At 43.1% G+C, this 127,073-nt stretch overlaps 3 protein-coding genes across 8 annotated transcripts; 2 read left to right on the forward strand and 1 right to left on the reverse strand.

Moving 5' to 3' along the window:
- Window positions 1–3,752: 3,752 nt before the first annotated feature.
- On the forward strand, window positions 3,753–12,590 carry ASB8 (ankyrin repeat and SOCS box containing 8). 3 transcript variants are annotated; one of them, XM_084877513.1, is made up of 4 exons: window positions 3,753–3,957; window positions 6,863–7,026; window positions 8,670–8,774; window positions 10,511–12,590. In XM_084877513.1, exons 2-4 carry the CDS (start codon window positions 6,898–6,900, stop codon window positions 11,141–11,143), a joined length of 867 nt encoding a protein of 288 aa, XP_084733639.1. In that variant the 5' UTR covers window positions 3,753–3,957; window positions 6,863–6,897; the 3' UTR covers window positions 11,144–12,590. The 3 variants fall into 3 exon arrangements, with proteins under 3 accessions (XP_084733639.1, XP_084733638.1, XP_084733640.1); XM_084877512.1 differs by having other exon boundaries at window positions 3,754–3,957; window positions 6,867–7,026; XM_084877514.1 differs by lacking the exon at window positions 6,863–7,026 and having other exon boundaries at window positions 3,787–3,957.
- Window positions 12,591–13,801: 1,211 nt separating this feature from the next.
- PFKM (phosphofructokinase, muscle) lies at window positions 13,802–56,307 on the reverse strand. 2 transcript variants are annotated; one of them, XM_084877375.1, is made up of 23 exons: window positions 56,178–56,307; window positions 37,471–37,563; window positions 29,473–29,546; window positions 28,565–28,642; window positions 26,288–26,477; window positions 25,898–26,063; window positions 24,869–24,913; window positions 24,308–24,416; window positions 24,094–24,189; window positions 23,762–23,854; window positions 23,007–23,132; window positions 21,366–21,430; window positions 20,822–20,885; window positions 19,673–19,822; window positions 19,204–19,274; window positions 18,767–18,854; window positions 18,526–18,678; window positions 17,912–18,076; window positions 16,880–16,941; window positions 16,540–16,651; window positions 14,941–15,040; window positions 14,758–14,863; window positions 13,802–14,318 (listed from the first exon to the last, which is right to left on the reverse strand). In XM_084877375.1, the coding sequence occupies exons 2-23, from the start codon at window positions 37,553–37,555 to the stop codon at window positions 14,174–14,176; spliced, it is 2,343 nt and encodes a 780-aa protein (XP_084733501.1). In that variant the 5' UTR covers window positions 37,556–37,563; window positions 56,178–56,307; the 3' UTR covers window positions 13,802–14,173. The 2 variants fall into 2 exon arrangements, with proteins under 2 accessions (XP_084733501.1, XP_084733502.1); XM_084877376.1 differs by lacking the exon at window positions 56,178–56,307 and adding an exon at window positions 41,063–41,197.
- On the forward strand, window positions 55,351–104,569 carry SENP1 (SUMO specific peptidase 1). 3 transcript variants are annotated; one of them, XM_084877398.1, is made up of 19 exons: window positions 55,351–55,574; window positions 59,428–59,475; window positions 61,686–61,816; window positions 63,031–63,115; window positions 63,954–63,995; window positions 67,938–68,097; window positions 72,491–72,662; window positions 76,651–76,754; window positions 76,834–77,114; window positions 79,128–79,182; window positions 85,676–85,714; window positions 86,884–86,968; window positions 87,201–87,356; window positions 88,470–88,601; window positions 98,077–98,280; window positions 99,704–99,783; window positions 100,674–100,758; window positions 101,290–101,385; window positions 102,416–104,569. In XM_084877398.1, exons 2-19 carry the CDS (start codon window positions 59,472–59,474, stop codon window positions 102,476–102,478), a joined length of 1,974 nt encoding a protein of 657 aa, XP_084733524.1. In that variant the 5' UTR covers window positions 55,351–55,574; window positions 59,428–59,471; the 3' UTR covers window positions 102,479–104,569. The 3 variants fall into 3 exon arrangements, with proteins under 3 accessions (XP_084733524.1, XP_084733526.1, XP_084733525.1); XM_084877399.1 differs by lacking the exon at window positions 55,351–55,574 and adding an exon at window positions 55,583–56,195; XM_084877400.1 differs by lacking the exon at window positions 63,954–63,995 and having other exon boundaries at window positions 55,352–55,574.
- Window positions 104,570–127,073: the final 22,504 nt, after the last annotated feature.

Raw genomic sequence — 127,073 nt, forward strand, 5'->3', positions numbered from 1 at the left:
ATAATCATCTTTAATGGCAATTAACCATTTGCAATTCTCTCTCCTAGCCCTTGATAGAAAGGAAATTATCTTTCCATCTTTATCTTTCCTGCCTGCTGAGCACAGACCTTTGAACAAAGTAGATGCACAGTAAATGTTTGATGAATGGATGAATGAATGGATCCAAACTCTCTTTTGGTTGTGCAGTAGATTCTCAGAAACACTATAAAATAATGTGTATAGACAGCCTATTTTATCACTCCCTGGGAGACTAATCATTCTTATATTTATAACATGCTTGGAGTTCTCCAGAATTTATATACTCTAGCATTTATCAGCCAAGAAATTTTGAGAGATGACACAACACAGAAAATGTCATCTTTTTTTAAGGAAGAAATGAATAAATAAACATGAGATAGATTAGATTTGTAGAAAAGTTATGCGATGTCAAATCAAACCTCATAAAAATTACCTCAAACCTGTGAGAACTGCAGATATTGTTTGAGTATTTCACTTCAAAACCCTAAAGCTGGAAAAAAAAAAAAAAAAACAGAGAAAAAATTAGATTAAAATATTTAGCAAAATGTTAATGTGCTAAACATAGGTGATGAATATAATGAGTTCATCATACTATACTTTTTAGCTTTTTTGTATGCTTAAACATTTTATCTTTTATATGACATTAAAAATTGAAGTTGGATATCACCAATGTCTTTACCCTGTTTTAGAAAAGAGGAGCCAGAAGAAGCAAAAATGTAACAGAAACTATGTAGACTTGGCCATCTTAAAATTAAGCCTTCACAGGTCCCATTAATATACAGAATTAGCATTACAACAGCCATAAAGCTGTTCTTATTTGGACTAGGGAATAAAAATTTTGGAAGCAGGAATTTTTGCTTAGGAATTTGGTAGATTCAGAATTTATAGAAATAGAAGGATATTTAGAGATTACTTCAGCCTGTGCTCTCATTTTATAAATGAGAATACTGATCCCCCTTACCCCCAAAATGGAACAAAATAGCTATCAATATCAGAGCCAGGGCAAAAATCTAGGTATTCTATATTATGCTTTTTTTCCCTATTGTCCTGGTTGGCACATGACATTGAACAAGAGCTGCCAAAGCATGGAACCTCAGAGAAGGGATGGACGCTACCCTTCAGATGTACTACTTTCTTGTGCTGAGTCCCTTTGACTCTATCGTTTCTGTTGTGTACAGGCAGGGCCTTCTTCTTTTGTGCAGTGGATTCTCCTAGACAGAGCAGTAGATCCACTAGACTCTAGTGACTAGAGCTAGATTTAACAAAATGAAGGCCAGAGAGGCAGTCAACCTCAATAGGTCAGTTGTGCTAAGCTGTGCTCCACTTTGAGAAAGGTATGGGTGGTGCCAATCAGAGCATCACCCTGATCTGGAGAGAGGAAGACTTAGCAGGCCTGGGCCCATGGTATTTATTACATCTGTACCTCTCATCTTATTAATTCCCCAGCCAAGAAGGATCTTAAGGGTTCAGGGGAGAATATATCACTGGGGTATTAATGTGAGCCACACAGTTCTGGACACAAGGGAATTTGAGAGATACTGACTGAAATGAGGTTAGGTCTGGACAGGACATGCAGGTGGTTTGATTTCTCTTATGATTGTCCCTGCTGGTGGTCAGGAAAGGCTAAGGTTCTAGATAACTCCTTTATTTTGGATCAGCATGATACTATATTTGGAGATCTAATGTTCTTTAGGGCCCTAATATACTTCTCTAGGTTAGAAGCAATGGATATATTAGAATCAAACCATTTCCAGGTCAGAGATTTGATTCAAATGCCTTAGAGCGGTTTGGTGGGTGGGGGTGAGAAACTCTAGCTTCCATAAAGTCTCATTCAAACTTTCCCAAGTAAAACTAAATTAAAAAACAATAGAGTTAACATGTAGCTACTACTTCAAATCAAGTCTCCAGACTCACTCCCAGAGGACTGCCCTCACAGAGCTGTCAATGACCAAAACTGCCTTTAATCCTGAGTCTGGAATTGGTGGATTGCAGGCTGAATGTTGCCTGCTTTTAAAAATAATTTTAAAAATATATATATTTTATTGATTTTTTTACAGAGAGGAAGGGAGAGAGATAGAGAGCTAGAAACATCGGTGAGAGAGAAACATCGACCAGCTGCCTCTTGCACACCCCCCACCGGGGAAATGCCTGCAACCAACGTACATACCCCTGACCTGAATCAAATCTGGGACCTTTCAGTCTGCAGACCGACGCTCTACCACTGAGCCAAACCGGTTTCAGCAAAAATAATTCTTAAAAAGAAAAAGAGAGAGAGAGAGAGAGAGAGAGAGAGAGAGAGAGAGAGAGAGAGAGAGAGAGAGAGAGAGAGAGAGAGAGAGGGAGAGAGAGAGAGGAAGGAAGGAAGGAAGGAAGGAAGGAAGGAAGGAAGGAAGGAAGGAAGGAAGGAAGGAAGGAAGGAAGGAAAGAAAGAAAGAAAGAAAGAAAGAAAAGTTGCAGTCCTAGCCAGTTTTGCTCAGTGGATAAAGTGTGGGTCTGCAGACTGAAGGGTCCGGAGTTTGATTCTGGCCAAGGGTACTTGCGCGGGTTGCTGGCTGGATCCTCAGTAGGGGGCGTGCAAGAAGCAGCCAATCAACGATTCTCTCTCATCACTGATGTTTCTACCTTTCTCTCCCTCTTCTTTCCCCTCAAAATCAATAAAGAAATATATATGTTAGAAAAAGAAAAGTTGCCAACACTTGCAATTTGGGAGAATTCACTTTTTAAAAATTTGCGATTTCAGCTTCTTTTAAATATTAGACAATCTCACCATAGCAGGGTGGAGGAGTTGGGGGACATTTCTGCATGGCAAAACCCTTCTGCGTTTGGAATTCAGAGGAGGCACACTCACACTGGGCGTGAGCTTTTCCAGTTGACCAACCCCTCACTGTTGTACATGGGTGGTCTGCTATACTTTTAAATATTGTTGCTAAGAACAAGCTTTGCAAATTGGTGCTGGGGCACTCTTGGTTAAAAAGGCGGCCAGTAGATACTGACTGAAATGAGGTTAAAAAGGCGGCAGTCTGTGTCAGCTGCTTCACTCTTTGCATGCATCACTGTACTACGTGCTACTACCGGCTTCGAAATGTTTATGCTTTACATGGACAGTATATCGCAGGCTCTGCATCTCTCTTGGTGGGACCGGTTATTGTTAGCATGTACCTCTTCTTCAGTCCTCAACATTTGGGCTCCTGTGCCACCTTTGGTATAGCTCCTTCTGAGAGAGGGCTGACCATATTCTGGAGGGTTCCGAGGAGCATAAATGCGTTCCGATATTATGAATAATTCTGGAAGCCTATTTTATTAGCCAAAGACACCTCTTACGAACTGGTCAGTCTCCTAGACAACTGAACTAGTGTGGCGACCTGGGGAATAATCTGGGAACGAGGTGTTCAGGACTGATCTCAGATGGAGCCGTGGGAGGCAGCAGGGGTCATGGATGGGCCCACTGCAGGCCACATCTAGGCAGGTGCGGCCCCACAGAGTGGGTCCAACAGCCAGTGAATGAGCTTGTCCCCACCGCGGCGGACCCGAGCCCGGAGGCGGGGAAACCGAGCCCCGCGGTTGCGGTCGAAAGCGCCACATTGCGCCTGCGCGCAAAGCCTCTGGACGAGCAGAGAGGGCGACGGGCGCTTTGGGCCCGGGAAGGACGGATGCTTTAGGCCTGGGGAGGACGATGCTTTAGGCCCGGGAAGGACGGATGCTTTAGGCCTGGGGAGGACGATGCTTTAGGCCTGGGGAGGACGATGCTTTAGGCCTGGGGAGGACGATGCTTCACGAGTCTGCGCAGGCGCGGCCCTCCTACGGGCTCCGGTCGCCGCGCAGGCGCAGTCCTCGCCGCTCTTTAAGTCCTGTAAACAGGGGAGCCCTCCGGTGACAACTTCTGCTTCCGGGTCACTCCTTGACAGCCGCTCTCACGACCCAGCTCAACCCCCCGGTTCGGTGAGTGCGGCCCTCGCTGCGGGAATGCTTGCACCCAGGTTCCCTGACCCGCGGCGCCCAGCCGGGTAACGCTCCCTCCGCCATCCGCTGGGCTCCGCCAGCCCTGGAGCCTGAGCTCTCGCCCCGGCCTCTGGGAGACCAGGGAGGGGGTTGCCTCGGGGGCTCCCGCGGCTCCGTTTATGCGACCCCCCTCAAAGTACCGACTCCGGAGACCTGCCAGGCTTGCTGCAGTTTGAGGGGTAGACACGCGGAAAGTGACACCTCACGTCCTCGCATTTCGTACCCCTGACCCCCTGCCCGCTAGTCTCGGGAGACTAAGCTGCCGCGAGCCCTCCCCCAGCAGGTGCGGCGGGGTGGGGGGTTCCTCTGGCTGAGCCCAGGGTCTCCCCTCCCAGTGGAAGCACCAGAGCTATTAAATGTCGCCTCGGACTTCGCTTCTAGCTTCGCCATAAAAGCCCCTTGGTGTTTCCTCTGGATTTGAAGTGAAAGTAAATGGGGGAAAGAGGGCTTTCAGCTCCAGGAGAGGAAAGGGGTCACTTGGGGGTCAAACCGTGCATGGCTGCTGACGAGATAGATAGGTCGAGTTTAGATTTCCTGGACCCTTCCTGACAGTGAATGTTGTCAGTGTGCCCCGGAGTTTCATTCTTCACCGGGAACTTGGAGGCAGCAGCAGAGAACCCCTGGCCATATCCTGCGTTAGGAGTTCCAGGAGCATTCCCCAAAATGATTGCAGGGTTTATTTAGCATCTTCATATGATCATGGAATTGGTTAACAGGACCACTCGGTCTAAGCCTTCCACTTCAGATGCTCTGTCTGCTGTCCCCATTCTTGGAATCTCTGATTCAAATGCACCTCTGCACTTTCCTTGCAAAAAAAGAAATATAAGATACTGACCCTTGTCTTTGAGGAGTTTAGTGGCTGTTTGGACATATTATGCTAATTCTAAACTATCTAGAAAATTTTAAAGAGACATATAAACAAGTTGTAAGCTTATAAATAATAACATAGGGGAGAAGAATTCCCAATTTGAATCATTGGTACCTATGAATTGAATAATTTTAACTTGCATTCTATTAGTTATTACTGAATATATTTAAACAGAAATGGCTAGTGATTAGCAAAATAGAAACTATTAGAGTTTGTAGTATGTTACATAATGTATGAGGAAAGACTATCACAAAAAGCAAAAATGATATAATATAATATGAAATGACCAAAATAATTTTAGGGTTTTTCCCTTAGTAATCATCATATATATAATATTGTTTAATTACAAGTCTTGAATTGTTTAATATCCAAATAATAAGCTTTACATTGGTTCAACAAATATTTATTGAGAACCTATCATGTGCCAAGCACTATTGAAAATAAGATTATATTTACCCCCAAGGAATTTATAGTTTAACTAGAAGCTCAGTGCGTGAATTCGTGCACAGGTGGGGTCCCTCAGCCTGGCTGACTGGGGCCTGATGGGAAGAGGAGGGACTATAGGAGGTTGGTAGACCAAAGGTGGTTCGCTGTGGAAGCATCTGCCCCCTGGTGGTCAGTGTATCATCATAGCGACCGGTTGACTGGTCATTCATGCTTAGGCTTTTATATATATAAATAACATAGACTCTAAATAGTTACAGATAGAGGGCTCTTACTACATACTATATTTTCTCTACAAATTTTGATATATGCTTTATGTATATAGCCAAAACTTTGATCATAGTTGAATTTACAAATATTACATTATTTTTTTCTTCCATTCTAAAATTGTCCTGTGGTCTCAATATATATTTGCCCAAATCTATTTCTCAGTTGTCACAAATGGCCAGTTACTAAAATTTTTAATTCATTTTGCACTCAAATCTGCTTCTTTCCCTATAATTGTATGTGTCATTGGTGCAAACTTTGGGTTCTTTTCTAATTTAATATAATTGACTCCAGAGTTGTTGTACTTTTACGTTTCTTTCTTATTTTAGAATATTACCTCAAGTATTTCCCATTTTTTTCTTTGTTAAAAACATTTTAAACTGTTTCACAGATACTTTGTCATTAACAAATGTAGTTGTTCCGAAGTCTTTTCCCTCTCCTCACAGGTAACAATCACTTCAATGCCCTTTGGTCAATCAACTAATATTTATTAAATACCTACTTTTTGCAAGTCTCTGTGGATAACCTTACATGGGCAAAAAAGTGGAAACAAAGGCCCTGCCTACCAATTGATTACAATTTCTATTCTTTTTTAAAATGGAGGGCTCCTCTGGAGGGAGAGATAAATAGAAACATCGGTGATGAGGGAGAATTATTGATCAGCTGCCTCCTGTATGCCCCCAACTGGGGATCAAACCAGCAACATGGGCATGTGCCCTGACCAGGAGTTGAACCCATGACCTCCTGGTTCATAGGTCAGTGCTCAATAAAAACCCTGGGTGTTTTCTCTGGATCTGAAGTGAAAGTAAACAGGGGTTGGGCTGATTACAATTTAGATGGAGAAAACTTATGACTGTAACTATACTTCAAAGCCAAACATATCAAATAACCTAGAGGTGGTGCTGATAATAAAGACCACAAAATTCAGAGGAGGAAAAGAATGTTTTGTGGTATCTTTAGACTTAAAAAAATCCCCTTGTTTGTGCATACTTGTTTCAAATCGCACAGAACTCTTGGAGAAACTTTGTGCTAGGCTAGGCCAGGGAGTAGAACTGAGGTTCTAATGGTCAGGTCATTTGTGTCCATGTTTACCCAGCTCCCTAAGCAATTATTAATTTTTTTCTTTAGATTAAGAGAAAATTATATTAATTAATTATTGATCTCTTTGAAATCTGCTTTTAGTATTGGGAAGGCCTCAGAGGACTCCTACCCCTAAGAACAGGAAGCTCAGTGATATTGTGTATGCCTAAAACTTCTTTGTTTCAGGCAGTTTGGAGCATGTGAACAAACCCTGAGCCTTGATGAGTTCCAGTATGTGGTATATTATGCAGAGCATTCAGAGCAAATACTCTCTCTCAGAGCGCTTAATCCGAACAATCGCTGCCATTCGTTCCTTCCCACATGATAATGTAGAGGACCTCATCAGAGGGGTGAGTGTGCTGTTATTGACACAGAGTCCTTGGGGAGGTGAAAGTTCCTGGGAAATCCTAATAGATGACAGATTTTCAGCTTTGACTCCGCTCAAGATCACAAAGTAATTTTTCAGTATTTTTAAATGTAGTAATTTGGCCATTGAAATTTATTTCCCCTATTTTTTGCTTCTCTTCCTTTCTCCTTTTTCACTTTGAGCTTCTGATATTTTCCTTCAGAAAAATATGTTCTAGATAACCCCGGTCTCATGTTTTTTGTGAGATCCCTGTCTGGATATGGTGTCTGTCAGATCCAGCAAGTACAGTCTTCTACACATGTACCGAAGGAGGAAGGAGACCAGCAAAGCAGAAGTGGTTTTCAAATTTTTGTGTTTTATGATTACATTTGAGATATCACCTGCCTTCTAACAACAGCTACTGCTTCTAGTTCTGTAAAGAATAGAATCAACCCCTAAAATATATGGTAATTTTTAACTTAAGAAAATACCTTAACATCTGTTATTTAACCACTACTGTTCAATAATTCATGACTAGTATATCCTAGAATGTCTCTGATACCTTTTTCTGCATATTATTCCTGTTGAAGAGAAGTTACAGCGTAATTTTTTAAAAATATATTTTTATTGATTTCTGAAAGGGAGAGGGAGAGACGGAAACATCATGATGAGAGAGAATCATTGATCAGCTGCCTCCTGCACGCCCCCCTACTGGGATCAAGCCTGCAACCTGGGCCTGTGCCCTTGTTGGAATGGAACCTGGGACCCTTTAGTCCACAGGTCAATACTCTGTCCACTGAGACAAACAGGCTAGGGCTACAGCATCATTTTTTATCACTAGAAAATGAATCTAGATGGTTACTTCTGTGCATTCTTTTTAACAACTTTAGAATCCTTACTTACAGCCTAGAGTTCTGTAGCTGCTTCAGAGTTGTGTGGCACAGCAGTGAGAAAAAAAAAAAAAAAAAGTCATACAGTGTTAGCTTATTTTCAGCAAAAGTGGTATCCGAAGGCTCCACAGTAGAAATTTTGTCACGCTCTAATTCTAGCTCTGCTGCTGAGTCATTCAGTGACTTTGGTCTGACTGTAGTATATCTCCTTGATCATATTTAGGGGGGTGGGGGAAAGAAGAGGGGAGTACCAGCAGGGCTAGATGGCAAAGATTGCTGACACTAAGAGGCTACTTTGAAAATGTTAGTAAACAAAAAGATGTGAAGGTGACCTTACTATTAGTGATGGCCATCTGGTGAATGGCAAAAAGAGCGTTCTCGGTTCTGCTGGCTTCAGTCTGACTTCCTGACTTTTTCAGAGCTTAGTGCTCATTAGAAAGCTTTTCCTGCTTTCCTGCCTGCTGATGAGGTTCCCACCGCTTTTACATACCAGCTTATGTCCTCAGTGATGTCCAGATGACCTGGCAGGCTCTCTTGTGGAGAAAATAACTTGATTTAAGGAATTAATGGGCCCTTTTATTCATCATCAGAGTTTTTGTGTGGTTTGTATATTAACATTATTTAATAGGGCTAGAAACTGGGACCACTAGTCTGTTTACAGTTGAGTTAGAACCCTCTTCCCCCTGGACTCAGTTCTGAGTTCTGTCCTTGATGAGCTGGAGCTGACCACACTGACTGAAGTTGCCCTCTGCCGTAGGGAGCTGATGTGAACTGCACTCACGGCACGCTGAAGCCTTTGCACTGTGCCTGCATGGTGTCCGATGCCGACTGTGTGGAGTTACTCCTGGAAAAGGGAGCTGAGGTAATGTTCTTAACACTTGTCATTTTAATGATTTCCTAAAACTGGAGCTTCACATTTTCTTAAAATTTATCTCTTCCCACCTTCTAGCTCCTGGTAATATTGGCATAGCCATTATGAAAGCAAAATGCAATGGCAAATATATAAAATCATCCTAAGGATTTCATTCCTTTGACTTTCTTTTTAAGTTGTCCAGAAAGAAGGAATCTTATCTCCCCTTTCTCTCCCAGCCTTCCTTCTGGAGTTATTTATACTTCCATTTAATCCTTTTACTGCCTATTGACTGTCCGAGAGCATTAAGTGCAGAGGTCCCTTGACTCTGATTAAATCTAAACTACGTGAGACCTGCTGCTACCAGACATGCATTCTTAATATCAGTCACTGGGAGATACATATCATTTAGCAATCCCTTCCTCAATATTGAGTTATTTGTGCTATTTCTGCCTACCAATTATTTTGTTTTAATATATCTTGCTTCTGTAAAAACCATAGTTTAATTTAGGTTGGCATTAGCAAGAAGCAGCAGCATAGTATACTGAGTAATTAAGAGAATAGACTCTGGAGCAGGACTTCATGGATTTGAATTCTAGCTGTCACTTAGTCCTGCTGTGTGACCTTGAACAAGTTACTTAACCTTTCTTTACCTTAGTTTCCCCACCTGTAAAATGGGAATGACAATGGTATCTTCTTTATAAGATTGTAAAGTATTTAGAACACTGGCATGTAATAATTGCTGCTTGTTAAATAATTATATAAGCAGTTTTACTCATGGTGAGCTATCTTAACGTGCACATGCAGAGGCACTAATTTGAATTAAACATGCCATGAAACTGATGTGCAGACTCCAAACACACTAATCAGTAAGCCTAAAGGGTAGCCCCAGCATCTGATCTCCACACAGCTATGTTGTTCTCTACTGTCATATTTTCCATAACTTTTTTTTTGTCAATCCTCACCCCAGGATATTTCCCCATTGATTCTTAGAGTGGGAGGGAGGGGGAGGGACACAGAAAGAGAAACATTGATGAGAGAGAGAGAGACACACATTGATTGGTTGCCTTCTGCACGCACCCCAACTGGGGCCAGGGATCAAGCCTGCAATCAAGGTATGTGCCCTTGACTGGATCTGAACCCAGGAACCCTTCAATCCATGGGCCAATGTTCTATCCACTGAGCCAAATTGGCCAGGGCTCCATAACACTTTTGTGAGTGACCCTGAAATGAAAGCCAGTGATTAATGTCAGTGATGAAAATGAAAATATCTTGGAGAAAAAGAGAGTTTTTAGCTAAATACAACTCAGTTTAAATGTTTCAGTTTTTCTTTATTGCACATAGGGGAAAGGAGGGGCAGAGGGAGAGACAGAGAGACATCGACACTGTGTAGTTGCCTCTAACCACTGAACCAAACTAGCCAGGGCATATCTTCTCTTTTTTTAGCCCTTATTCTGTGGTAGAGATCCTAGGGAGTAATAAATGAGAACAGCAGCAAGCACCTAAAGAATGCAGGCCAGCCAGGAAGTGCACATGATAGTGCTGCTTGGGGACAGTTCTTTTCCTGTTTGCTCCTAAGCTCCTGTGATATCTCCACCTTAATCACCAAGACCCCCCTGAGAATTGCTTGTTGACCCTCTTGTTCAGAACATTACAAGCAAAGGTCGTGGTTAAACATGCACACTTCTTTGCCCACCTGTCGTCTTCAGTAGTCCATCTACTGTAATACAGTTCCTCCCTCTCTTCAGGTGAATGCCCTGGATGGTTACAACCGAACAGCCCTCCACTATGCAGCTGAGAAGGATGAGGCTTGTGTGGAGGTCCTGTTGGAGTATGGTGCAAACCCCAATGCACTGGATGGCAACCGAGACACCCCCCTTCACTGGGCAGCCTTTAAGAACAATGCTGACTGTGTGCGGGCCCTCCTAGAGAGTGGGGCCTCTGTCAATGCCCTGGATTACAACAACGATACCCCACTCAGCTGGGCTGCCATGAAGGGAAATCTTGAGAGTGTCAGCATCCTTCTTGATTATGGTGCAGAGGTCAGAGTCATCAACCTAAAAGGCCAGACACCCATCTCCCGCCTGGTGGCTCTGCTAGTCAGGGGACTTGGAACTGAGAAAGAGGACTCTTGCTTTGAGCTCCTCCACAGGGCTGTTGGACACTTTGAATTAAGGAAAAATGGCACCATGCCACGAGAAGTGGCCAGAGACCAGCAGCTATGTGAAAAACTGACTGTTCTGTGCTCAGCCCCAGGAACTCTAAAAACACTCTCTCGCTATGCTGTGCGCCGTAGCCTGGGACTCCAGTATCTGCCAGACGCAGTGAAGGGCCTTCCCCTGCCAGCTTCTCTGAAGGAATACCTGTTACTCGTAGAATAGCCTGGAGGAGACGTTTGCGCCATCACAGGGTGAGGTTTTCCCTGTGCTGCTGTCTCTGTGTCTTGGAAATCAGGAAAAGCAGCTGTTCCTGTTGTGTTGTTTATATTTTGAGGTAACATGTCACAACAGTAACCTCCTCTCCCCAAACCAAGCAACCAAACAACAAGAAAAAGATCTCTCACTTTTGTCTTCTGTTTACTTATTACATTGCACCCTGGGAAGAGGTCTCCCATCTCTCCTCCTTCTTAGGGAAAAAGCCAACAGTACAATCTAATTTTCTCTAGGAAGATGAAAAGTACAAAACACTCAAAGAATGTGTGTTTGGTTTTCCTTTGGGGACATAATTAACAGTTTGGAACAATCCTCTAGAAGCATTTTCATTGATCTGTGAAGAAGTCTAAGAAAATTCCATCTAACGTTTGCCCAAAGATGAAGGTATTATATAGCCTCAAGTAGTGTGCAGATGGAGCATTGGGCTGGATGGTATCCCTCGAGTGTTACCTCATGGGGCATTCAGAAGGGACTGGCCCCCCTTTCTCACCATCAAAAGAAACATCAGTCTTTGCCTCTTTTCCATGGTTGTGCCTAAGGATTACAATAATTCAGCAATATTATTTCAGGAAGATTGTCCCACTGCTTTCCACATAGTAGGATGGCAGGTTCTAAGCAGTCCTAAGAACTTTCTTCCGCTGCAGTTCTTTCTCTTCCTGAAAGCCAGCTTGCTCTAATGGGTTAGCAGGCATTTCCTGCACCAGAGGCGAAGGGGTTTGCTCTAGTAGGAGAGTTGGGCTGCCTTTCCCGAGGGTCTTCCTCATTCCCTATATGAAGCTCACTTTGCTAAGGGCTTGGAATTATTTTTCTTTGATTTGTTTTGGAAAATTGGCTCTTTCCTGATCTAAACAAGACATTGGTGGAGGGGATGGAGTTGGGGCTGGGGGAAGAGCATTTTAAGAGTCTCTTTAGAGATGGCCCATCTACCCAAAAAGATCTGTTTTAGTGAATAATACTTAGTCAACAATACTCCTTTCCATGTCCCTAAACCAGATCAACTTATTATTTTTAATTGATTTCAGAGAGGAAGGGAGAGGAAGAGAGAGAAACATCAATGATGAGAATAATTGATTGGTTGCCTCTTACACACCCCCTACTGGGGACAGAGCCGACAACTGGGGCATGTACCCTTTACTGGAATAAAACCCTGGTATCTTCAGTCCAAAGGCCGACACTCTATCCCTTGAGCCAAACCAGCTAGGGCTAGATCAAGTTATTATTGGTCTTAGATGACCTGTATGCAAATTTGAAAAACCTTTTTAAAAAAAAAAAATTGGGAACTATAAATAGAAATGAACAATCTGCTGACTTGGCTAATTTGTAAAAGTATATCTGCTTTTGCTCTTTTGCTATTGGTGTTTTTGCTTCCTCAAAAAATAAACAGTTCTGAAAGTAACTGGCAATTTCTGCTGTTCTTACTTTTCTCCACATTATTTAATCACCCTGAGCTCATCTCTGAAATGGGGCTGTCACCCTCCCCTCAGGCTATTTTGAGGATTCAGTGATAGCAGTGCTTGATATTTATTGTTACTTCCTGTATAAAGAACATCTGGCTGCTTTAATTCTGGACTCTTACATGCCTTCTCAATCACTACACCTAGATAATTTCTTAGAGTAAAGAAGTAATACTTTGGACGGCCAGCAAAACTGATTTATTAGATATCATTCCTTCCTCCACCCCTTGTCAGCCTGAACCTCCTTCCTGCTTCACCAGGCAGGTGAGGAAACTGAGTTGGGAGGAATATGTTTGCCTGTGCTGAGAGCCAGGATCTGGTTTTTGGAGGTTAAGCTTAAACCAGGGCATCATCCTGACCATTTGGAGTATAATTTGTAGTCCCAATCCTGAAGACCCACTGCATTACATGGCACTTGGCTAATGAGGAAGAAGAAGCTGTTGTTATGGGACAGAAAACAAATTAAGCTGAATAAGAATGGACATCTCCTCAAAACAGTATTGCAACCAAATCAAGTCCCAGATTAGCTGTCTAAATTTCCCAAGCTTTCCAAATACACGTGTCTCCCCACAAATGGAGTCTGGCTCTCATCCAGGGAGGCGTACAGGGGAATCGTTGAAAAGGGAGAACCCTGGGTTGTCAGTGGAGGAGTAGAGATCATGGGATGGCTGGGGAAAGGCAACTCTGGGTAATGGGTATATGATCAAAAAGAGAAGCACAGCTTTAGCTTAAGGGAGTCAAGCATCGTACTGACTGCAGAAGCAGCTGGTGCGGATGAAGGTGAGGACCAGGGTACTATGTTCTAGAGCACATGTGTCAAACACAAGGCCCGCGGGCCAAATCCAGCCCGCCAGGCCTTGCAATGTGGCCCGCACCGCGCTGTCATCACTGCACTCCGCTGTCAGTTTATGACATTGTCAGTTTATGACTGTTCAGTAAACCATTCGGCCCGCGATTTAGGCTGGATTTTAGATTTTGGCCCCTTCTCTGATTGAGTTCGACACCCCTATTCTAGAGCCTTGTGTACAAAGCTGGGAGATGCTGCAAAAGCCCATGGCTGTTCACGTGGGCTGCATTTCCCATGTGTCCTGTCCGGGCAGAGTCCGGTAGTGCTCTGCTCTACTTGTGAAGATGACAGCAGGAGACCCAAAAGCACAGTGACCAGCTGGCATTTATTAGTGTAGTTATTGTTTGTCACTGCAGCAAACACAGTAGAGGAACCAAGACTTTGTTATCACAAAGAAATAAATAAAGCTTATTTTTAGGAAAATTCTAACCGAGTAACTGAAATCTAGCAGTGGAGGAGCCCAGCCTGTGTGATGGATGAAGCTGGGGTAGAAGTCTTGATAAATTCTACCTAAAAGGAGCTTTCACTCATTGCCCCCCTCGCCAGAGCTGATCTTGGCTGCAGTTAGAGAATAAAAGGAAACCTAATAAAAAATGAGCTAAAACACTTGTGAATGTGTGACCTATCGGGGTGAGCTGACCGTGATGAGACAATCCATTCTTCTCACTCCAAAGGTGTTTACACAGGAGCCTCTCCAGACCGCTTCCGGTTGATGTGCTCCAGGTGTGCGTGCTCTGAGGTGTCCAGTTCAATCTCGTATTTGGCTAGGATTTTGAGGATGGGCCTCAGCTTCAGCCACCACTGTTCCTTGGGGATGCGGTGCCTACAAAGGAATGAGGTAGATCAGGGGTGGGGAGTGTCCAGCGCGCAGACTGTAATAAGGCTCATGAAGTCACTTGGTCTGGCCCTGCCAAGGCCTTAGGGTGAGTTAATTAAATGTTCGGCCAGAGCTAATTTTAAAAAGGATCATTTTGTATGGCCCTTGAATGATGTTATAAATATCCAAATGGCCCTTGACAGAAGAAAGGCTCCTCACCCCTGAGGTAGGTGTTGATTTAATCTTTTAGCAAGGCAATCAACTATCAAATGCTTATGGGAAGAAGGTGAGCAAAAGAGGCTGGATTTAGAGCATGGGCATCGGATCCTAGGGACAGCTACAGATGTTACTCGTAAGAGAAAAACTGAAGGCAGTGAGCAGACCGGGAAAAGTAGACCTTGAAACTACCAGGGAGGGAATCACTCCAGGAAGCAGAGGTACTCACTCAAAGTCGGTCTGGTCCTTCAGCTCAGTCACTGGTTGAAAGACCAGGGCCCTCTTCCGCATCCCTAGCACGCAGCCCGAGTCTGGAGTATTGGCAAAAATCCGTCCTGCAATAAGGGATGGTCCGTCAGCTTCTATCCTGGGGAGTCTCTTCAGAGGGGCCTTACCTTCTTACCCCACCTACCATTGCGGTAACTCTCTTTAATTTTCCCAGTCATCCAGTTCATGGCCTTGGCACCCATCTTAGTGGCAAAATTCCTGTCAAATGGAGTTGGGCTCCCACCCTAGAAAAAGAAACATAAAAATTATAGAGGGAGGGGCTCTAAATAGCAGAGATATCTGAAAACAGAGAAAAAGGAAAGAATGGACTCTGGTTACTGCCAGAAACAGAAATCTAGGAATATAATTATGAAAGGAAATCCTGGGATAGTTCTGGAACCTGGGAGAGCTGGCCAGGAATATTTGGCCATTTGTCAGGTATAAGAGTTACTAATTAGGTAAAGGGATGACCAGTGTCACAATGGCCTCTCCTAGCTCCACCACTCCCAGATCCTCCTGTCTCATTGGCCACTCGGTCACTTCCCTACCCCTCTTCAACCTAGCAGCTTTGTTAGCCATCATCATCAATGACACTGAAGTGTTCCTTGTAGCCCAGTCTGGATGCTCTTGGTAGCACCTCGGCACTAGAGGCCCAATGCACAAAATCCACGCAAGAGTAGGCCTTCATCCCCCACCCCTCCCCAGCTGCCAGCACCAGCTTCCCTCTGGCACCCGGGACCCAGGCTTCCCTCCAGCCACTGGCAGGCACCCAGGACCCAGGCTTCCCTCGCAGTCCCAACTTCGTCTGGAAGGTCATCCAGAAGGACATCCAGTCTAATTAGCATATTACGCTTTTATTATCATAGATGTAGATTTTTTTCTGAACTAAGAGAAAGTAGGGTGGAAAGTGGGAAGGAAAAACAGGAACGAGGTCTTCATACTTTCATGTAATAGTACCCCATTCCTGCAGGTACTCATTCAAACTGAGATACTGGGAATTCATCTGTGGGTAGAGGAAGGTCAAAGGGCAATGCTTAGATAGCATCAGCCGGGGACATCTGGGATGGGGAAGGTCTCAGACCAATAGTACTGTAAGTGGGGACTGAATGTGGGTATTGGATGTGGGTGGTAGAAAGGAATTCCTTTTCCCTTGAAACCCAGTTAGTGGAGATGGAGCCCAGCAGCAGCAAGGTGCCTGCACTCATATTCCACAGGCTCCGTGTGAAATGGTGTGGAACGAAGAACAATGGCTGAGGCTCATTCTGGCTCTCATCCAAGCTTAATGAATAGCCCTGAAAAAAGTATTTCTCCTCTCTGGGCCTCATTTTCTTCATTGCAATCAGTGGTTCTCAACTGGAGACAATGTGCCCTCCAGGGTACACTGACAGATTTTACTGTGATAACTTGGGGTGGCCGCGCTACTGGTGTCTCATGGGCAGAGTCCAGGGATGCTCTTAAACTGTCCTACAAGGCACAGAACAGCCACTACAACAAGGAATTATCCTGCCCAAAACTGCAATAGTGCCGAGGTTGAGAAACCCTGCCCTAACTGAAGAGGATGGGCCACATAATCTCCAAGGCCATTTCCAGGGTAAAGACGGTTTGGTTCTATGACTGTAAAAGACTGGAGGCCCATGCTGTCTGAGGCACCGACAGCCTCCAGCAGGTCAGAAGCCGGTGGGGGCCTCATAGCCGGGAGGGTATGATTGTCTGGTGAAGGGCATGACCAGGGCGTCTTCCTTACCTGCTGCATGTGGCCAAGCACATTCTTCCTGCTGTCAAAGATCCCCTTGCCCTCCTCAGAGTACAGGTTGAAAATGAAGTCAGTAGTATAATTCTCATTGCACTTCTCATTCCTGCCAGGGAGAGACCAAATGCAGTGACTTTGGTTGTCTCCCCACCCCAGCACCCCCTTTCTGCCTCTGCAGGCTCTGTTCTCCCCTCTGCTAGCTCCTCCCATGATTCAGGTTCCCTCCCTTTGGATCCAGATTCCTCAGTGTCCCAACCCGGACCCGTTCAGTGGGCTAGGGCCAACGCCTGGCTCTTTTCTCTCTTCAGTTAGGAGCAAACCGTGGATGAGGTACCTTAACACCAAGCCCCTTTTCACAGTGGTTTTCATCTTTTGCACCAGATGTTCAACATTCGCCTAAAAAATGAAGCAGTAAATGCTAAGTCTGTGGGAGTGGATAAGGTCGGGCAAGTGCAGAGACCTCTTCCCCACCAGGCTTCCCCCACAGGGAACTGGGCCTGATCCCCTTAGGAAGTTCAGGGCAGACTGAAACGTAAATGAAGACCGCAAATGAGGCAGGCAGAGGAAGAAGTGGGAGACAGCCGTGGTGACTGTCAGTTTCAGCCCCCGGCGACCCCTCTCCTTTTCCCTTCCTCGGGGTTTCCGGTTCCCTCGGAGGGCTGACTCTGCTCTCAGCGTCAGTCTTTACAGGAGTTGCTTGTACGTACACCTGGGAGGAACCTGTTCCTTCACTTGGGCTTTGAGCTGGGGGTAGGAGAGACAAAGTCTCTCCCTCCACTCCTGGGGGGGCTGGCTGCAGTCTTGGGTTAGGGAACTCCTTCAGTTTCCACGGTGTGGCTCTTTTTTCCCCCCAGGGAACTGGGATCTCGGAAAGTAAGGCTCAGAGGGTCCCTCTGAGGGAGAGGAGTCAGGGCCTCACCCAGGAGGTGAACGGGCATCTCCTTCTCAAAACTGGAATGAGAGGAGCCCATGGTGGTAGCAAGAGAAATGGGAAGGGCAGTGCGATGTAGTAGAAAGGTCACCCACTTTCTCAATCAGGTATGGGTTGAGAAAAGTTTTTAACCTCTCTAAACCTTTCTCGTCTGTAATATGAAGATAGCATCGCCCTAGCATGTCTGTTGTGAAAATAAAAGGAAAAACACACAGAAAGGTCCGAGCAGCATGCCATCCTTCTAAAGGAATGCCCCAACAGTAGGCGCTGTGGTCATGAATGGAGGCCACAACAAGGGACGCCTGCTCAGTGCTCCTCACAGGACTCCCAGCTCTGTCCCCATCCTGAGCTCTCTCAGCTCAGGTCGCTGTGGGGATGGTGGAGACAGACTGGGGCAGGGGAGAGCCACCTAGCAGGCTCTGGGTGGCTGTCTACCTGCAGGTCTCGAATGGTGAAGGGCTCCTCAAAAATGTAAGCGGCATCAGCCCCAGCTGCCAGCCCTGCCATGGTGGCCAGGTAGCCGCAGTAGCCACCCATCGTTTCAATGATAAACACCCGACGCTTGGTGCCTGCTGCTGACTGCTTGATGCGGTCACAGGTCTGCAAAGACAAAGGGTCATGGAAAGACACGGTCAGGAAGTCTGATTCTTGTCACTTCCATGGCCCTGCTCATAACCTAACCCTGGAACTATCTCCTCCCCGGCACCTTAGGTTCCTGCCTTCAGGACGGCAGGCACACTGGCCGCACTCACTGCAGAGCTACCCTCTCCAGTGCACAGAGCACGGAAATTAGGCTGTGACCTCAGGAAGGAAAAAAATTTTGGTATCAGATTAACACATTTCTTGGTCAGAGGACTCACAGATGAGGAGAATAAACACATATGAATGGTTACACAGTCTGTGCAAATGCCTGGACTTAAAGAAGCATTTTTCAAATACTGCCACTGGGTTGGTACAAAAAATACACCTCACTTTCCAGGACCAGACTCAGTCCAGGGCTTATAATCTTGGCCAGAGGCATGGGTGGGGGTGGGGGTGGGGGCTCTCACCGTGCAAATAGTATTGAGTGCTGTGTCAGCCCCCACACTGAAGTCTGAGCCAGGGACATTGTTGGAGACGGTGGCAGGAATGATCACAAACGGGATGCAGAGCTCGTCATACTGCTTCCTGCCCTCCATCAGCTCCAGGCCCCCGGTGTAAGCCTGAGAAGACAGCGGCAGGGCAGGATGAGGGGAGCGAGGGACGTGACGGAGCGTGGGAGGGCGAGGAGGAAATGGGACAGGCACTCACCTCAAAGCCCCCAATGATGACAAGGCCCTGAATGTTAAACTTAGTGATGTTGGCACTGATCTGCTCTAAGTTCTTCTTGGGCAGAGTCCTAATTGCGGGTGGAAGTGGGTGGAAATGGGTGTGGGGGTGGGCAGGGAGGATAATGAAATTCAGGGACGAGACAGCAGAGAGAGAAAAGTTAGAGGACACTTTACTTTTAATTTCTTGATTTGTGCCCTCTTCCCTACCCCACCCCCACCCAAGGACACACACTGGGGCTCTAAACTACCAGAACTGCTAAAAGAGGTGGGTGGCCCGATTGCTCTCACTGAAGCAACAGTGAGCACAGAGGGGAGAATCCCAGACAACAGTAGTGGTCCCAGCGGACCCTGACCCATTGAAGAACTGGGTCCCTTGAAGGGGTAACTAGGAGAGGGTGCTCCTGCAATGCCACTTACCTTTTAGTCCCAAGTTTAGAACCACCTTGGCCAGTCCAGCCCCCAACATAGCTCCAGCCAGCTTCCTCGATCTGCAGGAAGAGGTCAGATCATACACTGACCCCACCTGAGGTCTGACCCACCCTGACACCCTCTGGTTGGAACAGGACCACCAAGGACTGGCTTTTCCCCACCTCGTTGGACATCTTGCCCCCTTTATGCTCATTCCCAAATAAGGTGCACCCACTTATGTGAGGCACGGTGATGAACTTTGGGATAGAGAATGAAATGAGACGTGTTGCTTGCAAGGGGTTCGATTCAGTGGCCCTTGCCTGTTTCTACTGTCCCAAAATTAATCATCTACTTCTGCTTGAATTATGAGACAGAAAGGTAGTGAGGGACAGGGGCAGAAAAGAGAACAGACAGGTGACTCCCCCATGACTGCTCCGTGGCCCCAGACTACCACCCTCTTTCCTTTCGGCTCCTGTACCTGACCCTTGGCCAGGCCCTCGAAGCCGTCATGCACAACCAGGACTCGGTTGCCCTGGATGAGGCCAATTCTCACGGTGGAGCGGACGGCGGCATTCATGCCTGCTGCTGGGGCCCCCACATTCATCACGGCCACTGTGTGCAAGCCCGTCTGTGGAGGAGCAAGCAGAGAGGGAGCAGGGGAAAAGGGGGGACAGGTCAGAAAGGAAGCTGAACTGAGTCCCTTGTGGTCCTTGGATCAGGACATCTGCCTGACAACATACACCCCTCTCTGAGGGAACTCCTGCAGAGCTTTCTTCCCTCATACAATGGAAGCAAAAGTTTGTATCACAAATCAGTCAATAAAGCTGCTGTCTCTGACCTCAGATATCTTATATAATAAAAGCTTAATATGCTAGGTGTCTGGTTGTCCGGTTGTCAGTTCAACAAATCAAAGCATAATATTCTAAGGCTGCTCAACCACTCGCTATGATATGCACTGATCACCAGAGGGCAGATGCTCTCTGACTGGAAGGTTAGCTTGCTGTTGGGGTCTGGCCAATCAGGACTGAGCAAGATGGGCTGGACATGCCCTGGAGCCCTCCTGTGGTCCCTCCCCAGCTGGCCAACCTTGTGAGGTTGCTCTGGAAGGCCTCTAGTCGTTATATAATGAATAAGACCTTCCAGAGCAGCATTTCCCAAAGTGAGATCCTTGGACCACTTGCTTCCGAATCCAAGTAGGGAGCTTATTAAATCTACCTCTTCCTGGGCCCTGTCCCAGATCTAAATCCCCTCTGGAGGAATGACCCAGGAATCTGCATCAGCACTAGGGACTCTGATCTATGTAAATATAAACACTCCTCCAGAGGAGGAGGCTTCAGTGCACTAGGTGTGACTATTCCTAGATTTTCCCAGAAAAAATAATACCTAAGCCCTCTTTCCTGTCCCTTGTGTGCTATCTCATCAGCCCTGAGTTGGACATGGGTCCTGGTCAGAGATATCCAGGGCACGCTAAGAACACAGGGCTGGTGCCTGGGGGTGGCTAACAGAAAGTTATCTTAGAGGGTGGTAGTGGGGCAAAGAAGCTGGAAAGGCTGAGGCGCTAAGGAGTCGGGAGAAGCATTTCATAGAGGGAGACTGGGGGCACGCCAGGGTGAAGACTTGCCAGTACCTTAGACACTGGGGGTCTGACATGAGCCAGAAGCTTGTACACCTCCCAGTTGTTCATGAAGCTCCTGTAAAAAGTAGAGAGAGGTGTCTTCTGTCCGTTCCCCAGGCCGGCAGCCAATGGGATCTGGTCTGAAGTTTTGCTCCCAATGTGAAACTCCACAGGGCAAATCTCTAAGGACATAAGTGGGGCAGCAGCAGGGACTGGGCAGGGTCTGCAAAGGGGGCACTAATTCATCGGACCCTCCAGAGCACTCTTCTCCCCAGGCTCAGCACAGAGACTGCCCCTTGCCTAGACACTTATAATCTAGCCAGGCCCCACAGGGAGGAATAACAAATTATAACAGGCCAGTCTCAGGGAGGGCATCCTTGGGATGAACTGAGCCTCAAGGTTACTTCACAACTAATTCTCTTGGGGAAGAAAGTTCGCAGAGACAACAAGAAGAGGAAGAGGGAGAGGCTCCTATTTTAGATCCGAAGCTCTGTGACTTTTGGCTTCATCTGGCATCTCATCGCTGTAGCTAGTGAGCTTCCGGTCGATTCCTCACCGGCCTCTCAGCTTCAGGGCTTCATCAAACTTCTTCTCGGACATGGCCTTGGTCACATCTTTGGTCTGAGGGAGGAGCACAGCAACAATGGTGACTCCAGGGCAGGTCATGCACAGCTGGAGGCCCATCCCACAGGGAGGCCCTGCCCATCTCTGGCGGGTGACTAAGTCCTGTCCACCCTGCACCCCACCTTTCCTATGCCACTCACACTTTCACAGAAGTGTTTTTGTTTTTCCCTTAGTTTTCTGAGTAATGAGCAGCAATAGAAGAAAGCTGCTCCAATGCTCTATTTATTAGAAGATGGAAAGAGTTGCTCACATATAAAACAGCATCTTCCTCCATCACACACTCAGGGCCCAGCCTCAAGTAGCCCCTGAACCAGTGAGGGCATGAAGAAGACCCTGCAGATAACCCAGATGGGGAGGAAAGCTGACCCCGGCCATGTGCTCCCCCTCCACTGACTTCTGCTCTGGGAGATCCAGTTCCAAGCAAGGCTGGAGCTGGTCTGGGCTGTAGGTCACTGGCACCCCAAGTCTCAGAGGGAAGCAGGCCAGGAGGTGGGAGCCAGCCCTGAGCATTCACGCCAGACACTTTAGCTCTCAGCCACAATGTTTGCTCTGTGGTATCAGTGATTCCTCTACAAGGGCCACACCATTTTCTGAGCATGCAACATTTCCAGGCACTGCATCAAACTCTTCACATTGCTTCTCTCCAATCTTTATACTAGCCCTCCACGTGGGCATTAGTACCTCATGTTAGTGCAGAGAAGCATGTCCAGGGTATCAGAGGAAGATATAAGCTACCTAGCCAGACCTTAATAATATCCCCTGCTTTTAATAAAGTTTGGAGAGCCCTAGCTGGTTTGGCTCAGTGGATAGAGTGTCAGCCTGCAGACTAAAGGATCCCAGGTACGATTCTGGTCAAGGGCACATGCCAAGGTTGTGGGCTCAATCCCTAGTAGGGGGTGTGCAGGAGGCAGCCAATCAATGAGTCACTCTCATCATTGATGTTCCTATCCCTCTTTTCCTCTTCTTTCTTCTCTGAAATCAATAAAAATATATTTAAAAAATAAATAAATAAAGTTTGGAGTAAATCAGTGGTTGGTGTAAATCAGTAGTTGAGCATCAACCCATGAACCAGGAAGTCACAGTTCAATTCCCAGTCAGGACACATGCCTGAGTTGCAGACTTGATGCCCAGTAGGGACATGCAGAAGGCAGCCAATTGATGTTTCTCTCTTATCAATGCTTCTAGCTATCTCTCTCCCTTCCTCTCTCTCTCTAAAATTAATTAAAACTTTAAATAAATAAATAAAGTTTGGAGAGATATTGCATTTCTCTTCTAATAGACTTGATGAAGGGGGCTTGAGGTTGGATATCATGAGATAATGGGTCTCAAGATGTAGAGTCTCCCATTCTTTAGGAACATGTCACAGATGGGGAAACTGAGGCTGGGTTGGAGAGGTTACGGCTGCTATGCAAAGCCCATGGCATCTTTCCCCAGATGTCTCTTACTCTGCTGTGCTGCCTTCCTTCTGCTCCTGCCCCCAGCAGCCCTGGAACTGGTCTTCTTCCCCATCAGCTCCAGCTCAGAGATGGGTTTGGGGCATTAGGAAGGAAGGGGCACTGGAGTCAGTACTTACCACCTGGACGCACTCCATGAGAGGCAGGCGCACAGCCTGGTTACCAGACAGGCTCACCACACAGGCTGGGGTGTCTGGGGTCCCCTCCAGTAGTGCCATCACTGCTTCCACACCCATCCTGCTGCCCTGTAGGAGCCCAAGGAGCAAAGTCTGGTTCAGGCCTCCCTATGCTTGGCCTGGCCTGGGGAACCAGGGCACTTAGCACCCTTTCCAACCCACAGGGTTGGGTTCCACATTTAAAGACTGTAGCCAAGCTTACTGGGCTCTCCCTCCCTCCCCAGATTGCATCTAAAGCTTCCTGACTCTTCGTCCTCTTGCCATCAGAACCCCATAAGGATACTATTTGATTCCAGAGAAACATGCCCCACTATAGCGGTCAAGGGGATCAATGAGGCTTAATAATATTCCCTTCTAATTGATAAAACAAGGAAGGATATTGCCTCTCTCTTCTAATGAAAGTAGGATAAGAGGGTTCAAACTGAGTGTCTGAGGTTAGATTAGATCTTAACTGCCCTGATGCTCATAACTCTCAGATAGGAGACCTCACCATTGGGGGATCATATCGTTTCCATTATTTTTTTGCAACAGAAGCGAACACTTGAGTGTAAAGGAATGGGCCCAGCCACTGCAGAGGCTGGTGGCGGGGCAGTGTGACCAGTGGTTTAAGGCCCTGTGCTGGTGAGGTACAGCCTGCAGGGGAAGGACAGCAAGCTGAGGGTTCTAAGGCAGGAGGGCCACCAAGCCCCAGAACTTACCAGGATTCGGTCAAAGGCTGATGGTGTCCCTCCCCGCTGCACATGCCCCAACACAGTGACCCGGGTGTCATATCCCAGACGCTTTACCACCAGCTGGAGAGACCAAGAGAGGAACAGAGAAAGGGATATACAGAGTCAAAGAGCAAGAGACATAGATAAAGCGTGGACAACTTATCTTCTTGTCTTATAATGATTCCTGGTGGGAGGAAACCAGCAGGTGGGATCCCTGGGAGAGATGTGCAGAAGGACGAAGGAGAGACTCAGAAATCATTAGGGAATGGGCCCGGGGTAGGGAAGGTGTTCAAGAGATCTCCGACTTCATTCATACTCACGTTCTTGACGTCTTCTGAGGTGATCGGTTTCCCATGCTTGTCAATGGCACCCTCAGCCACAATGATGATGTTCAGACGAGAACCACGGGTCCTTGTCTGGTCAAGCACAGAGAGGGAAACGGTCAGTGGATAAAACCGACGGAAGGGAAATGGAACATCTGGAACAGGGTGAGGAATTTTACTGTTTAAGAGTAAAATAAAAAAGTGCCAATACCTCGCTGAGCCGGCGACACAAGTGCTCCTCCCAGTCGTCATCCGGTGGACATTCCGGAATGAACACCCAGTCGGCACCACAAGAGAGAGAGGTGACAAGGGCGAGGTATCTGAGACGAGAACCAGAGGCATCATGCTAGGAGCCGCACTCCACAGATAGCCTCCCCGTACCCAACACGTTCGCCAGTCCCCATCGCTGGTGAAAGCACTGAGGATCCTCAATTTCATTCTTGGGGTGAGGGTGACTACGGAGCCAGCTTCCCAAAGAGATTCTGCCCCTGCAGGGCACTCTCCATTCAGGCTCACCTCCCACAGGGGCTGCCATCTCAGAGCACTGCCTGTTCTTTCACACTGTGTGTGCCTGTGCATGTGCACACATGTGCACTCACGCACGTGTAGCCATACATGGGAGGTGCAGTGGGGACAGGGAAAGGGGCCACACCAAGAGGCACCGGTGCACCTCCGGGTCTGTACCACTGGAGGCCTCTCTGGGCTCCACAGGGAGAAGGAAAGGGCTAGTGCTGGGTCCATGGAATAAACAAGTCAAGATGGGGGATCTTACCCACAGTGCCGGCCCATGACCTCCAGCACAAACGTTCTCTGGTGGCTGCAAGAGACAAGACACTCACACTGTCCAAGGGTCCCTATGGTTAAGATCAGCTGTACCCACTGTTAGACCAGGTAACCCCTCTGGAGGAGGTATTTATGCTGCTAGGCCTCCCAGCAGGTTTCCTGAGAGAACAGGAAGACCTACGGGAAACACTTTAGCCACAGGGTGTCCTTCCTGGGCCTGAGAGAACTCAGCAGTGAAAGGAGTCAGTACTGCTATAGACAGTTTGGCTCAGATAGATTGTTGGCATGCAGACTAAAGGGTCCCAGGTTTAATTCTAGCCAAGGCCACGTGTCCGGATTGTGAGTTCAATTCCCTCCAGTAGGAGATGTGCAGGAGGCAGCCAACCAATGATTCTCTCGCATCATTGATGTTTCTATCTCTTTATTTCTCTCCCTTTCTCTCTGAAATCAACCATATATATAATACAAAAAAGCAAAGGTGTCAGTACTGAGGCTCTGATCCAGAAGGGATGGGGCTCAGGAAGAGAAGGAGAAAAAGGAAAAAGAAGTGAAGAAGAGAGAACGTGACTAACCTGGAATCCTTTAGGATTCCCCTGGGGTAAACTATTACCCTTCGTCCTCCCATTCTCCCACCCTGCCTCCAAGCCCCCTAACCGCTGAGAGTGGTGGTAATGGCCTCTACAATCTCTATGATGTGGTTGGAAAGGGTGGCTCAGGTTTGGCCTCCCTGGATTCACCTGTCTAGACACTAATTATGTGGGAGACTCAAGAGGTAGAAAGACCTCAGAGCTACATGTTTGGACAGTGGGCTAGACAGAGGCAAGAGGCCAATCTTACACATTTGAGAGCAGTGCAATTTCACTGCTCTTGGGATAATTCCTACTTTAAAAAGTGTTCTAGCCTCAGAAAACTAGTCATTATAGTCACTATACCTCAAACACTTCCATCTTCTTTAGCTCGGAGCTCTTAGTCTGTCCCAGCTGCCACCCTCCCACGTGGCCCACCCCCAGCCCCTTACCTCTGAGCAGTAGTCGTGATGGCATCTACAATCTCTATGATCCGGTGCAGGGCAGAGTCAGTACCAATGGTCATATCGGTGCCACAAAAGTCATTGTCAATTGAGCCAACCAGACCCACGATGTTCAGGTAGCTAGACTTTTTAGCCTCCTCAGCCGTGATCTTACCTGACAATGGAAAGCAAACCAGGAGCCCTGGGTGAGGTGCCCGGCATGCCAAAGAGCAGATGGCCAGAGAGAGGGGGAACTGGAGCCAGTGGGAAATGTAAGCAATGGCAGAGAAGGGAGGACAAAGACTGCCTGTTTTGTTTAGGTAACGACTTTCTCCAATGGAAGGGAAGGTGTGTGTATGTGTGCACGCACAAACAATACCGATGAGAGCAATGCCTCACCCTCTTTCTGGAGGTCATTCAACAAGCCACTCCACTCAGAACGGAAGGTGTCAGCTCCAGTGAGGCTGCCATCACCCCCAATGACACACAGATTAGTAATCCCACGCTTCACCAGGTTGTGGGCCGCTCGGAGTCGCCCCTCTCGTTCCCGAAAGTCCTTGCACCGGGCACTGCCAATCACTGTGCCTCCCTTTGGGGAAGAGGGAGAAATCAGCTCAACAGATGGCACAGCCAAATTTGGGCTCAACATGCTCAGACTTCCCCTATTTAAATTCTGTAATGGACTGACATAACCATGAGGTCCCTGGGGAGTTTCCTGACATCTTTAAGAGTCATTTGTTCCGCCGGAAACCAGTTTAGCTCAGTGGTAGAGCATTGGTCTTCGGACTGAAAGGTCCCAGGTTCAATTCCGGTCAAAGGTATGTACATTGGCTGCGGGCACATCCCCAGGAGGGGGTGTGCAGGAGGCAGCTGGTTGATGTTTCTCTCTCATCGATGGTTCTAGCTCTCTATCTCTCTCCCTTCCTCTCTATAAAAAATCAATAAAATATATATTAAAAAATGCATTTAAAAAAAAAAGGCTGAAAACTGCCACAAAAAAAAAAAAAAAAGAGTCATTTGTTCCATTGAAAGGAAAGGGGCAATAACACTGGCTGGGATGTCACAGCATCATTCCTTCATTCTGCTACACCGCTTGGAAGGCTTCTAAGATCAACCCATTTGCTTGAAGGCCTTATCAACATGATTTTCCTCAAGGTGAATACATAGATGTCTGTTGGCTTTTGAAATAATCTCCACCCTTTGGAAGTTCTCCCTACTGGCCTGACATTAAGGACTGCATCATCTCAACGTGCTTGGCAGTATTTTCCCCTCTCCACCACACTGTGACTTCTTCTTTTTTTTTTTTTTTAATATATTTTATTGATTTTTTACAGAGAGGAAGGGAGAGAGATAGAGAGCTAGAGACGTCGATGAGAGAGAAACATCAACCAGCTGCCTCTTGCACACCCTCCACCGGGGATGTGCCCACAACCAATGCACATGCCCTTGACCGGAATCGAACCTGGGACCCTTCAGTCCGCAGACCGACGCTCTACCACTGAGCCAAACCGGTTTCGGCTGTGACTTCTTTTTTATTAAGATATTTTATTGATTTTTTACAGAGAGGAAGAGAGAGGAATAGAGAGTTAGAAACATGATGAGAGAGAATCATCGATCAGCTGCCTCTTGCACACCCCCTACTAGGGATGTGCCCGCGACCAAGGTACATGCCCTTGACCGGAATCAAACCCAGGTCCTTTCAGTCCGCAGGCTGATGCTCTATCCACTGAGCCAAACCGGTTTCGGCCACACTGTGACTTCTAATTGTAACCAGGCACTGCCAGTCTTCTCCCTTCACTCTGTGGGATCCGGGTGCGAGTGGAAAGAACCCCAATACCCAGTTATTCACAGGAACAATAGCTTTGGATATAGAAAGCCTTAAATGTCCAAGGATTTACAGATACCCCAAGAGAGGTAAATACACTTATTTTTCAAAAATCATATAAGCTTCTGATATCCAGAACATTGGGGCACTGATGGAGACTTCTGGCTCATTCCCAGGCCACATTATGGCAGGAACCATCACTTGCCTGGAACCGTCACTAAGCCCTGCACATTAAATTTCTTGCCCTGGTGTGGTAGGGGATTGAGGCAAAGGATGGAGATACAAATATAATTTGCAAATTTTCCAGTAAATCAGAAAATGAGTACATATGACTTAAAGACAAAGGGTTATGAATATGATCGGGGTATTTTTAGTTTTTCGTTTGTTTGTTTGGTTGGTTGGTTGATTTTTAACTCTGAAAGGCTTTCTGGGTTCCTCCCTCTCCTAAATGGTCTGGTTTCAGGCCACCGCACCACCATCACATGAGGACCAGCATATTTCAGCCCTACTTCTGGCTCGGGCTCCAGTCCTCGGGTAAGGTTATTTTCAGGCCAGACCTTCCCCGTGACCCCAAAGTAGGTCTTGCTTACATGTCAGTTCCCCAAGTCATGCCTATGACCTTTATATACAGAGCAAACTGTCCTATGATCACATCCCCACTCTCTATCCCATTTTAGAAAACCAGGGTGATACTTTCAGATGCAAAGAGTAAAGGGCAAGCACAGCTCCTACCTCATCACTGAATCCCTTCCCATCAAACCACGTGGCAGGGAACTGGGGAAACCATGAGCCCAAAGCAGCGTGGGGTGAAACAAGGACAAAACATGGGACAGACGTCCTCTACAACGTACCAGCTGAAGCATCATCGACACGCTCTCCCAGGTGGCTTCCCGGATGTGCTCGCCACCGTCCACCAGGCCTTGATAACCCTGTGGGGCACAGGAGACCCATTCAGTCTCTGCTAGGCTTCCCCCTGAACTCCCAGGATCAGGACAGGACCTGGGAAGAGGTTCTCAGAGAATGAAGTTACCTGCTCCCATTACAGATTCCCGGATACTTGTGAGACTAACACAGTCCAAGGAAGGAGATGTTAACGTTTCAGTACCCTCTTCTAGTTTCTCCCATTTTTTTATGTCCTTCTTAATACTTAATTTTAATTCCTCTGTTCTTGGCTCATCCCATTCCCTCTAACCTGCTTCCCAGGGGAACTACATAACAGATGGTTTTGGTAACAGCGAAGAAGAAAAGGGGATGTTGGAGTGAGGGAGAGGAATGTAACTTGAAAAGACAAGAGACTATACAATTTAAGAGAAGACAGCTAAAACTTCCCTAAAGAAAAGTGACAAAGAACAAGAGGAAATGAAAAGAAGGGAAACAAAGAGGAATTAGAGCCTCAGAAAGCTGGGCAAACTACAGAAATCTAGTGAGACTCCTCCTATGGCTCTATCTCTGGATTTACTCAATTTGCTGTGAAATACTAACTCACTTCAGCTTCTCTCTCTGTTTTGGAGGGAGGTGGAGGGAGGTGGAGGGAAGACACGTACTTCTCCCTTTAAACTGAACAGGCAACATGGGGACCCAGTCCCAGACCCCTGGGTCCTACCATCATTACTGAGGCTGAGAGCGGGGAGGGAGCCAAGACAATCAGACACAGCAATGTAACAGGGAGGTAAGGAAAGAGGAAGTGGGGAGAGGAAAGGAGCAGGTTAAGCATGTAGCAAAAAAAGAAAAGAAATGGAGAACAAAGTAGACAACCAACCTCATGGACAAAGAAGACACGGGCACCAGTAAAGATACCAACTCGGACCACAGCCCTGACAGCAGCATTCATTCCTGCAAGGAGAAAAGAAGTGAGAAAGAGGTTACTCCTAAGAAAAGCAGCCCTTTAATCCAAGATAGGAGACAGTTCTTTTTCCTATTTTATTTTGTTTTATATATTTTATTGATTTCAGAGAGGAAGGGAGAGGGAGAGAGAGAGATAGAAACAGCAATAATGCTAAAGAATCACTAATAGGCTGCTCCCTGCCTACCCCACATTGGAGATTGAGCCCACAACCCAGGCATGTATCCAGACTGGGAATCGAACCGTGACCTCCTGGTTCATAGGTCAACACTTAACCACTGAACCACACTGGCCAGGCTTTTTCCCTATTTTTTTAAAAATATATTTTTTTAAATTGATTTCAGAGAAAGGAACGGAGAGGAAGAGAGACAAAAACATAAATGATGAGAGAGAAACTGATTGGCTGTCTCCTGCACATACCCCATTGGGGACAGAGCCGCAACCTGGGCATGTGCTTTGTTGGGAAATCGAACCATGACCTTTTGGTTCATAGGTTGATGCTCAACCACTGAACCACACTGGCTGGGCTGGGCTTTTTTCTAAATCTAGAATATTCCTCTCTTCCAGGTCTCAATGTTAATGTAGCTCCAGATACCCCCCTCACTTTTCCCTCCCAAAAATCCTATCTTTCCTTGCCAGGGCAATCTGGGGAATAATAATCTTTAATGCTTATTGTGTTAGACACCACTAAGTGCTTATCAAACATCACCTCAATTAATCCTATCCCCAACCCTGGAGTTGCCTCCATTTTACAAATTTTGGAAACTGAAGTTCCAAGAGGTCAAGGTCACAGAGCTAGTAGTTAAAAAGCTCAGATATGAATCCAAGTCCTAAAATGCCTAAACCAACACTACTGACCTCCATGCTATGTCCTAGGTTTGTTTTTGTGTTTTGTTTTTTGCCTTCTGCACTGAAGCTTTTTAGGACAAAGACATGACTCTCTGAGGCTCAGTGACCAGTCTCCACACATATACAGCATTTTAGTGTCATTTGAGTTGGTGTATGTTCCAATGTGTAGCACACAGTTGAAATTCTCTGGCTTATAATGTGAGGAGGAACTCAAGATGATGTTCAAGGAATCATAGCGTCATAAGAGATCAACTTCTTATTCAGGATATTCCAGTATGTATTTTTGTTTCAATCTAAAATCTAGTTGCATGCTCCATAACCCTACTACCTGGGGAAATACCATCTACCAGTGAGCACTAGAGAAGCCAGTGATCGAAAAATCTGCAGCACAAGACTAAAATTTGCCACACTCTATTGCATAACCCAAAGCTCTCTGGAAAGGAAGAGAATAAAAAAAACCAGAATGTCTGCTTCTGGTTGTTGTTTTGTTTTTTTAGGCTAATATGGCTGTAAGTTCCAAACCATATTGGATGTCCATTCACTCATTGAACAAATATTTAGTGAATATATATCATGTTTCTGGCACTATGTAGGCACTGGGGATACAGCTGAGAAGAACACAGAGTTAGGGGATACAGAGATAAAAGGCTTGGTAATGGTCCTCAAGACCTGTGAAGAATTATAATAAGGTGACAATATGGGTCCATGTACAAAGTGTAGTGGGAACAAGGAGAAGGAGCATTTCTGCTGCTAGAAGGAAGCCTGGGAAGGCCGTATAGAAAAGACCATTTGTGCTGAGACCTACAGGACAATTTCCATTTAATCTTTTTGTTAGGTGGACAATTTGGGGGGAAATTTTCCAGGCAGGGAGAATAACACAAATAAAGGCAAGTTTCAAGGAATAACCTTAGGTAATTCAGTATTATAAAAAATAAAATATAAAACAGGAAGTGGTGAGCGACGAAGCTACACAGGTGAAAAGGCACCTGTAAGCTATGTGAGAAAGTGGACCAGTGTTTGACTAAGGATCATTCTGCAGGCCAGTGTTTGACTAAGGATCCATGGGTAATGGTTTTGTGAGCATGGGCACTTCTTCTGGAAGAAGGTCCACAGCTTTCGTTTGATTCTTAAAAGAGTTTGTGACCAAAAAACGTTACAGACTATGGAGAATCACTGAAGCACTGTGAGAGTGCAGGGACAGGATGAGATCAACATATCAGGAGATGGCTCTGGCAGTGTGGAGGACACACTGAAAAAGATGGCACAAGGATTGGATGGCCATCAGATAGCCCAGACAAAAAATGAGAGTGATATTTGTTGCAAAACAGAGATATTGGACAGGAGACACCAGGAAACAGAAGCAATAGGACTTACATCTAATCAGCAATGTGATTAGATTTCAAAGTTTTGTGGAAGAAGAGGAAATGCCCATGACTGACTTTCACAAAAGGTAAAACTGTTGTGCAGTTAACTGAGCAGAGGCAGGTTTTGATTTGGGAAGATAGGGGTGGGGATGATACACTCATATTTTGAGTTGAGTTCCTGTGGGACATCATGTGAACTTGGAAGAGACTGTCTCAAGAGAATACGAAGAATTAGAAGGGAAAAGGGCACGGAAAGAAACCCGGAGGAAAACCAACATTGAAGGAATGGGCAGGGGATGAGGAATCCATGAAGGAAACTCTTTAAGGCAAAAGGAGACCAGGACTTAGCAATGTCTTCGAAGCCATAGGGGACAGTTTTTTAAGATGTGGGAACACAGTCTAATGCTTCTGATAATTAAAATAACAACCTCAAGGTCGGGCATGCCAACAAGAGATCATTGGTGAGCACTGATATCAAAGCTTATTTACAACATCACTGAAGCAAATAAGGCTAGAGGTCTGAGTTGACACCCTCACATTGAAGGAATCAAAACTGAAAAGTCTGTGAAGGGAGGGGGCTTCTCAGAAGCTTTAAGAAAAGCTTGTGTGTGCCCAGCCCGTGTGGCTCAGTGGTTGAATGTCAACCTATGAACCAGAAGGTCAGAGTTTGATTACCCGTCAGGGCACATGCAGGGGTTGTGGGCTCAATCCCCAGTGGGGGCGTGTAGGAAGCAGCCAGTTAGTGATTCTCTCTCTTTAGTGATGTTTCTATCTCTCTCTCCCTCTCCCTTCCTCTTTGAAATCAATAAAAATATATTTTTAAATAAATAAGTAAGTAAAAGGTTTTAAGTGTAGAGGAAACAAAAGATGGTGGGCACAAAATATCCAAGTCCATTGGGCAGAAGAAAAATCCCACAAGGAAAGAAGATTCTTTCTCTTCTCTCCTCCCTCTGCCTTCTTCTTACCTCAGCCCTACCAACCTCTAGAGGTCATCTTTCCTGCTTCTAAATGGGATAGCTGAGTGTTTTCTTAGAAATCGAGTTTTAGAACCCTCTTTGTGTCCCTGGACCTGTCTCAAACTCCTAGCTCCCTAGAAATCACAGACCAGAATGTATAGATGGCTTATGGTAGGGAGTCCCAGAAATTCTTTGGACTCTGCTATCCAAACTCATTGGCCTATTCTGGCCCCAGGCCAGTCTTGGCCAGGCTCCCCTTGGCTGTTCCATGTTGTCCTAAATAACTCTCTATGAGCAGCTGTCTGACCTATTAGAAGCAAGATGAAGGATAAGATTACAAGCAGCAGCCGGGGGTATTCTGGGTACAGCTAGGAGGGGCTCTGGAGAACATCAGAAGCATGCAATTTTTTAGAGTCTCTAGTTACAGCCTGTTGGAAAGAGGCTTTGGGAAGAAGAACTATAGGTGATGGTTCTCTACAAAATAGAAATAAAACTAATATATGACTTGATTGCTATCTTTTTTAAAGCGGAAGCTAAAATGTTTCTTTCTACCTTAACTGAACTTTGAATAAGAGAAAAATTATTAAACTCCAAATAAGAGGAATAAATATTTGTTTAATGTGAATTACTCTTTCTGGTGAATATGTCACTGAAAATTATAACTCCTAGAATAGCAATCAGAAAGAACAGAATCCCTGCTCCTGTAAACATGTAAAAATAGAATGAACATGCATTTAAATGAACTGCCTGGCCCTGGCTGGGTGCTCAGTAGTTAGAGCATTGGCCCACAGACTTGGGTTCAATTCCCAGTCAAGGGCACGTACCTCGGTTACAGGTTCAATCCTCGGCCCTGGGCAAGATGCAAATGGAAGACAACAAATTGATGTGTCTCTCTTACTTCATCTCTCTCTCTTTCTCTCTCTCTCTCTCTCTCTCTCTCTCTCTCTCTCTCTCCCTCTCCCTCTCCCTCTCATCTCTGACGCTTCTTCCACTCTCTCTAAAAATAAATGGGGGGAAAAAAACCTTCATTCCTCGTGTGAGGATTAAAAAATATAATAATAATAATAATAATAATAATAATAATAATAATGAAATAAATTAATTAAATGGACTGTCGGTCTGAAGACAGAGGGCAAGAGCAGATGACTGAGGTCCTTTCCGACAGACATGCTGATTTCCTAAGGCCAACTGTGGCATGGTTTAGGGGGGCAGGGCTGGGTAGAGAATTAGGATTTGGTATCTAATCAGCCCAACTTTTGAGCTCAGGATGTCTCCTCGTCCTGACCACTCTTTACTTTAAGAGGTTATTAGCTTTGCTCAGGCTCAGGGAATGACAGAGCTATGACTTCCATGGATTTCACAGAGCCCAACCTCACTTTCCCATGGGACCCTAGCCTCCAGGGAAAATACACTTTTGTGCTCCTGAGAGAATAGGCACCACTAAACTTATCCCTGACCAGGCTGCCTCTTGCATCTGAGCTGCTCCTTCAGTTGGGGCCTCTCAGCTCTACTGTGACGTTGTGCTTTGCTTCCTTGCCTCCCTAGAATTTCATCCTCCACCACTCTCGGTGCCTACTGCTATGCACCTGTGATGTTTTGTGGACTCACAGTGCGACAGCTCCCTGGGTACACTGATTCTGTCATAGAATCCCCCGGGCCCTGTCCTAGGTGGGCCTTCCAGAAATCAGCCTGTCAATAGCCCCTGCCTTCACAAAAGATGACCCTTCCCTCCACACAGGTTTAACACAGGTGATGGCCACCTCTAGAATAAGAGGGTCTCTCTGCTCAGGATCACATGCCGAAGGGCTCTGTTGCTCTTAGACCCACATTAAATCCTAAACCTTTTTTTCCCTCTTACCTCTTTCCCTTTCCAGAGAGATCTTTTTCATAATTTCACAACTCTGGGTGACTCACTTGGTACTTTTACCAGGTCCTTGTTTCCTACAATTTGACCCATTCCACAGGCCATCCTACCCAAGTTTTAGGATCAACACTCAAAGTTTATGTTGAAGAGCTCAGTATTTCCAGGAGAGAAGAGTGAAGCGGGAGGAGCCAGGTCAGCAGTATCTATAGCCTCAATTTGGGCTCTGCATTCAACCCTGTTTCCCCGAAAATAAGACAGTGTCTTATATTAATTTTTGCTCCCAAAGATGCGCTAGGTCTTATTTCCAGGGGATGTCTTATTTTTCCATGAAGAATACGGTACACATTTATTGTTAAATGAAAATAAAGGAAATTTATTACCTGTATATGGTACGGTAGTACGGTAGTTGTCAACACAAACCAGACAAACTGTGAATCCAACAGTATCAAGAATTTACTCATTTATTCAATGACAATCATGTCATCATCTTCTGGAACATCATAACAATCCAATTCCTGAATTTCCTGGTCAATTTCTTGTGACTCCATTTCTTTCAGAATCAGTGGACCAAATCTCTCATGTTTAGCCTAGGGGGGCCTTATTTTCAGAGGATGTCTTATTTTTGGGGAAACACGGTAATATTCCCACTATTCCTAAAGTTGGGCTTCTGTGCCCCCTTTCCTCAGCTTCCTCATTCTAGCATTCTTCTATTCATAATATATATCCAACTATAACTAAATAAATGTTAGTTTAAAAAGATGCTTAAAGTCTAGCATACTAACAAGGACAATAACACAAATACAATGTGTGACTTCTTCATTAATATAGCCTTAGTGTTTAGCATCCTGCTTGGTACATGGCAGGTGCTCAATTATTCACTTTATTTAATTAATAATACGTTTATTGAGTACTTATTATGTGCCAGGCACTGTTCTAAGCACTTTATCTGAATGAAGAGTTCAGTTTCTTGAAATCTATCTTCTCTGTGAAGTTTTCCTTGGTTAATCCTATCTTTTCATTGTATAAGTGGATTCTACTGGGTTAAGCACACTTGATAATTGCTATTTATGTGTCCTACATAGGCATTCTAGTAATGTATGACATCTTTTCTCATTAAACTGTAAGTTCCCCTCCCATTTGACCCAGTAATCCCACTTCTAGGAATATATCCCAAGAAACTAGAAACACCAATCAGAAAGGATATATGTACCCCTATTTTCATAGCAGCACAATCTACAATAGCTAGAATTTGGAAACAGCCTAGGTGCCCGTCAGCAGATGATTGGATCAAAAAACCATGGTACATCTACACAATGGAATACTATGCTGCCATAAAAAAGATGGAATTCTCATCATTTGCAGCAACCTGGATGGAATTGGAGAACATCATGCTGAGTGAAATAAGCCAATCAATGAAAGAGAAACACCACATGACCTCACTCATTTATGGATAATAAAGAACATTATAAACTGATGAACCAAAAGATAGATATAGAGACAGTAAAGCAACAAGCAGACTGTCAAATTACAGTGGGGAGGGGAGAAAGATCTGGGGGAGATAATAGATCAACCGAAGGACTTGTATACATGCATATAAGTACAACCAATGAACATAAAACTCTGGGGAGGGAGGTTATGTATGGGAGGGAGGGAGGGGGGCAAAAAAAAAATAAAAATAAAAAAATCAATAAAATATATTAAAAAAATAAACTGTAAGTTCCCAAAGAAAATCACCTTCTTTACAACATATGAGACAGGGCTCTATACAAAGTGTGTGCTTACCACAAAGCATCAGAAAGCCTAGGGAGAGTGGTGCAGAGGAAGAGGACACTAGCTGAAATCCTTTTCCTTCTCTTTCTCTTCACAGTCTCCATGTCCCAGAATCCCTTTCAAAGAGATTCGGCCTCTCTTCAAGGTATTAAGTTGGAAAAGTAAAATAAATCACACATCTCCTATTTCCCACTTCCATTTCCATAAACCTGATTTTTCTTTCTTTCTTTTTAAATATATATTTTATTTTATTTTTTTTACAGAGAAGAAGAGAGAGGGATAAAGAGTTAGAAACATCTTTGAGAGAAACATCGATCAGCTGCCTCCTGCACACTCCTCACTGGGGATGTACTCGCAACCTAGGTACATGCCCTTGACCAGAATCGAACCTGGGACCCTTCAGTCTGCAGGCTGACGCTCTATCCACTGAGCCAAACCGGTTAGGGCAAACCTGATTTTTCTTAAACCCAACTCAGAAATGGGTTCCCTCTGGCTTTCTGCCCACTGCCCACCCCACCATGAATCTGCACTAAATAACTGCTGCTGTTCTGTGTGTTTAAGGACTAAAGGGATGGAAGGGGAGGAAGGCCAGAGAAAACAGAGAATGGAGCAGAACTCTGCCTAGAAGAAGGACATGTGCTGTAAGAGTGAAGTGCCTGACCCTAGTCAGTGCAGGAATTCTGTAGACATCAGAGTTAATCCTGAAGCTCTAGCTGGAGCCCACCAAATACCAATCCTGGATCTCCCCCTTTTCCCAACATTTCCACGGTACTTGAAGTGAATCTATCTACTTGTTCCTCGATCATTTTATATCATCAGTCTCTTTCTTTCCAATGTTCTTTGAGACAACATCCATCTTTTAGGTATCAAAGGACCCAAATGGACCCACATCTTCAGAGAAATTTGGAAAGAAGTTTTATGAAGATTTAGGTAAATAAAAGTGGAGAAAATAAAATCCAAAGCAGATGAGAGATTTTTAGGAAAACCAAGATTCCAGTGTGAATTTGTAACCGGAGGGTAGTTCATTCTAGAGGCTAAGGGGAGTCAAGAAGCTCAAGGGGGCCCATCAGCCATGTTTTTGTCTCTAACCAAGCAGGGCCCTCCTCCTTACCTTGGGCATCTCCGCCAGAGGTTAGCACGGCGATCGCTTTGCCTTTCCCCAGGGTTCTGGCTGCATGATGCTCTTCATGGGTCATGATCCAGTCTAGAAAGTAAATAGTAATCAGTTAAGATACAGCTGGATCAAGGTGCTAGGAGCTCTGGAAACGGCCGTTAGACTGGATAGAGCCACTTCAGTCAGGCTCTCTCACTAAAAGGAGTCTGGGCTTTGCAGCCTGAGAGCTTGAACTTCTTCCAAAAGAGAGGCACACACTCCCAGAGTGACAAGCTGAAATGTCACAGTCATCAAGCCCGAGACCACAAAAGTCCTGGCTGATCCTGCCAATGGGAGCCTATTTGTAGAATAAGCAAAGGTCAAGGAGAAGAGCAATGGACTGGGCAGAAATGAAAAAGGAAGGAGAAAGTTAAGTTAGTCTTAGGGATCCTTCCTTTTAATGAAGGGAAGGGCTGTTGCAGAGCATAGGAATCAGATGGGTCCCAGCAAAGGGAAAGCAGAAAAGCGAAGATAGGTTGGATTATGGTTAAGATTAGGGCTGGGTGTTATGGAATTGGGCTAAGTGGGAACTGGACTTGAAAGTTTAAAGGTGCATTAGAGCTTGGGCATGTTAACAGTGTCAGGCTCAGGAATGGTTAGGGACTTTCTTTTTATTATTATTTTTTTAATATTTATTTATTAAACTTATTGAGGTGACCTTGGTCAACATGAATATACGTTTCAGGTGTGGGTTTCTATGTTACAAGATCTCTGTGTATTGCACCATGTGCCCACCACCCAAAGTCAGATCTCCTGTCATCATACAGTTAGGGACTTTCTATGGTTTTTCCAATCCCTCCCAGGCTATTCACCTCCTGAACATCTCTTGATCCTTTGTCTTCAGCCCTCGCCCTTCACACTACATGTGATCAAAGGAGAAGCATAACACAAAATCACTGTCACACATACACAGATATGTGCACACAACATGTGAGCACCTTCATATTTTTGTCTTTAGGGTTTATCTCTCTCAAATGAACACACAAGACATCCTTTTGTGTCCATAAAATGCCAGTGGAATCATCATTCTCCCAGTTATCCAGGCTAAAATATTATATTTTAAAATTTATTTCCTCCTTACTCCTTACTCTCAGATCAAAAGTTACCAAATCCTATTATTCTCCTTTTTTTTTTTTTTGGTAAATCCCCATCTGAGGATACTTTTCTATTGATTTTTAGAGAGTGGAAGAGAGAGGGAAAGTCAGAGAGAAACACTGATGTGAAAGAAACACATCGACTGGTTGCCTCCTGCAGGAACTCTGACCAGGGCCTGGGGAGGGAGGCGCCTAAAACTAAGGTATGTGTTCTTGACCGGAATTGAACCCGAGACCCTTCTGTCCACAGGCCAATGCTCTATCCACTGAGCCAAACTGGCAAGGTCTATTCTCCTTTCTTATTATCATTCCAGTCTCGTCTATCCTCACTGCCTCTTTCCATCTGAATTGCCCACCACAATAGCTTGTCTCCCTCTCCTTGTGTTTCCCTTGTCCGCTCTATTAGAGACACAAAATAAACCTCCATGGAAGGTCATAGACCTCTGAGGCCTCAGTGGAGAGAAGATTCATTCACATGAACAGAGGGTGATGACCTTTAAGCACAAACCATGTTTCTGCTGTGCATCTGGGAAAATAAGGTAACTGCCGATAAAGACATAGGTCACGTAAACACAGATCCACACACTTGCCAATAAAAAGCATGCAATGAGACTCATGAATACATACACACAGAACGTTATTAAGAGACACAGATTCACAGACATACTTCATATGATCAGTGCTGACAGGTAAGTCCGGACTTCTTGGGTTGGCATTCAAAGCTTCCAAGATCTAGCCCTTGCCTGGAGCTTTACCTTGGCTCCCGAATTCTGTTTCATCATCACCTGAACAATGCTTTGCTCCTTCCCACTTCTGTGCCTGGACACACTGCATTCCTTTTCCAGAAAGCGATGCAGTTCCTGATTGTCCTGGCGCCCTTTCCAGAGATAATATCCCGCCCCATCATTTAAGACCCATCTTAGTCGCACCCCTATCAAACCTACTTAGCCTTCACCGATGACCACAGGTCAAAGAGGGTTCCTTTTTGGACCTCCTCTAGTAACAAACTGCCTGGACCTGGATCATTCATGTGGCACTTAATTATTACTTTCTGTAGTATTTGAATTGCTAATTATTTATTGGAAAGAAGGTTAGACTAGATCAGGGGTTAGCAAATTACAACCCCTAGGCCAAATCGAGCCCTTCTCATTTTAAAACGGTTGAAAAAAGAATTTCATGACATGTGAAAATTATATAAAATTGTAGTAATTTCAGTGTCCATAACTCTCATACTTTCATGTATCATCTATGGGTGCTTTTGTGCTACAACAAGAGAGTAGATTATTGCCAACAGAGGCCAGATGCTCTGCATAGCCTAAGATATTTACCATTTTTATTGAAAATGTTTACAGCCCCCTGAACTCGATGATTACTAAAGTCATTTTCCCTGACTAGACTAAAAACTCACCCAGGGAGGGATCATGTCCATGTCTTAAAACTCTCCCACAGCCTGCCAAAGTCTAGCGAAGTCTGTGCACATAACAGCAGTTCAATAAATACCTGTTGAAAGCATTCGTGAACTGACGGACAACACAAAATGCACACAAACATATGAAAAATGTTAAATATGTCTAGATACGGATACAGCTTCGTATTATCTGTACTTCTAACACATACAGAAGCAAAAAGGCCCAAAGAAACCAAATGCTAAAGGAAATATAAACATGTGGATAGAGACAATCTCCTATTTAGCGTTCATGTCCAAATGTCTACTGTTCTCAAAAAAACAACAACGAAAGACTAAGAGACTGGTGCAATTAGGAAGGTAAACATTTGTAAAGAAAAGACCAAAACAGGAGTATGCGGATCCCTTTTCCCCTACGTTGTTTTCTTCCTCATTCACTCTGGGAGCTCCTGGGCCATAGAAACCCACACCTGGAGGCTTCAGTGAGGGAGCGAATTCACCATTGCAAGGAGGCTAGTAGTGCTGATCACACACAAAAAAAACTGCTCCGATTCTTCTGCATGTCTAAGACAGTTACACAGGGACAGGACACAGACGCACGCAGATTCAACTAGAAGCATCCTTTATAGATCCACAGGGACACATACGTAAAAACGAAGACATCCTCCAACCTAAACATAGAATCACGTGTGTGTGGAGAAGCAGGAGGGAGGAAATAAGAGTCGGCATCGTAGGTGCACTGATTTGAATTGGATGAGTGCCAGGATGAGAGCCGACCAGCCAAAGAGCAACAAGGTCCAAGCGCCTTCCGCCCATCCCTGACTCCCAGGGAACGGGCTATGCGTGGGAGCAGGGGGACGTGAGCCCAGGGGCTTAGGGTGAACGCTCAGGACTGCTCTACCCATCCCCCCTCGGGCTTTGGATGCCACACCACCTCTTCTTTCCCTGCGGCTCCTTCCCGTCCGTCCTCCCCACCGCCTCCGCCCAGAGCGGTCATGCCCGCGTCGCTCTCAGCTTTCCCCCTCGCTGGTGACCCAAGGGCCCCTCTTGCCTTTTTGTTCTAGCTCTTCCCGGACGCGGCTCGCTTGCACACTGTCCTTGGAGAAGGGGGGAGGGGAGCTCGGAAGACGAGGGGAGGAGCCAGGTGGAGGCACGGGGAGGGGAAGGAGGAGAGGCTTCCCACCCTCCACTGGCAGAGGCCGGCCGAGAGGCTCCACCTCCTCCTGCGCCTCCTCCTCCTCCCTCTCCCCCTAGGACTCAGCTCAGAGGTGACAAGGGTTTTCGTTTCTTCACTCTCCAGGGAGTTCTCGGGGCCCCATATCTATCTATGCATCAGCTCCTGTAGACAGTAGGAATCAGAAATTATTAGCTGCTTGTTGTCAACATAGACAACTCTCCGAGACTTACTGCATGCCAGCATCCTCAGCAGCAGACAGCAAGCCCTCCCTCTGGCCCTGTCTGTGGCCGCTCACCTCTGTCACTCTGAACCAACACTTACCGGAAGGCTGTGGGCCGGGTTTGAGGTGCTGAGAGAGGAAAAGATAAGTGAAGCAGAGGCCCAGCCCTTGAGCAACATTAAACACTGGTATTTACTATAGATAGAGGGAACCTCAAACACTCCCTTTACACGTGTGTTTCCCTTTCTCAGAGAAATACAGAAAAGTCAGCGAAGGATAGGAGTACCCACAGACAAGACCCCTGCCGGGCTGACCCCGTCCCGAGTCTGCAGGAGGAGAGGGTGCAGCCGAGTCTGCAGGAGGAGAGGGTGCAGGATTCTGGCGGTGCAGCCGGCCTATCTGCTGGGCTACAAAGCAAACAGGATCCCCGCTGGGAACTTTGGTCAAGTACAGAGCTAGAGGTGCATCTTTCACTCAGGTTCCCTTTACCTACGTCTTTGCATCAGGGCCTCTCCCCCGCCGTCTCTTTTCTTGCGGTTTCCACAGCCCCGTCTAGCTTACTTTTGTTGCTGCCCCTACACCCTCTGGCCACGAATGATAGGAATGCAAGTCATTAGGAGATAACGCCATTGACAACACAAAATTAACTTTTGTGCTGCAAATGTTAGCCATCAAAAAATTAAAAAGACAACTCATAGAAGGAAAGAAAAACTTTGCAAATCATATATCTGATAAGGGACTGATGGAATCTATAAGTAACTCTTGCAACTCAATAATAAAGAGTTAATGACACATCCTAGATAGTTTGGCTCAGTGGATAGACTGTGGGCCTGTGGACTGAAGGGCCCCAGGTTCACTTCCCATCAAGAGCAAGTGCGGGGTTGCTGGCTGAGTCCCCAGTCCAGGGGTGCAGGAGGCAGCCCATCAATGATTCTCATCATTGATGTTTTTGTTTCTCCCTCCCTTCTGTTCTGAAATCAGTAAAAAAAAAAAAAAAAAAAAAAAAAGAAAAAAAAAAGTATTTTTAAAAAAAGGTAATAACCCAATTTAAAAAATGAGTAAAAGATCTGAACACGTACCTCACCAGAGAAGACAGAGATGTCAAGTAAACATATAAAATGATGCTTAATACCATATGTCATTTGGGAACTACGAGTTAAATTGGTGAGATACTACAACCTGTTACAATGGCTAAAAAACAAAAACCTTCACAATACCAATACTGACAAGAATATGGAGGCAATTCTCATTCTTCATTGGTAAAAATGGAAAGTGGTCGAGTCACTTTAAAAGACAGTTTGGCAGTTTCTTACAAAGCTAAATATCATCTTACCACACGATCCAGTGATTACCCAAATGAGTTGAAAAGTACATTCACACAAAAACATGAACATTTATAGCAGCTTCATTCCTAATTGCAAAAAACTGTAAGCAACCAAAATGCCCCCTAAAAGGTGAATGGATAACAAACTTTGGTGCATCCATACAATGAAATATTCAGCAATAAAAAGAGAAAATAGCCGAAACCGGTTTGGCTCAGTGGGTAGAACGTCGGTCTGCAGACTGAAAGGTCCCAGGTTCGATTCCAGTCAAGGGCATGTACACTGGTTGCGGGCACATCCCCGGTAGGGGGTGTGCAGGAGGCAGCTGGTCGGTGTTTCTCTCTCATCGACGTTTCTAGCTCTCTATCCCTCTCCCTTCCTCTCTGTGGAAAATCAATAAAATATATTTTTTTTTAAAAAAAAAAGAGAAAATACAGACAATCTAGCTAGGAATGGCAAGACCTCTTCTCCCCCTATATGGCCCATTGAGCCAAGAAAAGAATAAAAGAAAGTTACATACATATTGCTTACTAAAAAGAGCCAGTCTGAAAACGGTATATTGTGGAAAAGGCAAGACTATACAGAGAGTAAAAAGATTAGTAGTTGACTAGGGTTTAGAGTACAGAGGGAAGGATAAATAGGTCCAGCACAGGGGATTTTTAGAGCAGTGAAATTAATCTGTATGATGTTATAATGATGATTACACTTATATCATGACTCCGTCAAACTCACAGAACTGTACAATACATAGAGTAAAACTTTAATGTAAATTATGGGCTTTAGTCAATAATAATGTATCAATATTGTTTCATCAATTGTAACAAATGTACCACACTAGTGCAAGATGTTAATCATAGGGGAGACCGTACAGAGGAAAGAGGATATATGGAAATTCTGTACAATCTGCTCAATTTTCTGTGAGCCTAAAATTGTTCTAACAAATCAAATCCTATTGAATAAAGAGGTAATATGCAAATTGACCATCACTCAACACATAAGATGGCCACCGCCATGTGATCAAAGATGGCCTGCAGGGGAGGGCAGTTGTGGGTGATCAGGTAATCAGGGGAAGGAAGTTGGGAGGGACCAGGCCTGCAAGGGAGGGCAGTTGGGGGGGACCAGGCTGGCCAGGGAGGGCAGTTAGGGGCAATCGGGTCAGCAGGGGAGTAGTTAGGCATTGATCAGGCTGGCAGGGGTGTGTTTAGGGGTAATCAGGCAGGCAGGCAGGCAGGCGAGCAGTTCGGCGACAGCAGTCCTGGATTGTGAGTGGGATGTTTGTCCTCAAGGGGTCCCAGTTTGAAGAGGGTGCAGGCTGGGCTGAGGGACACACCACCACCACCACCACCACCACCACCACCATCACCTGTGCACAAATTTCATGCACTGAGCCTCTAGCTATTAATATAAAAAAGTATATTCTTTTCATTGAAATAAAAAAAAGTTCTGATATTAAAATAAATGGGCAAGTGTTTGAATAGACATTTCTCTAAGAGGATATACAAATAACCAATAAACACATGGAAAGGTTCTCAATATCACTAATTGTTAGAGAAATGCAAATCAAAACCACAATGAGATTCCCTTTTATACCTATTAGGATGGCTATTAGAAAGGAAAAAAACAAAAAAACAAAACAGCCCTAGCCTGTTTGACTCAGTGGATAGAGTGTCAGCCTAAGGACAAAGAGTCCTGGGTTTGATTCTGGTCAAGGGCATGTCAGTTGCAGGCTCCTTCCTGGCCCAGGCCCTGGTCAGGGCTCATGCAGGAGGCAACCAATTGATGTGCTTCTCTCACATTGACATTCTCTCTATCTTTTTCTCTCTCTTCCACTCTCTCTAAAAATCAATGGAAAAATATTCTTGGGTGAGGATTTTAAAAAAGAGAAAGAGAGAGAGAGAAAGAGAGAGAGAGAGAGAGAGAGAGAGAGAGAGACAGAGACAGAGAGTGTTGACCTGTGAACCAGGAGGTGACGGTTTAATTCCCTGTTAGGACATATGCCCAGGTTGTGGGCTCCATCCCCAGTGCGGGGCATGTATCGATGATTCTCTCTCATCATTGATGTTTCTATCTCTCGCCCTCTCCCTTCCTCTCTCGGAAATTTATTTTTAAAAATATATTTTTTAAAAAGGAAAACAAATGTTGAAGAGCATGTGGAGAAATTGAAATCTTTGTAGATTAGCCAATATGGAAAACAAGTTGGCAGTTTCTCAAAATGTTAAACATAGATGATGCTGATTAGCAATTTCATTCATAATAGACAAAAAATAAAATAAAAAATAGAAGCAGCTCACATGTCCATCAACTGATGAGTGGATAAATAAAATGTGTTATATCTGTACAATACAATGTTACTTGGCAATTAAAAGAATGAAGTACTAATACATGCTACAATGTAGATGATCCTTGAAAACATTATGCTAAGTGGAAGAAGCCAGTCACAACAAACCACATACAAATTTCCATTGATATGAAATGCCCAGAATAGGCAAATCTATAGAGATAGAAAGTAGATTAGCAGTTATATTATGCAAGGCTGCAGGGAAACAAGGAGGAACTGCCAATGAGTAAAGGATTTTGCTTTTCTGGATGATGAAAATGTCCTAAAGTTAGAGTGACTGCACAATTTTATGAATATAGCAAAAAAATTAAATTGTATACTTTAATTTTAATGAATTTGTACTCATCTATTATTTCTTTCATGGAACATGTCTTTGATGTTGTATGTAAAAAGGCATAATCAACTCAAGGTCATTTAGGTTTTCTCCTATGTTATCTTCGAGAAGTTTGTAGTTCTGCATTTTCCATGAAGTCTATGACTTGTTTTGAGTTAGTTTTTGTGAAGGGTGAGAGTTCCAAATCTGGATTCATTTATTTTTGTGCACATGTCCAATTGTTCCAGCACCATTTGTTGGAATGACTATCTTTGCTCCATTGTATTGCCTTGGCTCCTTTGACAAAGAATAGTTGCCTATATTTATGTGGGTCTGTTGCTGGGCTCTCTATTCTCTTCCACTGCTCTATTTATTTATTCTTTTACCAGTAGTGCACTGTTTTGACTACAGTAGCTTTATAGTAAATCTTGAAGTTGGATATTATCAGGTCTCCAACTTAGTTTTCCTTCAATATTGTCTTGGCTATTCCATATAAGCTGTAGAATTAGTTTGTTGATACCCATAAAATGACTTTCTGGGATTTTGACTGGGATTGCATTGAATCTATAGATCACGTTGAGAAGAACTGACTTCTAGACAATATTGAGTCTTCCTATCTATGAACATGGAATTTATTTATGTATTTATGTATTTACTAGAGGCCCGGTGCATAAAATTTGTGCATGGGTAGGGTCCCTAGGCCTAGCCGGTAATAGGGCCAATCTGTGGTGTGACTGGCGGGGCCATTGGAGGGCCCCTGCCTTGGCTGGTCTAGTGCTGCCCACTTGCTGTCCCTGTTCCCCACCACCACTGCTGGTAGGGGCCTGTGGGCTGGGGGTAGCTCCTGCATTGAGTGTCTGCCCCCTGGTGATCAGTACATACCAAAGAGACTGGTCATTCTGCCAGTTGTTCTGCTGTTTGGCCGAATTGCATATTAGGGTTTTATTATATAGGATGTAATTATTTTATTTCATTCATCAGTTTTGTAGTTTTCTTCATAAAGATCTCATATATGTTGTTAAATTTATTCCTAATTATTTCACTTTTGGGCTGCTAATAAAATAGTATCTGTGTTTTTAGTTTATAATTCCACTTGTTCACTTTTTATATATAGCAGTGGTTCTCAACCTTTCTAATGGTCTTAGGTGTCTCTGTGGGTTGAGAACCGCTAGCAGGGTCGCCTAAGACCATCAGAAAATGCAGATATTTACATTACGATTTATAACAGAAAATTACAGTTATGAAGTAGCAACGAAAATAATTTTATGATTGGGGGTCACTACAACATGAGGAACTATATTAAAGGGTCTAGGCAATAGAAAGGTTGAGAACCACTGATATACAGGAAAGCAATTGACTTTTACATATTAACCTATCATACAAACTTGCTATAGAATTTCTACATAGATGATTATATCATCTGTGGAAAAAAAGTTAATGTCTTCCTTCTCAATCTGTACACTTTTTATTTCATTTTATTGCATTATTGAATTAGCAAGGACTTCCAAGAAAATGTTGGAAAGGAATGATGTACCTGATCTTTGCCCTATACCTGATCTTAGTGGAAAAGCTTCAAATTTTTCATCAGTAAGTATGATGTTAGCTGTAAATTTTCTGTAATCTTTAGCTAGTTGAGACAATTCCCGTATATTTCTAGTTTACTGAGAAATTGTTATAATTTGGTGTTGAATTTGTCAAATGCCTTTTCTGCATATATTGATATGATCAAGTGATTTTTCTATTTTGCTTTGTTTACATGATGGATTATATTAATTGATTTTTGAATGTTGAGCCAGCATGGCATATCTGAGATAAATACCCTTGGTCATCACAGATAATTCTTTTTATACTTTTTTGGATTTGATTTGCTAATATTTTGAGGATTTTTGTGTTTATGTTCATAACAGATGTTGATATGTAGTTTTCTTTTCTTGTGATGTCGTTGGTTTTAGTATGATAGTAATGCTGGCCTCATAGACTGTCTTCCACCACTAGACTGTAAGCTCCATGAGGACAGACCTTGGGCATAGTTATGAAACCATTGTCTGCACTGGAGAGTCATCTTTAGCTCTAACTGGTAAGGGATGACTCCTGGAGACAACAGCCTCCACCAATCACTGATATCAAAGTTACTGACAAAGAGCTCTGGATTAAGACAATGGTTCTCAGTCAAGTCCAGTAGATTAAGTATCACCTGAATACTCGTCAGAAAAGCAAATCTTGGGCCTGCCTGGGACCTACTGAATCAGAAACTCCGGTGGTGGGGTGCAGCGTGTGGATAACAAGCCCTGCAGGGGATTCTGATACACAATAAAATTTGAGAACCACTGTTCCAGGTTGTGGAGGTCCAAGAACACCATCACTTGAAGGATAATCTACATGTCTCAAAGGCCTAGATGGTTCCTGAGGAGTCATTCCCACCAATTAGTATCAACTTCTTGAGAAAGCTAGCTCAGGGAAGAAATCACAGGTAATAAGACAATCCCTACTGCAGGTCAAAGGCACTACTTCAAGTTTTGATTAGGGCAGAGGTAAACAAATTCTTTAGCTGAGGTATGCAGCCTTCAGCTTGGAACATAATCTTTTTCTTTCCTTAAAGAAGCAAATCTTTGGGGATATCAGAGCAGAGAAGATAAATAATCATTTTGTAAGACAATCCTGGGAGTCTTTTACTTCAGATTCACTAACATATCATCAAAACTAACGTGGAAGGCTTAGCTGTTTAGTAAGCGTATGGGCCAAGGAATATACCTCTATGCTCTTAAATACATTTTCCTGGGTTAAGAGGTAGTGTATCAGGGGATTGCCCAGAGTACTTGGTCCAAGAGGAAATATAAGATCAACTCTATTAATCAATGAAAGGTAAGTGTTCCACAGGTCTACTGGTATCCTTGCAGATTTGACTAGAAGAAAATATTATTCACTCAATTATCTTCCAAATTAAATTGACATCTATATGAATAAAAGGGTAATATGCAAATTTGTTACAGCACCCTCACAGTAACAAAAGAACAGCGGGCTGTGTGGGGTGACCAGGCCGGAAGAGGGGGGCAGTAAAGGATGACCAGGCCAGCAGGTGGGAGGGGGGGCCCTTGGGGACAACCAGGCCAGCAGGGGGAGCAGTGATGGGCGACCAGTCCAGCAGAGGGGGGCAGTGAGGGGCAACCAGGCTGGTGGGGGGGCAGTTGGGGGCAACCAGGCTGGTGGGGGGGAGGCACTAAGGGGTGATCAGGCCAGCAGGTAGGGGTAGTTAGGGGTGACCAGGCCAGCAGTGGGGATAGTTGGGGGTGACCAGGCCAGCAGGGTGGGCAGTTAGGGGCCATCAGACAAGCAGTCAGGTGAGCAGTTAGGAGCCAGCAGCCCCAGATTATGAGAGGGATGTCTGACTGTTGGCTTCTGCCCAATCCCAGCAGTCAGACATCCCCTGAAAGGTCCCAGATTGGAGAGGGTCCAGGATTGGGTGGGTCAAATTTTGTGCACTGGGCTTCTAGTTACTAATATAAGAGTCCTGGAGTTTTAGCTCTAGGAAAACCCAAGTTCTCTGAAGCTGGTTCTGGAAGGTTAGGGTCAGAAGGTAATCTTGGTAGAGAAAGAACTCCATTGATTTTCCTTCAACAAAAATGCAGGTTCTTGCCGAAACCAGTTTGGTTCAGGGGTAGAGCATCGGTCTGCGGACTGAAAGATCCCAGGTTCGATTCCGGTCAAGGGCATGTACATTGGTTGTGGGCACATCCCCGTAGGGGGTGTGTAAGAGGCAGCTGGTCGATGTTTCTCTCTCATCAACGTTTCTAGCTCTCTATCTCTCTCCCTTCCTCCTCTCTGTAAAATATCAATAAAATATATTTACCGTAAAAAAAAAAATGCAGGTTCTTGCATCACTATAACATTGCATCTATATATAGGGAATCTTGTGTACCTGCTTAGGAAGAACTTGGGCTACTTAGCAATCATCTCTACTTATCAGTTGCACTCACAATATTAGGGTAACTTTGCATCCCAGTCTGCATAAACCATAGTATACTGTCAAAGGAACAGAAGATGGTGGGGGCATGGGCAATGCTGACAGGTAGCCTATATAAAATAAAGAATATGACAGTAAGGTCTTGTGCTTCTGGGGAGAAGCTGTGGCACAGATGGCAGATGGGTGTAAAATTGCTATCTTGGCATGATCCTCCATTTGCAGCCTGGAAAATAGTCTTCTCAAGGGTCACAGGATACCAACCAAGGCCTGTTGCTCATCAGTGAATAGGAGAGATTTATGCATAGGAGAGGATTTAAAAAAATATATTTATTTTTAATCCTCAGCCAAGGACATGCTTAGAAAGATGAGGGGAGAGAGAGGGAAGGGAAGAGAGAAAGATAAATATCCATTTGTTATTTCACTTATTTATGCATTCATTGGTTGCTCTTTGTATGAGCCCTGATGGTGGGCTCTATCCACTGAGCCAAACAGGCCAGGGCTAATACAATTTTTATGGTTCACTCTCCAGCTACTCTTCCTCTCACTCATGTCCTGTGGGGCTTCTCTATTCCTCCAATGAGCCAAACTCCTTTTCATTCCAGAGCTCACTGTCCCCTTTTTCAGAAGACTCTTCTTCCTTCTTTGCCTGGCTAATGGCATACTCATCTCTCAGGTCTTCTTGAGAAAGAAGGGTTTTTCTTACTTCTCAGTCCAGATTAGGTCCCGTTTTATACTTCGATTACATGGTGGTATTATTTTCCTTCCTTGGCCTACTACCATTCATTGTGTGTTTTTTTAAAAAATATATATTTTTATTGATTTCAGAGAGGAAAGGGGAGGGAAAGAGAGATAGAAACATCAATGATGATAGATAATAACTGATTGGCTGCCTCCTGCACACTTCACACTGGGGATTGAGCCCTCAGCCCAGGCATGTACCTTTGACTAGAATCAAACCCGGGACCCTTCAGTCCACAGGCCAACGCTTTATCCACTGAGTCAAACCAGTCAGGGCAGCCTAGCACCATTCTAATTATCTAACCACCAGAGGCCTAGTGCATGGATTCGTGCACTGGTGGAGTCCCTCAGCCTGGCCTGCACCCTCTAGCAATCTGGGACCACTGGGCGGAGGGGGGGGGGGGGGGGGAATGTAGTGCGCAAAGCAGCAGACAGCTGGGGAAGAGCCTGAGCCCTGCTTCTGCTCATTCCAGCCCCGCTGTGGCTGCTAGAGAAAGGCTCCTACCACCACAGCTGTGCTCACCAGCCATAAGCCTGGTGTCTGGCACCCATCAGTCAGATGAGTGGAGCTCCTGCTGTGGGAACTCACTGACCACCAGGGGGCAGCTCCTGTGTTGAGTGTCTGCCCCCTGGTGGTCAGTGCGCATCACAGCAACCGACCCAATGGTAGGTCAGTCTAAGGGTTGCTTAGGGTTTTATATACAGTGGTGCCTCGCATAACGAACGCCTCGCACAGCGAACTTTGGACAGGTTTTTCATGAAACCATCGGCCAAAAAGCAGAAAATGGATGAAGATGTGCAAGATTTGGTAGACTCTACTTAGTCTGTCTTAAAATTAAAAAAATGTGTGTTTTTTTTAAAAAAAATTATGTTTTTAGATGTATCTAAATAAAAATATGTCATCTTAGCATATTTTTTTTATGTCATCTTAGCATATTTTATGCTACAGAACGAATTATTTTTTTTAACATGTATTGTTATGGGAAAATGCGTTTCACATAACGAACTTTTTGCATAACAAGCTTGCTCCTGGAACGAATTAAGTTCGTTGTGTGAGGCACCACTGTATATAAATATATGTGTTGATTACTATCTTACTCCCACAAGACTGTAAGTTTCATGCAATGTATCTATTTAGTTTATAATGCCTGACACAGTGTGTGCAAATTTTCTTGGAAGAAATGAAAAGGAGGAGAGAGATAAGAAGGAAAGAGGAAATATAATAGGGAAGCATGCAGAGAGAAGACAGAAATGGAGGGAGATCCCAATGGGGCTAATAAGGAAGATGTATATTTGATATTTCATCTTTAGTGGGAAAGCTGGAAGAATTGGATAGAGCTCTTATCTGAAGCCTTAATGGTTAAAGGCAGAAGTTGAACATCGGAATTTTTTCCATGGGATAATGCTGAGTTCAAAACATAGAAGTAGGTCCAAAGGGGTCATCAGAGCAAATGGAGTCTGAGGAGAGTATTAGGTATAGAGGAAAATGAGAATGGGAAAATCAAGAAAGTTGAGGGAAAATAAGAAAAATCTAGCCCTGCCAGGTGGCTCAGTTGCTTAGAGTATGGTCCCAACATGCCAAGGTTGAGGGTTTAATTTCCTGTCAGGGCACATACAAAAACCAACCAATAAATGCATAAATAAATGGAACAATGAATCAATGTCTCTCTCTGTCACTCTCTCTCCCTCTCAAATCAATAAATAGAAATAATCTATACAAATTCAAAATAAATTATAGGACAAGGCCACCAGCTGGGTTGATTTCTTGTACCTAGTGGCTTTTCAAATCTGATTAAAGGGACATAAACCACACACACACTTGATATATATGAATAAAAAAGAACCACATACTAAACCTGATAAGCAAAGAGGAGGCCAGCATCATAGGCCCTACAAACTCAGAGACTAAAAGTAACCATATCAGATGGTCTGAATAGAAGAATTCCTAACTAAAAGTGGCTCATGGCAGGTCCTAGGCCTGTAGCTTCCTTGACAAAGATCAGTCTTAATTTGAGTAAGCCTGTCTATGGCCTTTTTGAATCTAAGATAATATACCTCTGGGTTGTTTCTGGTGGGGTTTTTTTGTGTGTTTTCCCCCCTCTTTGGAATGTCAGAGCAATCTCCTTTTCCAGAGCCCTCAGGACACCAGAATAGAGACCACAGAACCCCTCATTGTTATGCTGTTCCTGAATACAATCTCTCTGTGCTGAAAATGTGAATTGTTAACTATCCTATACCCACCAATGTAAAAGATGTATCTCTCCATTTTACTCTTTATCCAATCTTAGAGATTTCCCCACTTTGCTTTCTCCAGTAAATTTCATGTAAACCCCCTTATGGCTCCCACTTTGAGTCTAATGTATAAAATAAACTGTAAAATTGCCATTCTCCACAACATTTGCTCAATTTGTTGAGATTTTGCTTCCTGGCGACTATGACATATCTTTTGAAGTTCAACTTTTTAAACCTAAGTAATTTAACATTGTCTTCTATTATTTCCCTCCTTAACCCGCAGCTCCTGGAGGACAGGGAGTCACTAGTTCATTTTCTCATCTCCTGCAGAGTCTAGTACAATGACTTCAACTAGTAAATGCTCCAAAAGATTATTGAATAAATAGTATTATATTATTCACAGGTGCTGGGAGTAATTACTCCAATGAATTTAACTTCTTGAGGAAAACCTTTGTAGATCTAAATTCCTTCTGAAAATATAAAGAATTGGAGTAAACTCTAAGGTATTTCCAAAATACAAACTATTGGGACAATGGTAAGGTTATGATCTACATATTTAACCTCTCTATCATTTTTACTATATTACTGGGCACATAGTGGGAACTCAATAAGTGTTTGCAATGAACTGACTCCCATGTAGATATATTTAAGTTGAGAAGAAACAAAGATGTGTTTCTGAAGTTTCATATAAATTGCTTATGAGATGAACCATACAAAATAAATTTATTATTAACTGGTTCCTAAGGTGAATATTTTTTTTTACAATATTTGAAATTACTTTGCAATATAATAACTCCTTAATCTAATCCATTTTTAAATTTCACATTTTTATGTGTCAAGGTTGCTGATAATAGGACAAACCAGATTGGTATCTTACAATTACAAGGGCACCAATTGACTTAACTATTGACTAAATCAAGCAATTATTCTGAGAGAACTGTCCCTCTTTCTAAAGCTCCCAAGATGATATCTACCTATCTTTCTCTCTGTCTTTCTGAATCCCTTGTGTTTTAACTCTCAATTCAAATTTGGTAGATCTATCCTAAATTATAATGCTATGCATAAACTTTTCACTTTCCAATACTCCTTTCCATATTCCTCCCCCCTGTTTAACCACACACCTCACCATTTGCCAAAATAGGTATGCCTTCCATGGTGCCTGGAACATCCACAGTAGCTAGACTCTTCAAAACATGTGCCTCAGGCGGTGGCTTTTGTATGAGCATGCTGGAAGTTGAAGCTTCCTCAGCTGAGAAATAACATTTTTAGGTCACCCTCCAGGTGAGATTCAGGAAAGGGAGTGCTCCTTACTCGCTTTTACTTTCTCTATGCCTCTCCGCTATCCAGGGCCTTTCCCCTATAAATCCAGCGAAAAATTAGAAAAGTAATGACTCTTCGGAACAATTATCTTAACTCAAAAAAGGTTCTACTCCTTTGATACAAATGGGGAAAAGCAGAAAATGTAACTAGATTCTTTGAGACTGGGGTCAAAGAGAAAGCCAGTTTTCTTTGGGACTCTTTATTTTACAAATTTTGGAGTATCAATTACAATGGGAATAAGGATTCCCATAGATGAACCCTGAAAGATTAAAATAATTCACAAAGGACAGGAAATCGACTACTAGCTCGTGCACTATAAATCTCATTCTCTCTCAATTCCCAAGTCCTCCTCATCTGCCTAGGGCTTATCTGAATATATCAGGCCAAAATCTCACCTGATACTTGTACCAGGACATAAAACAACTATGTGACAAAGATCTTATCATGGAATAAATGAGTCAGTTGACCCCTAAAGCCTGCATTTACATTAGTGTCTCACATCCTGTATTGAGCCTCCATTCAAGAGTCAAAGGTACCTGTTCTCTGAGGAGTCCTGACTAATTGGCGAGATTGAATCACGCACATGAAAAACTTCAGTTGCAGTTCCTCTTTATGCATGGCTGACTCCTAGAAATAGAGAGAGTTTATTCCGAACAGATTTGTGAAGTGATTAAGATAAACAAAAGTGACACAGACCAGGTATGTTCACTACTAACAAAGACTTATGACCTGACAGTCTAAACTTCAACCTACGAAGTGATACAAAGAATCTACTTTTGTCCATGTGACAGAGCAAGATCCCCTGAACTCAGCAAGCACTCCTTTCCCAGCTGCTAAGAGTAGGTAAGAGGCGGGGGGGCCTCCAGAGGCTTCCATTCTTCAAGTCTGAGCTCAGACGATGGCTATCATTTGGGTCTAGAGTATCTACTCAGGAGCATTTCTCCTAGGTTCCTAGACAGGCCCAAAAGCTGAATGAACAAAGATATTTCTCCATTATTTTCCCTTAAAAAGTATGGCAAATTTAAATAAACCTGTAATATTTTATCTGAAGAAAAAAAAAAAAAAGGATGGCACAGATTATAGGTTAGTCAATTCAGTCCCAGGAACATCACCAGGGCCATTTAGTTCTTCAGAGGAACAGACCCTTTGGTCCTTTCCTCTTTTTAGAAAAGTAGATCTCTGATAGATCCCAATAGCTTTCCTCACACCTACATTCCTGTTTCAAACTCCTCAAGAGTTCTGGACGTTTCTACACGTTTAGAATATAACATATCCCAATCCTTATGGCCAATCAAGCATCATCTGGTGCAGAGTACAGGTCTCCAAACTAAGAAACTTATTTCCTACTCCTAGATCTGCTACACACTTTATAACTTTGGGGAAATATTTCACTTTTCTGAAACTGTTAGATTAAACTATCTCCAAATTCCTCTACAATCACTAACGTTCTGTGATTCTCAAAACACAATATAGCCTGAGCTTGATTGAGCTCTCAGGTCTAGATCTGCAGAGGTGGCCACAGGTTCCAGCAGATGGAAGGCCACGGAGAAGGCTGCCATGGAAACCGGAGCTGTAAGCAATAATCGCCCACCGGAACCAGAAGACGGCGGGTGCGGGGGTCGGGGGAACAGAGAAAAGCGAAGGACGAAAGGAACACCAACAGTATTCCGGGAACAAGAAAAAAGCGCAAACTGAAAGATCAGAGAAATTAAGACTACAGCCTTCTTAGATGCTTCCTAGGTTTTTCTGAGCCTCGCCATACTGCGCAGGCGTCCCTCGGCACTTCACTGTGTTCTTTGACCTCCCGCCCCAACCCCCTTCGTCCTCAGCCGCCGAGCGGCTCTTCCGGTGTCGGGGAGGCGGTTCCGGTTCGCGGCCGTTCCGGGTTTTGCGTTCCGCGCCCGGCCGGAAACCCCTTCGTATAGCAGCCGGTTCCGGTTCGGTGAGTGGCGGCGGGAAGCTGGGGGAGGGGGAGGATGGAGGGATCCCGGGCCGGGGAGTTGTGCCGCTTCGGGCCCCGCAACCTGGGCTGCGCTGGGCGGAAGCGAGGACGGCGGTGGGGACGGCGCTGCTCCCTCTGCCCCGCCCCCTGGGACCACCTCCCCTCCCCGGAGCTGTCCGCGGGCGCCCGGGCCGCCGGCCGTTAGGCTCCCGGAGCCGTTCCTCAGGCCTTTTCCCCTTCGGCGGTGGCGAGGTGGTCCTCCCGCCATCACGGCAGCCCCCGGCCCAGCGCCCAGCCCTCCCGGTGGGGAAACAGGCCGGCTGGGGCTTCGGAGCTTTCCCGCCAGAGCAGGGTCATCTCACGGGAAAGCTGTTTTCGCCGGGAAGATCAGCTTTTTTTAAACACCTTTTCCCTCTCCCGCCTTCCTTGAGACCTGAAGGGTATTTCTCGACCACTTCTGCGTCTCACGTAAACATTTCTCCAACTCGTTCACTCCGTGGTGTCTCCCCGAGACGGGAGATCGCTGGTGCCGCCAGCAGAGAGACCCGTCTGGACCCTCCCGCCCGGGCCATGAGAGCCCGCTGCCCGGCCGCGGGTGCTTACCTGGCTCATCGCCGTCTGGTAATCCACTCGAGCCGCCTCTCTCTCTCTCGGGGAACCCTAACGTGGTCTCTCTGGATGTGTGCCCGGCTCTCTTGCTTGAGCTTGGTGGTTTCTGTTTATCGCTGCCTCTGCAGTGTTTGCACTTATCTCGTTGGCAATAACTCGCTCCTTTATCACTTTCAAGGCAGCCTTGTTCAAGTCATCTCACTTCACCTTAGGTACACTTGTTATAATTGGGGTGGTGGTGATTCTTATGAAATTCATGTAAAACCTTCTATAGCCTACCAGCCATTTGACTTAAGGGTCTTGTTGGGCATTTTGGCTGGAATAGACCGGACTTTTATTCTTTATAAAGATCTTTTGTGGTAAGGACGCCTGTTGAAAGATAAGTGACACTCAATTGGAAATGACATAAGTGAAACTTTAAGCATCTTCTTTAAGCATGATTCCTTAACTTTCTTCCAATTGAGAGATTCCCTACCTTGCCCACCCCCCTCCAGTTCCATTTTCTGTCTGTGTTTAAAGAATTAATCATTTTGTTATCGTTAATCTTCACCTGAGGATATTTTTCCATTGATCTTTTAGAGAGAGTGGAAGACATCCATGTGAGAGAAACACATAGATTGGTTGCCTCCTGCACACACCCTGTTGGTGGCCCAGGCCTGGGAGGAGCCTGCAACCAAGGAACCTGCCCTTGATTGGAATCGAACCCGGGACCCTTCCATCGGCAGGCCGAAGTTCTATCCACTGAGCAAACTGGCTAGGGCTCTAGTTCCATTTTGGAAGTCTCATTCATTTTTTAACCTGATTACAATTAATATGTCCCAACCGGCTAGGGCTCTAGTTGCATTTTGGAAGCCTCATCACTTGTATCTGAGTACAATTAACGTGGTCTTCATATCACCCATCTGATGAGATAAATCTAGAGGGAGCAAATGGATTAAAAAACAGGTTGTGCTACTTCAGGCTAAGATGATGTAACTCTTAACTACTGCTTTGGAAGTCTTTCCTTTACCTGACTCCCACATCTACTAATCACACGAGCTTTATTTTTTTGCTATAAATACTCATTTATGGATCTTCCCCCAGTAGACACTGATCTTCTCAGCAGCCGGGACCAGTTTTTATTCTTATCCTCAGTATCTTGTATGTAATTGGTATACAGTAAATGTTTGTGTATGCAAGAAGTTTCTTAGTGTATAAGGTGTTGGAGTGTTAAAGTGTTTCAGGTGTTAGAATCTAATTGGGAGAGAATACTATCTTGTTGGCAATACCTTGCTCCTTTACATTTTCATGCAAATATATCCAGCTGTATTACATAAAAATATCAAAAACAAAAACATGACGATATAGTACAAACTGTGTCACATACAAAGTTTTCCAGAGCACAAAGTCGGGTGAGTCACACGATCACTTCCACACCCTTTTCTTTTTCGTTTTTAAAAAATATATATATTTTATTGATTTTTTTACAGAGAGAAAGGGAGAGGGATAGAGAGTTAGAAACATCAGTGAGAAAGAAACATTGATCAGCTGCCTCCTGCACACCCCCTACTGGGGATGTGCCTGCAACCAAGGTACATGCCCTTGACCAGAATCAAACCTGGGACCTTTCAGTCCTCAGGCCCACGCTCTGTCTACAGAGCCAAACTAGTTAGGCTCCACAGCCTTTTCATATCATAAATGGTTCGAACCACATCTTGGCCCTGGCTAAAGCTAATTGTACAGTAGTTCTCTGCAGTATATATTTTCTAGTAACTTCATAGAAACTTGTCTCATAATAACCTCTTTGCATGTATGTAAGCATATAAATGTTTTGTCATACTTGTTAGATACATTCTGTTACTGTCAAGACTTTGCCATTGTTTTCTTTCAGATTTCCTGTTATCTTCTGTTCAGTTACTAAATTGACTTCACATGAATATCTGTAACTGTTTGTTCTTTCAGTAAAATAAATGACCAATGTGAACTTGGAAATTATTAGAATACTTTTCTTAAAAGAAAAGCATGTTTATGCTTTAAGAATTTTGGTGGCACCAAAGGTTCCAGTTCCAGCATTTCATGTTGAATCTTGGGTTAAACGTCCCTTCTCCCAGTGCAACTACAAAATGGCAAAATGAAAGTGCCATAAGCACACCAAAGAAGCTGGATATATTTGCATGAAAATGTAAATTTAGTGCTTTAATTATTAAAGTCACAAAACAGTATAGATTCCCTAGAATTAGTTAGGGCTTGCTTTTATATAGCTAAAGCATGTGAGCCCTTGAATTGAGGATATGTTAAAGGATGAGAAGTTTTGTGATGTTTGTTGAAAATCACATTTGCTTGAAAGTCAGGATACCTGTGTTTTAGTTTTTCCTTTGCTCCATCTGTATGATTTTAGGCAAGTCACTTAACCTCTCTGGACATAATTCTTTGATTTCTTGCTTGCCGAAGAAGCCTTTCTTTGTGTGTGCACTTTGTTGTGATAATAGAGAATACCTGTTACCAATCTGTAGTTGATGAAGCATTTAATCTTTTTAAGAACAATGCTGATAGGATTATGAATAATATAAGTGTGACTATTATCATGCCTAGTCTTCTCTTGGAAATCTGCCAAGAAGTATGTGTGCCGAGGGTATGTTTATTAACCTAGTCCCAAGGAGTTAAGCTTTTAACTTCCTTTTCTGGGAAAATTAGATCCATCAGAGGAGAAAGGAATTTCATATAGGCAAAAGAGCTTTGAATTTTAGCAGTTTGAATAACTATGGGGAGAAAGTACTTAGTACTACTGGGACATTCCTTGACTATCCTCAGAATATCAGTAGCTTTATGTTTGGCTACTGAATAAGATGCGTATGGAAGACAAGTCTTAATAGGACCACCACAAGATCTATGAAATAGATTAGCATGAGATAATAGCAAGAGCATTGGATTGGGAATTTCAGTGTAGTCACTAGTCAGCTTTATGACCAAATGCAAATGAATGTCCAAAGGGTTGGCTCTGCTAACTTGCTTCTGGATGTAATATTCTGTGATTCTGTGGGTAGTCCATAATTGCTGTTTAGTATAGCATGGATTATAGAAATGTTTAGAAATACATACCCCAGGCTAGTTATAGTTCTCTTTTCATCAAGTCAACTCTCCTTATTGTCTTATATTTTTCTCCACCAAAAACACAAATTTCACTTCTGAGTGGTTTCCTGTTTTATAATTAAATGAAGAAGATATTTCAGTGTATAACCTTTCTATTTTCTGCCTTCTTTTACAGGACTGTGTATTTCTGCTAAAGTCAGTGATGTGAAAAGACCTGACATGGGTAAGACTGATTATGAAGTGGTCATCCAGTCCTTCTAGTTGTAGTTACTCTTACTAGTTAAGCTGAATTGGAAGAATGGGTTTTCTTAACACTGTTAATATTTTCATTTTTGTGCATAATAATTTTAAGGGAGATCTCATACTGATTATGTAATACAGTATACCAAACAATTTTCTTTAGTTGGGACATTTTCTGTAGTGTTGTTTGGAAGTATTTTCTCATTCATTGTATTGAAAAAGCCAAATAATACACACCATCAGACATTTACTATGTGATAGGCCCTGTTCTAATTACTTAAAATGTATTTATTTGATTTGCAATCATCTTACCAGGGTACCCATAGTACCTATAAAATAGGCACTGTTATTATTGCCATTATATCGACAAGGAAACTTATACACCGAGGTTAAGAAACTTGCCTAGGGTCACACAACTATAACTGGCAGAGCCAGGGTTTAAACTCAGGCAGCCTGGTTCCAGAGTCCTTGTCCTTTAGTATTTCCAAAAGGTTACGGAAATATTATATTTCCTCCTATCTGGGAAATAATTTGATTAAGGAACATTTTAAGTTTTATTTAGCCAGTGGCTCTGACAGTTGTGATTAGAACATTTTCCACTATTCACAGTACTTTATGTCTGCAAAGGGGTCAATATAATGTCAAGACTAGTAGCCAAATTAAGAATAGATTGAGAGCCCTGGCTGGGTAGCTCAGTTGCTTAGAGCATCATTTACTGGTAGAGCAGGAATGGAGGACCTTTTTTCTGCCAAGGGCCATTTGGATATTTATAATATTCTCAGGCCATACAAAATTATCATCTTAAAAATTAGCCAGCTTTGGTCAAACATTTAATTAACTCACCTCTAATGCCTTGGCAGGACCAGACCAAGTGATTTCCGGGGCCTTACAGGGCCCAAGGGCTGGATGTTTCCCAACTCTGATTTAAAGCATCATCCTGATAAATGAGGTGGGGGTTTGATCCATGGTTAGGGCACATACAGGAATCAACCAGTGAATGCTTCAATAAGTGGGACAATAAATCGGTGTTTCTCTCCCCCTCCCTTCTCGCTCTAAAATCAATAAAATTTTTAGAAGAGTACGTTGAAAATCATTACAGTTAGATCTTACATTATATTTGCTCCTTTTAATTTCACATTGGTCCCCTCTCTCGGTTCTGTTTTTCCCTTTTGTTTTGTGTACCTTCTGTCTGTCATTTGTTTCCCTTTTTCTCATTGCTGATATTATGTCATGGAGTTCTTTTATTATTTGTTTCTTTCTACTCTTTTATAAGATAGTAACTAAGTTCTCAAAAAATGGTTATAAAGTAATATTCTGCCATAATATTACAGTGATTGAGCTAATGTTTGTTAAGAGCCATATGAATAAATGTTGCTTTTGGCAGAACATTTTTAGGTTGATTAACCTTTAAAGCACTTTTTGAATTAAAACAAAAAATAAACTACTGTTAACTGGTGTTTGTTTTTGAATTATGAAATTTTTCTCCATTCTTTTTATTTATTTATTTATTTATTTATTTATTTAAATATTTTTTACAGAGAGGAAGAGAGAGGGATAGAGAGTCAGAAACATCGATAAGAGAGAATCATCGATCAGCTGCCTCCTGCACCCCCTCCCCCACTGGGGATATGCCCACAACCAAGGTACATGCCCTTGACCGGAATCAAATCTGGGACCTCTCAGTTCGCAGGCCGACGCTCTATCCACAGAGCCAAACCGGTTTCGGCTCCATTCTTTTTATCATTAAAAATTTTTCTACAGTTAAAACATTCAAAAATTTCTTTGGGGGAAATGTCATCATTTTAAAAGTTTGCATTTAACTCTTGACAGTTTTGAGATTTCTTACCAATGGTTATTTATGAAAGCGAGATCTTATTTAATTGCATGGCTGGTCTTTGGGAATTATTGTTATCATCCTTACCCAAGGACATGTTTTTATTGACTTTTAGAGAGAGAGAAAAGGAGGGAGAGAGAGAAAGAGAAACTTCAGTGTGAGAAATAAAAATCAATCAGTTACCTCTTGTAACTACCCCAACTGGGAATTGAACCCAAAGCCTTTTTGGTATATGGACTGATGTTCCAACCAACTGAGCCACTGGCCAGGACTGGGAATTATTAAGTGAAAAGACCGGTGTATAGTAAAGTAGTATTAAAGCATTATGTGACTTGAACTAATCCGGACTCTTTCTCCAGATGATATTGCTGATAGGATGAGGATGGATGCTGGAGAAGTAACTTTAGTGAACCACAACTCCATATTCAAAACCCGTCTCCTGTCACAGACAGGCTTTCCAGAGGACCAGCTTCCGCTTTCTGACCATCAGGTTAGAAATTATTTTCTTTTGTCAGTTAATGAGTTACTTTGGCTTACGTTTTTATCTTATGTAGTTTAATGGCAAACTCAAAAGTAAAAACATATACAGTATATAACCTTTTTAGAATCAGTGATTCTAATGTTTGAAATTCTGTTTGATATATTAAAGCTAAGAGAAGAACCAAACTATGCATGAGTTCTTTGACAACAGTACCTTTGAGAAAACTCTTTATTTCTCTGAATTTTACAATTACCAGTACACAGATCTGTGTTTTAAACTGTATCTTAAAATTGCTGAGCATTAAATGGGGTGTGTATATTTATAAATATACAGCAGCTCTGAGATTTTTCCGTGCTATAAAGCTTATATTCTCAAAGGACCAGCAGCATCAGCATTACCTGGGAGCTTGTTGGAATTGCAGAATTTCAGGCTTCACCCCACACCTATTGAATAAGAATCTACATTTTAAAAAATCTCTAGCTGATTTATATGCACTTTAAAGTTTGAGGAGCAATATTAATAAAGCAGTCTTTCTCAGTAGGAAAGCCATTACTAATTTGAATAAGGTGATTCTTTGCTGTGTGAATCTGATTTAAGCATAGCAGAATGTTTAGCATCCTTGGCACCTGTGTACTAAATACCTGTAGCATCTGCCCCCAATAATTATTTTAATAACTGAATATGTATTCATGCATTTCCAGATTTATACTGGTGTGCAGCACCACCCCTGATTAAAAATCGTTAAGTTTTCAAAAAAATCCAAAGTCAGATTGATTTTGTTTGCCTTTTTGATATATGATACACTGGTTTTCAGAACAGGAAATACTAAATGCATAGTTACCTTCTCATGAGTATTTTTTGAATTAAGTTGTATAACAGATATTTTGCCTAATTTTCCCCCCTGAAGCCTTTTTTAAAAATCAGATTGTCTGTTCATTCTGACATTCTTCGTAGTATGTTGTTTAATTTATAATATGTATAAATATTAGTTACACAGGGATGGGCAAAAGTAGGTTTATATGGAAAATAACAAAATAATAAGTAATAATACAAAAATAAACTGTTTCATGCGCTCACAACTGTAAACCTAATTTTGCCCCACCCTCTATTGAATTCTGAAATTGGTCATAATCTTGTTTAATGATACATTTTTTTCTAGTATAAATTCTTACTACATTTTATTGTCAGAATATGATTTCAGAAAAATCTTCTGCTTTGTTTAGATACTACCTTCCAGGCAAGGAAATTTGGACGGATCTTATACATGTTCTACAAGAAGTGCAGCTTATAGTCCAAATTATTATTCAGGTATGATACATAGCTTGGAGTCAAGACCTTCATACCTTTTAGATTTCTTCCTAGTGTATCATTTGTGTTTACCATCTGTAAAAGTGCAAGCATTGTCTGTCAAAAGCAAAATAGTATTTTTTCCACTAACACAACATTTCAGTAAGCTGTGTATCTGTGTATGTGTATGTTGTTGCTATGATACTTTTCTGATCTAGTCTCAATTAAATATTTTTTAATGGAAAAGTTGTTTTGAAATCCATTCTCCTACTTGTTCATTATATCATTGTAAAAATCACTATAGTTTTGTGTGTTTTTTTAGATATGTCTATGTGATGTAAAAGTTATTTGTTTTATTGATTTAAAGCTCAAAGTTAGCCTATTTCAATTCTACTTGAAGCCATGAATTCTGAAAATCTACTTATGCCCAAGTGTATCCCTCCATCAGGGCAGGAAATACTAACTACATGTCTCTATCTAGCACCTGCCACAGCCATGCTTGCATATTTAGGGGCTTGTCTATTCGATTTGTGATCCATGATAGAAGTCAGCATTCTCTAGGCTATTCTAGCCCCTGGTCTGCCTGACTTTACATCTCCCCTTCCTAAGATTTAAAGATCTTCTGGTTCTGTCTTGGGGAAACAAAGAATTTTTGTTCGTTATCCTCCTGGCAGTATGACCCAGGAAGATATTAGTGTTTTCCTATGTCTTTTCACTCTTTTCAATCTCCCCATGTTATCACAAATGTGGGAATATTAGTAATACCGCTTAATCTGCCTCAGTGAGATTTTTATAAGGATAAACAGATAATAAGTATGAAATGCAAGTAATAATTATTGTTGTTATTTGGCTTCCTCAGGATACTTTGTCAGCAAGATGAGATCTCCTCCCCTAAAAAGACGTTAGTATGATGTTTTTTTAGATTTATATTATATTTAAATGTCACTTAGGTGGTGGTAATTTATCCTGGGCACTGGATTTCCTCTTCTGGGATGGGAAATGGTCTTCACATAGTATGTGCATAATTTGTATAGAAAATCAGTTGTCATGATTCTTCTTATTGTTCTTTTGTTAATCCTCACCTGAGGATATTTTTTCCATTGATTTTTAGAGAGAGTTTAAGGGAGAGGGAGAGACAGAGAGAAACATCGATGTGAGAAAGACACATCAACTGGCTGCCTACTGTGCGAGCCCTGACTGGGGTCAGGGATGGAGTCTGCAACCAAGGTACCTGCCATTGACCAGAATTGAACCTGCCACCCTTTAGTCCATGGGCAGATGCTCTAAGCACTGAGCCAAATCAGCCAGGGCAGTCATCATTATTATTGAAAAATCCTTCCTGATGAGCAAAGAACCTGAAAGCTGGTTTGATAGCTCATTATTAATCCTAGGGGAAGGGTAGTTGAGTGGATAATGAAATCAGATCATTAATATTTGAACTCAGTTTGTGTTTCCTTGTAATTTCACATGCTGATTTACCATTGGACAGATTATTTGCTTTTAGTTAAAAATAATTGCTCAATAAACAGTTTTATAGAGAAAATTATATTCATAATCTCCTATAGTTCAACTCATCCTTAACTCATCTCAAATCATTATGTTCCTGACTATAATGATATTTGGCCAAATTCCTGGCTTTTATCTCAGTTACATGATTTTTGAGAGTTACATTTTTCCTGTATTTGTCCTTATCTACAAGACCTCTAAGGTCACTGTCTAACAATCAGAATTTTAAATCTTGAATATCAAGGGTCTCTATACCTTTTTATTATAATAGTCTTTATTTAAATCTACTTTCTATTGTGTACTTTTTAAAACTTTTTTTTGCCATACCCATTCCAGTTCATTGCATGTTCTACAGAATTTTGCCTCTGCTATCTCCTTTGGATGTATTATTTTCTGATAATCTCCACATTTGTTTCTGTGGTCAGTCACTTTGAGTTTTACCTCTTAATTGGGCTAGACTTGGGTCCTAAGTTTACTTGCCTTTGTTTTCTCATTCTGACTGTATTGGTATTTGTCTCCTCTGTCACCTTGCTATCCTTTCCTCCACCAAAATGAAAATAAACACAGGAAAATCCCAAACTTGAGAATGTAGGGTCTGGAGCTTTCTGTTTATTGCTTTATTGGATCTGACTTTTGATATATGAGTAGCCTTCTCAGTGGCATGTGACAGAGAGGCATATCAAGCTTTAAAAAAATCTACTTTTTAATCCATTTAAGATTTGACTATAAAAACATTGATTAAAAATTTTTTTTTGAAAAACAGAAAAAAGCACTTTCATTTTAATAGCTCAGTACTAGTCAGACTTCAAGACATCTTGATTAAGAGTACAATTAAATAGAAAATTAAAATATTTTAAACCCTAAACAAAAAAGAGTAAGGTGAAATGATTTTGCTCATGTTTAGAATCTTTATCAATGTCTTCTCTTTAGAAAATATGTTAAATTAGGTTGCCAAACTGGCATTTAGTAGATGAAATGATTTAAAGCATCCTGCTATTGATAATTAAATAAATCCCAAGGAAAGCTGGCACTACTTAACTGTTGGTTACTTTCATAGATTGGCTGATACACTTTTTTAAGATGCCCGTAAAAATGTTGCCTGTTCTTATAGAGAATTCATAGAGAAAAGTAGGAAAATACCCATCATTTTATTAGAATACAGCCAAAATTAAAATTTGGTTATATTTCCTTATAGTTTTATGTGTTTATATACATGTGATAATTTGTGGCATAGACAGCATCATTTCTTAATGATGACAGAAAACCAGGCTAAATCATCATCAAAAAATGAGTGTCTGCAATACCGTTGGTCCTTCTGTATCTTTGATCATTTCAGCAATAGAGGACTGTTCAGTGATTTCATTGAGTAAAGATGGAACCACCTAATTCTGGTTAAACAGACTGCTTGATTCTGTGCATTCCTCTTGTATTTTAAAGCTGAAGTCTCTCACTTGCCCTTGAGAAGGCTAACCCTTAATCTCTTTAAAAAAAAAAATTAAAAAAAAACATTTTATTGATTTTCTACAGAGAGGAAGAGAGAGGGATAGAGAGTGAGAAACATCAATTAGCTGCCTCCTGCACACCCCCTACTTGGGAAGTGCCTGCAACCAAGGTACATGCCCTTGTCTGGAATTGAACGCAGGAGCCTTCAGTCCACAGGTCGACGCTCTATCCACCAACCCAAACCGGTTTTGGTTATCCCTTAATTTCAGATTTCACACCTGTTGAGGATAATTTTCATTTTTTGGTAGACATCTCTAGTGAGATCATTCCCTAATCAAATTTTAGCAAAAAAGTAGGAGAGACAGAAATGTCTATTGTTACTACTTTGCATTTAATTTGAAGATAATTTTCTTGTTCTTTAATGAGACTCATTTTCATTAGCCTCATGTCTCTATCTTGAAAGTAATGGTAATAGATGCTAAGCATACGTAATGATTACAAAGAAGAAAAGTTATAATTCATTTTGAAAGTAAATTTAATTATTAGATTAGGTTTATCCACTGGTGAGTGAACTGGTAGTAACATCACTTACCCTGACTGCTTCTTTTTTTATATCTTATTTACCCTAAATCCTGATAATCCTGATCAACTAGAAAAAATACACACAATATAATACAAAACTTATATTTTTGTCAGCTGCCATACTTTTTGGAGAGAGTATCAAAGGCTACATTAAATATTTTAAATGACATAAATGTGTAATGTTAAAAGTTCGATAAAAATATGCTTTGAAAGAGGATTTTCAATATTGACAGATAAAAAATTTTAGGAAGCAGAGAATTATTATTCTCGTTTTTCCACTCATACTCCTCAGGGTTCCATAGTCTAACATCTGAAATTATTTTGAAGGCATGTAATTGTCCAGTCTTGATGATTAGGAGAGGAAGGTATAGAAATTATTCTGTTCTTAGCTGAAACTTGGAAATACAGGGTGTCAAAAACAATGTATACACACTTTAAGTTGAATTTTGAAAAAGAAATGTATTTTAGTAAACACTGTCTTTATAATTCTTCAAAGTGTATGTATACATTTTTTTGGACATTCATTTTGAAAGTAAATTTAATTATTAGATTAGGTTTATCCACTGGTGAATCACACTGACTGCTGCTTTTTTGTATCTTATCCTGAATTCTGATAATCCTGATCAACTGAAAAAAATTTATTATCCTTGCTTGTAAGCCACAAGTCAGAAAATTAAAAACAAACCAAACAAATAATTCTCACTTAGCCTGATTGTAGCAGAAAGCATATGTCTGTTGATTTTGGCATTAAATGACTGAGATACCATATCAGAACCAGATGAACATAATGGATCATTCTTGCCATAAAATGACCAGAATAAGCAGCAATTAAGTTATCTCTGCTCTTAGAGAGAGCCTCTGAGTTGTGAACATGGTAATTACAAACAGGAGATACCAGCTGCTTATTAAGCAATAACTGTTGTTCATTTGAATTACAATTCTCGGCCCTCCACCTGCTTTCTTACTGGTCTGGCCTACCTTCTTTCAGGCCCAGGCCTGGGAGTGCTTGCAAGATATAGTTGGGGTAAAATGTTGACTTTTGGTGGACACCACGGAGTCACATTGATGCAGATAAGGCACATGGCTGTGGCAGGATTCAGCTCCTTCAACAATTTTCAGGTTAGTATGGCTGAATCAATTATAGTTTGTAGAAGTTCCCTTACTGCAGACTTTACTGGCAGTTGAGACTGGGATCTTCCATGAGAGACATGGTAAAATGCCACATTGCTTTAGAATTAAATGTTGGACATGGTTGCAGTCAAATGGAGAACCACAGTAGGTATTTAATTTATTCAAATTTTTATTCCTTTAGATAAACCTTCCTCAGACAGTTTTCTTGGCTCAGGAGACGTAAGAACCTTTGGCCAGAGTGCAAATGGCCAGTGGAGAAATTCTACCCCAGCATCAGGTGCAGCTTCACAAAAATCAAGAAACAGCCGAAGTCTTTACCTCGAAACCCGAAAGACCTCAAGGTAGGTACTCTGGCTGCTTAATTCATAAGCCCTCTCTGCAATATAAGAGAAAATGGCTATAAGGGTAGTTGTTATATTGATATTTTAAATGAGTAACACCATTTTTGAACTTTAAACCATAGATATATGGACAAGTCCATTTTAGCTTTCAACATTTAATTTACTTGGTGCTGGATTTTGGTGACAGCAAAATTTTATTAAAGGAGAGAACTTTTAGATATATTTTTATTGATTTAGAGAAAGGAAGGGAGAGAGATAGAAACATTGATGAGGACATCAACATCAGTTGGCTGCCTCCTGCACACCCCTTCGTGGGGATTGAGCCTGCAACCCTGAGCCCTGACTGGGAATCATCTGGTGACCTCTTGGTGCGCGGGTCAATGTTTAACCACTCTGCTACACTGGCCAGGCTAGAGGAGAGTTTTGAGGGAAATCTAGGTACATATGAGTATATTAGGACCCTTGAGGATCTATATAGCTATTATGAACCTCAGAGTGAAAACCAGTATCTACAACTTTAGTAGCAAAGAAACTACCACATGTGGGCTCTCACATAACAGAGACTACTTACACCCAGGCAGCTTTGTACCTCATGGCCTTAGCCCTCTAGACATAAGCTATTTCTGTTAGAAAATAGAGTCACAAAGTACTTGCTCCTATTTACTATTTAGCTCAACTTCATAAGCTCTACCTATTCTCTCACCAAGTTTATATTGATTATTAAAGGCAGATGAAGTTCGGCTTAGAAACTTTTCCATCAGGTGCTTTATTATATTAGTAAAATATTGCTTCTTTAAAATAGTATTTATGACTTCTTAAATTTTACAGTGGTGATGAGTTTTAGGTATATTATATCATTTAATTTCCTGCTTAGTCAAGGCTAAGCTTTTTGCTGTTGATTGAAACCATTAAGATGGCTTTTATTTTATTTTATGATTATTAGCATGGACTCTGGAAACATGTGTCAGTACTCCCAGAATCATCTTCCCACTTCTTAATATTTTAAACAATACCTGAATTCATGAATACATTCACAAAATTAAAGCATTACTCATAAAACTAAAGACCCATGACCACTACCCACAATCTCATTCTCCTTCCCTTACTGTATTTCCTTCCAAATCTTTTCCTATGTTTTCTCTTCTTACACTATCTCTTACTCATATATAGCATAATATATATACTATGTATACTATGATGAAATGTATAATATCATTTTGTCTTCATTAAAGATATTTCATCTCTTGGCAGGTTGCTTTTTTTTGCTAAACAATGCTATACTGTTATTTTTTTAAAGTGACATAATTGCAAAAACAGTACATGTGCTTTGTAAAAAATTGGAAAATGCAGATAAGCAAAAATAAAAAATAGAAACCTCACATTCCCACCAGTCAGAGATCACTTTTGTAATATCTTAGTATATATCCTTCCAGCTTTTTTCTCTGCATTTACACACACTCCCCCCCCCAAAAATGAGTTTATACTGTGCATATTCTTTTGTTAATCTGTTTTTTCAATCATCTCCTTTTTACCACTCAGTAAATTTTATCTTATACTTAACTAAATTATATTTAAGTTTTTCTAGTTGACCCAAACTATCCTTTACAGCTAATTTTGTTCAAACCAGTATCCAATCTAGGATTATATCTGGTAGTTATTACCCTTTAGTTTCTTACAATCTAGAATAGCCCCTTTTATTAATGACATGACTTTTTTCCTGGGTAATTTCTCACTTTTTGGATTTTACAGGTTTATTTGTCATAATGTCATTATTTTGTCCTCTATTCTCTGTATTTTTTCTGAACTAAATTTTTTACTTGAGTAAAAGGTGATGCTGTCTTATTTCACATTTAGGAAACCTGCTCTATCTGGTTCTCCTGTCATTGGTGATAATGGCTTGATCTCTGGATTAGAGAGAGAATAGTCTTGTCCTTATTTGTACAGTTAGGTTTCTGTCCCCCTTGTGTATAGAACATAATCTAAATGATGTTACTTTGGCATTATATGAATGACCAGTTTCGTATCACTCTAATAGTTATTAATCTCAATTGATAACTCTTATCTGGTAGCAATTTTTTTTAAATTGAGGTATGATTGACATAGCATATTAGTTTCAAGTATACAATGTAATGATTTGATAGAGAAATGGTCACCACAATAAGTCTGATTGACATTAATCACCATACATGGTTACAGAAATTTCTTTTTCTTGTGGGAGAACATTTAAGGTCTAATCTTAGCAACTGTCAAATATGCAATACAGTATTGTTAACTATATTCACCATGCTGTACATTACATTCCTATGACATTTTATAATAGGAAGTTTGTTTGGATTTTACAGATTTCTTGGTCATAACATCATCATTTTGTCCTTTAGTACAGGAAGTTGTACTTTTGGGCCTCCTCTGAACTTATAATAATTTTAGTAGAGTTAATGAAATAATATTTTTCTAATTTTATTATTTTTTCCTACCCTTATTAATTGGCACTCTGCTGAAGGAGAGCTCTTTTTCCTCATTAGCTGGGACTATTTTGGTGACCTTGGAATACATTTCCTACTGGGAAGGCAGGATATATGATTAGGTCTTTCTTTTTTATTACCTATTTTCAAAATAAGTTTATTTATTTTTATTGATTTCAGAGAGGAAGGGAGGGAGAGAGATAGAAACACCAGTGATGAGAGAGAATGGTTGCTTGGCTGCCTCCTGCACGCCCCCTTACTGGAGATTGGGCCAAAATCTGGGCATGTACCCTGACCAGGAATTGAACTGTAAGCTTAATGATCAACTACGCTGGCCGGGCTCCATTGGGTTTCAGACAGAGTGGAAGGGAGGGAGAGAGAGAGAGAGAGAAACATGGATTGGTTGCCTCCTGCATGCATCCAACCAGGGCCAGGGGTCAAGCCTGCAACTGAGGTATGTGCCCTTGACTGGAATTGAACTCAGGACCCCTAACGCTCTAACCACTGAGGAAACCCGGATAGGCCAAAGAAAGTTTATTTTAATAGCCACTTCAAGTGGTTCAAGTGTATTTTTTTTTTGTTCTTTTATTTATTTGTTTTTAATGTCTCTATGGCTTTAGTGTGTTTTAATCCACTATAATCATTTTTGATGCTCAACTTTAGCCAGTGGGCGTCCACGCTTATTTCTGTGCCTGACCCAACATTGTTCATTGTTGGTAGTACACTTGCTGTCTGGCATTTGAAGATGCCCTTCTACTGTTTCTTTAGAAAAAATAATATTTTATTAAAAACAGATATGATATACTCTCTAGGAAGCATAAATACAAAAGACATTGAGGGGAATTCATTATATCGTCACCAAACAAATTATATCACCCTTGCCATCTTTTCTAGCTGTATCCACCCATCCTAAGAAAATAAGCCAGTTCCTGAAATTCGGAGCCCTTGCTCCTTTCTCCACTCTAATACACACAGAAATCATTAGAGTTTGAAGAGTTAGAGTATATGTGTTTTTTAATTTTCTTTAGACCTAGTCTGATTCATTTGGGCCTCGACCACATATACTGATTTAAAGAGTTGATTTTATTGAATTCAGTTTAGTGAGTTCTGTAACTCTATTTTGCATCCTCAGGGGGGGAAAAATTCATTATATTGATAGCAAATACTTAAGACTTATTTGGTAACAATAAATGAGAAAGAGCACATTTAAAAATTTTTTTAATTATTTACTTGTCCTTAGAGATAAGACTGGGTTTGAGTTTACAAAACTATTTTTCCTGCCAATTTTTCACATTATTTGGGGTGCAAATAATATAGAGAAGCAAAAACGAAATTTCCTTCAGAGGAGGTAAACAGTGAGGCCAGAGGAGAGTTCACAGAGAGTGGTACAGCCTAATAAAAGCCTCTGGCTGTTTTTAATGAAGGATGGGAGCCCTCTGTTGGTGTTTTAGGAAATGTTAGAATTCAGTTTAAAAGCTTTGCTGAGAGGCTTTGGTTTTATCCATCTCTGCAAATTTAATCTTAAAATAATTCCCTCCAAAGGTCTTGAGGCAGGGGGCTGTGAGGAGTAAAAAGGAAGTGTATTGTGTATGTTAGTATACCTAGAACTCAGATTTTCTGAAGAGATCTAATATGATATGCTTTCTGTTGTACCATACAAGTATGTAGTTCCTGACTAAAGGAACATATAGATCCCGAAACTGAGACATACAATTTTAGGTGTTTGATAATTATATAGTTTGGCAATCTAAGACCTCTTAGGTGGCAGAACCTGATGCAGCAACTCATATGTCATTTCTTATATATTTTCCTTAAGTGGTACATCTGTTATTCTACCTGCTAATTTTTGTTGTTATTTCTTGAAATTGAAATAATCACTGGGTTAGGTTTTCTTACATCTTTTGTGTGTGTGTGTGTGTTTTTTTTTTCAGTGGATTATCAAACAGTTTTACAGGAAAGTCAAACCATCACTGCCACGTGTCTGCATATGAAAAATCTTTTCCTATTAAATCTGTTCCAAGTCCATCTTGGAGTGGTTCATGTCGTCGAAACCTTTTGAGCCCCAAGAAAACTCAGAGGCGACATGTTAGCACAGCAGAAGAGGTAAGGAAAACCTGAGACAAGAGCTATGGTTAGAATCTTTCCCTACATTCAGCCATTTCTCCCCTCCGATTTAGATGTTTATTAACCATTCCATTTACTTAATCTTTTCTATGGTTTTTCTTTCTTACTCTTTTTGAGTGCTGTTATCTGTTCTAAAGAAATTGAAGAGATGTTTTAGTATAGGACTTTATTATTTTTTCTTACCATCTTTTATTCCTGTTGGACAGTAGACTTAATTTTCATTATTGTCTGAATACTTCTCATACATCAAATTATCTCTCTTCATTCTTTTTTGGACTCTTTGGAAACTTGTTTCATATGGAAAAACTGTTAATTTTGCTGGATTTGATTAAATACCCACCCTTACCTACTAGGACAGGTTTTTCTCAATATGAAAGAAAAATCAAGAAGCCAGCTAAATAATTTCTGTCCTTTCATTATGAGTAAGATCTTTGAGATTATAGATTTTCCCAAAAAGAAAGATGTTCCCTTGACATTGGATTGTTATATTTATTCAATAAACCTAAAGGGAAAACATTCTGTAAATATAATATAGCAAATAATTTATACTATAGGAAATGTGCTTATACCTGTTCAGTTAAATATTTTTTATGCATCTCATCAGCTTTGTAATGTTTGCTATGGAGATACAAATGAGTAATAAGGACCTTATATTTATATAGCATTAGAGTTTCCAGTGTGCTTTCCACATGCATTATTGTTTTGAATCTGTTTAACCCTGTGATACAGGTAGAAATGAGGTAATATCCACATTTTACAGATTGGAAAAGTAAAAATCGAAGTCATACAACTAGTAATTAGCGAGCCTGCAACTTCGATCTTCTGAAGGAGTCTAGTCTAGTGAGCTTTTTTGTTATACAACCTGGTGATGTGGTTCCTGCCCATGGCAGTTTACATGTATTGTGGAGTCAAGAATCTTATCCTAATAAAAGGGTAAATGCTAATTAGATCGGGAGACCTTCCTTTCAGACAAAGCCATGGTGGTGGAGCTGAGGCAGAGGTGGTTAGGGGCAATCAGGCTGGCAGGAGGGGCAGTTTGGGGCTAGCAGGCCGGCAGGGGGAGGGGCAGTTGAGGAGGGTGAGAAGGCTGGGGGGGCTGGGGGAGTAGTAGGGGGCAAGTAGGCCAGCAGGCAGAGTGTTTAGGAGTGATCAGACAGGCAGACAGGTGAGCAGGTTAGGAGCCAGCTGTCCCGGATTGCGAGAGAGATGTTTTAGGTTGGAGAGGGTGTAAGCCATGCTGAGGGACACCCACCCCGTGCATGAATTTCGTGAACCAGGTCACTAGTAATTATATAATTTGGTAATGAAGATCTCTTAGGTAGCAAGACTTGATAATTTGTGACTTAGTAAAAATGCTATAAATTTTTTTTATTTGAAGTTTGGATTCTAAAATATTCAAGCAGCCGAGACCGGTTTGGCTCAATGGATAGAGCGTCGGCTTGGGGACTGAAGGGTCCCGGGTTCGATTCCGGTCAAGGGCATGTACCTTGGTTGCGGGCATATCCCCAGTAGGGGGTGTGCAAGAGGCAGCTGATCGATGACTCTCTCATCGATGTTTCTAACTCTCTATCTCTCTCCCTTCCTCTCTGTACAAAATCAATAAAATATATTTAAAAAAATAAATAAATAAAAATAAAATATTCAAGCAGAGGGTGTCAGGATTAGTAAATCATAGTAGGAAAGGATAGACAAACTGGCAAGAGTATATGATAAGAGCTGAGTAACAGTTACAAAAAGGACTTACTGCTCTAGCCAGTTTGGCTCAGTGGATAGAGCTTTGGCCTGAGGACTGAAGGGTCCTGGGTTTGATTCCAGTCAAGAGCACATGCCTGGGTTGCTGGTTCGATCCCCAGCAGAGGGCATACAGGAGGCAGCCAATCAATGGTTCTCATCATTGATGTTTCTATCTCTTCTCCCTTTCTCTTTGAAACCAATAAAAATATATTAAAAAAAAAAAAAAAAGATAAAGAACCACTAGCTATTCTACCATAGAGGGCAAGAGTAGAAACAGGAAAATAGCAAGTTCTTAAATCATTCCAGAGTGAGAGATGTTCAGAGTGGTGGTAGAAGGAGTGACAAATTTCAAATTTGTAGCAAAAAAAATCAAGAAGAAAAAATTTAGTCTCTTTTTACCTTTGTATAGATCATTCTTAGTTCATTCCGCCTTTAACAAACACTGTAGCTGAATAAATGCTTATGTGCACATTGAAATGGCACAGTGAAAGCTGCTGCTAGGCCTGGCACCAAGTATTATAATTAATTTTGTGAAGATTGGTGTTTGTATTACATTGTATATAAGATTTAAAGGAAGAAAAACACAATATATATGTTATTTAGTGAATGTAGCTTATTGCTTTAGGGGATCTGTATAGAATAGGTGCTTTACCATGGTTACAAGTCCTTATATAATCTGTTTTTCTGCTAAGTGACCTCTTTTCTTTAAAAAAAAATTTTATTATTATTTATTTTGTTGTTGTTAATCCTCACCCGAGGATATTTTTCCATTGATATTTAGAGAGAGTGGAAAGACAGAAAGAGAGAAACATTGATGTGAGATAGAGACATCTTTTGGTTGCCTCCTACACACACCCCCACTGGGGTTGGGGACCAAGCCTGCAAGCAAGGTACCTCCTTTTGACCGGAATCAAACCCACAACCCTTTAGTCTAAGGGCTGGCTGGTGCTCTATCCAAATCAGCCAAGGCCAAGTGACCTCATTTCTTACTGTTCTTCTGATTCATAGTGACCTTGCTCTTCCTTGAATACATCAAAGCACATTCCTGTCTCAGAACTTTTGAATTTGCTCTTCCTTTGTATGGAATACTCTTATAAATTTCTTTGACTTCCTTGTTTAGGTTTTTGCTGAAATATCACAGTTTCAGAGCAGTCTTATCTGTTCCCAGTGTTGCCCCCCCGCCACTTTCTGTTATTTTCTTATCTTTAATTTTGTTCATACTGATTCATGTTTTGTTTTTCAGTCTTGAACTGTATGGTAAACTCCATAAGAGCAGGAACTTTATCTTTTTCTGTGCAGTAACTATTGACTGGAGCATAGTTGGTATTTAAGTCAATAAATAAATGAATGAATCTTATGGAGCATGTGCTTTCCACTAAGTTTTGGGAGTTAAGAAAAATAAATATATGTTGGAGATGAAAACCATCTCTGGAAAAAACATTCTTAAAAATGTAATGGAATAGAAAATTGTTAGAAAGATATTGCACTCAGATCTTGACTGTTCTGATTACTTCTTTGTGATTATCCTAGCAGGTATCAAGAACCAAGAATCTTAATTGAGAGGTCCTCAAATGTTTTATTTCTGTGACTTATCAATTGACTCAGAAATAGTTGCCTTTTGGCCTTCTGGTTTCATATCCTATAGCTTCTTGGCACTATTATTTACATATTAGAGGCCCAGTGTATGAAATTCATGCATGGGTAGAGTCCCTAGGCCTGGCTGGTGATCAGGGCCAATCAGGTTCTCCCTTGCCCCGCCTCCCTCCTTCTCCTTTCCTTGCCACCCGTGCACCACCAGCCACCATCACGTGGCTTCCCCCATTTGCCACCTCCCTGCCTTCCCACCTCCTCTTTCCCTTGCTCTCTCAGCACCCCACTGCTGCCACTGGTCGTCTGCCATATACTGTGCCACCCCCTGGTGGTCAGCGCACACCATAGCGAGCAATCAAACTCCCGGTCTCCTGGTCGAACTCCCAAGGAGACACTTTGCTGATTAGCCTTTTATATATACAGATATGCCCCATAATTCTCTGAACTATACTATCTGGTATTTATTTCACTAAACTTCTCTCATATATATTATATCATTTCTAGAATATCCTTAGTCTACCATAATTCTTAATTACCTTGAGGACTCTGTCTGAGCTTTGGCAGGGCTTCTGGGAATCTAGATGCTACTTTGAGGAACACTTGCCTCATTGGATGTGTTTAAGTTTTTTTTTTTCTTTTACAGACAGTTCAAGAAGAAGAAAGAGAGATTTACAGACAGCTGCTACAGATGGTCACAGGGAAACAGTTTTCTGTAGCCAAACCCACCACACATTTTCCTTTACACCTGTGAGTCACGAAACATATTTCAAATGAAATTAATTCCATGTGCATTATATGATATTGAACTATATTCTTCTCTTGCTAGATCTCGATGTCTTAATTCCAGTAGGAATACCTTACAAGACACACTGTTTCAAAATGGGAACTCTTGTGCAGCTCAGATTATTGGCTCTGATACTTCATCTTCTGGATCTGCCAGCATTTTAACCACCCACGAACAGCCTTCTCACAGTGGATATCCTTCATCGTCTTATACGCCAGATATTTCATCCAGATCCAAAGATGATCTGCTCCATCAACTCCAACATCACCACTCTCTTCCACATCAGCCAGATAACTTGTCAGCTTCAGAAACACAATCCAAAGGTAAAAATGGTATTATACATCATATTTTCAATATAATTTAATTATACTGCCTAATAGCCAATTTATTGGCTCTATGTGAATTATAATGCAAGGTTGTAATGCACATGTAACTTAATAATTCACTTAGCCATGCTACAGGTAAACCTATAAGTAACTTTTTTCTTACATGGAAATGCAAATGATTTTATATAGTATGTAAAAGATTCAGCGTCTGGAGTCAAAGTTAATTAAGCCCAAAGACTTCAGTACTTTCTGTTTCTCGTATTTTATAATAATTTAAACAGCATGGGGGGTAGGGGTGCTGACCACCCTCACCCCATGTGCTCAAAAATTCATGTATATGACTTTTTTTTTTTTTAATATATTTTATTGATTTTTTACAGAGAGGAAGGGAGAGAGAGAATTAGAAACATCGATCAGCTGTCTCTTGCACACCCTCCACTGGGGATGTGCCCTCAACCAAGATAAATGCCCTTGACCGGAATCGAACCCGGGACCTTTCAGTCCTCAGGCTGACCCTCTATCTACTGAGCCAAACCGGTTTTGGCTATATATATGACTTTTTTTTTTTTTTTTTTTTTTTTTTTATATATATGACTTTTAACTCCCCCCAAATTTAATTGCTAACAGACTATTGTTGACCAGAAGCTTTACAGAAAATGTGAACAGTCGATTAACACATACTTTGCATGTTATATGTATTATATACTGTATTCTTACAATAAAGTAAGCTAGAGAAAAAATATTAAGAAAATCATAAGGAAAAGAAAATATATTTACAGTATTGATTGAAAAAAAAATCCACATATAAGTGGACCTGCACAATTCAAACCCATGTTGTTGAAGTGTCATCTGTATTCCGATGTTCTAGTAGTTTTAGTAAATCAATTAAGTATTGAAGTAAAAGTGCTTAATCAGCTAATATACAACCTGGATAATAGGTTTATACATTTTAGAATGGTCCTCAGTTTTGGAAACAAAAAGAGTTTTCTGCTTAATTTTTAGCTAATAAAAATATTCTTTCCCTTAGCATTCTAGTTAAGTAAGGTTTTGCTATGACAATTTTTCTCTTTGCTTAGTTTTCCCTTCTTTAGGTACGTCATATACTAGTAGTTATTTAAGGTATGTATTTAGGTACTATGTAACTTACAAAGTAAATTTTAGGTTAAATGGTTAGACATTAGGGATCTTTTGATAGACCCATCTCGAAGACTATCCTTCCTCAGGTCATTTGATTTTTTTTTTTCTTCTTTTCTTTTTAATCTATTCCTCACTTACTTAAAATTCTCACTGGGGGTTTAAAATTATGTAATGGCATCATTACATAACTACACATATTCATCTAAACATAAATTTTTTGAGGTGATTTACCAAGAACTATCATTCTTTTAAAAAGCCTTTAACCTCAGAAGCATACATTGTATGGCAGGTGCTTAGGTAAAACTAAACTGGGACAGATGTATTACATTGAACTGTTCAGTTGCTTTCCTTGTACTATTTAATAAATATTATAAATAAGGTTTTAATCATAGTGCTTTAGAAGGACACGATTCTTGCTTTTATCAACACAGAAAATAAGTGATAGAATGATAGAGTTTGTATTTTTTGGCTCAACTACTTCTATAGCTATTTTTTTTTTGCATTTCCTCCCCCCTTTGCTCTTGCACTTTGTTCAGCCTCATGGTAGTTCATGAGCTAAAGACTTTTGAGATATCTTGGCATGTTCTTGTTTCCCAGGAATAGAAAGAGGAATCTCAAGAAACAGGCAAAGCCCAGGAGTAGAGGCTGAAGCCATATATACTTGTATTTCAGGATAACTACTTTATTTGTGGGGCAAGCTCTTCACTAAACCCTATTCTTGGCTCAGAAAATGGAACTGCCTCTCTCTCTCCCACCTTATCTTTATTTTTATGAAAATAGATTGTAACTGAGTATGGGAACGTAAGCCACAGACATCTAGAATGTATAACTGCAGTTTATCAATAATGATATGCTCTTGTGTTTCTTGTTTAGGATCAGACTCTGTGATTTTACTCAAAGTGCAAGATCCCCAGACTCCAGCTCCCAGGTAAACTTTGGGAAAAGGACATTATTAACATAATCCCCCCTTTAATTAGTTACTTTACTATGAGTTACATAATATAAAACTAAAATTGACTCTATTCAGACCTCTGGCATGTGTTATTTGAATTATTTCAATGACTTTCTAAGTAGTCTTCCTTTCCCCAGCTTCCATTTTGTTCTTCATTCCATCTTCTACCACGTTTTCTAGGCCTTCATTCTTCAACCAAAGTGATCTGAAAGGCATAGCTGATCATTCACTAAACTCCCTCAAGGGTGGTTTGTCAAATAGAGAAGCAAGCTCAAACTTTTTAGTGTGGTAATCAAAGCACTTTTTTCATAAACCCCGCTTTCAATCACGCATTCTTTCCTTTATCAAGTACTTATTAATAGCCTACTGTGTGCCAGGTGCTTGGACAGGCACAGGATAACTGCAGTGAGCAAAGTGAAGCCTCTTCTCTCAAGCAGTTTACATTCACGGTATTGTTTTAAGTTGATACAGTTTCCCTTGCTCTTTACCCTTTAGCTGCTAGAGAATTTGATTCATCCAAATCTAGAGTATTTATGGGAATGCAGCAGGGATGGAGTGAACTGGGGTTAGGATGGGGGACGTGAAATCTACACACTTATATATTTAATTAAAGAGTGTGCAGCTCTAGTAAGCAGTCTGCAAACATTGAGCATGAATAATCAGATAAGACACTTCCTAGTATAAAGAAACCAATAAACTTTTTGTGGTGCAAATTCAGATAAAATTTTTAAGTTATAGCATAGCTAGAGTACCCATTTGAAGCTATGTATAAATTTATGTTTGAGGTGTACAAGCACAAATCGTGGAATGCCAGAGCAAGTTGATTTAGGCTGCTTTTTCTCTAAATGATGCAGAGTGCTTCAAACATTCAAGTAGTTAGAAATATCTGTAATTCTAATTCAAAGTGATAGTATTATGGTGATTATATTATATAGTTTACCCAGTATATTTGTTTTAAAGTACACTAATAAAATTTGCATTTATATATTTTATTGATTTTTTTATTTTTTTTTTTATTTTTTTTTTTTACAGAGAGGAAGAGAGAGGGATAGAGAGTTAGAAACATCGATGAGAGAGAATCATCGATCAGCTGCCTCTTGCATACCCCCTACTGGGGATGTGCCCGCAACCAAGGTACATGCCCTTGACCGGAATCGAACCTGGGACCTTTCAGTCCGCAGACCAACGCTCTATCCACTGAGCCAAACCGGGTTCGGCAAAATTTGCATTTAATAAGAAGAAAAAAAATAGAGCTTGCATTCTAACTGTAGATGGTATAAGGGGAGAGGTGGGGGGCAAATAGTGAACAAATAAATAAAAATACATGTCTGGTAATGATAAGTGCTATGAAAGAAAAACAAAGCAGGCAGTTATATACACTGGCGGGAGGGGATAGAGAGAGGGGTGTTATTTAGGATGGTCTTGGCAAGGTGACAGCTAAGATACATGATGGAGGTGAGAGAAGGAGCCATATGGAGATATGGGACTCTTTCATGTGTTTATTAAATGCTGAACTATAATATGATACCTATTTTCTTACCTTCATATTTGGTATTCTTTCTGCTGTTATGACCTTCCTACCTCAATTTGTCTATCTGGCAGTGGTGCTTTCTTATCTCTTAAGTCTCAATTCAGATTTGATCTTCTATATGAAACTTGACTCCTCAGGGAAATATTGAGTACTTTTCCCCCTGTAATCCAATATGTCAGTGGTCGGCAAACTCATTAGTCAATAGAGCCAAATATCAACAGTACAATGATTGAAATTTCCTTATTATATTCGCATGGGCCACAGAGTTTCAATTGCACTGTACGTGTGCGCCTGCGTGTGGTATTTTGTGGAAGAGCCATACTCAAGGGGCCAAAGAGCCACAGTTTTCCGACCACTGCAATAGGTTACTACTTAGATTGCTATGTCCTTGCCATATATGGCATTAGCAATTTAATTACTAGGGTGGTCATAGTATCAGTTTTCTATTGAGAAGGTTAGGGATAATAAAATGCTTTTCTCATCTCAGTTCCCCTGCCTCTTTGCAATGCCCCTCTATGTTCTAAACTTAGATATTTTAAAAAATTATTTATTTATTATGGTTTCTCAAGGAGATTTTACAGTTGGGACTTTTTATTTTTATTTATTTTTTTAGTCACTCCTGGGTTCTGAGCTTGTCTTTTCCAGACTTCATGTAACTTTGGACAGGTTACTCTTCTGAATTTTAGTTTCCTTATCAATAAGGTGCCAGTATTAATTCTTTACTCTTGAATTGTTGTGAAGATTAACTTTCAGATAAAGCATTTATAAAAGTTTTCCACAGGTACTACACAAAAGTAGGAATTCTTTCTTGAGAAAAAGTTGATCTTATGTAAAGAGTGCTTTCAGTTCTATAATGATTCTTCACTAAGTCTGCCTTTCCTTTATGAAGGATTTCTCCTAGTAATAACTGAAGAATGAGATGGAAGGAGAAAGATATACTGGGTAAAACAAATTAGATAATACTGTTCATGGAAATTGGAGGTTACTCTCACATGCTTGGTTGATTGGGTCTTTTATTTTATTTTATTTTTTTTAAAATATATTTTATTGGTTTTTTTTACAGAGCGGGAGGGAGAGAGATAGAGAGCTAGAAACGTCGATGAGAGAGAAACATCAACCAGCTGCCTCCTGCACACCCCCTACTGGGGATGTGCCCGCAACCAATGTACATGCCCCTGACCGGAATCGAACCCGGACTTTTCAGTCCGCAGACCGATGCTCTACCGCTGAGCCAAACCGGTTTCGGCTGGCTCTTTATTTTTAATCTCCTATCACCAAAGAAGATTTGCCCTTATTTCCCCAGAATATGCCATGCCATTTTATGCCTCTGTGTCTGGAATTCCCTTCCTCTCCTTGTCCACTTGTTAAACTCTTACTTGGCTTTTTAAAATCTATGGGCGTGTTTTTTTCTCTGACTTCTCCAGGGAGCATAAAGTCTTTCCCTTGAGCACTTCTGTCTCTGTACCTTGGTAGTTACTAACACCTTTGTATTTATCGCCCAGGGCCAATCATCTTACATGATGTGGGTCCTTAGTAAATAAATCTTTGTTAAATAAATGAATTTCCCAGAAAGCCTGCAGTGCTCTCTTGACTAGTTCAGGTACTTACTGGTTTAATGCTTTGATTTATTAAAAAGCAATTTACAATAAAAGAAAGAACACAGTCTTTGAAATTGGACAGACATAGTTTCTAATCCTGGCTTTTCCAAGACAAATTATCCTTCTGTACGTCAATTTCCTTTTCTATATATTATGAGTAATAATTCCTTATTGTCTATTATTGAGCTTTAATTAATACTAGTAGATGAGAATTATTGTGAGACTTAATTAGTAGAGCAGAGTTTTACATATAGAGCATTAAGTAGATGTTCAGTAAATAGTTGTAGTTATTATTACTGTATGCTTCAGTTATATGCGGAACAACGTATAATTTACTCTTTGAAAAGTAAAGAGATTTTGCTTCCCCCCCTGACTTTTGCTTTCCTAAAGCAGGAGATAAACTCGATCCATTGAAGAGAAGTGCTTGTCTTACATTATTCATTTATTCAATAAATACTGAGTGCCTGCTGTGTGCCAGGCACTGTTCTTGGTACAGAAGATACAGTAGTAAATTCAAAAGACAAATTTTGTCCACATCAAGTTTATATTCTAATATGGAAGTAGACAAATTTGAATAGCATAACCCAATACGGTGCAATTCTGTGTGATTCTTGTCAACTTTTTATATTGTGCAATATATGTGTTCTCATGTTTTTAGTATCATACACTGAGTAGCCCCCCACTGCTGCCACAGATCTCTGGCTTTCTGTGTTGGTGGTTATGTGAGTTGTTCACTGCACACCTCTTCTCATGTTCTACCTTTATTAACCTCATTGATGGTGGAGAGGCAATAGAATGGCATTTTCATTGTCAAACCCTAGCCTAAGGATGATTAGGAATACTAATTCTCAAGGATTAGACTAAGAAGCAAGGCATATCCTCTGAGCCCATGCTCTTGCCTTAACTAGGACAGATTGTAGAGATTTAAGGACTGAAAGGGACTCTAATCTTCAGAATTTACAAATCTTAAAACTAAGTCTCATGGAAATGACTTGCACAAAACCATAAAATGTAATTAGGGGCAGCTCCAGGAGTCCAGGTTTCTTAACTCCCAGCTTGTTTATTTGCTTTACACATCTAAAAGTTTCTTTGGAAAAGAGTTCACTCTTCCATTTGTTTCTGTGAGAGATTTTTCAGTTAGTGCTTGGCAAGGAGATGAGGAAGTTTGAGAAGAGCAAGAAGACCTAGGACATACAGTTAACATGGCTGCGACTCTGCTAAGCATTATTCACTCAGGTTATCAGCAAGAGCCACATCAAATAGATTTGATCTCTCATCTTTGGAATGGAGTTGTGTTGCTGATTCTTTGTTTGGTTCATTCATTGACTCATTAGCTATTTCATATAGATTTTTCTTCTGTGGGTGGGGAATTTCAGTATCTACTTTGATTTGGTTGGGGGGGGAATATATATATAATTTGTTGTTCCAAATATACGTTTTTAAAATGTCAAGCTGCTTTCCCCCCTCAATCATAGTTGACATTCAATATCATATTAGCTTCAGGTGTACATCATAGTGGTTAGACATTTATATAACTTACGAAGTGATTACCCCCCAACAAGTCTAATACCCCCTTGACACCATACATAGTTATTACAATATTGTTGACTATATTCTCTATGCTGTACTTTACACCCCATGCCTGTTTTGTAATTGCAAATTTGTACTTCTTAATCCTTTCACCTTTTACCCATCCCCTCAACCCCACCTTCCCTTCTGGCAACCATCAGTTTGTTTCTGTTTTGTTTGTTGGTTGGTTAATACATTTAATTCAAGTGGACTAACATTCTAGTCTAAGAACCCATAAGATGTGACTAAATTATTAATAAATTTGTCAATCTGAACCATTTGGGAAGTGTAATATTCTAGCTTAATGTATTATTTTAACAAGTGATGTACTCTTTCACTTAATGCTGGTCTCATCAAAGTAAGGTGCTATGCTAAATTTAGTTTCTCTGCTGAACCTTGGGTCATCTTTTTAACTATAGTACAGGTGTAGAAGAAAATAGAAAAGTAAGAAACAATAACATGACAATTACATTCAGAAGGGTTTCTTGACTTTAAGAGTGTCTAAATACAAAAGCAGTTTCGCTGAAATAAGTGGGATGCAGCACAAGAGAGGTAGCTTTCCATGTCAGAATATCAACTGATGCAAAACTCAGAGCTAGACCAATAACATGAGTCATAAAGTTTCTCAGACATGACAGAAACCTGTTCTATTGGATCTGATCTCATCTGTTTGGGAATTCCTCTTCACTCATGCTGAGGGGCGGGACACATTTGTCAGGCATGTTACTGCTATGTTCTTGCTTAGAAGAGCTGCATTTTATAAAACTGTTGATACTCATGCATAAAAGCAGGGACATAACCTAATCTCCTATCTGCAAGTTCAAAAAACTCACCCTTATTCAGTCGTGAGTAGCTGTGGAGCTAGCTCACAAGAGGTAATTGTTAAATTTTCAGGAATTTGAGAGCTAGTTATTAAACACAGGTACTATTTCAAAATTTAATTATATAAACTTTCAGTTACATAAATTATATTGAAAACAAAGGTAATAAGTATTCAAAAGTCATCATTTCCTACTCATTTTACTATTATCCATCTAAGGTTATTGGCATGTATCATATCTGTATGGTGGAAATACTATAGAATTATGTGCTATTGCACATCTTCCCAATTCCAGATTCATTGATGTCATGTTGGTAGGTTGAAGTGGGCCATGGTGGGAGCATTTACATCATGGAAAATTCCCACACCACAAATCAGGGCTTGATTTACTATTTTGTGGATGGACTAGCCTTAAGAAAGTGATGGAGAAAATGTCAATAATGCCAATTAAAAGTGTGTTATGTTTGCAGTGATTACATTGTGAATAGTACAAAAGATTGAAGATAAATTCTTCTATTATTTAAAAACTTATTTAACAATGAAACTGCTCACATTATTATTGACAAATGCTGAAGTTACGACGTGTCCTTGTTACTTTCGTCTTACCTGTTAACATAAATGAAGCTATCAACCACCATGCATGTTGGACCTGTCTATACTCATTTGTCAATTGCCACCACAAAGTTGCTATGGATACAGAAGTTTGACAGAAATCAGGGAATGCATTCTGTAAGAATCAGTTATCATGCAATCAGTAAAGTGTATTTTATTATGGAAAATGTATGCAAATGACTCATTTATATTTCTTTAGTTCCCAATTACAATTTTATGTAATTTAGTCCTTGTATTTATTCAATTCTTGTAAGTTATTTAAATAATTGATTTTTCTGTTAACAATATTTGAATTTTCTCATAAGCTTCCTGCTAATATTTTTCTTTTCCCATCCATAGTCCTAATTTTTTCCAGGCAGAGTTGTGGATCAAAGAATTGTAAGTTATTTTTGGTATCATTTTTTCTTCTCCGTCACTTCCTAATTTTAGTTAGGATGATTGGCTAATTGATTTCTTCTGTCTATACTTAATCAGTAAAAACTGCCTATTTATAGTTATTTATAAAACAACTTTTAAGTTTTTGGGGTTTTTAATTTTATTGATGTTAGGACATTTCTGTGTTTAGGTTTATTAAATTTATAATAGTTGAAGTTAACTTGAATTGGAAAAATATTTCAAAATTAGCAATTATATAGAAAGGAATATAAATGCCCTTATTTTCACATGGATAAAACTAATTTATTGACTAATTTTTATTTCTGGAAATTGCAAAATCACTAAAAGCTTTTAGTTTCCAGTTTTAAGAACTCACTTTAAGTTATCCAAAACCCATAGTGTTGATTTTCTTTTTTAAAGAAAAAAAAACACAACCCATATTTTTCCTTTTGGTTCATAAATACAATATTTGAATTAAAACCTCAATGACATTTTGTATTATTTTCTCCTTTGGGATTCAGTCTAATTTTTGGGTTTCTAAAATAAAGGTTAATTTTCTCTCTACTCTAGAAGAAGCATGTGTGTTTATTTTTTTTAAATATATTTTTTATCGATTTCAGAGAGAAAGGGATAGGGAGGGAGGGAGGGAGGGAGGGAGGGAGGGAGGGAGGGAGGGAGGGAGGGAGGGAGGAGAGAGAGAGAGAGAGAGAGAGAGAGAGAGAGAGAGAGAGAGAGAAAGAGAAATATCAATGATGAGAGAGAATCATTGATTGGAAGTCTCCAGCACACCCACTCTGGGGATCAATTCCGCAACTCAGGCATGTGCTGTGACTTCCTGAATTGTGACCTCCTGGTACATAGGTTGATGGTCAACCATTAAACAGCACTGGCTGGGCTTAGAAGCATGTTTTTAGAAAAAGACAACACATTTACAAATATCCTCAAAAGCCACCTGTTCATATTTGGCAACAAACTAATAATTTTCATTATTTCAATAAAAACAGTAGGAAAATTTGATTAATACCATGTAGTTTCACTTATAGTGATAAGTTAGTGTCAGGATTTTAGACTGTGTATATGAGGATTTTATATATAATGCTCATTGTACATCAACAATGGGCTGATATTAAGAGAGTGGTCTGCATTTGTGTCACATTCCTTTTCACTTCCAGAACTAGTGTTTATGATTCTCGAGCACGGGAAAGATGGCGCCAGATTGAAGAACAAAAAGCACTGGCATTACAGCTTCAAAACCAGGTAAAAAGAATTGGGATAAGATTATAAATAAATAGCATATCCAAATTGAAACTAATTTGAAAGGTTATCTGTATTTAGGGGTCAAAACTGTTGTAATTGTAAGGTAGAATGGTACCATAGTATTGTGTGATAAATGGTAAATGTTCTTGGTCTATCCATCTAGTACTACTCAGTTTACATAGAGAGAGAGCATATTTCTGTATTCCACTTATTCTGAAGTTCTGTCTTTCAGAGATTGCAGGAACAGGAACATTCAGTACATGATTCAGTAGAACTGCGTCTTCGTGTACCTCTTGAAAAGGAGATCCCTGTCACAATTGCTCAAGAAACAGAAAAAAAGGGTCGTAAATTAACTGATAGTGAAGATGAATTTCCTGAAATCACAGAGGTAAATTATTTAATTCCTGTACTAACAATTGTTATATTTAGAAATAATGCCCTGGAGAAGTTTAAAACATAAATGTAATAGAACACGTGGTATTTAAATTATATTGCACATGCCAGAGGGGAGGAGAGTTGGGGGCTGGGTGAAAAGGTGAAGGTATTAAGAAGTATAAATAGGTGGTTACAAAATAGTCAAGGGGAAGTAAAGCACAACAGAGGGAACATAGTCAATGATAGTGTAATAACTGTGTATGGTGCCAGGGGGGTACTAGACTTATGGGGGAATTACTTCATAAATTATATAAGTAATTTATGTTGTACACCTGAAATTAATACAAAATAATATTGAATGTAAGCTGAAATTGAAAAATAAAAAATTTAAAAATTGTATTGCATATTCCTTTCATTTGTAATACACCCCAGTGTTGGCTTTATTTTTAAATGATTATTGCACATTGAGGAAAGAATTATGGGTGGGTTTTAGCAACTTCAGTAAAAAGCATTTAATAAATTTGTGTTTCATTTCATGTACAGTAAGCTGAGGCTTACTATTTTTATAAATAATAAAAACTCAGTATAAAATTTGGAAAATACATGAAGTATGTGTACATTTTAAAGTAATCTGTTCCTTAATCCAGCCTCTGTTTGAAAGACTCACATAGCTGGTGAGTATAATACATGTATTATGGTTGTATTGGATTCTATGTTTTATATTAAAAAAGAATAACAAGAAATCCAGGAAAATGTTTCTGTAAGAAACTACCTTTAAAGAAATAAAATAAAAGAGATCACCTTTACTTAGTTCTTCCTATCTTTGGGGAAAGGAAATTGTTTGGATCAAAAATATAATTAGATCTTCTCATAGAATACCATATTTCATAGCAGGAATAAAATGAAACAAGGGTCTGAACTGTTGTGCTGAAAAAGAGAAGGGGAGGACAAGGTGGGATAGAAAAAGTTATCAGGGAGATTACTACTGGAAGAAATAGAAACCAAAATGTTAGAAGTAAACAGTTGATTAATGATAAATTGTCTGGGAATAGTGTGGGACTTGGTGAGAAATCTGGTGTATCTGAAGCCATGTATGCTTAATCTCTGACATCTCTTCTTTCTCTAGGAAATGGAGAAGGAGATTAAGAATGTATTTCGTAATGGGAACCAGGATGAAGTTCTGAGTGAAGCATTCCGTTTGACCATTACACGCAAAGATATTCAAACTCTAAACCATCTGAATTGGCTCAATGATGAGGTAATCTTGCACCTGATTTTTATGTTCAAACTAGAGGTCCAGTGCACGAGATTTGCGCACTGGCGGGCGGAGCGGGAGGGTCCCCTCAGCCTGGCCTACACCCTCTTGAAGTCTGGGACCCCCACTGGGGATGTCCACCTGCTGGCTTAGGCCCCATCAGACATCCCTCTTGCAGTCCAGGGCTCTCATAGTCCAGGACCCCTTGCTCCTTAGCACCCACCTGCAGTGAAGGTGGGAGAGGCTTCCTCTACCACCACTGCCACCACCACAGCCACAGCCACAGCCCCCGCCACTGCACTTGCCAGCTGTGAGTCGGCTTCTGGCTCAGCAGTGCTCCCCCTGTAGGAGCACACTGACCACCAGGGGGCAGCTTCTGTGTTTGCCCCCTCGTGGTCAGTGCGCGTCATAGCAACTTTGTTCTGCTGTTTGATTGATTTGCATACTATGTTTTTATTATATAGGATATTATATAGGATAGTAAGTGAACAGTAAGTGGAAATTAAATCAAGGCATAATCTCACTGTTTGAGTCTCAAAGTTTGGTCCTTGAGATGACCTGGATCAGAATAAACTGTCACATGTTTCTCAATTCTCCTGAATAACTATGAAGCAATGTGGTAGGGATATGCATTTAAAAAAAATATCTCAGATGATTTTATCTATTTTAATGTCTGAGAAGTGCTCATTTGCCTTTTTATATATTGACAGTTTGTACACTGAAGAGAGGATTTATTCTAATATCACTATTTTGAGCCAGAGAAGCAAGGGTGGCCTGGCCCATGTGGACAGTCAGAAGTATCCGCCAATTAAGTGTTTTTCTTTGGAGTCATTAATCAGTGGTCTTTCACCATTTTTGCCTGCCTCTGCTAAATGGGAAGGGATCAGTTATTCTACAGGAATGTAATCTGTTTGTTGTAGATTATGCAAAACCTTCTAGGGGGCAGCAATGAGTAGGCTATGAGCTGAGTTCTTGCTATTTACTATGGCGGTTACCTCAGTGAGATCCCTTACAGAGGCAGCATTCACCAGGACATATTTTCCATTCCCCGGTCCCCTCAGAGGCTGGCTTTTTAGCAAGCAAAGTTAATGGAAATTACATTATTTAGAAGCGATGAGGGGAAGGAAATATAATTTGTCTATTTTATCTCTGTCAAGCTTAGCCATAACTTGTAGGGAATACTTGTCTTCTGAGTTCAGAATAACGGTAATCTTGAAAGCAGTTGCCAAGTCAATGTCCATGATGATGATGATAACCATTTTAAAAAGCACCATTTTTAAAGTACCTTACTTCTCAGGCTTTCAAAGTTATTGCCTGTTAGAAACTAACATTCTGTTGGGGAATTATTAGGTTTTCTTAAGTATTTGTATTCATTTAAAAACGAGAGGCCTAAAGCATGAAATTTGTGCACTGACGGGGGCTGGGGAAGGGTCCTCTCAGCCTGGCCTGTGCCTTCTCACAGTCCAGGAGCCAGTCCGGGAGCCCCGCTATTGATCACACCAAAGAGGTAGGCCCTGCCACCCTGCTGGGCTCGGAGATGGATTGCCCCCTCAGAGGAAGGCCCAGGCTACCTGCTGCAGCACCAATGGCCAGGAAGCCTGGGCCTCCCTCTTTGGGGCCATTGTGGAGTCCCCCGACTTACCGATTACTCCGCCGGTGGGTGGCCTGGAGACCCTCTGCAGGGCGATCATAGGGCCATGGCTGGGCCCCCGACCAATCTCATCACATCTGCCTTGGCTGGCCTGGCGCCAGTGCGTGTCATCGCTTGGTTGTCCAGAAGGTCATCTGGATGGTCGTTCTGCTGTTTGGTCATTCAGTCAATTTGCATATTATGCTTTATTATTATAGATTTTTATAGATACTTAATTCAGTTGTGAATCTAAGTTTCTTTTGCAAGTAATTTGTCCTTTCTTCAATTCTATACTTCTTCCCTCAAATAGAAATTTTCATTAATAACTATTTCTTATTTTTTTGTATCTCCTGTCAATTTTATAGGCTGCATTAAAACTTTCTCCAAAATAAGGTGACTGACAAATTATTCTTACCATTTTTTAGACAAGGAATGTAAGATCTTAGAAGTGAAGTGGGACAGATTTAGTTTATAAGGAAAATAAAATCCAGAAGTTTTATATTTGGAGTATGTGTAGAAAACCATTAGCCTACCTTTTCTCTGGTCTTTTTCCTAAAAGAAGAGTAAGCCACGGTGCCTTTCATACAGTAGGCCTTTAACTATGTTTTTATGAGCAAATTTTTATTGTGAATAGTTAAATTCTTGTGTAGTTCCAAGAACTAATGATTGACAGGATTGACATTTTACCTTATTATTAAGAAAATGAAACTTCTCAAAAATGGAATGTGGGAACTAGCTGTCTTGTAAAAAATAGGAAAGGAAGGCTGGTAACATCAGGGACATTGTAGATGGGGGTGTTTGTTCTGGGCTAGTGATTATTAATAGAAACAATCTAATCAAGGGAAGGAAGAAAAGTTATAGAGAGGAGGAATTAGTTGCAAAGGTAAATTGAAAGTCACAAAAAAAATGGATAACAATACTAGAAATTATTAATTTGTGGAGATTTAATTTGTGGAGATTTAACTTTTGGAATCCAATTTTAAGATTCTAGGATAGTGATCCTGAGGAGAGGACTGCTTTGAGCTTTGTGTTTCTCTTTATGGTTTGATAATTGTGCTGCTTAGAAGGTCTAAGAATTGTTTAATAATGCATCACATAAACTTAGAAATACATGGAAAGTATTTAGACATGCAAATGAATGGATCTGACTTCTGCTTCCGGTCATGATGGAATAAAATAGATAAGATTTGCCCTTTCAATTTATCTACAAAACCAGACAAAACATGAAACAACAATTTTAAGACATTGGGTAATAGTGATCCCTGAGAGAAAGTAAACGAAAAGGATGAGCCTATGATTTACCCAGGTTATACTTTTAAAAAATTTTTTGGGTTTTTATTTTTCCATCTCCCTCCCTCCCTCCCTCCCTCCCTCCCTCCCTCCCTCCTTCCCTTCCTTCCTTCCTTCCTCCCTTCCAAGGAGAGGGAGAGGCAGAGAGAGAGAGAGAGAAACATCAAAGTGAGAGAGACATATTGATTGGTTGCCTCCTGTAGATGCCCTGGCTGGAGCTGGGATGGAGCTTGCAATCGAGATAATGTGCCCTTAACTGGGAATCAAACCTAGGATCCTTCAGTCCTCAGGCCGATGCTCTATCCACTGAGCCAAACTGGCTAGGGCAAGGTTATACTTTTTTTTTTTTTAGAATTTCTCACCAACAGACCTGTACTATAAGAAATATTAAAGGATTCATTAGGCAGGAAAGGAAAACATGAGGTGGAAATTTCAATCTACACAAAGGAATAAAGAACAGTGGAAATGCTCTCACTCTTTAATATTTCTAAAATACAATTGATTAGTTGAAGCAGAAATAAAACAAGGTACTGTGGGGTTTATAACATGTAGAGGTTGTTTCCAAAATGTAAAAGCATTAGCCTGTTGGATATTGTATTTCTAACTTTACTGGCTGGGGAAAGGCCATGAGGAAAAGACTCATAACAAATATGGGGAATGAGGGAGTACAGGAGGAATTAAAGTAGACTTTACATAGCAGACTGTGACTTCATGAATGACATAGCTAAACAGCAGACTAATTGCCTATTTTGTTAAGTCTCATTTCTGAAAGCAAAGAGGTGTCTTATCTATTCAGCATCACAGTAGCCTTGTGTATAAAGTATTTTTCCTTGATTGATAATAGAGAAGTAAGAAGACTCTATAAGGGATGTATATCAAGGTCACTTGATCTTTATTGCAGAATCAGGATTTAGAATCAGAGCACTTAATTTTTTGTCTAGCATTCTGACTTTCAGAACAAAAATCTTTTATGGAAATGGGGAATTGGTAGTTTTCATAGCTTTCTGTTTCCAAGGAGGAGTTAAATTTAAGTGATGCTCAGTAAAGAAAGGAAATAGCTTGCAAAACATTAAGTCCAACTAGATAAACCTAGCACAGGGAATAAGTTTTCCCCAGGGAATAGAAATTGATTGCTTAAGAAAGGGAAAATCTAGGCAAAATGAGATAAATTGGCTAAGGGAATCTGATAGGTCTACCATATGCTATGCATTCTTACATATGGAATAAAATGATCAGAATGGAAGTTTTAGTGTTTCTAACATGTAATTGGTAGATTCAATATCATTATAGTTTACTTCTTTAAAGTGTTTCTTAATAGAACTAGTCCTTTTAATTAACCAAGGACTTATGTGGGATAACACGGAGAATTGTAATTACAGTTATCATTGCTCCATAAAAATTGGTATTGTCTACCTTTCTCTATAACTTTAGTAAATAATTATAATAATTTGTTGCTTAAATTTCCATGTGAGAAAAAAATGGGACACATGTTCACAATGAGGGATGCAATACACAGAACTTTTCCTGAAGTCTGCCCTTTTGGTTTTAATAATATTATTAGGTTAAATCTTAGACCTGAATGACCTTCTGACTCATGATATTCAGGTGCTGCTGCTTGGTTACTCTTTTGAGCTTTGTGGTTGCCTAGAATAGGTTTAATTAAAAAATCAGAATAGTCCCAGGCCCCTGTTGCTCAGTCATTAGAGCATCGGCCCACACACTGAAGGGTTGCAGGTTCGAATCCTAGTCAAGAGCAAGTAACTGAATTGCAGGTCAATCCCCAGCCCCCAGTTAGGGTGTGTGTGGCAGGCAACCAATTGATACATCTGTCTTGCATCTATGTTTCTCTCTCTCCCCTCCCTCCCAACAAATATATATATATATATATATATATATATATATATATATATATATATATATATATATAGTTGATTTCAGAGAGGAAGTGAGAGAATGAGAGAGAGAGAGAAACATCAGTGAGAGAGAATCATTGATCAGCTGCCTCCTACATGCCCCCTTACTGGGGATATGCCCACAACCCAGGCATGTGCCCTTGGCTGGAATCAAACCCAGGACCCGTTAGTCTGCAGGCCAGTGCTCTATTTACTAAGTGGTCAGCAAACTTCAACTTGCGAGCCAGATTTGGCCCTTTGGCCCCTTGAGTGTGGCTCCTGCACAAAATACCACATGTGGGCATGCACGTACAGTGCGTTTGAAACTTCGTGGCCCATGCGCAGAATTCGATTTTTGGCTCTCAAAAGAAATTTCAGTCGTTGTACTGTTGATATTTGGCTCTGTTGATTAATGAGTTTGTCAACCATTGCACTAAGCCAAACCAGCTAGGGTCCTCCCTACCAACTTTTTAAAAATCAATGGAAAAAATAACCTTTGATAAGGATTAATCCTATCTAATAAAAAGGAAGTATGTTTTTATTTTTTTATTTTTTTATAAAATATATTTTGTTGATTTTGTACAGAGAGGAAGGAAGAGAGATAGAGAGTTAGAAACATCGATGAGAGAGAGTCATCGATCAGCTGCCTCTTGCACACCCCCTACTGGGGATATGCCCACAACCAAGGTACATGCTCTTGACCAGAATCGAACCTGGGACCTTTCAGTTCCCAAGCCGACGCTCTATCCATTGAGCCAAACTGGTTTTGGCAAAAGGAAGTATGTTAATTGACCATTGCACCCTCACAAATATGGCTACACCCATAGCCAATAAGGAGGGGATATGCTAATTGACTGCCTCACTCTCAAAGATGGCAGCACCCACAGCTACAAGATGGCAGCGCCTAGTCTCCTCAGCCCCGCTGGGGCAGCAGGTGCACGGCACAGCTGGGCCAGCCCCCATGTGGGTCCAGCTGCTCTGCAAACCTGCTTTAGGAGTCCCCTAGTCCCCTCAGCTCCCCAGCCCCCCAGAGCTAGCCCAAGGCACAGGCAAGCCTCAGATGGCGGCTGCTCAGTCGCCCAGGGCTGCCCGAGGCTCAGGTAACCAGGGCTGTTCGAGGCTTGCGCTGCCAGCAGTGGCAGCAACAGAAGTGTGATGGAGGCATTGCCTTCCCCAGTCGTTGGGTCACATCCTCCCCGCCCCCCATGCAAGAATTTCATGCACCAGACCTCTAGTAAAAAAATAAAATAAAAATTTAGATGGGAAGACCAAGGTGAAAATTCTAGGAGAGGTAAATTATAAAAACAGCTTTGTTTCCCATAAAAGTTATCTTGATCTCTGCTCAGGAACACTGTCATGCCTGAACTTTTAGAATTTTTTTCCTAAGCCAATGTGAGGGTTTCAGAATATCATTGGAAAGGGTTAAAAGTTAAGGTTTTACTGTTAGTGAGATGTTTTACTTCTAAATGCATGAGAAAACGATAGCTTGGCTAGTTTAGTGGGCAAAAAGGACGATACAAATAGCAGTGGCCATTTTATGTCATTGTGGTAACATACAGGAAAAGGATTGAGTCCTTAGTTTGAAAACATTGTAGGCTTTTCTTTTAAAGAAAAGTTTTTTTTTCCCGGCTTTAGCCTGGCTGCTCTTCAAATAAAATCACAAAGGAACAAGACACTATAAACAACCATCCCACCCCCGAACAGGCTGCATAGACAAGCAGGCGCTCATGGCCAAAGCCGTGAAGGCAGCAGGAGCTACAGCGAGCAGAGGCAACTGGGGGTCCCCAAAAGAGTGACAAGTGGACTAACACTGCTGTCGTCCTCAGATGTTGATATATTGGCAAGACAAACAGTAGGCGCAGGGCTGACTTGCTACTTTTAGCCCCTTATTTCAAAGGCAATTGAAGATCTTCTGGAGCTAGGAGGGTCTTGTGTGTAGAAATATAAGCAGATACTCTGACTATGACTGCTTCTTTTTCATCTTAAGTACTGTGATCCCTTCTCTCATTTCTTTCTCCTTCATCTTCATCTCTCCTCTGTGAGATGACATGTAGGATTCTTTTTGTTCTCTAATTCCTAGCTTGTTTTTTGTCTTGGCTGAACTATGGCAATTTTCCTCATTTGGTCAGAGGAAAACTGAAAACCAAGGAGAGAAACTTGAATCTAAATTCTGCCTCAGATGTCAGATTATACATTCTCAGCTATGGGAGGGAACATTGAGGCCACCACACTCCCTCCTACTGGGATACAAGAGAATGAAAAAGAACCCACATCACTTCTTAGAACTAATTAATGAGCTGACTTTGGAGGCCATTTCCCTCTCAGTAGAGAATGTTGGTTGGAGGCAGAGCTAAAGCAATGGAAAAGGGTTTCTAAAAGAAGACAGATAGTGTTAGGTTACTAGGTCTTTGTTTCTGTTTGGAGGGGTTGGTCTATAGTCTACTCTTTCAGTCTGCAGGCTGACGTTCTATCCACTGAGCCTATAGTCTACTCTTTCAAAAGAAGCACACACACACACAAAAACCCAAACAACTCAGGCAGGGTGAGTCCAGCTAAACATCATTGGTCTGTAGCATTCTTTCCTCCTAAAAATTAGGATACGTAGTCATGTGTAGCTTGCCATTCATTTATGTCATCCTTTTTTACTTCAAGGTAATTATCCCAAAGGTCCTAATTATGGGCATCTTGGGAAGAAATATCTCCATGGCTTTCATTTGCTTGGCTGTCCTTATCTCTGCCTGATTCCTTTCCACCTTCCCCTTGAGTTGTTATTGCCTCAAAAATATAACTTGCCTGCCCATAGAAGGTTGGCTTTCAGTGACTGGTAGGTCATCTGCCTATTCATGTTACCCCTTAGACTGAAGATTTAGTGTTGTAACATGGCAAATATTGTGGGGTGGGTAGAATGCCAGAGGAATCAGTCCCTTCTTGCTGGTTTTCTCTCATTAGATAATGTAGTTTATAGTCTAATTACAGCCTAATTTGTGCTTGCTGGGCAGACCCTCCTGTATTCCTGCCTGCATTCCTACAAGCATCATTAGCACCATTGTCCTTGGGGCAGACTTATATAGGAAATCTAGACTGAGAAAGCTATAATCCTAATTGTGTCTCAATTCATTATCATTATTTAAAATAACTAGTTCCAATTATCTATTGTGAATCACACTAGATGGAGAATTAGCCACAACCTAAGATCTCTGGGCCTGCTGGGTGTAGGCAGAACAGTGTCTTTCTTCAACCCTAGTCATTCCCTCTCTCCGCTGCCCCCAGTTCTGCCTCATGGCAAATGTGGTTTCCCTAGGCATCCTCATCTATAGGCCCTTTCTCTAGTCTAGACCATGCTCTGGTGTGTTCCTGGCAGTGGTCCCTGCTGCCTGCCCAGTATGTAGGTGCCTACTGTTGGGCAGTAGCTCATTGCTCTGGCATCCTAATGTGTAAATATTTGTCAAAGGACTGGGGCATTTTCCCATTCCCCAAAAAGCATTCTGAAAAACATACCTGTTTTCTTAGTCATATTTCCAAACTGTGGATCAGTTAGCCCATTCATTCCTTGCAGTTGACAGACACTGGCCTGGCCTCATCTGACCACATAAAGTAAGTATGCAGTAACTTCCGGCCCAGTAACTTTCAAGCTTTAGTACCAAGGAGTCCTGGACCTCAAGGAACCATAGACAACATAGTCACAATTAGAGAGCACATTGCTTCATTAATAGAAAGAATCACATATTTCCTGTTCAAGCATTTTAATTTCTTTTATACTTGACATCGAAGGCGAAATTGAAATCAACAAAAATTAAAAGGCTAACCGTACAGATACTGGGGAGAACTTTACTCTTTTTAACTTTACTTCCAGGCCTCATGTTATATTGGTTTTTATACTATATTCAAGTGTGCCTCTATAAAAGGTAAAATTGCTGAACTACTATCAGTTTATAAGTATTTTGCCCAGTATAATTGATGATTTATCCTGTTATCCAGGTCTGCTTGAAACCAAAATAATTTGTCTCTGCAAGATAGCTTAAAGGCTAAAAGACAATCTTTAGCATTGAACCAAAGTTTCCTATCTTTGTGTAAAACCAGGTGACCCACATATAAGAATTGAACTGTTGGTCTTAGCCTTGTTAACAGATTTGACCCAATCCTGTCTTCTGGCCAGCATCTGCCCATATGTATCCCCAACTCCATCCTATATAATAAAGTTGTAATATGCAAATGGTTGTTACACCGTGAAGCATAACAACTGACTGCGTAACGACCATATCATGGAGCTCCAGAAGGGGGCAGGGCAGCAAGCTATGAGGATGGGCAAAGGAGAGGGAGGCAGGGGGAGCTACAGGAGGGCGGGGCAGCAAGAGGAGAGCTACTGGAGGGCAGCAGTGAGCTACTGGCGAGCTACTGGTGCACAGATTCATGTGCAGGGCTACTAGTTATATATAGAATCTCAGCTTTTTGTTTGCACTGTTTATAACCACCTCACTGTTTATAGCCTCCCTTCTAGTCAGAATTTGATATAGGGCCATGAGGCTGTTGCATGTTAAAGTCTTAATTGAATTAATTAGGAAACAATAGCATATGTTGTACAATACAACAATTACTTTTCCTTCATACAACAATTATTATGAAAGGCCTGATGCATATAATACATACCTATATTTTCTTCCCACAGATCATCAATTTCTACATGAATATGCTGATGGAGCGAAGTAAAGATAAGGGATTGCCAAGTGTACATGCATTTAATACCTTTTTTTTTACTAAGTTAAAAACAGCTGGTTACCAGGCTGTGAAACGATGGACAAAGAAAGTGGATGTATTTTCTGTTGACATCCTTTTGGTGCCCATTCACCTGGGAGTGCACTGGTGTCTTGCTGTGAGTACCCATTTGTTTTAGGTAAAATTTTAAAGGAATTTATATAATTATAGAATACACAGAGAATAGTGAGTATTAGTTCTGTGTCTTCACTGGATGATTGAGAGAACAGTAGTATTTTTTTTTTATTTTTATTTTTTTTTAATATATATTTTATTGATTTTGTACAGAGAGGAAGGGAGAGAGATAGAGAGTTAGAAACATCGATGAGAGGGAGTCATCGTTCAGCTGCCTCTTGCACACCCCCTACTGGGGATATGCCCACAACCAAGGTACATGCCCTTGACCGGAATCGAACCCGGGTCCCTTCAGTCCCCAAGCCGATGCTCTATCCATTGAGCCAAACCTGTTTCGGCGAGAACAGTAGTATTTAGTTGGCTAGAAACTGGATAGATCAATGAACTTTCTGTCAAGAGTGAGAGGTACTTAGACTTTGAAGAAAGCCGTGGAATTTCCTTTTCTGGAAATACTTAAAAAGGAATTATAAGTCTGAGCAGCCTCAATGCAAAAGCATGGGGAGAGAAGGTGACTTTTTAAATTTTTACACTCCCGTCCTCTTTGTTATGCAGAGCAATTCAGTAATTTCTCCACTGCATCTGTCTTTTCAGGCTCTATCCCATCTTTTAAAAGCTACATGTGTCATTAAGGTATTTTCCTAAACAAAAAGAATTCCTTCTTGTAGAGGGATTCCTGCAGAGGAATTATTTATTTAGTTAGTTAGTTAGTTAGTTAGTTAGTTAGTTTAATTCTTTATTTCCTTCTCTTGTACTCAGATCATGTTTGACAATTTTGGAACTCTGTAAGGATATCAATAAACTGCAAGGCAAGAGAATCAAAATAAAATTTAGCTCAATTTATCAAAACCTGTATAAAAAATGGCTTCATAATGATGCTGCCAATTCAGATCCCGTGGCTATTATTTTCTGCCTAATCATGACTTGGCCTTGCATACTTGGTGATTGAATTTTTTTATGACTCTGAGAACATGGTTTAGCGTATTAATGAAAGTATAAGAGTTATTTCACAGTCTTTTTTGAATTACATTTTAAAAACCTAAAGCCAAAGGGAATTCTCCAGGTAAAGAAATGACATCCATAATCTATTATCATCTTTCTGAAACTGTGGACATTCTCTGAAGAACATGTTGTGTCTTCATTGTTGCCCACATTGTGGATGGGGACCCCAATTACAGAAAAAGGTTTTAGGGCAGTTAATGGGGTCAGCAGTTGATCAGCCCCCACTGTAGTTCTGTATTCTTGTGTCTTATGCAGATTAAGCATGGTGTAATGCACAGTATCAATCATACTTGTTATGATTTCACAGGAAATCTAGCAAAAAGTTCCAGGGAAGGGAAAAGCTAAAAAATCGTTTTCTTCTCTTTATAAAGACAGATTTATTTATTTTTTTTATTTTTTATTCCTAGGTTGTGGACTTTAGAAAGAAGAATATTACCTATTACGACTCCATGGGTGGGATAAACAACGAAGCCTGCAGAATTCTTTTGTAAGTAAGGAGTTGAGGACGGAAGAGTCTGGTGTCAGTCTTCCAGCTATTGGTCTCAGTTATTTTATACCTTCAGTGAACTAATAAATAAAGGAAATTCTCATATTAAGTAAGAATGGATATTTTACATCTAAGTAAAGTTTAATAATGTACTAATACCAAATACATACTCTAATAGGGACAATTACTGTCCTAGTGCACTAAAATATAGAGTGGGTATGTACAAATAGATTGAGAAATTATTTTGAAATCATCTAATCTAACCTCCTTTTAGATGAAGATACCAAACCCACAGAATAATTTTTATTTGCCCAGGTCCTACTAGATAGTGGCTTAATGGGGAACCTGGATGCAAATCTGGTATACCCTATGTTTCTCTTTCCAAAATGCTTATTCCTCCCTGTACCACTCTGGTAGATAGAGTCCAGAATGGTGAACAGGTTGCACTTGTGAAGAACGCTCCACATGAGGTGTATACTCAACAGATTGTTGGCTTGGATTGAATTTTTGCACAGGAGACTCAAGACTAAAAAAAGTAAATAAATAGTTTGATATTGCTAGAGAAACATTCTTCTTCCATTAGATTGAATTTTAAAGGACCATATAAATCAAGGAAACGAGTCAAAACTCGTTCCTCAGGAGGAATAGTAGATAGAAGGAACCTGGGTATCAGAGAAGCATCATGTTTCTCTTGGGTTGACAGGGTTGGCATGAATTGTGGGAATCCCAAAGGAGGGTGAGCAGTGTAAAGATACCCCACCCAACATTATATACTGTTTTTCTCAGAAGCACTTATGAAAACTTCCTAAGGATTGTCTGCTCCATTCTTTGGGTGGCAGCGGTCACTCATGTTCTCCACAGCTCATCTCCTTCTCTCCTGATACCTTTAGGCAATACCTAAAGCAGGAGAGCATTGACAAGAAAAGGAAAGAGTTTGACACCAATGGCTGGCAGCTCTTCAGCAAGAAAAGCCAGGTACATTTGATCTGGATGAGATAAAAGTTCCTGACATGAGAGTGGTTGGGGAGGAAAGGGTATCACTGTTTGATTCCCAGGGACCTTCTTAGTGTCTGTCCTGCCTTCAGCTTGGTTGTTTTGTTTCTTGGGGAATATAGAGAAAGCTATTTGTGGGAAAACTGGTAATGTGTTTCTTATTTGGAGCTAGGTTTTCTAAATGCCCAGCTATATTTTGCTAAGCTTTTCACTCCTGTAAGATGCGTTTGCTGATTGTTTGGCCCTAGGGCAGGGACCAGTTTTTACACCCTTAGGTGCCATGGAAGTCTGAGATAGTATCTTATGTGGTTAATATGAAGTCCACAGGCCTAACTGAGAAGCTCTATTTTTTTCTCTCTGAGTCTGTGTTGTTCTGAGTGGGGAATGAGGGGTCATCTCTTCAAAATTCAGGGAAACCTGTAAAATGTATCTGCTTTGGTTCTTATTTATAGTCTAGCAAGAAGGGAGGAACCTTGGAAAGATGTTACCGTTTCATTGTTTTTGGTCTTTCAGGAAATTCCACAGCAGATGAATGGAAGTGATTGTGGGATGTTTGCCTGTAAATATGCTGACTGCATTACCAAAGACAGACCGATCAACTTCACACAGGTGAGCTGAGGCTGCGGGAAGGGAGCTCTCTGTCCACCTTCTCCATGTGCCCGCTAGGTGTTTTTTCTTACTTGCTCTGCTTAAGGGGCTCTGCTTCGGCCTGTAGCTTATAACACAGGTGGTTACTGCTTGCCACATCATAAAACAAAGAATAGTAATAATAATAGATCACATCCTGGGACCCCATATATCACATATTGAAGTCAAAGAATCCTGGGCAAAAGCAGAGCCTTCTTCTCTGCCCATCTCCCCCACCTACTTCAAAGCCTGTAAAAAACAGAGAACTGGGACCAGAGCACATTTTCAGAGCACAAGTTTCTCTATACTTTTTTAGCACTCAAGTTTTGCTAACCTAAACTAACCTTTTATTTCTGTTTGAATTAATAGCTTTACTGGATTTTTCCATCATAGCCCTTGACTCTTGCAGTTCTCATAATTCTTCCTCTTTAAAAGTGACTTCTAGATTTTCAGGCCTCAGATCTTACATCCTCAAGATTTCAATGTAGAGGACTTGATAGACATTCTCAGAATTGTAGAGACATTTAGGTATAGCTGGGGGATACCTGGCAATGCCCAACAAAACTTCTGAGGACACCACAATGGAAAATAGCAGTGGATGCCTGGTCGGTGTGATTCAGTGGTTGAGTATCGACATCTGAACCAGGAGGTCATGGTTCACTTCCATGTTAGGACACATGCCCAGGTTTTGGGTCCAATCCCCAGTAGAGGGCATGCAGGAGGCAGCTGATCAATGATTCTCTCTCATCATTGATGTTTCTATTTCTCCCTTCCTCTCTGAAATCAATAAAAAATATATTTAAAAAAAAGAAAGAAAATAGCAGTAGAGATATCAATAGGAAAAAGCAATGGAAAGGAAAAAGAATAACATGTAATCAAAAATGAGAAATTTGAAAGACCAAAAATGAAACAGACTAAGTTGAAAATCTCAAGGAGGAAAGGAATATGGGGAAAAGAGTGTTGAGTCGGGATTAAAGAAATGAAAATGAAGGGAGTCTCTGTGTCCCTACAGCAACACATGCCATACTTCCGGAAGCGGATGGTCTGGGAGATTCTCCACCGAAAGCTCTTGTGAAGACTGTCTCGGTGAGCAGGCATGGACGTTGTGGGACCAGCTCTTCGTTGTCTACAGCCAGAGACCTTGGAAACAGCCACTCCCAGCCCTCTGTTCTTGTAAAGCCCTTGATCCCGGACCAGGCCCTGACAAGATGCATTCACAAGCACATCTGCCTTTCCTTTTGTATCTCAGATACTATTTTTGCAAAGAAACTTTGGTGCTGTGAAAGGGGTGAGGGACATCCCTAAGCTGAAGAGAAAGACTGTTTTTCACTTCTTCAGTTCTGCCATCTTGTTTTCAAAGGGCTCCAGCCTCACTTGGTCCCTAATTAGGGGCTGAGAGAAGCTTGGAAAGACTCTTGGTTTCATATAAAACTCTTGTTGTTAGGCCTTACTAAGAGGTAGGAAAGGGCATGGACAAAAACATAGGGATAAAAACCACCAGCATATGCACGCACACATACATACACACATGGTTTTCAAGATGTTTCATCAGGAAAGTGACTGTAAACTGGACTTGGGGGCACATGCCTAAGTCCCTCCTCTAGGACTTTTCCTATTTATATGCCCCATTGTGAAATCTGTCTGCTTCTGTACCAGGCTGTTCTATTTGTAGCTTCCTCCCTCCTGAGGCACAACATATGAGCCCTGGGTGGACCCCAAAGTCCCGGGCAGTCCTTTTCTTAAAAGCAGGGGTTTGCATGTGCTCACAACACATGATACGGGGAAGACACACCCAGGGAATGGTTAGTGGAGCAACAAGGCACCACTTTTACTGCCGCCTACTTCTGACCAAGAAGAAGGACCTCAGTCTTTAGCATAAAATTCCAGCATTGGATGAATGCAAGTCTGGTTTGGTCTGTGGCTAGTTAGTTTAAATATGTTTCTAACCACAGAGAATTTAATATATATATATATATATATATATATATATATATATATATATATATATATATATATATTTCCCAGGGATATGCTTTTTTTTTTTTTTTTTTTTTAAGGCTGAATGTGTTCATCATTTCAGCCTGTAGATTTATTTCCATTTTCCAAATTTAGCTCCAGCACGCACAGATCCCAGCCCCTATGTGAAGGGTGTTTGTGGACTTCCTAACAGAATATTTTGAGACCTGGATAAACGTTGGCTTACGGATAGAGGTTACAGAGGGAGGTGAGATTTTTCAACTGGAAAATGGGTGGAATTTGGACTGATCAACTTGAGAATGAAGAACTGCTATCCCTTTTGTTCTTTTAGCACCACCCATCCCCTCTGAGAATTTCTCAGGCTAGATAGTGAAACGATCCAATGCCAGTGTCACTTTTGTACTCAAGTTCCAAAATAGGAACGTTTTATACTTTTTTCTGTATTGTAATAGGTAGTTTTGTACGAAATATTTTCTCCTCTTCCTTTGTACCTCATCCCTTCCAGCATTGTGCTTTCTCCCTAGGCTTATTTGAAAATTTTACTCTCTTTTATACCAAGCTTGTTTAGTACATTTTTCTATGTTTTACCACAGGTTACAATTTGAAAACTATTTTTTTTTTTAAATATTCCATTGTTAACTGAATGTTACTGTTTCCACTCCAGCAACTAGATGTTCTACCCTTTTCATAACTGCCTGCCTTTTTTGGGGGGGGTGGGGGTGGGGGGGGGTGGGGTGGGTAACTACCTTTTGTTTGTTTTTCTTTTCTTCCTTTTTTTTTGGGGGGGGGGGGTGTTTTCTATAGGAAATAAACAGCTTCCTATATATGAGTTGCTGGAACCTTCCACATTCTCTTTTAGAAAGCAATGACATGCAGCCTCTTTGCAGGACTCCTGAACATTGACTCTGGTACTTATGTGTTTAAGTGACAATTTGATACATGGCAGTATGGTATAGATTTGGACTATGAGTCAGAAAGACCTGAGTTTTTCAGGCTCTCTCGCTATTTCCAGGGGACTCGGAACAAGGTATAATAGTTTTCTGTATTTATTGTTTGTTTAGATTACATCTGTTTTACCTTCCTCACAGACTTTTTGTACAGACCAAAGCAACAAATATTTATTGCCATGTATAGCAGAAAATGAAACGTGCAACAAAAGCACTATGAAAAATACATAAGATATTGTTGAGTCTGTCTGAACTTGACCCCCTTTTCTGACCAATGCAGTTTTATACAGGTAGGAGTTAGTGATGCTGAGACCACCCTTCACGGTAGGAGTGAGCTGAGCTGAGACCTAGGTAGTAGCCTGAATGGCTCTTTGGGACCTAAATATAGACTTAGAGTGGGCTGTGCTTTCCAGAGGGCTCATCAGCAAGAGCAGGACCCACGTTTAGTAACTTAACTTTTGCCTTCATCTGAGGGTGGGCTTTGATGACCAGGGGAAAAAAGACATTCCTGTATTCCATGGCCAAGGGCGTTTCCAATATTTTGTTTAACCTTTAAATAAGCCTATTGCTTTTCTCCTATTTTTCTCTTTCTCCTGGGCTCAGTGCTCATAGCCAACTACCTCCCCTAAAAAAGCAATGTTTGAGGGATGATAAGCTGTAGGTGCCAGACATCAGACCTTCAGCAGAAACCATAGCCCAGCAGTCCCTCCTGGGCTCTGTACAGCAAAAGCCAGCCCATGACAGCCCATTTGAAATAACATGGCCTGAAACAGAGGTTGGTTCTATCCCATTTGTCATCTGGGACCCATTGTTGCCTCTGGGTCCTGTTTAAGGGTTGAATGTAAGTACCTTTTCCTCATCCAACCTGGAGACTTTGTGTAAATGAACTCTTCTATCTATGAAGTGCTTCACACTTCTCTGTAATATCAACTTCTCTTTAGCCCCTGTAATCACACTACCCACTGTTCTAGCAATATTAGGCTCAGGTTTCAGTGATCTTGGGATGGAAACATAACCTGGAAGAGCACTTCCAACAACCCCATCCCATAGCCTATCCGTCACCACCTGGCTTTACATGCTCATAAAAGGCTCTAGTGGGGAGAGGGAGAGGGTTAATACAAGAGCCCAGTGATTTTTGCTGTCTCAGCCTATGGTCTTTCTCCTCAGCGATCCCTCCAGCCCTCAAAAATGCCTCCCAGTTTGAGAGAAATGACTGACACTAGGGCTTTGTCTTCTCCCTTGCTGCACCTGCATGGGTCAAGGTGAAGTGCTATGTGACACTTCCACCCTGTGACTTCACATACCAAGAGAATTGGAAGAGGAGGAGAAAGGTACCAGGCCCTGTTGACTCAAACAGGCTGCCTGCTAAGCTTGTGACAAAGTTGCCATATTTTCCTAGAACAATCTAGGGAGAGCTTAAAATTCATCCTAAACTTTTGGGAAGGACAAGTAAGATTCAGCCCAGTTCCTTACCATCCAGAGCCTTACTTCACCTGTGCTAACTCCCAACATCTGTTCTGTTAAGAGCCCGTAACTACCATTCCCAGCTTTGGAGGTGGGAAGGAACATAAGAGCATGGGAAGTCATGCTGGTCACACATTAAGGGAGAACTTACACATGTATCCTCTGGGAGATAGAAAAGAGAAACTAGTAAACTTTGAGCTAGAAGATAAAGCTTGAGGAAATATTCATGTGAGCTGCCTCTCTGCCAATGGGGTAGAGTAGGGATCATTCCAGTTGTGAGCGGTTGGGCCAGATGTTTAGAGTCTCGTCAAAGTCTTAAGATTCTGAAGCGTGAGGGCCACAATGCTGCTTGGAATAGAAATCAGTCAAGGTTCAAGGTTAAAGTTTAAGGCCCAGGTCAGTCTTATCCTGATGGGAGTACTCATAGCTGCTAATTTTTCTCTATTTTCAGCTGAGGAGTAACATCCACTGCTTGATTTCCCGAGATTGTCCTTCCATTCTTCACAGAATAGAAGTGCGTGAGGGAGAGGTGTGTGCCCAAGGAGCACAGTCTTCAGTCTGCTGGGTGCCCTTCATTCAGTTAATTACTTTTATTCCTTTCACAAATACAGAGCACACACACCCAATTCCCATCTTCTTGAAGCCTTCCCTGATCACATTATCTTAATATCCCTTACCTGGGCATCTGCAGCCCTTATAATCAGAAAATAGCATAACTCCACATAGTGTTTGCCTTGAATCTGCCTCTGACATCAAAAATGGACTGAGACGGCACCAGGAGGGCAGGTGAATGATTTGGTGCTTTTTTCCCCTAAGTCAGGAGTGTAAGCTCTCTCTGGCCTGCCAGTGAGGAGGTAGGGATAACTAAAACATTTATTTAGAAAGACAGTATTGTAGGACTTGGGGGAAGGACCAATCATGATAGCCTGCTTTGTGGACCACAGCGGTTCATCTCCGGCCCAAACCTAATGTGCTGCTCTGGCCCTAACAAGCAGGCCTCGCTCAGCAGTTCCGCATGCCCTTTGGAAGTCTCAACCCCTATCCTAGGCAGCTAATCAGAATAAAAGTAATTACCTGAATGACGGGTGCCCAGACTGAAGGTGTTTGTTTGTTTTTCCCCCTAACCACATATATTTCTTTTAAAAAATATTTTTAAATTGAGATTTCGAGAGGAAGAGAAACATTGATGTGAGAGTGGAACATCAATTGGCTGGTGCCTGCAGCCCTCCCACCCCCCAAGGGATTGAGCCTACAACCCGGGCATGTGCCCTGACCAAGAATCGAACCTTTTGGTACATGGGACAATGCCCAACCAACTGAACAACACTGGCCGGGGCCACATATTTCTATTATGTATAATTTTCTCCATCTTTTTTTCCCCCAGTGATACTGTACAATGCTTATGTTTTTCTTTTTTCTTTTTTTAATATATTTTATTGATTTTGTACAGAGAGGAAGGGAGAGAGTTAGTTAGAAACATCGATGAGAGAGAGTCATCGATCAGCTGCCTCTTGCACACCCCCTACTGGGGATATGCCCGCAACCAAGGTACATGCCCTTGACCGGAATCGAACCCGGGACCCTTCAGTCCCCAAGCCAACGCTCTATCCATTGAGCCAAACCGGTCTCGGCACTGTACAACGCTTATGGGTCCCTTTCTGACTGCCTTGTCCTTTAAATGGACTGTTTTACATGCTGCCTGAACTGAGTCTATTAGCCAAAGCTAAGTTCCTGGCGGGCATTTGCCTTATACTTCTGGGGAGCCCGTTACCCTAGGTCAGTGTTTCCCAAAGTGTGGTATGCGTACCCCCAGGGGTACAGGAAGAATTTGGTGGGGGTATGCGTTGCACCGGAGTTTGGCGGGGATATGCACTGCACCGTGCTTAGCTGCGTCTAATTCTACGTTCTCATTAGTACGGGGCGGTACTCAGCGTTACGAAAATTATAGAAGGGGTACACATATGTCAAAAGTTTGGGAAACACTGCCCTAGGTGATTAATAAGCATGTGTTGAAGCACTGAGCCTGGGGGCCCCGACGGGTGGAATGAAGAGATGGTTTGACTAAGGAAATAAAAGCCATCTGTCCTCAAGGCTCTACAGCAGGGGTCTTCAAACTACAGCCCGCGGGCCACATGCGGCCCGCAGAGGAGTCTGATCCGGCCCGCCAGGTTTTTTGGGCAGTGAGCGCAGCCGAGGTGTTACAGTAGGAATTAGTAGTTCATATAGTCCGGCCCTCCAGCTCTCTGAGGGACCGTGATCTGGCCCCCACTTTAAAAAGTTTGAGGACCCCTGCCAGTCTAACATTTGAGAGGTCAGAAAGACACCAAGCAATGTACCTTATGGAGAAGGCAGGCTCAAGGCACACGGTTTACTGTTAAGCTGGAGGTGGGCAACGGAGAGGCAGAAATAGAGAGGCAGGGATGATGTTGCTTTTCTCTGCCAGTGTGTGTGTGTGTGTGAGAGAGAGAGAGAAAGAGAGAGAGAGAGAGAAAGAGAGAGAGAGACTCCCTAGTTTTTAAAAGTTGTTTTATTTAAAATAAATTATGTGGATTTTGCTTTCTTGCTTGGACTGGAAACTCCAGGTAGAAAAGACTCGATGGTGTTTGTCTCTCTATAACTGTCTCTCTGTCTCTTTGACTGTTTGTTCTGTCTCTGCCTGTGTCTGTGTCTCCTGATCCAAGCTGAAGCAGTGATTGGATCCTCAGTGTGGTCTGGATTCCTGAGTCCACCCCTTAACCAGGAGTCTGAATGCTGTTCATTCATTCATTTCATTCCACATACCTGGAATTGAATCCTGAACACAAATAACATGCAAATCCGTGGCTCCCTGGCACTTTTTAAAGCCAGGTCTTTCTGTGGAACTGGCCAGAGAACCCTCCTGAGCCAAACACACCAGTCAAGACTCTAACCCACCCTGATCACAGCATCCCTTGTCTCCTTGCCCCTATCCTGCACCCCTTTTCCTTACAATCTAACCTCAAAGAAATGCTCCCTCTGCTCTGTCTGTAAAGCTCAGTCTCCAAAGAATCAGACGTAAAGCACCAGCTTCGGAAAGATCTCCCGCTCTGTTGGTGAAAGCATTTTTATCTGTGTTGAGTTAGAAGAATCCCTTGTGGACTCCAGGATATTTTTGAGTTTAACGCTTTTCTAGGCCCGGTTAGGATTTTCCAGCCATTGGTTGAAGTGAGGAGGGAGAGCTTCAGGCCACCCTGTATTCTGGTTCCCGAATGTGGTTAAAGATAGCTGAGGACTGCTGGGACTGCATGCATATTACCGGAGGGGAGAAAAGGCCCTCAGAGTGGGGACCTGGGCCCAGTTTTGATCAGAGTCAGAGTTGCTTCTTGCCCCAGCTGCTCTGGGTGCTTGTTTGGTCATAGGTGCTGCAGAAGTTACAGAGGCAGTGGGCCTGGGGCTCCAGTTCCTTGAGGAATTTGTGTTCTAGATGCTCTTCTTGAACCCCAGGAAAAATGCTTTGCTTCCTGTGTACCTGTGCCCCATTTACCATCAGTCCATCACCAGCCAATCATGCCTACAATGGCCTAGGAGGCCCTGCACACCCCCCTCTCCCCACTGCCACCTTACCAACCCATCCCCTACCACTGTGCCCAGTCACCGGTCCTGGCCACACAGGTATTCTTAGGTGTTTGTCTAACAAACCAACCTTGCTTTCATCTCACAGCCCTTCTGCGTGCTACTTCCTGTCTGGAAGGCCTTTCTCTAGATTTCCTCCTGACTGACTCATTCCCCGCCCTCCCCCTTAGTGGAATGTTAGCCCCACACCCCAATTATTACAATCCCTAGTTCTCTTCATTTCCTTCTCTGTAGCATTGATATCTGACTATATTATTTACTCATTTGTTTTGTCTGTCGCTCACTAAAATGTCAATGCTGTTCATACAGCGTCCCGGGTGCCTGGGATGGTCGGAGGTGACAATTGTGGGAGTGGATGGATTATCGCTACTCAGCACCTCTGAGCTGTGCTTCCCTTCCATTGTGATAGCCTCTGCCTATTCAAGTGCTCATTTCCTCGTGTCCGGTTTACAGTGAGACCAGAGACCCTCTCCTGGGGTCTCTGGATTCAAAATCATCATCCATTTAGCAGTTAGAGCTATCTTCATCCAGTAACATTAGTAATAAGAGGAAGCATTTGTTGAGGCCCTTGCCCCAAACTTATATGCCAAACACTTTATATACGTTATCTATTTAATCCCCACAAGTCTAAGATGTAGGTATTATTATCCCCATGTCAATGACAGAAATAGGAACTTCAAGCCAAGAGGAAATGTCTTCAAAGCCTTTAAAGGCCCTGTGATCTGCAGCTTCACACAACCAGCATTTTTTGTGTCAATAGGTCAAGTGCTTAACCTGGACATCATGAGGCCGCTAGTGTGAAGCCAGGGAGGAGAGCCTTTGTTGAGGCGCAGAGTCCAACCCTCCCTCTTTTTTCTCCTGAGCGGGACTGAGGTCCTTACTTAACTTCACCTTAGTTTGGAAGGCCAAGGGGAATGGCAGGGTCTCTGCCTTTGGGTTCATTTCCTCTTAGCTTCTCCACAAAGGGGCACTAAGAAATTCCCTTCACCCCCCTCATGAAAACCCTTCCCCCAACTGTTCTTTTTTTTATTGCCTCCCCTCTCTCCTCCCCAGCACTCAGCTACCCACATTAGCACACTTTTCCTTTGAGGTTCTAACCCAGAAAGGGGAAGGGCTAAGGATTGGGAGGGTGGGGAGGTGGGTAGTAGGAAGACACCACGCAGATCCAGATTACCCCCAGGGCCTCAGGAATCAGGCTGTGTATATGCAGGGACATGTGAAGGTCATGCCACAGGGCCTCAGGAATCAGGCTGTGTATGTGCAGGGACATGCAAAGACACTTCTGGTGCTCCACAGTGTTCCATTTGGTCTTTTCACTTCTGTGTCTCATGCTCTGTCCCCTCAGTATGAAGCTTGCTTTGCCATTCCATTCAGGCTGGATTGAGAATCTCAGGAATGCACAGCGCTGTGCCCTCCTGCTCCCCCTCCCACCTCCGTACCCAGTGCCCCTGGAGAGGAGGAACTTATTCCAGCTGGAGCCGAGGGGGGAGGGGTCCTTCTCTCTGATGGGAGAAGACAGGCTCAGCCTTCCTCCAGCCTCTCTCAGGTTTCTTTTCCCAAATCAGTCTGCCACTTGCAGCTTCCTCTTCCACAGGCGGCCTCTCCCACCCCCACAGAGAGGCCTCTCTGGACGCTAATTACTCCTAATCATTTTCCCTCGGCTCTCAATGACCTTCCTGCCTGCCCTGAGCCAACAGTTCTGTGTCTGCTCAGAAAACGGAATCAGATGAGAAGGAAACTCTTTGGGCCTTCAAGCCCCGGCTTTCTGGGTCTGATTCAGCTTTGCCTATGGATAAGCTCCCACTTATCCAATGCAAGGCTCCCCGTGGGACTCTCCTGAGGCAGATTCCAGTGGGGAGCAGTGATCAAACTCCAGGAGCACTTCCCAGCGGCAGGGCCGCTCCGGAGCTCTGAGCAGTTCCTTCCATGAAAATCTCAGCACCAGAAAAGATCTACTGGGTTTGACCTGGGGGACAGCACTTCTACATGGGGTCTTCGAACCCATAGTTATATCTGGACTTGGTGGTGTGGAGCTTCCTAATTTATTATGCAAGCCCCCTCCTCCCCACCAGCAGAACAGCCTTTACCCACCAAACTCTCCCCCCACCCTGCCCACACTCCCTATACATCATCCTATGCCCAGCCATTGGGTGAGGAGGCCTTTGCCAGAGCTTGTGACCATCACACACACACACACACACACACACACACACACACGCACACGCACGCACACACACACACACACGCACGCACACTACACATGCAGCAGCAGCAGCAGCTTTGTATTGCATCCTGCTGGTTGGCTGGAGGAGGAGGATGCAGTGGGGAGGAGGACTGTGGGTAGTGGGGTGTAGATACACACATTGTTCCTTTTTCCCTAGACAGGGCTGCTGACATACTACCCCCAGAAGAAGGTCCTTAGTGGTCCAGAGCTTTTGAGAATCTACATATCCCTTAGAAAAGGATTTTGTTGCATAAGCCAGAGAGAAGAGGACATAGAAATGTTTTATCGGGTCTAGTAATAATTAATGTCGTTTTTCAACATTCGTTTAAAATCTTGCTTGGCGTTGACTTGTATTGACATAACCTTCAAACACGTGGTATCTACAGAATGTGTGAAGTGCAATTAACAAGTTTTGCTTGAAAAAGTTTGTGTTTGGCTTGGTTTTTGTTGCAGAACTAGGGCTAAGAAGATGGGGGATGAAGAGCATATTCGGCACTGCATGCTTTACGAGTTCCAATTAGGAAGAAAAGCAAGTGAGGCTGCAAAAAACATCTGTAGTGCTCTTGGTCAAGATGCAGTTAGCGCCAGAAAATGCCAGCGTTGGTTTGAGAAATTTCGCGAGGGAAATTTTTCGTTAGATGACAAGAGTGGTCAAGGCCGTGTGTCCAATTTTGATCAAGAAGCTCTTCAAGCTCTTTTGGTGCAAAATCCTCAAATTACCCAACAAGAGCTTGCGACAACTTTAAATTGTTCACAAAAAACAATTTCCAATCAATTGCGTGCACTTGGCAAAGTCCAAAAGTTTGGAAAATGGGTTCCTCATGAGTTGACCGACAACAACCGTAATCAAAGAGTCACAATTTGCAGTTCGCTCCTCTCTCGTCAAAACCGTTTGCCGTTTTTAGAGCAAATTGTTACCGGAGATGAAGAATGGGTGCTGTATGTTAATTTGAAAAGGCAGCCTCAATGGTTGGACAAAAATGAGGCTCCGCAGCCCACGCCAAAACCTGACTTGCATGCGAAAAAAGTGATGTTGTGTGTTTGGTGTAATTTTAAAGGAATTCTTCATTATGAACTTTTACCATCTAACCAAACCATTACAAGTACAGTGTATAGTGCCCAATTGGAAAGGTTAGCCTAAGCTTTAAGAGAAAAAGAACCCGCGCTGATTAATCGGAAGGGCGTAATTCTTCACCACGATAACGCACGACCGCATACTGCAAGAATCACTGCTGAAAAATGCGCCAGTTGGAATGGGAAGTTCTCCCTCAACCTGCATATTCTCCTGATATTGCCCCTTCCGATTACCATTTGTTTCATTCTTTGCAAAACTTTCTTCTTGGAAAAAAATTTAATAATGAAGAATGCCTCAAAAATGCATTGACCGAATTTTTTGCATCAAAATCACAAGAATTTTACAACAGAGGGATTAAAATGCTTCCTGAGCGTTGGGCACAAGTAGTAGAAAACAACGGCAACTATATTGTTGATTAAATTTGTTGTATTGTTTAAATAAATTCGATTTAAAAAAGTATTATAAAACGACATTAATTATTACTAGACCTAATATTCACCCATTCAATAAGGGCTTACCATATGTGTCAGGTGCTGGAAACATTCTCCATCCTCTGGTCCAAGCACACAACACTACTCTAGCCAACATCATTTTGTCCTTGCCCCTGTTCCATGGCGGGCCCATGGCCTGAAGCTCACTCTTTCCACCTGACTCAATGCCCCTTAGCTCAGCTGCAGAGCACCTTTCCAGTGGGCAGAGCAGCCTGGACAAGAAGGATCCTGAAGAGTGGATGTGAGGAGGTAGAAACGGCCAGTTTCACCACCAGATCTCCGGGGGAGTCTCAAAGACACGCTACAAAGGATCGGGGCTGGGATACTTCCTTAGATTGAGGGGTAAAATGGCTGCACCATCTAGACTTCAGTTTCTCCTTCCTTCTTTCCTATGTTTGGACCAAGGAACCAGGTTAGGTTTTTATCAGAATGTCTACTTGGATCTTAGAATCTTCCTTATTTATTTATCTATTCATTTACCCATCTACTCCTCCATCCCATCCATGCATTTAACCATTCACCCACTCTTTGGACCTGTTCTGTGTCAGCCACTGGGGGACAAGGATAAATGTGATAGGTTGCTGGCTTCTGCAGCCCAGCCTTTGGTCCCAAGGCATCTCTCTCAGCCTCAAGCTACTTCCTTAGGTCCCCGGTCTCCCTTCTTTCCTCACATTGGAAGCCAGACTCCAACTGAGAAGGTCTCCCAATGGGTAACTAGAAGTCCTGAGCTAAAGGCCACTGGTAATCAGGGCCAACCAGGGGAAGGGAGGCCAGGCGAGTGGTTAGAGGGATGAGGAAGGCGCCCAGCCAGGCCACTGAGCCCATCAGTGTGGTTTGGCTCCTTTGGTGAAAAAATAGCGAGTTTGGACAAGTGTCTCCCTGTGTCCTGAGCTCTGGGTTGCTCCCAGACAGGAGTTGTGCCGTTAAACAAACCATAGCCAAGGGCAACAGGGGCCCGGAGGGGACCAAAAGAGGGGGTGGAAACATGGGGCTCAAGACTTGAGCCAAGCTAGGCAATGGTGCGATGAGGCCCGCTCACTCTGAGGAGCTGCAGGTGAGGCGGGGGAAAGAGAAGCCCCACCAGACTCATGGACACACATGGTGGAAAACAGAAACAGTCACAGAAACAAAGGGAGTCCACTCTCCAGAGACTGTGCTAGGATGTTACCTGGAGATTCTTCCCCCAAGTATCCAGATGAGTAGCAGGAGGTTGACAATAGGGTTAAGGAAAAGAGTCTAATCGGAAGGTGTGTATGTACTCTATTCATCTATGATTTGGGGTCTGTATGGTTCTTCTGTCTTCTACTTCATTCTCAAATCAGAAGGACTGGGTGGTTTGGGCTTCTCTGGGCCTCTCCTCCCCTTTCCACATGTGGCCAAGGGCGGGTTAATGGACCTGTGCACACAGAGGCTCACACAGCCTTGAGGACAGAGGCCCATTCATACCAGGACACTGTGGCACCTCTCTCCCAGGCTGGCCCGCGCCCCTGGTCCCGTAGCACCAACACACGTAATGAGAGACGTGCGCATTTGCACATGCAATCTTGCTCTCGAATACACACACACACACACACACACACACACACACGCCACACTCATTTCTGTTAACCCTTCACTGCCGTGTGCAGGGGGATCTTGGTTCTTAACCTGGGCTCTGGCATTGCCTTTCTCAGTCTCTTCTACCCAACCCTGGACCCATCTGAGTTAACCTTTAACCACCTCTCAGGACCCCGGGGAGTCCCCTGTGGGCTTGCAAAGCCTCCCCAGTGCCTGGAGGAGGAAGGGAACATGATCTCAGCCGAAGAATAGGAGGGGCATTTCCCTCCAGCGAAGGAGAGGTAACTGTTAAAGTCTGGGTTCAAGTCACAGCTAAGCCACCTGCAAACTGTGGGTCCTCAGACAAACCATTTAACCCCTCTGGGCTTTAGTCTCTGACCTGTGAGATGAGTAGGGTTAAACCTGAGGTCCTTAGATAAACCAACAGAAATTATATGCAAAACGTAGAATTCTACATTTTGTTAGAAAGAGGTTTCATGGCTGAGACCAGTTTGGCTCAGTGGATAGAGCGTCAGCTTTCGGACTGAAAGGTCCCGGGTTCGATTCCGGTCAAGGGCATGAACTTTGGTTGCAGGCACATCCCCAGTAGGGGGTGTGCAGGAGGCAGCTGATCGATGATTCTCTCTTATCGATGTTTCTAACTCTCTATCCCTCTCCCTTCCTCTCTGTTAAAAGTCAATAAAATATAATTTAAAAAAAAAAAAGAAAGAAAGAAAGAAAGAAAGAAAGAAAGAAAGAAAAAAAGAAAGAAAGAAAGGTATCTTGGTATCTTGAACTCCTTCCCCCAAGCATCCAGATGAGTAGCAGGAGGTTGACAATAGGGTTAAGGAACCCTTGCACTTCCTCGAAGCTTAAGAACCAGGGAACTTCTTAGACATCCCAGGGCTCTAAGCCAAATGCTTTGTAAGTGAGGCAAACATGGCCATTGTAAGTCCACTGAATCATCCAAGGTCACTGTCAACTGCCCCACTAGTGGGGTTCATGTTCAGTTCTCCCACATGAACCCCACTAATATACTCCCAGATTGGGGAACTGTACACCACATCACCTCCATGAGGAGCCCTGCTCAGGGTCAGCTGAGGCTCTCTCATCTGATGGACCCATTTGCTGGGATGGGGTCAGACTTGGGTCAGGCAGAAGGTTCAAGCCCAGCAAGGAGGAAGAGAATGGAGGATGGGGTGGATATTAGGAATAATAACCATGATACTGGTGTCTCTTGCATGTTTGCTATGTGCCAGGCATTGTGTAATCAATCAATCAAGTGAATAAAAATCATTATTCCCACTTTACAGATGAGGAAACTGAGGCTCAGGGACCATCAGTTGCTTTGGATCACTCACCCAGTAAGTGGTAGAAACTAACACTGAAAGGACGTCTGTCGGACTCCGAAGACTTTTTACTCTTAAAAAGAGAAGGAATGAGAGGACATAGAGGAGATGACTTCCTCTCTGGTGACATTTCTGATGAACTGGGCACCTCACCGGAGAATTTGGGGCAGAAAACTGCATAAGGAATCCCCTCTGGGGAGAAGGGGCCAGAGCCAGTAGTGTGCCCAGGCCAGTCCTTGGGGGTAAGCGGGCACTAAGGAGTCTTGGCTGCAGGCTCTGGCTCTCCGTACGCTCACCAAGGCCTGGCTCAAAGGCCTCTTTGTTTCACCGCTCTGACTTCTACCAGGAATTCACCACCCAGGGCCCTCCAGCTCCATCCTCAGGGAACTTGTGCTGCTCCAAGCATACACGGGGACTCTCCAGTCCCTCCCACCCTCTGCTCACCCTGAGAAAGATAGCTCCCATCACACCCTGGGGTCCCTAAGGGAAGATGGCGCAGGGACCAGGGGCAGGACTGCTGCGGAGAAGGGGTGAACAGGAGGGACTGATTCTGTGTCAGGGAGAATCAGAGTGGAGGGGCTGTAAGCTGGCTGATCCCCAGATAATGGAACACGTTTTACTTCTTTTGAGACAGAGAATCAAAGCCTTAGTAGCTGTTTATTTTTACGTTAAGATTTTTGTAAATTCTTATTGATTTGCTGTTAGGGCTCAGAATTTCCCCCAGCTACTTGTGAATACTGGTCCTCTATTCTCTTCCTTCCATAATCCTCCCCATTGCCCCCTTCAGCCTCTGCGGGACCAAGAGGAGCAGGGAAGATGGGGAATCATGCCAATTGGGTAACTGATGGGTCCCCCTGAACTTAATTCCAGGCTTTTTGTCCTCAGACGGAAGGCACCCTAGCCCTCTGGAGTCCGGGGGGCTGGGACCAGCTCCACTAGGGAGTGGCAGTCCTGGAAGCCCCAGCGCCCTTCCTGTCCCCCTGGGGACACTCCTGAGGCTCCATTCCCGTCATTCCTTCCCCCTGACCCTTCTGGGTTTGGGCTCCACCTCCTGCCTGGGAGTAGGCACAACAGTCACCGTTGCCTTTCCCAAGCCCGGGAAGAACATGACTTACCGCGGGCAGGAGCCTCCATTTCTGCGGCCTTGTTTCCTTACCTCCCTTTTCCTCTCAAAGGAGAGCCTGAGGCTGACCCCAGGTGGGCTCTGTGCCTGCTGCTGACCTGGGCCCCACTCATGGAGCACCTTCCTCAGGTGCCCCTGGTCTTAGCAGTCACCTGCTGCTCCACCTCAGGCAGCTTCCTGTCCTAGAAAAACCAGCCCTCTCTGGCCTCCACAGTAGCAGCGGGGAGATGGCAGTTTGCCATAGGAAAAGGGCATAGGATTTGGGACCAAAGAGTTTCGGTTTGAACCCCAGGGCCATTATTCACTACCTGAGGGACCTTGGGCTTATGCTCTCTGAACCCCCATTTCTCCCTCCTAAGCTGAGTGTAGTATCTGTCTATGTCAGTGGACTGTAATGAAGGCCAAATGGAACCACAGATGACTAAGCATATTGAAAACAGTTACTGCGTCAACATCAGTTATCATTAAGGCACACGGGGAGGGAACATGCTGGAGAGACTGTATGGTGACCTGTCCACCTCTGGGGTTCTGGTCCAACCCAGAGATAGCTAGGGAAGAAAACGTAGCCCTTCAGTCTAATTCTGGCCTCACAACTTGGCGAGGGCCGTCTCTATGTTGCTGAAACACACACCTGAGGGTTATGTGAACAACAGCAGTTTAATTCAAGGCAGATTTCTAAAAGGACTCCCTTTGCTAATTGTGAACACAACCTCACCGGACCTCAGGCAGGGCTTTTCGGCCCTGATAGTGTCACTGAGGACTGTCACCTCCAAGCTCGTCCTCCTGGCCAGCCAGTGGCCCTGTGAGCTGTTTCCATCGTTTGGGCACTCCGTCGCAGCCTACTCGCTGAAAATTGCCTCTCCTTGGACAGCCCTCAAGGATTGCATTTTTTTCAGCGACACTCATCAGACCCACAGATGAATTTATCTTCCCTGCGTGCACCGTTTGGCTGTTTCTGTTTCAGGGAACTGCGAGCTCAATAAGCTCCACTGTTCTACCGAGTTGGCCAAACAGCCGAGTCTCTGTTCTCTCAGCCAGACCCTGGGGCCTGGAGTCCTGCCTCCGGGAATTCCAGAGTGCAAGAATGTCAGAGCTGGAAGAGGCCTCAGTCCTCACCTAGTCCTGCCCCAGCCACTGTACAGATGGGGAAACTGAGGTCCAGAGAGGGAGAGGCTTTCAGGAGTCTAGAACACTGGCCTTTCCTTTCAGCCCGGCACCTGCCTCGGGCAGGCGTCCGTGGTGTCCTGACCTGCTGGAAATACAGAGCGACTGGAAATCAATTCATCCTCGAAGGGAGAGGAGCAGGCCATCCCTGACCACCAGATTGGAGAGATCTGGATGCTCTTGCTTAAGAGCTACGTGATGATGAGCATGTTACAGAGCCTGTTTAAGCCTCCGTGTCCTTATCTGTAAAAACAGGGATAATGGTAGTTTCCCTCTCCAAAGGCTTTTGCGAAGATGCACTGAGATGACGTGAAAAGGAAAGAGGAGTCTTTCTTTCCCTCATTATTAAATCAGGTTCTGCCCTCCACTCTGTTTGGACCGAACTGAAGGAGTTCCCTGGCACAGGTGATGGAATTACCCTGATTGGCCCGGCTCCCCCGGGCCTTCCCTTGGAGCTGGAACTGGGGCCAACCCTACCCAACTGCACGTCTGCTACACAGTGGGAGTGGGGGTGACCAATGACGAGGGGGGCCACCACCATGTACTCCACAGAGGACTTTGTAGGGGCTAAATGTGGCGATTCATGCTGTGTTTAGAGCAGAACCTGACACACAACACTGCTAACCGTTCTTCATTAACTACCGGAGGCCCAGCATGCGCAGGGTCCCTAGGCCTAGCCTGCGATCAGAGCCATGCCCTCTGCTCTGCCAGGCTGCTCGCACGGGAGCCTGTGGGTGTGGGGAGGGACCGAGAGGTGGTCAATGCACCTCAAAGCAACTGGTATATTGGCTGTTCTGGTCTTGACGCCTGGCCTTTTATTATTATAGATTATTGTCTTGAGATCATACAAGACACACGCCACAAATCACACCACAAATCACGTGTGAGCACATGCCACAAATCACGTTTCAAATGCAGTGTGGAGGGCTGGTTTTATTTTGGGGTCCACTCCCGTAGCATCACCAGTGCTACCCCGCTGACGTCACAGCAGCCAGCTGGCTGCAGCCCCGCCTCCGTTTCTCTCTCTCTTGGGCCTCTGTTCCGCTTCCTCCACTGGGAATCCTTTAGGCCGTGTGGTGCCCACAGCCCGCTTTTAGCCGTGGCTTCTGTGGCTCCCTAGCCCTCTCCTCGATTTGGTGGACAGCTGTGCTGTCTGGCTCTTTGTCCCCAAAGTAGAGCTTCCTGTATAGTCTCTCCACGTTTTAATTTCCGCCTCCAAACGTTGTAGGGCACCATGGACCCCAGCTCCAGTCTCTCCTCTGAAATGGGTCACTCAGCACCAGCTCTGAGCCCCAGGGGAGCTAACATGCCACCTTCTGCTGGCCCCGTAAATGACCCCAGGAGAGAGAACCTTCCCTCCTCGATGAGTTTCAAGGGTGTCTTTAATGGCCTGTGTCCTGCCAGCTTCTCGTTCAATGGGGATCGATCCCAAGTTTGGGTGATGAAAAACGATGGGAGATTCTTGTAGCAAAGGACCTTCACTTTTCTGGTTAGCACCGGAATCTCTTCTCCAAATGACGCCGCGGTCTTCTCTTTAACCTTCTCGCTCCAGCAGAGAGAACCTTCCCTGCAGCTTTCAGGACAGACTAAGACTGATGACTTAGGTCAGTGCCAGCCCACTGCCAGTGCCTGGAGAAATGGGTCTCAATGGGTCATCACCCTTGTTCCTCCCTGGCACGGTGCAGCTCAGCCCGTGTGGATGCCCTTCCATGAATCTGCCCGTGGCTCTGGGTGGTGGCGGTGGGAGGGAGGTGATTGTTTATGGTGTATAAGTAAGAGGACCAGGCTGGGAGACCACACATGGTTTGTACAAGACCGCCCAGCTGAAAGGAGTGAGAAGGAAGACTCGAAATCAGGCCTCCAAAGTCTGCTGCCAGTTTCTCTCACGCCTGCAGATTCACTTCTTGCCCTTGGGCCTTGCTCTTGGGGAGGATTACCTGGAGAAACCCACTCAGGCTTGAGTCTTCATGCCTCGCCCAGCCTGAGGCAGCGTGGGAGCCGGCCATGCAGCTGGGCAGGAAGGGTCCCTAGAGACCAGCTCTGGCCTTTCAGGCCTTCTCTCTCAGGGCGGACACAGTGGGGACCCGAGGAGGGACCACAGCCTTCGCTACATCTGGAAACACGCCTGCAGCCCCTTCGCATCCCTTGAGCTCTGTTTCACTGGGTGGGCATCCCCAGTTTCTGGACTCCAGCCTCCTCCTCAAGTCTCCCTTCTCTGCTGGCCTTGATTTTCCTATCTCCTGCCTGCACTATCTGTTTCTCTCTTGATAGCCAGGGTATCTCCATTGGGTTTTATCTTTTGTTGATTTCTTTTTTTAATCCTCACCCGAGGGTATTTTTTTCTATGATTTTTAGAGAGAATGAAAGGGCGGGAGGGAGGGAGAGGGAGAGGGAAACATGGATGAGAGAGAGAGAGACACATCAATTGGTTGTCTTCCACAAGTACCAAACCTGCAACCCAAGTACGTGCCCTTGACCTGGAATTGAACCTGTGACCCTTCCCAGGCTGATGTTCTAACCACTTAGCAACACTAGCCAGGGATCTTGTTGATTTCTTCCTTTTCTCTTTCTCCCCTTCATTCCTACTTAGGAATCTCCTGGGTCAAACAGGCAGGGGGATGGTTTGGCAGTGCCTTCTCCTTCCCCTCCCCTCTCTTTCCCCTCCCCTTTCTTTTCCCTCTTCTCCCTTCACTTCCCTCCCCCAGCAGCTACCCCGCACCCCTCTCATTTGGGCCCTGGCCCCTCATCACCTTAGTCGGCTCCTCCTCGATGCTTGGGGCTGAGGCAAGGCACAGGGAGGCCGTTAGAGCCACTTCTCTGGATACAAAAGCCTCTTTCTCCCCATCAGCGATGAGGTTTCCAGGCAGGTTATTTTTATAGCAGGGCTCAGGCAGGATCCTTCAGAGAAAATAAACAAAGTCACACACACCAGCCCTTCACACTCTTCAGCCCCTTCCCTGGCGAGGGGCCCAGCCTGGCTGTGCCGACTCAGGGACACCCACCACCCCAGAGGGGCCGCGGGGGCTGCTGCCTGGATGGGGGAGGCAGAGGTCGGGCTGGGGGAGGGCTACCCTACTCTCCCCTCACCTGCCCCTCCCCCAGCCAGAAGGGAGGCAGACAGAGGTCCCCTGCTGCTAGCCCAAGTGGTTGGGAGGAGAAGGTTGGAACGTGGGCCACATGGGATAACCTGGTCCAGGGTCCCAGGTTCTGTGTTTGTAGGGAGTCCGATTCAAATCCAGATTTAACTCAGATCTTCTAAATGCCTGCTCAGAGCTTTCAAACACATCTCACTCATTCCCATCGTTCCATCCAGGAGAATCCAGTTGGACAAACCGCAGTTTTGTATCCACCGCTACTTGCCCCGTGTGAGGTGCCGCGAGAGAGATTGGACAGCTTCCCGGCGGGCCGTTGGGGCGGATGGTGCCTGCAGGACCTCGGGGCAGGCTCTGGGATGCTCAGTCTGCAGCCGTTAACCCGGGGTTCAGTGAGGTGGGGCGACGTGCCTGTCCAGGGACACCGGGAACCACCGGGAACCACCGGGAACCAGGGGCTCTGAGACTCTCTGGCAGGCTTCTGCTAAGGGGGTGTAGAGTAAGGTGACCAGAAGTCCCGCCAAAAGCGGGACTTCTGATCACCTTAGTGTAGAGGGCCAGAAGCCGGAGCAGCGGTGGGGACAAGGCCAGAATCCTTGCCCAGTTCTCCTGGTGTCTCCGACTGCCACAGTCCGGTCCTGGGGTGGGCACAAGGTCCCTAGTCCTGGAGGGCGGGCAGCAGCGCCACGCTGACAGATGCCCAAAGAGGGAGCTTTTCACAGCCAGCGCCCATGGTCTCCTCTAAGCTCCTTTCTGAGGGAGCCTCGGGTTAAAGAGACTTCACAAATCACAAGCATCTCCTTCAGCCATCCCAGCCCAGCAAAGACAAGCAGCCCTGTCCTCGCTTTCCGCAGCAGAGCCGCCGGGGGCAGCCTCCCGCTCAGGGAGTCCAGATTCCAGCTGTTCTCACTAACTGCCCTGCGAGAGCCTGTTTCAGCTGCCTCAGCCCCGGTCCCCATTCAGCCTTTTCATGAATAACTGGAAGGAAGGAAGGAAGGAATGTGTCCCTGGTTCAGAAATTCCAAGTGTCAGGAGGCAGTTCCCGTGAGTTCTTGAAGAGCCAGAGGAGCCCGAAAAGCACACTCTGGTATCTACAGTTCCTTCTCCTCAACACGGAGCCCAGCAGACTGGGCGTTCCTGAGAGCTTACAGATCGCAGCGCTTTGCCTAGTGCCTGGTGCCTAGTGAGTGCTACGAAGTCAGGTACTGCCGAAACCGGTTTGGCTCAGTGGATAGAGCTTCGGCCTGCGGACTGAAGGGTCCTGGGTTCGATTCTGGTGAAGGGCATGTACCTTGGTTGCGGGCACGTCCCCAGTAGGGGGTGTGCAAGAGGCAGCTGGTTGATGTTCCTTTCTCATCGATGTTTCTAACTATCCCTCTCCCTTCCTCTCTGTAAAAAATCAATAAAATATATTTTTTAAAAAGTCAGCTATTTCCCGCCAGTGTGGCCCAGTGGTTGAGTGTCGACCTATATGAACTAGGTTAAGGGGTTCGATTCTTAGTCAGGGCACATGCCTGTGTTGCAGGCTTGATCCCTAGTGTGGGGTGTGCAGGAGGCAGCCGATAAATGATCCTCTCTCAATGTTGATGTTTTTTTTTCTCCTTTCCTCTTTAAATCATATATATATATATATATATATATATATATATATATATATATATTTATTTATTTATTTATTTATTTTAAAGAAGTCAGCTATTGTTGGCGCTCCTCCCCGGGGGGTGGGGGTGGGAAACACACTGAATATTCATTCTCCTCAGTTTGTTGACTCCCACGTGTCCACATGTGCAGAGCACAGGCCGGGCTCTGAGGCTCCCTCTCCCCAGGCCCGGCCTCCGTCCTCCAGGAATCTACGCCACGGAGGCCAATCAGACCTCTGGGATTCCCAGGATGGAGGGCGAGGAGCTGGTGGCCCTTCCAGATCCGGGACCTTCCCTTCCCAGCCAGAGCACAGGCACCCCCTCCGGGCTTACCCGCTCACTCCCCACCACCCTCCAGGGTCACAGCTTATTATTTCCATCTCCCGGGGGCTGACCTCAGTCTGGTTTAATGGCCTTTGCTCCCGCGGCCCCTCTCATCTGACACCTGGAATGCGGTGCTGAGCTGCCTCGCGCCTTTCTGTCTGCTAATGAGGTTTCCTAACAAAGCCATGCCACTGGCGTCTGCACACAGAGGGGCTGCTGGCCCGCCGCCCGGCGGACGGCTCTGTGGGAGGAAGGGGATGTGGCGGGGGAGGGTCCAGGGAACACAGCATTTCTTTCAGAAGAAGCTGAGGGCTGGGGAGGGAGGGGAAGAAGAGGGCTAGTGCTAGCTCTGGGCCTCCTCTGGGTGGCCCTGGCTGCTGAGGGTGTGGACCCAGGAGCAGGGCCTGGATCTCATGTGGGGGGGGGGGGGGCACCTAGCACAGTGCCTGGCACAAGGAGCTCCTGGGTAGGGGGGCGCCGTGGCCTCTCTCCAGTCGTCCACGCAGCGGGCTGTGGAGAAGGTGGCCCAGTGCGTGTGGGGCACCATTTTGTCTCCAATCACTCGCTCTGGGGAAGCTTCCTGCGCCGCTGCCTCCACCAGCCTCGCCTGCGCCTGCAGAGACTGGAGCTGTTAGAGGCTCCAGAGCGAGTCCTGGGGACAAACATAACTGGCCCAGAGAAGAGGAGGCCGCGAGGCGGCTGGGAATGAGTGCCCTGCAGGCTGCACAGGGCTCGGAGGCCCAGCACGGGGACCCTGCCCTCAGGCTCCGTGGAGTCTCTGATCGAGAGAAGCCTGCAGCCCAGCCTGTGTGGCTCGGTGGTTGAGTGTCGGCCTATGAACCAGGAGGTCACAGTTCCATTCCCGGTCAGGACACATGCCGGGTTTTGGGCTTGATCCCCAAAGGAGGCAGCCAATTGGTGATTCTCTCTCATTGTTGAAGTTTCTATCTCTCTCTCTCTCCCTCTCCCTTCCTCTCTGAGATCAATAAAAAATATATACTTTTAAAAAGCATGTAGAAAATACATCACACATGGGGGGGGGGGCAATGGTAAGATATGTACACATATAATACCTTAATAAAAAGAAAAAGACAATACATCACACACATCACAGGACAGCCACAACCAGTGACATGTGTCTGTCAAACACGTAGTCCTTGGAAAATGACTGCCAAAGCTGCCCTTGGCAAGAACGAAGTTCCTCGTTCAAGGAAGCTGCAGCCACCGCAGTGTACTTGTCACTCTGCCTGGTAATATGCCAAGAGCATTATCTCATTAGTTCTCCCCACAAACCTGAGAGGAGGTCACTGTGGCTGCCATTACCCTCTCATTACACGGGAGGCAATTGCCTAACAGAGAGGGTAAGCATTGGCTTCAAGGACACTCAGCTGGCAAGCATTGGTGCTAGAATCAGGACCCAAACCCTGGCGTGAGCCGGGTGCTGTGCTCGTGTCCCTCCTGCAGGAAGGAGGGGTCTGGGGCCGGGGCGGAGGCTGAGGTGGAGCAGGACAGGGTGGAGGTGGCTGGGCGGTTTCCATCAGCAGAGCAGCGTGAGCGGAGGGGAGACCGGATGCTCAGACAGTGACACTGTGGGCCTGTGGCAGAGGCAGGGAAGATGGACTGACCAGGGCCTCGGTGCCAGGCTGGGGAGCCGGCCTCTAACCTGGAGGCCATGGGAGTTACAGAGGACGTCGGGGCAGTCGGAGTGAGCGGTGATGAGAGTGGTGTTTGAGGACGGCGCAGAGAGCGGGGGACGGGCAGGACCCCGATCGATCAAGAGAGCTGGACACGGAACAGCCCTTCTTTCTGACCAGCCCGGGGCAGGGCCAGCCTAATTAGATCAAAATGGTGTCCGTTCGACTGCCGTGTCCAAGAAGCGCTGGGTGAGGGTGGAGATCAAGGCCGCGGGGTTCCCAGAGACCTTTGTCAGGTCCGAGGGCCAGCTGGGCAAATACGCATTTAATACTTTCCTTCCGTCAACCTTCTCATCTCTTTTGCATTACTCAAGTTTATTTGAATTTAAGACTATATCATGGAATTGAGAGTATGCCTTTCCCTCCAGTGCTCGTTAAAAGAGATCCATTACGAAAATGAATACATAACTATTAAAATGAAAAACGTGTATGCCATGTTCCACCGAAAATCACCCCAGTGACATCAGCACTGAGGAAATATCGGCTCCCCCAGGTGAAGTGACCTCACCCGAGATTTCACATTTGGAAAAGGCAAGTCAGAAATCTCTCAGAGCCAGGGGAGCGGACGCCAGGCGTGGGGGTGGGGGCTGGGGGTGGCGGAGGGGGTGCAGGGGGAGGGGAAGCTTCCATAAACCAGGGCCAGAGCGGGTAGCTGTGGGTGTGGAGCGGGGGGCTGGGGCCTCTGGGGGTGCTGCCTGGGGAAGTGAATGAGGCCTTGTTGAGAGCTGGCAGCCAGGCAGTGTGTGGGTTCCGTGCTGCAAATGTAAAGTCCCCAGCAGCGTATGGGAGGTTTCTTAATAAACATCTGAGCCTCTGCACTGGGGAGGTGTTGTCCCCGGTAACGGGCGGGGGCTGGGCCTGGTGAGGGGCTGCTGTCTCTCCTCTCCCCAGCCTGGACTTGCCCCTTGCCCTTCCTTGTGGTCATCATGAGGGTGGCTGGCCGGTGCTGGACACTAGCTGTGAGCTGGGACTGTACGGAGTTCTTCCTTCATTGTCTCATGGAATCCTCACAATCACCGGAAAGGCAGGTGCTAACACTGTGCCACGGTCACAGGTCAGGACGCCTGTCGGCGTGTCAGGCTGCACCTATGTTCCATGGCTGCGCCAGGCTCAGGCCCAGATCTCTGTGGCCCCAGAGCCACCCACACTCTGATAATGTCTGCCGCATCCGTCTTCCTCACTCTGCACCTTGTCCCTCCCCTCCCCCACATCTCCTCTCAGAGCCAGCCTCAGCCGGGCCTTTCCTGAGCATCACCAGGGAGACACCTGCTCCCCAGGCCCCTCAGAACCGACAGAACCGGCACCACCCAGGAACCCGGCCGCCGCCTGCAGCTCGGCTGGCCTTCCCGCGAGGGCACAGAGGAGGGCTGAGGAGCCTTTCTAGGCTTCCAAAGCCTCTGGATTATTGGCTCTGGCTTCAGATAAACAGGATAAATAAACTCCGGCCGAAAAGGAAACGGTTCCTGGGGTCTTTCTCTGAATCTTGTACATCAAAGCCAAGTTCCAGCTGAAGGCATGAACTTCTCCTGAGCACCGTCCTGTGGTGCCTGCTTTGTTTAGCTGGCAGTATGAATCGGTAATACTTTTTCAAAACTTGTAGATGCTCCATGGCCTTCATGGGTCCATCCAAAGACAGGATGCTACAGGAGAGGGAAACATCTCTAAAGGAAAGGTTCTCAGATGTCAAGAGACAGACATGGTGGCTTGGAAGCATTCCACCTATGGTCCTAGTCAACCCACAATGCATCGCTCTAAAGGCACCTAGCAGCATGTGGCATTAGCCCCACTAGAGCTGGACAAGCTGACCTCACTGCTCTGTACTTGGGCCTGGATTTCTAAAAACTCCCAACGCGGGAGCAGCCAGCTGGTAGTTACACCCCATGAACAGAACCATTCAGAACCCTGGGTGGACTGATGCACACTCAACGCTGCTCTGACCACTCCTATTCTGTGTGGCATGCAGACGACAAACCTCGGAG

This window comes from Pipistrellus hanaki, assembly GCF_964339955.1.
Source record: "Pipistrellus hanaki genome assembly, chromosome: 3".
Classification (NCBI taxonomy): Eukaryota; Metazoa; Chordata; class Mammalia; order Chiroptera; family Vespertilionidae; genus Pipistrellus; species Pipistrellus hanaki.

Coding starts and splice junctions, on each gene's coding strand:
- SENP1 (XM_084877398.1), top strand. Junction 63,996..67,937: donor ATCTCCTCCCCTAAAAAGAC/GTTAGTATGATG, acceptor TTATTCCTTTAG/ATAAACCTTCCTCAGACAGT. Junction 86,969..87,200: donor CATTACAGCTTCAAAACCAG/GTAAAAAGAATT, acceptor TCTGTCTTTCAG/AGATTGCAGGAACAGGAACA.
- PFKM (XM_084877375.1), bottom strand. CDS start 37,555: ATGACCCATGAAGAGCATCATGCAGCCAGAACCCTGGGGAAAGGCAAA. Junction 21,431..23,006: donor TCATGGAGTGCGTCCAGGTG/GTAAGTACTGAC, acceptor CTCCTCCCTCAG/ACCAAAGATGTGACCAAGGC. Junction 14,864..14,940: donor TAAAGAGAGTTACCGCAATG/GTAGGTGGGGTA, acceptor CCCTTATTGCAG/GACGGATTTTTGCCAATACT.
- ASB8 (XM_084877513.1), top strand. CDS start 6,898: ATGAGTTCCAGTATGTGGTATATTATGCAGAGCATTCAGAGCAAATAC. Junction 7,027..8,669: donor TAGAGGACCTCATCAGAGGG/GTGAGTGTGCTG, acceptor CCTCTGCCGTAG/GGAGCTGATGTGAACTGCAC. Junction 8,775..10,510: donor TCCTGGAAAAGGGAGCTGAG/GTAATGTTCTTA, acceptor CCCTCTCTTCAG/GTGAATGCCCTGGATGGTTA.